Source organism: Bombina bombina, chromosome 7, assembly GCF_027579735.1.
Source record: "Bombina bombina isolate aBomBom1 chromosome 7, aBomBom1.pri, whole genome shotgun sequence".
Taxonomy (NCBI): domain Eukaryota; kingdom Metazoa; phylum Chordata; class Amphibia; order Anura; family Bombinatoridae; genus Bombina; species Bombina bombina.
The window spans coordinates 449,908,337-450,052,515 of NC_069505.1; the positions used below are offsets into that span (position 1 = coordinate 449,908,337).

The following is a 144,179-nucleotide window of genomic DNA, read 5'->3' on the forward strand; positions in this document are numbered from 1 at the left end:
TTATTACACACGACACATCACACACAGCCTGTACTTACAGCACTATACACACAGTAAGTTACACATATTATTACACACATGACACATCACACACAGCACTATACACACAGTAAGTTACACATATTATTACACACATGACACCTAACACAGTCTGTGCACCCTGTACTTAGAGCACTATACACACAGTAAGTTACACATATTATTACACACGACACATCACACACAGCCTGTACTTACAGCACTATACACACAGTAAGTTACACATATTATTACACACATGACACATCACACACAGCCTGTGCACCCTGTACATACAGCACTATACACACAGTAAGTTACACATATTATTACACACATGACACCTAACACAGTCTGTGCACCCTGTACTTAGAGCACTATACACACAGTAAGTTACACATATTATTACACACATGACACATCACACACAGTCTGTGCACCCTGTACATACAGCACTATACACACAGTAAGTTACACACATGACACATCACACACATTCTGTGCACCCTGTACTTACAGCACTATACACACAGTAAGTTACACATATTATTACACACATGACACATCACACACAGTCTGTGCCCCCTGCACTTACAGCACTATACACACAGTAAGTTACACATATTATTACACACATGACACATCGCACACAGCCTGTGCACCCTGTACATACAGCACTATACACACAGTAAGTTACACACATGACACATCACACACATTCTGTGCACCCTGTACTTACAGCACTATACACACAGTAAGTTACACATATTATTACACACATGACACATCACACACATTCTGTGCACCCTGTACTTACAGCACTATACACACAGTAAGTTACACATATTATTACACACATGACACATCACACACATTCTGTGCACCCTGTACTTACAGCACTATACACACAGTAAGTTACACATATTATTACACACATGACACATCACACACAGCCTGTGCACCCTGTACTTACAGCACTATACACACAGTAAGTTACACACATGACACATCACACACAGTCTGTGCACCCTGTACTTACCGCACTATACACACAGGAACACAAGAGCTACTGAATTTGCAGCTTTTTCCTGGGCCTGTGTGTATCACGTGACCACTGCAGTCTGATGACTATGACATCACAGGTCTTTTAGCAGGATGGGATCTAGCTGCTACCGTACTAGTCAGACATGCTGGGGGGTAGCGGCTAGATTCTATCCCTCTAAAGGACACTCTGACATCACAGCAGTCACGTGACTGCAGTGAACACATGGTACAGAGAGCTGAGTGAGGAAGCAGAAGTGCGGGAGACTCAAATCGATAGGACATTTTTTGCTTTCCTTCTGCTGCTGTCAAGAACTGGTTGTGGGAAAATATTACACTTGGGGCCCAACATTTTCTTTTATTGTTTATTTTCTAGGAGAGAAGCTGTTATCTGGGACTGCAGATGAGCGATGGGAAACCACTAAGATAAGTAAACCTGAACTTGTTGTCTTGTTTATGTTTGTGGGGGTATCAGTCAGTACATAATTAGTGAAAGTCAGCTATAATTGTTAAGCTGTATATTTGAAGCTTGCATTTAAAATGGACATTAATTCATAAGAACATTCATTGTCAATATATATCTTAACTACCTTCTTTATGTGCTGGTGTTACTACACTATGACACCAAGGGGATTATGGAAAGGAAGGGGTTAATGGCTGTTCTGTGTATGACTGATGGGGAATAGTTATAGTATTCTGTGTCACTGGTATGAATGGGCATTATTCTCTCTTTCCCTGTGTGTAAATGTCTGTGTGTCTGTCTCCTTATGTATGTGACTGTCTGTGTGTCTGTCTCCTTATGTATGTGACTGTCTGTGTGTCTGTCTCCTTATGTATGTGACTGTCTGTGTGTCTGTCTCCTTATGTATGTGACTGTCTGTGTGTCTGTCTCCTTATGTATGTGACTGTCTGTGTGTCTGTCTCCTTATGTATGTGATTTTCTCTGAGTCAGAGACACAGAATGACAGAGACACACAGTGTACTTTTCTGTGTGTCTCTTTCTTTCTGTGTCCCTGTTTGTGTGTCTGTCTCTCCCTCTTTGTCACTTTTCTCGCTCTCTCTGTCACTCTTTTCATACATTCACATTCTCTCTGTCACTTTTTTTTCTGTCTCTCATTTTCTCTTGTCCTTCTGTCTGTGTCACTCTTTCTCTGTCACCCACGCTGCCTCTCTCTCTCTCTCTCTCTCACTTGATGTCACTCTTGTTGTCCATCTCTTGCTGTCACTCTCTCCCCCTTGCTGTCTCTCTCTCACTCTCTCTCTCTCTGTTCCTTGCTGTCTCTCTCTGCCTTGCGGTCTCTCTCTACCTTGCTGTCACACTGTTTCTTTCTACCTTGCTGTCTCTCTCCCTGTCACTGTTCCTCTCTGACTATTCTATTTTACTCTCTCGCTGTCACACTCTGTCACTAGCTTTCTCTCTCTTGCTGTCACATTATTTCTGTCTCTCTCTCTTGCTTATAACACTTGCTGTCACTCTGTTTTTTTCTTCTCTCTCCACTGTCTCTCTCAGCTGTCTCTCTCTCTCTCTCTCTCTCTCTCTCCACTGTCTCTCTCAGCCGTTTCTCTCTCTCTCTCCACTGTCTCTCTCAGCCGTCTCTCTCTCTCTCCACTGTCTCTCTCAGCCGTCTGTCTCTCTCAGCCGTCTGTCTCTCTCAGCCGTCTCTCTCTCTCAGCCGTCTCTCTCTCTCAGCCGTCTCTCTCTCTCAGCCGTCTCTCTCTCTCTCAGCCGTCTCTCTCTCTCTCAGCCGTCTCTCTCTCTCTCAGCCGTCTCTCTCTCTCCACTGTCTCTCTCAGCCATCTCTCTCTCTCTCTCTCTCTCCACTGTCTCTCTCCCTCCACTGTCTCTCTCTCCTGCCTGCCTCTCTCTCTCTCCTGCCTGCCTCTCTCTCTCTCTCCTGCCTGTCTCTCTCTCTCTCTCTCTCTCTCTCTCTCTCTCTCTCTCTCCTGCCTCTCTCTCTCTCTCTCTCTCTGCCTCTCTCTCTCTCCTGCCTCTCTCTCTCTCTCTCTCTCTCTCTCTCTCTCTCTCTCCTGCCTCTCTCTCTCTCTCTCTCTCTCTCCTGCCTCTCTCTCTCTCTCTCTCTCTCTCTCCTGCCTCTCTCTCTCTCTCTCCTGCCTCTCTCTCTCTCCTGCCTCTCTCTCTCTCTCTCTCCTGCCCTCTCTCTCTCTCTCCTGCCTCTCTCTCTCTCTCTCTCTCTCCTGTCTCTCTCTCCTGTCTCTCTCTCCTGTCCTCTCTCTCCTGTCTCTCTCTCCTGTCTCTCTCTCCTGTCTCCCTCTCTCTCTCTCCTGTCTCTCCCTCTCTCTCTCTCCTGCCTCTCTCTCTCTCTCCTGTCTCTCTCTCTCTCTCTCTCTCCTGCCTCTCTCTCTCCTGTCTCTCTCTCTCTCTCTCTCTCTCTCTCTCCTGCCTCTCTCTCTCTCTCCTCCTGCCTCTCTCTCTCTCTCTCTCCTGCCTCTCTCTCTCTCTCCTCCTGCCTCTCTCTCTCTCTCTCCTGCCTCTCTCTCTCTCTCCTGCCTCTCTCTCTCTCTCCTGCCTCTCTCTCTCTCTCCTGCCTCTCTCTCTCTCTCCTGCCTCTCTCTCTCTCTCTCTCTCTCTCTCCTGCTCTCTCTCTCTCTCTCCTGCTCTCTCTCTCTCTCTCTCCTGCCTCTCTCTCTCTCTCTCTCCTGCCTCTCTCTCTCTCTCCTGCCTCTCTCTCTCTCTCCTGTCCTCTCTCTCTCTCTCTCTCCTCTCTCTCTCTCTCCTGCCTCTCTCTCTCTCTCTCTCCTGTCTCTGCTCTCTCTCTCTCTCCTGTCCTCTCTCTCTCTCTCTCCTCTGCTCTCTCTCTCTCTCTCCTCGTCTCTCTCTCTCTCTCCTGCTCTCTGCCTCTCTCTCTCTCTCCTGGCTCCTCTCTCTCTCTCTCTCCTTGCTCTCTCTCTCTCTCTCTCCTGTCTCTCTCTCTCCTGTCTCTCTCTCTCTCCTGTCTCTCTCTCTCCTGTCTCTCTCTCTCTCCTGTCTCTCTCTCTCTCTCTCTCTCTCTCTGTCTCTCTCTCTCTCGCTCTCTGCTCTCTCTCTCTCTCTCTCTCTCCTGCCTCTCTCTCTGCCTCTCTCTCTCTCCTGCCTCTCTCTCTCTCTCTCTCCTGCCTCTCTCTCTCTCTCTCTCCTGCCTCTCTCTCTCTCTCTCTCTCTCTCTAGTAGGTAGTAGAATATTATATTTGTGTTTAACATTTTTCTTTTTCTTCACAGATCTAAAGAAGATGTAACAAGTTTTTGTCTGTTCAGCAGAAAATGCACTTCTATAAGAATAAAATAAACTGTGTGTTATGTGCGTGATATATATCAGCAAAGTACCAAAGTATCCTGATGAGATTTCTGCTCCTGTTCTACCTTGTTGAAGCTAATTGGAGTCTTATCTCAAGTGTCATTTGAGACTCACTCCTACTGACCCCTGCTCCTTTAGAAATAAATGCTTTTATCAGTGATATCATTTTAAATAGGCATTAAACACTAGTTTTGTGATATAAAATGTTTAATAATGTGCAATTAAACAACTTTACAATATACTGTCATTATTTATTAATATGGCTGCACCATTACTTTTTATGGAGATTAAAACTTTACTCTTACATTTAGGGTTTCCACCTCTGCCATGTTTTCCTGGACACTTATGAGTTACACTGCAGGGTGTGCAGGGAGGAACATGAATAGTGCTGTCCAGGGTTACTATTTTTTTTTCTGTCCAGCAGCACAATGCAGGTTTATCCTTGCACACCCTGCAACATGTGTAACGCATAAGTGTCCAGGAAAACATGGCCGAGGTGGCAACCCTACTTACATTAGTTGTTTTAACCCCTTAATGACAACTGACGTACCAGGTACGTCATGCATTAACAATCAGTTAATGACAATGGAAGTACCTGGTACGTCAGTTGTCTAACAGAGTGCTGGAAGTGATCACAATCACTTCCAGCAGCTCTGAGGGTATTGCAGTGATGCCTCGATATGGAGGCATCCTGCAATACCCCTTTACAAGACTCCGATGCAGAGAGAGCCACTCTGTGGCCCTCTCTGCACCGGTAGTGATGGTGCCGATGGTGCCTCTGACCGGTGGGAGGAGGGAGCGTGTGCGCGCGCACGAGTGTGTGTGTGCATGTGGGCGCACGTGCACATGCGCACATTAGCCACACTGACACCAATGAAAAAATAAGGGGAAAAAAAGTTATTATTTTTTTTTTATATATTTAAAAGGATCTGTGAGGGGGGAGGGGGTGGGGGTATTGTGGGGGGGCTGCTACACTACAGAAATAAATAAACACAAATAACAGTTATAAATACAATTAAAATAAGTTTGGTTTGTGGGCCAAACTGGGTACTCGGCAGACAGCTGCCAGTACCCAAGATGGCTGGTAATTAGGTAGGGGAGAGGGCTAGAGAGCTGGAGGGGGGGATCAGGGAGGTTGGTGCTAAGGCAGGGGTCCATCACAACTAAAATATTTTATAATTTTTATTAAAAAAAAAAAAAAAACTCTTATTTAGTACTGGCAGACTTTCTGCCAGTACTTAAGATGGCTGGTAACAATTGTGGGGTGGGGAGGGAAGAGAGCTATTTGGGAGGGATCAGGGGGTGGGATGTGTCAGGTGGGAGGCTGATCTCTAAAATTAACCCTACAAGCTACCTAATTTAACCCCTTCACTGCTGGGCATAATTCACGTGTTGTGCGCAGCAGCATTTAGCGGCCTTCTAATTACCAAAAAGCAACGCCAAAGCCATATAAATCTGCTATTTCTGAACAAAGGGGATCCCAGAGAAGCTTTTACAACAATTTCTGCCATAATTGCACAAGCTGTTTGTAAATAATTTCAGTGAGAAACCTAAAATTGTGAAAAATGTAAAGTTTTTTTTTTTTATTTGCTCGCATTTGGCGGTGAAATGGTGGCATAAAATATACCAAAATGGGCCTAGATCAATACTTGGGGTTGTCTACTACACTACACTAAAGCTAAAATTAACCCTACAAGCTCCCTAATTAACCCCTTCACTCCTGGGCATAAAACATGTGTGGTGCGCAGCGGCATTTAGCGGCCTTCTAATTACCAAAAAGCAACCACAAAGCCATATAAGTCTGTTATTTCTGAAAAAGGGGATCCCAGAGAAGCATTTACAACCATTTGTGCCATAATTGCAGAAGCTGTTTGTAAATAATTTCAGTGGGAAACCTAAAGTTTGTGACAAAATTTGTGAAAAAGTGAACTTTTTTTTTTTTTTATCGCATTTGGCGGCGAAAATGGTGGCAATGAAATATACCAAAATGGGCCTAGATCAATACTTTGGGATGTCTTCTAAAACAAAATATATACATGTCAAGGGATATTCAGATATTCCTGACAGATATCAGGGGCGCGATCCGATATAGATCGCAGTTTGCGGCGCAAGCGAGGGAACCGGCGTCGCCCGCAGTTTCAGCTCGCAACTCGAGCCATCCCATATAAGTCGCCGTCAGATGCTAACGTGCCGTAAGTCTCACAAACCAGCGATGTCCAGAAATCTGCGCAAGTACAAATTTCTGGCGTCGCCAGTGACTTGCGGCACGTTAGAAGCTGCCGGCGCCTATAAAACCTGACTAAAGTCTAAAACACCCGCACTGTCTAACACGCCTCCCTAACATAGCCCGCACTGTCTAACCCTCTATCCGCTATCCCCCCTCACTAGCCTAACAATAAAAAAAGCTATTAACCCCTAAACCCGCCGCTCCCAGTACCCTGCCCGCCAGCTATATTATATCTATAACCCCCTAAAGTGAGCCCCTAACACCGCCGCCATCTATATTAAAATTATTAACCCCTAATGTAGATATTAAATAGTTAATAACTATTTAATATCTATTATACCTAGTTAAAATAATTAACAATTTACCTGTAAAATAAATATTAACCCTAACATAGCTACAATGTAATTATTAATTATATTGTAGCTATCTTAGGGTTTATTTTATAGGTAAGTATTTAGATTTAAATAGGAATATTTTAGTTTATAAATGAATTAGATTAATTTAATATAAATTTAGTTAGGGTTAGATAGAGTTAATATAGTTAATATAAATATTATAGTAACTATATTAACCCTAATATAATTAGGGTTAATATAGTTAATATATATAATGTAATAACTATATTAACTATAATATACTTAGGGTTAATATAGATAATATAGCTGGCGGCGGGGTAGGTAGATTAAATTAGGGGTTAATCATTTTAATAGAGATGGCGGCGGTGTAAGGGGCTTACATTAGGGGTTAATAATATTAATATAGCTGGCGGCGGTATAGGGGGATTAGATTAGGGGTTAATAATTTTTATATAGGTGGCGGCGGTGTAAGGGGTCAGATTAGGGGATAGATAAGGTAGATGGCGGCGGTTTTAGAGGCTCACAGTAGGGGGTTAGTTTATGTAGATGGCGGCGGGGTCCGGGAGCGGCGGTTTAGGGGGGTAATAACTTTATTAGGGATTTCGGGGGGGGGGGGGATCGCGGTTGACAGGGAGATAGACATTGCGCATGCGTTAGGTGTTAGGTTTATTTTAGCAGATCGCGGTTGACAGGGAGATAGACATTGCGCATGCGTTAGGTGTTAGGTTTATTTTAGCAGCCAGTTTAGGAAGTTACGGGGCTCCAATAGTCAGCGTAAGGCTTCTTACGGCTGCTTTTTGTGGCGAGGTGAAAATGGAGTAAGTTTTCTCCATTTTCGCCACGTAAGTCCTTACGCTGCATATTGGATACCAAACTGCGCTGGTTTGGTATACCTGCCTATGGCCCAAAAAACTACGGGCGACGGCAGAAATATACGCGCGTAACTTCTAGGTTACGCCGTATATAGGATACCAAATCAGCGTAAATATTGGCGTCGCCGGCTTTTGCGGGCGACGCTTTATATCGGATCGACCCCCAGGGTTCCAAAGTAACTAGCGCTAATTTTGAAAAAAAGTGGTTTGGAAATAGCAAAGTGCTACTTGTATTTATTGCCCCATAAATTGCAAAAAAAGCAAAGAACATGTAAACATTGGGTATTTCTAAACTCAGGACAAAATTTAGAAACTATTTAGCATGGGTGTTTTTTGGTGATTGTAGATTTGTAGCAGATTTTGGGGGTCAAAGTTAGAAAAAGTGTGTTTTTTCTCCAACATAGGTGTGTCCGGTCCACGGCGTCATCCTTACTTGTGGGATATTCTCTTCCCCAACAGGAAATGGCAAAGAGCCCAGCAAAGCTGGTCACATGATCCCTCCCAGGCTCCGCCTACCCCAGTCATTCTCTTTGCCGTTGTACAGGCAACATCTCCACGGAGATGGCTTAGAGTTTTTTAGTGTTTAACTGTAGTTTTTATTATTCAATCAAGAGTTTGTTATTTTGAAATAGTGCTGGTATGTACTATTTACTCAGAAACAGAAAAGAGATGAAGATTTCTGTTTGTATGAGGAAAATGATTTTAGCAACCGTAACTAAAATCCATGGCTGTTCCACACAGGACTGTTGAGAGCAATTAACTTCAGTTGGGGGAACAGTGTGCAGTCTCTTGCTGCTTGAGGTATGACACATTCTAACAAGACGATGTAATGCTGGAAGCTGTCATTTTCCCTATGGGATCCGGTAAGCCATGTTTATTACGATCGTAAATAAGGGCTTCACAAGGGCTTATTAAGACTGTAGACTTTTTCTGGGCTAAATCGATTCATTATTAACACATATTTAGCCTTGAGGAATCATTTTATCTGGGTATTTTGATATAATAATATCGGCAGGCACTGTATTAGACACCTTATTCCTTAGGGGCTTTCCCAAAGCATAAGCAGAGCCTCATTTTCGCGCCGGTGTGGCGCACTTGTTTTTGAGAGGCATGGCATGCAGTCGCATGTGAGAGGAGCTTTGATACTTAGAAAAGACTTTCTGAAGGCGTCATTTGGTATCGTATTCCCCTTTGGGCTTGGTTGGGTCTCAGCAAAGCAGATACCAGGGACTGTAAAGGGGTTAAAGTTTAAAACGGCTCCGGTTCCGTTATTTTAAGGGTTAAAGCTTCCAAATTTGGTGTGCAATACTTTTAAGGCTTTAAGACACTGTGGTGAAAATTTGATAAATTTTGAACAATTCCTTCATGTTTTTTCGCAATTGCAGTAATAAAGTGTGTTCAGTTTAAAATTTAAAGTGACAGTAATGGTTTTATTTTAAAACGTTTTTGTACTTTGTTATCAAGTTTATGCCTGTTTAACATGTCTGAACTACCAGATAGACTGTGTTCTGAATGTGGGGAAGCCAGAATTCCTATTCATTTAAATAAATGTGATTTATGTGATAATGACAATGATGCCCAAGATGATTCCTCAAGTGAGGGGAGTAAGCATGGTACTGCATCATTCCCTCCTTCGTCTACACGAGTCTTGCCCACTCAGGAGGCCCCTAGTACATCTAGCGCGCCAATACTCCTTACTATGCAACAATTAACGGCTGTAATGGATAATTCTGTCAAAAACATTTTAGCCAAAATAAACACTTGTCAGCGTAAGCGCGGCTGCTCTGTTTTAGATACTGAAGAGCATGACGACGCTGATATTAATATCTCTGAAGGGCCCCTAACCCAGTCTGATGGGGCCAGGGAGGTTTTGTCTGAGGGAGAAATTACTGATTCAGGGAACATTTCTCAACAGGCTGAACCTGATGTGATTGCATTTAAATTTAAGTTGGAACATCTCCGCATTCTGCTTAAGGAGGTATTATCCACTCTGGATGATTGTGACAAGTTGGTCATCCCAGAGAAACTATGTAAAATGGACAAGTTCCTAGAGGTGCCGGGGCTCCCAGAAGCTTTTCCTATACCCAAGCGGGTGGCGGACATTGTTAATAAAGAATGGGAGAGGCCAGGTATTCCTTTCGTCCCTCCCCCCATATTTAAAAAATTGTTTCCTATGGTCGACCCCAGAAAGGACTTATGGCAGACAGTCCCCAAGGTCGGGGAGCGGTTTCCACTTTAAACAAACGCACCACTATACCCATAGAGGATAGTTGTGCTTTCAAAGATCCTATGGATAAAAAATTAGAAGGTTTGCTTAAAAAGATGTTTGTTCAGCAGGGTTACCTTCTACAACCAATTTCATGCATTGTCCCTGTCGCTACAGCCGCATGTTTCTGGTTCGATGAGCTGATAAAGGCGGTCGATAGTGATTCTCCTCCTTATGAGGAGATTATGGACAGAATCAATGCTCTCAAATTGGCTAATTCTTTCACCCTCGACGCCACTTTGCAATTGGCTAGGTTAGCGGCTAAGAATTCTGGGTTTGCTATTGTGGCGCGCAGAGCGCTTTGGTTGAAATCTTGGTCGGCTGATGCGTCTTCCAAGAACAAGCTACTTAACATTCCTTTCAAGGGGAAAACGCTGTTTGGCCCTGACTTGAAAGAGATTATCTCTGATATCACTGGGGGTAAGGGCCACGCCCTTCCTCAGGATCGGCCTTTCAAGGCAAAAAATAAACCTAATTTTCGTCCCTTTCGTAGAAACGGACCAGCCCAAGGTGCTACGTCCTCTAAGCAAGAGGGTAATACTTCTCAAGCCAAGCCAGCTTGGAGACCACTGCAAGGCTGGAACAAAGGAAAGCAGGCCAAGAAACCTGCCGCTGCTACCAAGACTGCATGAAATGTTGGCCCCCGATCCGGGACCGGATCTGGTGGGGGGCAGACTCTCTCTCTTCGCTCAGGCTTGGGCAAGAGATGTTCTGGATCCTTGGGCGCTAGAAATAGTCTCCCAAGGTTATCTTCTGGAATTCAAGGGACTTCCCCCAAGGGGGAGGTTCCACAGGTCTCAGTTGTCTTCAGACCACATAAAAAGACAGGCATTCTTACATTGTGTAGAAGACCTGTTAAAAATGGGAGTGATTCATCCTGTTCCATTAAGAGAACAAGGGATGGGGTTCTACTCCAATCTGTTCATAGTTCCCAAAAAAGAGGGAACGTTCAGACCAATCTTAGATCTCAAGATCTTAAACAAGTTTCTCAAGGTTCCATCGTTCAAGATGGAAACCATTCGAACTATTCTTCCTTCCATCCAGGAAGGTCAATTCATGACCACGGTGGATTTAAAGGATGCGTATCTACATATTCCTATCCACAAGGAACATCATCGGTTCCTAAGGTTCGCATTCCTGGACAAACATTACCAGTTCGTGGCGCTTCCTTTCGGATTAGCCACTGCTCCAAGGATTTTCACAAAGGTACTAGGGTCCCTTCTAGCTGTGCTAAGACCAAGGGGCATTGCTGTAGTACCTTACTTGGACGACATTTTGATTCAAGCGTCGTCCCTTCCTCAAGCAAAGGCTCACACGGACATCGTCCTGGCCTTTCTCAGATCTCACGGATGGAAAGTGAACGTGGGAAAGAGTTCTCTATCCCCGTCAACAAGGGTTCCCTTCTTGGGAACAATTATAGACTCCTTAGAAATGAGGATTTTTCTAACAGAGGCCAGAAAAACAAAACTTCTAGACTCTTGTCGGATACTTCATTCCGTTCCTCTTCCTTCCATAGCTCAGTGCATGGAAGTGATCGGGTTGATGGTAGCGGCAATGGACATAGTTCCTTTTGCGCGCATTCATCTAAGACCATTACAACTGTGCATGCTCAGTCAGTGGAATGGGGACTATACAGACTTGTCTCCGAAGATACAGGTAAATCAGAGGACCAGAGACTCACTCCGTTGGTGGCTGTCCCTGGACAACCTGTCACAAGGGATGACATTCCGCAGACCAGAGTGGGTCATTGTCACGACCGACGCCAGTCTGATGGGCTGGGGCGCGGTCTGGGGATCCCTGAAAGCTCAGGGTCTTTGGTCTCGGGAAGAATCTCTTCTACCGATAAATATTCTGGAACTGAGAGCGATATTCAATGCTCTCAAGGCTTGGCCTCAGCTAGCGAGGGCCAAGTTCATACGGTTTCAATCAGACAACATGACAACTGTTGCGTACATCAACCATCAGGGGGGAACAAGGAGTTCCCTAGCGATGGAAGAAGTGACCAAAATCATTCTATGGGCGGAGTCTCACTCCTGCCACCTGTCTGCTATCCACATCCCAGGAGTGGAAAATTGGGAAGCGGATTTTCTGAGTCGTCAGACATTGCATCCGGGGGAGTGGGAACTCCATCCGGAAATCTTTGCCCAAGTCACTCAGCTGTGGGGCATTCCAGACATGGATCTGATGGCCTCTCGTCAGAACTTCAAAGTTCCTTGCTACGGGTCCAGATCCAGGGATCCCAAGGCGGCTCTAGTGGATGCACTAGTAGCACCTTGGACCTTCAAACTAGCTTATGTGTTCCCGCCCTTTCCTCTCATCCCCAGGCTGGTAGCCAGGATCAATCAGGAGAGGGCGTCGGTGATCTTGATAGCTCCTGCGTGGCCACGCAGGACTTGGTATGCAGATCTGGTGAATATGTCATCGGCTCCACCTTGGAAGCTACCTTTGAGACGAGACCTTCTTGTTCAGGGTCCGTTCGAACATCCGAATCTGGTTTCACTCCAGCTGACTGCTTGGAGATTGAACGCTTGATTTTATCGAAGCGAGGGTTCTCAGATTCTGTTATCGATACTCTTGTTCAGGCCAGAAAGCCTGTAACTAGAAAGATTTACCACAAAATTTGGAAAAAATATATCTGTTGGTGTGAATCTAAAGGATTCCCTTGGGACAAGGTTAAGATTCCTAGGATCCTATCCTTCCTTCAAGAAGGATTGGAAAAAGGATTATCTGCAAGTTCCCTGAAGGGACAGATTTCTGCCTTGTCGGTGTTACTTCACAAAAAACTGGCTGCTGTGCCAGATGTTCAAGCTTTTGTTCAGGCTCTGGTTAGAATTAAGCCTGTTTACAAACCTTTGACTCCTCCTTGGAGTCTCAATTTAGTTCTTTCAGTTCTTCAGGGGGTTCCGTTTGAACCCTTGCATTCCGTTGATATTAAATTATTATCTTGGAAAGTTTTGTTTTTAGTTGCAATTTCTTCTGCCAGAAGAGTTTCAGAATTATCTGCTCTGCAGTGTTCTCCTCCTTATCTGGTGTTCCATGCAGATAAGGTGGTTTTACGTACTAAACCTGGTTTTCTTCCAAAAGTTGTTTCTAACAAAAACATTAACCAGGAGATTATCGTACCTTCTCTGTGTCCGAAACCAGTTTCAAAGAAGGAACGTTTGTTGCACAATTTGGATGTTGTTCGCGCTCTAAAATTCTATTTAGATGCTACAAAGGATTTTAGACAAACATCTTCCTTGTTTGTTGTTTATTCCGGTAAAAGGAGAGGTCAAAAAGCAACTTCTACCTCTCTCTCTTTTTGGATTAAAAGCATCATCAGATTGGCTTACGAGACTGCCGGACGGCAGCCTCCCGAAAGAATCACAGCTCATTCCACTAGGGCTGTGGCTTCCACATGGGCCTTCAAGAACGAGGCTTCTGTTGATCAGATATGTAGGGCAGCGACTTGGTCTTCACTGCACACTTTTACCAAATTTTACAAGTTTGATACTTTTGCTTCTTCTGAGGCTATTTTTGGGAGAAAGGTTTTGCAAGCCGTGGTGCCTTCCATTTAGGTGACCTGATTTGCTCCCTCCCTTCATCCGTGTCCTAAAGCTTTGGTATTGGTTCCCACAAGTAAGGATGACGCCGTGGACCGGACACACCTATGTTGGAGAAAACAGAATTTATGTTTACCTGATAAATTACTTTCTCCAACGGTGTGTCCGGTCCACGGCCCGCCCTGGTTTTTTAATCAGGTCTGATAATTTATTTTCTTTAACTACAGTCACCACGGTACCATATGGTTTCTCCTATGCAAATATTCCTCCTTAACGTCGGTCGAATGACTGGGGTAGGCGGAGCCTGGGAGGGATCATGTGACCAGCTTTGCTGGGCTCTTTGCCATTTCCTGTTGGGGAAGAGAATATCCCACAAGTAAGGATGACGCCGTGGACCGGACACACCGTTGGAGAAAGTAATTTATCAGGTAAACATAAATTCTGTTTTTCCATTTTTTCCTCATATTTTATCTTTTTTTTTTTTAGTAAATTATAAGATATGATGAAAATAATGGTATCTTTAGAAAGTCCATTTAATGACGAGAAAAACGGTATATAATATGTGTGGGTACAATAATGAGTATATAAACGGTATATAATATGTGTGAGTACAGTAATGAGTATATAAACAGTATATAATATGTGTGGGTACAGTAATGAGTATATAAACTGTATATAATATGTGTGGGTACAATAATGAGTATATAAACGGTATATAATATGTGTGGGTACAGTAATGAGTATATAAACGGTATATAATATGTGTGGGTACAGTAAATGAGTAAGAGGAAAATTACAGCTAAACACAAACACTGCAGAAATGTAAAAATAGCCATTGTCATTAAGGGTAAGAAAATTGAAAAATGGTCCGGTCATTAAGGGGTTAAAGGGAAAGTCTACTTTTTAATTGTTATTGTTTATAAAGATAGATAATGCCTTTATTACCCATTCCCCAGTTTTGCAGAACCAACACAGTTATATTAATATACTTTTTACCTCTGTGATTACCTTGTATCTAAGCCTCTGCAAACTGCTCCTTATCTCAGTTATATTAATATACTTTTTACCTCTGTGATTATCCTGTATCTAAGCCTCTGCAGACTGCCCCTTATTTCAGTTATATTAATATACTTTTTACCTCTGTGATTACCCTGTATCTAAGCCTCTGCAAACTGCCCCTTATCTCAGTTATATTAATATACTTTTTACCTCTGTGATTACCCTGTATCTAAGCCTCTGCAAACTGCCCCTTGCATTTTATGTTATTGTGAATTGCATTAAAGGGACATTTCAGACAAAATTGGAATCCGCATGGATGCATTTAAGTTTTGAATAGCAGCATTTCCGTAATATAGATGTATTAGCAAAAATGCTTGTAATAAATTTATAGCTGTTTCAAAAGTGTATTTAAATATGCACTGTGCACCAGCATTTTTACACAACACTGGCTCAGAGAGCCTAAGGTGCTTGCACCATTTGGTAATGACCCAATATGTTAATTGCTGACATAATACAAGCCCTACTGATGCTCTGTACAGCTGCAGTATTTAAAATACTGTTGAACTGAGAATATCTAGCTATGCCTCACATGCAGGTGCAGAGAAAAATGCTAACACTAAAACAGTGATACCGTTTACTAGAAGCATTTTTGCCAAAACATTTATATTGCAAATATGTTTCTATTCAAGGATGTAATTCATCTGAGGGCATTTCTATTTTGACTGGAATGTCCCTTTAATACGTGTTTTCATACTTTGATTCCATATTATGCATTGTGAGGATATTTAGTTTTGTCCTGAACAATCACAATCCCCCTTAGATCCATAACACATTAAGGAGAATATCGACTATAAACAAAGATGTAGAAATTCTTATAAATGTTTATTCTGTACAAAATAAATATTTCTCTGTTCCTACAAAACTGTCATCGGCATCACTATAAACTCACTATACACAGGCATACTATAGACTCACTATACACAAGCATACTATAGACTCTCTATACACAAGCACTACTATACACTCTATACACAAGCATACTATGGACTCTATACACATGCACTACTATAGTCTCACTATACACAAGCACTACTATAGTCTCACTATACACAAGCACTACTATAGACTATACACAAGCATACTATGGACTCTACACAAGCACTACTATAGACACACTATACACAAGCATACTATAGACTCTATACACAAGCACTATAGACGCACTATACACAAGCATACTATGGACTCTATACACAAGCACTACTATAGACGCACTATACACAAGCACTACTATAGACGCACTATACACAAGCACTACTATAGACACACTATACACAAGCATACTATAGACTCTATACACAAGCACTACTATAGACGCACTATACACAAGCACTACTATAGACGCACTATACACAAGCACTACTATAGACGCACTATACACAAGCACTACTATAGACTCACTATGCACAAGCATACTATAGACTCACTGTACACAAGCACTACTATAGACTCACTATACACAAGCACTACTGTAGACGCACTATACACTAGCATACTATAGACTCTATACACAAGCATTACTATAGACTCACTGTACACAAGCATTCTATAGACGCACTGTACACAAGCATACTATAGACGCACTGTACACAAGCACTACTATAGACGCACTATGCACAAGCATACTATAGACGCACTGTACACAAGCATACTATAGACGCACTATGCACAAGCATACTATAGACGCACTGTACACAAGCATACTATAGACTCTCTATACACAAGCACTACTATAGACGCACCATGCACAAGCATACTATAGACGCACTGTACACAAGCACTATTATAGACTCACTGTACACAAGCACTACTATAGACTCACTGTAAAATAAATGACAGGGGTAATTGACTACGCCCGGAAAAGAAAACAAGCTCACTATAAAGGGACCTCCTAACAAAGGACCCAGCTAATTACGTGGGAAAAAGTGACAGAGTAGGAGGGCCAAAGGCTAAAGTAATCTATCAGGGCTATACAAGAAACAGATAATGTTGCAGTGGGCCACTTAAAGACAAAAGATACAAAAAATGGTGACCTATCTAACAAACAGATAGTGACCTATCTAACAAATAAATATTGGTAGCAGATATAAAAACAGATATTATTTAATTGTAGCAGATATAAAAAAACAGAAATATTTATACAGTTTACGAAATCTGGCTAAGCAGAAGCAGATAAACCTGTGATAAGTGTGTGCCACCTTAAGGTGCAAATTATGTGCCAGATATAGTGAGTTACAAATAAATAACAGACACTGGCATATATACAATGTACAATAATACAGTCAAGTGGGTACCCAAGTGAATAAACGCCCCCCTTGGGGCAAAAAATGATTCATTGAAAAATGCAAAAATAGTGTACAAAAAGCATCTCTGATGAGTGTTTTTAATAATCCCAGTGACAGTCTGTTCTTAGAACATGTAAGTGAAAGGATCCTGAATATTGTCCTTTAGAATTTCCTGAGATAATATCCTAAAAGGGTGTCCTTAATAGTGCTGCAACAGCCTTGGTGGTGCGGAACAGCTAGGTATAACAACCAGTGGTCACGGGTCCTGAATATGCTCAGCCTATAAAAGTAAAAACAAATGCAAAAACCATAACCAAGGGAATTAACTCGCATAGCATACTATAGACTCACTGTACACAAGCATACTATAGACTCTATACACAAGCATACTATAGACTCACTGTACACAAGCATACTATAGACTAACTCTACACAAGCATACTATAGACTCACTGTACACAAGCATACTATAGACTCACTGTACACAAGCATACTATAGACTCTATACACAAGCATACTATAGACTCTATACACAAGCATACTATAGACTCACTGTACACAAGCATACTATAGACTCACTGTACACAAGCATACTATAGACTAACTCTACACAAGCATACTATAGACTCACTGTACACAAGCATACTATAGACTCACTGTACACAAGCATACTATAGACTAACTCTACACAAGCATACTATAGACTAACTCTACACAAGCATACTATAGACTCTATACACAAGCATATTATAGACTCACTGTACACAAGCATACTATAGACTCTATACACAAGCATACTATAGACTCACTGTACACAAGCATACTATAGACTAACTCTACACAAGCATACTATAGACTAACTCTACACAAGCATACTATAGACTCTATACACAAGCATACTATAGACTCACTGTACACAAGCATACTATAGACTCACTGTACACAAGCATACTATAGACTCTATACACAAGCATACTATAGACTCACTGTACACAAGCATACTATAGACTCTATACACAAGCATACTATAGACTCACTGTACACAAGCATACTATAGACTCACTGTACACAAGCATACTATAGACTAACTCTACACAAGCATACTATAGACTAACTCTACACAAGCATACTATAGACTCTATACACAAGCATATTATAGACTCACTGTACACAAGCATACTATAGACTCTATACACAAGCATACTATAGACTCTATACACAAGCATACTATAGACTCTATACACAAGCATACTATAGACTAACTCTACACAAGCATACTATAGACTAACTCTACACAAGCATACTATAGACTCTATACACAAGCATACTATAGACTCACTGTACACAAGCATACTATAGACTCTATACACAAGCATACTATAGACTCTATACACAAGCATACTATAGACTCACTGTACACAAGCATACTATAGACTAACTCTACACAAGCATACTATAGACTAACTCTACACAAGCATACTATAGACTCTATACACAAGCATACTATAGACTCACTGTACACAAGCATACTATAGACTAACTCTACACAAGCATACTATAGACTAACTCTACACAAGCATACTATAGACTCTATACACAAGCATACTATAGACTCACTGTACACAAGCATACTATAGACTCACTGTACACAAGCATACTATAGACTCATTGTACACAAGCATACTATAGACTAACTCTACACAAGCATACTATAGACTAACTCTACACAAGCATACTATAGACTAACTCTACACAAGCATACTATAGACTCTATACACAAGCATATTATAGACTCACTGTACACAAGCATACTATAGACTCACTGTACACAAGCATACTATAGACTCACTGTACACAAGCATACTATAGACTAACTCTACACAAGCATACTATAGACTAACTCTACACAAGCATACTATAGACTAACTCTACACAAGCATACTATAGACTCTATACACAAGCATACTATAGACTCACTGTACACAAGCATACTATAGACTCTCTGTACACAAGCATACTATAGACTCACTGTACACAAGCATATTATAGACTCACTGTACACAAGCATACTATAGACTCTATACACAAGCATACTATAGACTCACTGTACACAAGCATACTATAGACTCTCTGTACACAAGCATACTATAGACGCACTGTACACAAGCATACTATAGACTCACTGTACACAAGCATACTATAGACTAACTCTACACAAGCATACTATAGACTCACTGTACACAAGCATATTATAGACTCACTGTACACAAGCATACTATAGACTCTATACACAAGCATACTATAGACTCACTGTACACAAGCATACTATAGACGCACTGTACACAAGCATACTATAGACTCACTGTACACAAGCATACTATAGACTCACTGTACACAAGCATACTATAGACTCACTGTACACAAGCATACTATAGACTCTATACACAAGCATACTATAGACTCACTGTACACAAGCATACTATAGACTCACTGTACACAAGCATACTATAGACTCACTGTACACAAGCATACTATAGACTCTATACACAAGCATACTATAGACTCACTGTACACAAGCATATTATAGACTCACTGTACACAAGCATACTATAGACTCTATACACAAGCATACTATAGACTCACTGTACACAAGCATACTATAGACGCACTGTACACAAGCATACTATAGACTCACTGTACACAAGCATACTATAGACTCTATACACAAGCATACTATAGACTCACTGTACACAAGCATACTATAGACTCTCTGTACACAAGCATACTATAGACTCACTGTACACAAGCATACTATAGACTCACTGTACACAAGCATACTATAGACTAACTCTACACAAGCATACTATAGACTCACTGTACACAAGCATACTATAGACTCTGTACACAAGCATACTATAGACTCTATACACAAGCATACTATAGACTCACTGTACACAAGCATACTATAGACTCTATACACAAGCATACTATAGACTCTATACACAAGCATACTATAGACTCACTGTACACAAGCATACTATAGACTAACTCTACACAAGCATACTATAGACTCACTGTACACAAGCATACTATAGACTCTGTACACAAGCATACTATAGACTCACTGTACACAAGCATACTATAGACTAACTCTACACAAACATACTATAGACTCACTGTACACAAGCATACTATAGACTCTATACACAAGCACTACTATAGACTATACACAAGCATACTATAGACTCACTGTACACAAGCATACTATAGACTCTATACACAAGCATACTATAGACTCACTATACACAAGCAAACTTAGCTATCAAACTATAAATGGACAAACCAATCACATGTTTATATGTAGAGAAATGTAAAAATAAAGTTACAGTATTGTTTGGTTTGTGGCCTTTATTGGGAAAAGCTGCCTTACTGCTGCTATAGTCTGATGATTCAAATGGGGCTGATATTAATGACAGAGTAAACTGACAAGTCAGACAGAACATGCAGTTTTAAACAATTTTCCTATTTACTTCTATTAACTAATTTGCTTCATTCTCTTGGTATCATTTGGTGAATAGCAAACCTAGGTAGTCACAGGAGCAGCAATTCACTTCTGTCAGCTAGCTGGTGATTGGTGGCTGCACTAATATGCCTCTTGTTATTGGCTCACCCAGTTCCCAGTAGAGCATTGCTGCTCCTTCAAGAAATGATACCAAGACAATTAAGCAAATATCACAGTAGATGTAAATTGGAAATTTCTTTATAATTGGATTCTCTATCCAAATCGTGAAAGAAAGAAAAAATGTTTTTTTATCCCTTTAGGTGCTAGGAACATAATCTCAATAAACATGTAGAAGGGATTTTAACTTGGCGAAGAGAACATTCTAAACACGAGTTATATGATATACTGGTCTTATCAATACAAGTGTAGCATAAAAAAATAGGGAAACCATGCAAGGCACAACTCCATTACCTGCTAGCATACAATTAGATGCATTACTGGTCTTATCAATACAAGTTATATGATATACTGGTCTTATCAATACAAGTGTAGCATAAAAAAATAGGGAAACCATGCAAGGCACAACTCCATTACCTGGTAGCATAAAATTAGACACATTTCACTGATGCATTTTGGTTTTAACAGACACTTTTTTACAATAGACTTGTATTAACAAAATAATGATACTGTCATCACCATATCAACAGCATATGCACATATGCTGTTTATGCCTTATACACAAAGATTTAAACATGGCACCTTTTTAAAGAAAGGGCCCTATTGAATATTGACCCCATTTATTTCATACAAGATGCCACAGTCTCTCTGAGCAGGGTGGTGTCTGATTGCTGGTGCATGGGGTGCACACAGCGTGTGTCAATGAAACACTAATAGCTTCTAAATACATACAAAGAATAATGTGGTTTAGCTTAGAAATTATCGTTTAGACAAAGGGCCAGGTGTACTATTGGCCGTGTGGACAGGGTTCTAAACTTGAATCTGTATGTCCTCTATTTGTATGTACCAAAATTTACCGAGTGTGTACTGCCACCCCCTTCCCGCATGGCAGGGAAGGGCCTGTCAATCACTCCAAGCAAGCGTGCTCAGGGTGATTTCTCTCTGTCGACTCAGAGGTGACGGAGATTGTAAAAAGCAGCGGTTATCACACTACTTAATAAATGGAGCCCTTAAAGGGACAGTCTAGTCAAAATTAAACTTTCATGATTCAGATAGGGCATGCAATTTTAATCAACTTTCCAATTTACTTCTATTATCTAATTTGCTCAATTCTTTAGATATCCTTTGTTGAAGAAATAGCAATGCACATGTGTGAGCCAATCACACAAGGGCTTTCTGTGCAGCAACCAATCAGCAGCTACTGAGCATATCTAGATATGCTTTTCAGCAAGTGATATCAAGAGAATGAAGCAAACTAGATAATAGAAGTAAATTAGAAAGATGTTTAAAATTTGGTTTCATGTCCCTTTAAAGCCTCAAGAACTCCAGGGTTGTCTCATCCACTTGTCTTCTATTTAATGTGTAAATGTTAGCGGCTTCTATGGTCATTACAGAGAATTCACCACTTATAATCCCTATGCGTCATATTGATGAGGGGGCAAAATAACCTGCAGTCCCTGCTGCAGCTCTCCCAGCCCTTATAAATGTCCTGTTTTGCTGAGGACCACCTGACCATGCCCTGATTTGCTTACTATCTGCCCTGCTTCACGCTGTCCTTTCTGGAGGAATCTTTTAAGGTTTGAAGTTTAATAGGGCATATTAGTATAATAAAAAGTTATCATTCTGTACTAAAACGCCACTGAAATACCTATCTTATAACGCCTTTCAGTTACTATAAGAGATGGGACAATAACCAGCTGTATAAGCAAGCTGTATATGGGCAACATGTTTTGCAGTATGTGATTTAACTCTGTCCCTATCCCTATACAGGACATGACCACTATGGGGCCAAAATGTCCTTTAGTAGTATGTGATCTAGCTCTGTCACTTTGAACAGGCTAATTCCCATCCCTATACAGGACCTGACCACTAGGGGGCAAACATATCCTTTAGCAGTATGTGATCTAGCTCTGTCACCTTGAACAGGCTAATTCCCATCCCTATACAGGACATGACCACTAGGGGGCAAACATATCCTTTAGCAGTATGGGATCTATCTTTGTCACTGTGAGCGGGCTAATTCCCATCCCTATACAGGACCTGACCACTAGGGGGCAAGATGTCCTTTAGCAGTATGTGATCTAGCTCTGTCACCTTGAACAGGCTAATTTCCATCCCTATACAGGACATGACCACTAGTGGCATAAATATCCTTTAGCAGTATGGGATCTATCTTTGTCACTGTGAGCGGGCTAATTCCCATCCCTATACAGGACCTGACCACTAGGGGGCAAGATGTCCTTTAGCAGTATGTGATCTAGCTCTGTCAATTTGAACAGGCTAATTCCCATCCCTATACAGGACATGACCACTAGGGGCAAAAATATCCTTTAGCAGTATGGGATCTATCTTTGTCACTGTGAGCGGGCTAATTCCCATCCCTATACAGGACATGACCACTAGGGGGCAAAATGTCCTTTAGCAGTATGGGATTTAGCTTTTTCACACTGAGTGAGCTAAATCCCATTCTCAGAAAGGACAATGTCCTTTAGAGGGATAGAATCTAGTCTCAACCCATGCTGGGGTCAAAGTACAGTCCTGCGTTCTACACCTGATTCCGGGTAGCTTCTGCTCTCTGTCTAGCTGTGTAACTAACCAGGTCAGTAAATCATTGTGTTTGACTGTGTAATATATATATAGTGTGTTTGTAACTGTGTAATGTATATATATATGTGTAACTGTGTAATGTATATATATTTATAGTGTGTAATGTGTGTAACTGTGTAATGTGTGTATATATATATATATATATATATATATATATATAGGCATAACATAATTTTTAGAGGTGAAACTGGGACCACCTGGTGCGGTGCCAGTGGGGGTGTGGTCAGGAGCGTGGTCAAGGGGGCGTGGCAATTACCGGTCCTTTTAAAGTACAGGTGGCCCTCGGTTTACAACGGTTCAATTTACACCGTTTCAGAATAACAACCTTTTTTCCCAGTCATATGACTGCTATTGAAAAGCATTGAGAAGCAGTGCATTTATTAAAATAGCCAGTAGGTGGAGCTGTCCGCTTGTGTTGCAGCAAAGCCAAGCAAGCTGAAATTAATCAGTTTAACCAGACCTGAGATATTGAGCAGATTTCAAAGGAACAAGATCTTCCTGTCTATAAATCAGTCCAGATTGGAATGCATAGAAAGAACTGTTTGCAGAAAAATGCAAGTGAAGTCTGTGTTGTGTGATTATTTTATTAGGTTTATAATGCTGTTTAGCAAATGTTTTTGTTCATTTAACTTAGTTTAATTATATATTCTGTGTTGTGTGATTATTTTATTAGGTTTATACATGCTGTTTAGCATTTAAAGTCTTTATTTCAAAGCTTTAAAAATAATGTATTAGGTGTTACTTATGCCAATTTTGAGAGGGGCCTGGAACCTAACTTCCTCACTTCCCATTGACTTACATTATAAACTGGGTTTCAATTTACAACGGTTTCGATTTACAACCATTCCTTCTGGAACCTAACCCCGGCGTAAACTGAGGGCTACCTGTAGTAGCTTTTATGTGTGTAATGTTTCGTGGATACTCTACCCTTCCTCAGTCAAACAAGTAAATCACACAGTTTAAATAGACCATAACACCACCCCCTAGTGAAAAAGGCACCATTACGTTGTCATGGCAAATAAATCATTAATCTAAATCTCAGATTCTAAATAATGCCAAACATCAAGCATAATTATCACTTTCATAATTATCAATTTCACAATTTAATATCTGCAGTGTAATATGTGTTTTATGTGTCTAATTAAGGAACAGAGCCAAATACTGATAAGGCATAAATACAACATTGAATGAAAGTAAAAAAGAAACACGTAAGTACCTGCTAAAGCTGTTTAAGAGGCTACTCTATACCATAATGCAGGTCTACCATAATGTCTGTACTTCCTAGTCATACCCATATGATTCCCCTAAAGGTGTATTACCGGCAATGTCACCAGGGGTCGTGGGGGAGTTAAATTCTTAGAAAAATAAACCAAGTAGTACTACAAAATTAAAAAAAAACTATGCTGCTCACTGTATTACTAAATGTAAACTTTGAAGGACATGAACGTTAAGCTAAGCAGGGCTGTATGTAACAAAGTACCAGTATCCAACTATGCTGGAAAGTCACAGTCCAGTCATTTTGAATAATGTGTCTGGGTTTCAGGTGGGCTGAAACCCAGACACATGATTTGAAACCTGGAGGTGGCAACCCTATTGGGACAGAATGAACAACTGGGTGGGACACTGGGATAGCGCCTCCAAACCGGGACAATCCCAGTAAAAGTGGGACTTCTGGTAAGTATATATATATATATATATATATATATATATAGTGTGTAATGTGTGTGTATATATATATATATATAGTGTGTAATGTGTGTGTGTGTGTATATATATATATATTCTTGCCCCAGGCAATACGTGGGTAAAACCTACCGTGAGATTAAAGAAAGAATGAAAGAGCATAGACGTGACATCCTAAAAAAACGTGTCAAAACAAGTGGAATTGCACGCCACTTTTTGGAATTCCATAATAGTGAGGTTACCAACTTACGTTACATGGGTTTAGAAAAAGTCAGTATTTCTGAAAGAGGTGGTGACTGGGATAATGCCCTCCTTAAAGAGGAATGTAAGTGGATTTTTAATTTGGACACAGTACAACCAAATGGTCTTAATGAAGAGCTAAACTATGCTCCTTTTTTATAGCTTTGATAATGACTTATTGTATATGTGCCCTCTATCCACTTATATCCCCAGGTTTATACCATCCTATGTTCTTTGTATATATTGGTACCATTTAATGCTAATGTCTGGAATTAAAATGTTTAATATTAACAGATGTTTACTTCGACTTATTTAGCACCAACTTCTTATATTGAATTAAAATGTTAATTATCGATTGATCCTTTTTTATGTTAATATAAAGTATTTCATTGCAGATAATTGTTTCTTTTGAACAATCCTGAGGCCGGCTATGTCTGCACTTTTTCAGTTATTATTTTTTAGTTATTTTCAAATTGTTAGACAACTGTATTTATCACCTAACGGGTTAACCATTTCACCTGGCAACCGGATATAAAGTCTAGCGATGATACGCAATAATCACATGCCTGATGAAGCCCAATAGGAATTGAGGTTTTGGGTGAAACACGTGTCGTTTGTTTGTTCACGCCCACAGGAGCTCCGTGAGCGTGGTGAATTGTTTGGTGGAGAGCGGTTTACCCCCATGAAGAATCGGCTTATCCTAGACCTGGTTTCTAGGACGGATACAGCAAAGGCAGTGGCCAGCTCATCTGTGGAATTAACCTGCCTGTTTGGTAGCAGCACCGCAAATCTTGCCCCGATTAAGCAGGGTCTGTATCACACTAAGCCCGCAGCGGAGGTAAGCGGATATATTGCTCCTAATACTGGATGACTGCAGAGACTAAGGTGAGCTGTCATTAACCCCCTGTGAAGGTACGGGGAAATACCGCCCCACCAGAACGGACTGTGGTTTGGTTTCTGTTATATCACGGACTGGCTATCCTGCATCTAACAATCCATGTACTGTGTTACTGCTAATGTCGACATATAGCTTGGCAAGTAATCATCTAGCTTTTGCTTTCTGACATCGCTAAACTTACTCCATTGTTACTTGCATGCGAAGATTACTGCCGCCCACTACTGGACTTTATGAATTTTGACAGAACCACAGTTTGTTATTGTAAATTGCTTATCTACTTGTTAGGTTTTCATTCCTTTAGTCGTAGTTTATTGTACTAGGCTTTAGGGATAGGATATATGAGTATTATAAATTTTGATTGTGCATACTGCCTTTGTCTGCATCCTTTGATTAAATGCATAGGTCACCTGAGGGTTGCTGTATAAATTTGGTACATGAGTGTGTGCTGGATTAAGGGTATTTTCTAATACTATTCTTTTTCTTAATTTTATATATATATATATATATATTGTGTAACGGTGTAATACAGACATCCCAACCTGCAAAAACTCATATATTGTGTGTGAGGTACGTGGGTTACAGGTGAGTGTGCACATATATTGTGTGTGTGAGGTACGTGGGTTACAGGTGAGTGTGCACATATATTGTGTGTGAGGTACGTAGGTTACAGGTGAGTGTGCACATATATTGTGTGTGAGGTATGTGGGTTACAGGTGAGTGTGCACATATATTGTGTGTGAGGTACGTAGGTTACAGGTGAGTGTGCACATATATTGTGTGTGAGGTACGTAGGTTACAGGTGAGTGTGCTCATATATTGTGTGTGAGGTACGTAGGTTACAGGTGAGTGTGCACATATATTGTGTGTAATGTACGTGGGTTACAGGTGAGTGTGCACATATTGTGTCTGAGGTACGTGGGTTACAGGTGAGTGTGCACATATATTGTGTGTGAGGTACGTAGGTTACAGGTGAGTGTGCACATATATTGTGTCTGAGGTACGTAGGTTACAGGCGAGTGTGCACATATATTGTGTGTGAGGTCCATGGGTTACAGGTGAGTGTGCACATATATTGTGTGTAAGGTACGTAGGTTACAGGTGAGTGTGCACATATATTGTGTGTGAGGTACGTAGGTTACAGGTGAGTGTGCACATATATTGTGTGTAAGGTACGTAGGTCACAGGTGAGTGTGCACATATATTGTGTGTAAGGTATGTAGGTCACAGGTGAGTGTGCACATATATTGTGTGTAATGTATGTGGGTTGCAGATGAGTGTGCACATATATTATGTCTGAGGTACGTAGGTTACAGGTGAGTGTGCACATATATTGTGTGTGAGGTACGTAGGTTACAGGTGAGTGTGCACATATATTGTGTCTGAGGTACGTGGGTTACAGGTGAGTGTGCACATATATTGTGTGTGAGGTACGTAGGTTACAGGTGAGTGGGCACAATATGTGTGATAGTCTGCTAAATAATTATCTCATGTGTACATAGTAATTTCTGGATGACCACATGATATTTATGTAAAAGGAGGGAGATATTGATCTCACTGACACTACAAACACGTGTATTCTCACTGTACAGGCCGTATGGATGTGACACCTTCAGATGACTCAGCGGTAGAGCACGGAGGAGAACCGGATGTGTTAGATCACTCGAAGACTGAGGAGGATGAAGTTCTTATAAATACTTCTACAGGTGATTAGCGCTAATTTTAAGTAAAAATTCTGTGATGGTGACATTTTGTCTCTTGTAAATAACAGTTTATATATGCTATATATGGCCGAAGTGGTTGTCATGAGAGCATACTGTGATAGACTCAGGAGCGTGCTTTATATATGGCAGCAGTACTTGTCATGTGAGCGCATTGAGGTAGATTTTTGGAGCATAATCTATATATAGCAGCAGTGTTTGTAGCAATATTATACACGAAGGGCCAGATTGCAAGTGAAGCGCTAATTTGTCGTGCGCCCGTAAACGTACTATGCTTATATACATATATATTTCTGTTAATATGTGTAAATACCCAAATAAACACATAAATATTTAAAACTGCTGCCCATAGCTGCGCAACTTACCCCCTTCACTGCACTTGGTTCTCATGCTGTGTCTCACGGCATGAGAACGAGGTTCCCGTGCAATGCGAATACGAGCGGGGGACTTCACTGTGTGCAGCACTGAGTCATCTAATATTCTGTTACCGCTGGTTATATACACATTATATACAATATGGTGCAGCACTAATATTCTGTTACCACTGGTTATATACACATTATATACAATATGGTACAGTACTAATATTCTATTACCGCTGGTTATATACACATTATATACACTATGGTGCAGCACTAATATTCTGTTACCGCTGGTTATATACACATTATATACAATATGGTGCCGCACTAATATTCTGTTACCGCTGGTTATATACACATTATATACAATATGGTGCAGCACTAATATTCTGTTACTGCTGTTTATATACACATTATATACAATATGGTGCAGCACTAATATTCTGTTACCGCTGGTTATATACACATTATATACAATATGGTGCAGCACTAATATTCTGTTACTGCTGGTTATATACACATTATATACAATATGGTACAGCACTAATATTTTGTTACTGCTGGTTATATACACATTATATACAATATGGTGCAGCACTAATATTCTGTTACCGCTGGTTATATACACATTATATACATTATGGTGCAGCACTAATATTCTGTTACCGCTGGTTATATATACATTATATACAATATGGTGCAGCACTAATATTCTGTTACCGCTGGTTATATACACATTATATACAATATGGTGCAGCACTAATATTCTGTTACCGCTGGTTATATACACATTATATACAATATGGTGCAGCACTAATATTCTGTTACCGCTGGTTATATATACATTAAATACAATATGGTGCAGCGCTGATATTCTGTTACCGCTGGTTATGTACACATTATATACAATATGGTGTAGCACTAATATTCAGTTACCGCTGGTTATATACACATTATATACACTATGGTGCAGCACTAATATTCTGTTACCGCTGGTTATATACACATTATATACAATATGGTGCAGCACTAATATTCTGTTACCGCTGGTTATATATACATTAAATACAATATGGTGCAGCGCTGATATTCTGTTACCGCTGGTTATGTACACATTATATACAATATGGTGTAGCACTAATATTCAGTTACCGCTGGTTATATACACATTATATACACTATGGTGCAGCACTAATATTCTGTTACCGCTGGTTATATACACATTATATACAATATGGTACAGCACTAATATTCTGTTACCGCTGGTTATATACACATTATATACAATATGGTGCAGCACCAATATTCTGTTACTGCTGGTTATATACACATTATATACAATATGGTGCAGCACTAATATTCTGTTACCGCTGGTTATATACACATTATATACAATATGGTGCAGCACTAATATTCTGTTACCGCTGGTTATATACACATTATATACAATATGGTGCAGCACTAATATTCTGTTACCGCTGGTTATATACACATTATATACAATATGGTGCAGCACTAATATTCTGTTACCGCTGGTTATATACACATTATATACAATATGGTGCAGCGCTAATATTAGGTTACCGCTGGTTATATACATATTATATACACTATGGTGCAGCACTAATATTCTGTTACCGTTGGTTATATACACATTATATACAGTATGGTGCAGCACTAATATTCTGTTACCGCTGGTTATATACACATTATATACAATATGGTGCAGCACTAATATTCTGTTACCGCTGGTTATATACACATTATATACAATATGGTGCAGCACTAATATTCTGTTACTGTTGGTTATATATACATTATATACAATATGGTGCAGCACTAATATTCTGTTACCGCTGGTTATATACACATTATATACACTATTGTGCAGCTCTAATATTCTGTTACTGCTGGTTATATACACATTATATACAATATGGTGCAGCACTAATATTCTGTTACCGCTGGTTATATAGACATTATATACAATATGCTGCAGCACTAATATTCTGTTACCGCTGGTTATATACACATTATATACAATATGGTGCAGCACTGATATTCTGTTACCGCTAGTTATATACACATTATATACAATATGGTGCAGCACCAATATTCTGTTACTGCTGGTTATATACACATTATATACAATATGGTGTAGAACTAATATTCTGTTACTGCTGGTTATATACACATTATATACACTATGGTGCAGCACTAATATTCTGTTACCGCTGGTTATATGCACATTATATACAATATGGTGCAGCACTAATATTCTGTTACCGCTGGTTATATAGCCATTATATACAATATGCTGCAGCACTAATATTCTGTTACCGCTGGTTATATACACATTATATACAATATGGTGCAGCACTGATATTCTGTTACCGCTAGTTATATACACATTATATACAATATGGTGCAGCACCAATATTCTGTTACTGCTGGTTATATACACATTATATACAATATGGTGTAGAACTAATATTCTGTTACTGCTGGTTATATACACATTATATACACTATGGTGCAGCACTAATATTCTGTTACCGCTGGTTATATGCACATTATATACAATATGGTGCAGCACTAATATTCTGTTACCGCTGGTTATAAATACATTATATACAATATGGTGCAGCACTAATATTCTGTTACCGCTGGTTATATACACATTATATACAATATGGTGCAGCACTAATATTCTGTTACCGCTAGTTATATACACATTATATACAATATGGTACAGCACTAATATTCTGTTACCGCTGGTTATATACACATTATATACAATATGGTACAGCACTAATATTCTGTTACCGTTGGTTATATACACATTATATACAATATGGTGCAGCACCAATATTCTGTTACTGCTGGTTATATACACATTATATACAATATTGTACAGCACTAATATTCTGTTACCGCTGGCTATATACACATTATATACAATATGGTACAGCGCTAATATTCTGTTACCGCTGGTTATATACACATTATATACACATTATATACAATATGGTACAGCACTAATTTTCTGTTACCGCTGGTTATATACATATTATATACAATATTGTACAGCACTAATATTCTGTTACCGCTGGCGATATACACATTATATACAATATGGTGCAGCACTAATATTCTGTTATATACACATTATATACAATATGGTGCAGCACTAATATTCTGTTACCGCTGGTTATATACACATTATATACAATATGGTGCAGCACTAATATTCTGTTACCGCTAGTTATATACACATTATATACAATATGGTACAGCACTAATATTCTGTTACCGCTGGTTATATACACATTATATACACTATGGTGCAGCACTAATATTCTGTTACCGCTGGTTATATACACATTATATACAATATGGTGCCGCACTAATATTCTGTTACCGCTGGTTATATACACATTATATACAATATGGTGCAGCACTAATATTCTGTTACTGCTGTTTATATACACATTATATACAATATGGTGCAGCACTAATATTCTGTTACCGCTGGTTATATACACATTATATACAATATGGTGCAGCACTAATATTCTGTTACTGCTGGTTATATACACATTATATACAATATGGTACAGCACTAATATTTTGTTACTGCTGGTTATATACACATTATATACAATATGGTGCAGCACTAATATTCTGTTACCGCTGGTTATATACACATTATATACAATATGGTGCAGCACCAATATTCTGTTACTGCTGGTTATATACACATTATATACAATATGGTGCAGCACTAATATTCTGTTATGAAGACAAAAAAGGGACAGCGCAACTCGATTCAAGGTAGATTTTAATAACATCCAGATCTGCACACAGATAAAAATACACTTACAAGATGTAAGTTGATAAATAGCAGTGGTTAAAATACAAGATAAGGACCCTCCAGGTTCAGGCTTAGCGTCTTTTGTAGCAGTTGAATTGTATCCGGCGTCTGATTCAAAACTCCCGGGTAAACGGCACCTATGCGCTGTATACGTCACAGGATCACAGGATCACCGCCTGACGACACTCCCCTCCACCTACGGATGTCCTACTGGATCAAAAAGCCTCAACGCGTTTCGCCGGTTCACACACACCGGCTTTTTCAAGAGTAAATGATCCAAGCATAGAAAAAGTCCCTTATAAAGGTCCACGTTAATTAGGTAAGTGGAATCATAAGAACCATATTTATGGCGTCAGTTTTCCTTGCCACAAGTCGCATAAAAAAAACAATAATCCATTAGATTGCACAAATTTCATCCAGCAGATATAGACATAACATAAGCATAAGATATACATATTTAATAAATAATCCACAATAATTGATAAACCACATAATGGTAAAAAACTTTAAAAACAAACATTGTGACCTTTATTACAAATAAAAAAGATAAAAAGATATTTTAAGGGAAAAATAGATATAGAGAATCTTTAGTACAATTCAATTCTAAAAGATCGGAATCTAAAAAATGAGGATGATGTCATAAGATAAAGAGCACTTTCTTTTTGAATAAATAAATATATAAATAGGCTATAACAGCAAGATCCCTACTACATGACATACCACATTAAGGGACATATATATGTGAACTTTTTTATAAAAAACATCTGTACCATGTACTTTTATTCTATATTTATAAGTACTACTAGACAGATAGGTCTTTATTATGTGAAAGCCAGGATATCCAAATCTATATTAAGACCTAGTGGAGCCAGACTTTTCAGCCTATAGATCCATTCAGTCTCTTTCTGTCTTAATTTTAATAATCTATTGGGGACTCCTGGAGGTATCCAGTCAATAATTTGAATGTGAAGACCATCTGTACTACTGTCATGACAATTGCTAAAATGGACCGGCACACTATGTTTATCAAATTGTGTCCTAATGTTATAAAGGTGCTCACTAAATCTTTTACTAGTTTTCCTTTTAGTGCGCCCTATGTAAATTAAATTACATTTACAGGATAGTAAATATACTGAGTACACTGTCTGGCAATTGCATCTATATTGCATATTAAATTGTTCAGACCCATCAAAATTAAAAAAAGTATCACCCCTTTTCACATGTGAACACATAGTACAATTAGGTTTGTGGCATTTAAAAGTGCCCCTAGTGGCTGATAGCCAGTTACACAACCCCCCACCCGTGATATTATTAGTGGCATTATTCTTATTACGTAATTTACTAGGAGCTAGGAAAGATTTTAAATTCCTATTTTTCCTACACGTGATTTTAGGTTTATCCCCAATCTCCTTCCCCAAAATTGGGTCCAACTTCAGGATCTCCCAATGTTTATTAAGTATTTTAGTAACTATCGGTGCCCCTTCATTGTATCTAGTAATAAATCTAGTTTCTCCAAAGTTGTTATTGCTCCCATTGATAGGATTAGACTTATTACCCAATTTCCTCTTGTTTTTCAAAAGGTCAGTACGGTTAAGTTGTAAAGCTTTATTTTTTGCTTCTTCTAGTAGTTCCCTACTATATCCTTTTCTTAAAAATTTATGTTCTAAATGGATAGCTTCCTCATTGAAATCAAGTATATTAGTATAATTCCGCCTAATGCGGATAAACTGGCTAGTAGGGATATTATCCTTCCAGCTCTTCAAATGGGCACTTCCAGCATCAACAAAGCTATTTCTGTCCACTATTTTTCTAAAATTTCGTACCATAACTTTATTGTTAGTATTATCCACCGAAAGTTCAATATCTAAAAATTCTATTTTACTATCTGAACTATTCCCACTAAATTTAAGATTAAAATTGTTTTTATTAATGTATTCACTGAACTCTACTAAGGCTTCTTCAGTCCCCCCCCAGAGGATGATCACATCATCGATATACCGGAAATATTTCACCATATTTGACTCAAATGGATTGTTATTCCAAATGTGACACCTCTCAAAACAATCCATAAATAAATTAGCATAAGAGGGAGCAAAGGTAGTCCCCATTGCTGTCCCCCTTAGCTGTAAATAATATTTGTCCCTAAACTCAAAATAATTATGGGTTAAAATAAAACTAATGGATTGTAAAATAAATTGTAAATGGATTTCAGGGATATTATAGTTCAAGAAAGCCAACTCGACTGCCTTAAGACCTTGTTCATGGGGAATCATAGTATATAACGATGAGACATCATAAGTGGCCCATCTAAAATTGTTCTCCCAATCCAGACCCTCGAAATGTCCAATTGTCTCTGCAGTGTCCTTCAAAAAAGCTCTGGTCCTTTTAACCAGAGGCTGTAAGAAATAATCGACATACTTAGAAAGATTGTAACAAAGTGTGGACCTTAGGAAGGTGATAAAATGTAGGGACCTTGGGGTCCACTATTTTAATAAAATTATATTCATCTTGATTTAAAACACCTCTCTCCTTAGCTAATTGGAGAATGCAATCTAACTCCTTGGAAAACTTAATAGTTGGATTATATGTGAGACATTTATAGGTCTGACCGTCCCCCAAGATATTATAAGCTTCTAATAAATAATCTTCCTTATTCTGGATTCCCAGACCCAGACCTTGAATCGAGTTGCGCTGTCCCTTTTTTGTCTTCATAGCTACGTTTATCTATCCGAGAGAGAGGAATCCACGGATTGGTGTGCAGCTGCATCTCGTCTGAGAGTCTTTCGTTCGGGCTTCTATCGTTGGAAAGTTTCTTACTGTATCCAAGGGGTATGTTGATTAGGAATTAGCGCTGTTCATTATTTTGTATGTTTTTAAACTAATATTCTGTTACCGCTGGTTATATACACATTATATACAATATGGTGCAGCACTAATATTCTGTTACCGCTGGTTATATACACATTATATACAATATGGTGCAGCACTAATATTCTGTTACCGCTGGTTATATACACATTATATACAATATGGTGCAGCGCTAATATTAGGTTACCGCTGGTTATATACATATTATATACACTATGGTGCAGCACTAATATTCTGTTACCGTTGGTTATATACACATTATATACAGTATGGTGCAGCACTAATATTCTGTTACCGCTGGTTATATACACATTATATACAATATGGTGCAGCACTAATATTCTGTTACCGCTGGTTATATACACATTATATACAATATGGTGCAGCACTAATATTCTGTTACTGTTGGTTATATATACATTATATACAATATGGTGCAGCACTAATATTCTGTTACCGCTGGTTATATACACATTATATACACTATTGTGCAGCTCTAATATTCTGTTACTGCTGGTTATATACACATTATATACAATATGGTGCAGCACTAATATTCTGTTACCGCTGGTTATATAGACATTATATACAATATGCTGCAGCACTAATATTCTGTTACCGCTGGTTATATACACATTATATACAATATGGTGCAGCACTGATATTCTGTTACCGCTAGTTATATACACATTATATACAATATGGTGCAGCACCAATATTCTGTTACTGCTGGTTATATACACATTATATACAATATGGTGTAGAACTAATATTCTGTTACTGCTGGTTATATACACATTATATACACTATGGTGCAGCACTAATATTCTGTTACCGCTGGTTATATGCACATTATATACAATATGGTGCAGCACTAATATTCTGTTACCGCTGGTTATATAGACATTATATACAATATGGTGCAGCGCTGATATTCTGTTACCGCTGGTTATGTACACATTATATACAATATGGTGTAGCACTAATATTCAGTTACCGCTGGTTATATACACATTATATACACTATGGTGCAGCACTAATATTCTGTTACCGCTGGTTATATACACATTATATACAATATGGTACAGCACTAATATTCTGTTACCGCTGGTTATATACACATTATATACAATATGGTGCAGCACCAATATTCTGTTACTGCTGGTTATATACACATTATATACAATATGGTGCAGCACTAATATTCTGTTACCGCTGGTTATATACACATTATATACAATATGGTGCAGCACTAATATTCTGTTACCGCTGGTTATATACACATTATATACAATATGGTGCAGCACTAATATTCTGTTACCGCTGGTTATATACACATTATATACAATATGGTGCAGCACTAATATTCTGTTACCGCTGGTTATATACACATTATATACAATATGGTGCAGCGCTAATATTAGGTTACCGCTGGTTATATACATATTATATACACTATGGTGCAGCACTAATATTCTGTTACCGTTGGTTATATACACATTATATACAGTATGGTGCAGCACTAATATTCTGTTACCGCTGGTTATATACACATTATATACAATATGGTGCAGCACTAATATTCTGTTACCGCTGGTTATATACACATTATATACAATATGGTGCAGCACTAATATTCTGTTACTGTTGGTTATATATACATTATATACAATATGGTGCAGCACTAATATTCTGTTACCGCTGGTTATATACACATTATATACACTATTGTGCAGCTCTAATATTCTGTTACTGCTGGTTATATACACATTATATACAATATGGTGCAGCACTAATATTCTGTTACCGCTGGTTATATAGACATTATATACAATATGCTGCAGCACTAATATTCTGTTACCGCTGGTTATATACACATTATATACAATATGGTGCAGCACTGATATTCTGTTACCGCTAGTTATATACACATTATATACAATATGGTGCAGCACCAATATTCTGTTACTGCTGGTTATATACACATTATATACAATATGGTGTAGAACTAATATTCTGTTACTGCTGGTTATATACACATTATATACACTATGGTGCAGCACTAATATTCTGTTACCGCTGGTTATATGCACATTATATACAATATGGTGCAGCACTAATATTCTGTTACCGCTGGTTATATAGACATTATATACAATATGCTGCAGCACTAATATTCTGTTACCGCTGGTTATATACACATTATATACAATATGGTGCAGCACTGATATTCTGTTACCGCTAGTTATATACACATTATATACAATATGGTGCAGCACCAATATTCTGTTACTGCTGGTTATATACACATTATATACAATATGGTGTAGAAATAATATTCTGTTACTGCTGGTTATATACACATTATATACACTATGGTGCAGCACTAATATTCTGTTACCGCTGGTTATATGCACATTATATACAATATGGTGCAGCACTAATATTCTGTTACCGCTGGTTATAAATACATTATATATAATATGGTGCAGCACTAATATTCTGTTACCGCTGGTTATATACACATTATATACAATATGGTGCAGCACTAATATTCTGTTACCGCTAGTTATATACACATTATATACAATATGGTACAGCACTAATATTCTGTTACCGCTGGTTATATACACATTATATACAATATGGTGCAGCACTAATATTCTGTTACCGCTGGTTATATACACATTATATACAATATGGTGCAGCACCAATATTCTGTTACTGCTGGTTATATACACATTATATACAATATTGTACAGCACTAATATTCTGTTACCGCTGGCTATATACACATTATATACAATATGGTACAGCGCTAATATTCTGTTACCGCTGGTTATATACACATTATATACACATTATATACAATATGGTACAGCACTAATTTTCTGTTACCGCTGGTTATATACATATTATATACAATATTGTACAGCACTAATATTCTGTTACCGCTGGCGATATACACATTATATACAATATGGTGCAGCACTAATATTCTGTTATATACACATTATATACAATATGGTGCAGCACTAATATTCTGTTACCGTTGGTTATATACACATTATATACAGTATGGTACAGCACTAATATTCTGTTACCGCTGGTTATATACACATTATATACAATATGGTGCAGCACTAATATTCTGTTACCGCTGGTTATATACACATTATTATTTATTATTATTATTATCGGTTATTTGTAGAGCGCCAACAGATTCCGCAGCGCTATTAACAAAGGCGGAGTACAAAAAAAAATAAAAAAAAAAAATAAACAGTTATAGGGATCAAATGGGTAGAGGGCCCTGCCAAGAGTTGCACTGTTGTAGTCAGCTCTTGAGAAGGTGATCAACAAACAGCTGGACTCTTAAGCTTACATGCTAGGGGGGATCACGGGATAGCAATGGAGGAGAGGAACTGGTATAGAGTAAGGTTAGCGTAGGTTGTATGCATCCCTGAACAGTAGAGTCTTTAGGGAGCACTTGAAGCTTTTAAAACTAGAAGAGAGTCTTGTGGAGCGAGGCAGAGAGTTCCACAAGATGGGAGCCAGTCTGGAGAAGTCCTGTAAACGGGAGTGTGATGAGGTGACAAGAGAGGAGGAGAGTAGGAGGTCTTGAGCAGAGCGAAGGGGACGGGAAGGAGAGTATCTGGAGACAAGATCAGAGATATAGGGGGGAGCAGTGCAGTTGAGGGCTTTGTATGTTAGAGTGAGAATTTTGTGTTTGATCCTAGAGGCAAGAGGAAGCCAGTGAAGAGATTGGCAGAGAGGTGCAGCAGATGAAGAGCGACTTGTAAGGAAGATGAGTCTGGCAGAGGCATTCATTAGGGATTGTAAAGGAGCTAGGCGGTAGGTGGGGAGACCAGAGAGGACAGAGTTGCAGTAATCGAGGCGGGAGAGGATGAGAGAGTGGATTAAAATCTTAGTTGTGTCTTGTGTAAGGAAATGTCTAATTTTAGAGATGTTTTTAAGGTGGAAGCGGCAGGCTTTAGCCAAAGTCTGAATGTGAGGAGTGAAAGAAAGATCTGAGTCAAATGTGACCCCGAGACATCGGGCATGCGGGGTAGGGGTAATGGTGGAGTTGTCGACAGTTATAGAGAGATTGGGGGTGGAGAGTTTTGAAGAAGGGGGGAAAATAAGGAGCTCAGTTTTGGAGAGATTTAGCTTGAGGTAGTGAGATGACATCCAGTTGGAGATGTGAGAAAGACAGTTAGTGACACGGGTTAGCAAGGAAGGAGAAAGTTCTGGTGCAGAGAAGTAGATTTGGGTGTCGTCGGCATACAAATGATATTGTAAACCATGGGACTTTATTAGGGAACCTAGTGATGACGTGTAGATTGAGAAGAGAAGGGGACCGAGAACAGAGCCTTGCGGTACTCCGACAGAAAGTGGTGACGGGGCAGAGGAGGCCCCAGAGAAGGCTACACATTATATACAATATGGTGCAGCACTAATATTCTGTTACCGCTGGTTATATACACATTATATACTATATGGTGCAGCACTAATATTCTGTTACCACTGGTTATATACACATTATATACAATATGGTGCAGCACTAATATTCTGTTACTGCTGGTTATATACACATTATATACAATATGGTGCAGAACTAATATTCTGTTACCGCTGGTTATATACACATTATATACAATATGGTGCAGCGCTAATATTTTGTTACCACTGGTTATATACACATTATATACAATATGGTGCAGCACTAATATTCTGTTACAGCTGGTTATATACACATTATATACAATACGGTGCAGCACTAATATTCTGTTACCGCTGGCTATATACACATTATATACAATATGGTGCAGCACTAATATTCTGTTACCGCTGGTTATATACACATTATATACAATATGGTGCAGTGCTAATATTCTGTTACCGCTGGTTATATACACATTATATACAATATGGTGCAGCACTAATATTCTGTAACCGCTGGTTATATGCACATTATATACAATACGGTGCAGCACTAATATTCTGTTAACGCTGGTTATATTCACATTATATACAATATGGTGCAGCGCTAATATTCTGTTACCGCTGGGTCTATACACATTATATACACTATGGTGCAGCGCTGATATTCTGTTACGGCTGGTTTTATACACACTATATACAATATGGTGCAGCACTAATATTCTGTTACTGCTGGTTATATACACATTATATACAATATGGTGCAGCACTAATATTCTGTTACCGCTGGTTATATACACATTATATAGAATATGGTACAGCACTAATATTCTGTTACCGCTGGTTATATACACATTATATACAATATGGTACAGCACTAATATTCTGTTACCGCTGGTTATATACATTATATACAATATGGTGCAGCACTAATATTCTGTTACTGCTGTTTATATACACATTATATACAATATGGTGCAGGGCTAATATTCTGTTACCGCTGGTTATATACACATTATATACAATATAGTGCAGCACTGATATTCTGTTACCGCTGGTTATATATACATTATATACAATATGGTGTAGCACTAATATTCTGTTACCGCTGGTTATATACACATTATATACAATATGGTGTAGCACTAATATTCTGTTACCGCTGGTTATATACACATTATATACAATATGGTGCAGCACTAATATTCTGTTACTGTTGGTTATATATACATTATATACAATATGGTACAGCACTAATATTCTGTTACCGCTGGTTATATACACATTATATACACTATGGTGCAGCACTAATATTCTGTTACCGCTGGTTATATACACATTATATACAATATGGTGCAGCACTAATATTCTGTTACCGCTGGTTATATACACATTATATACAATATGGTACAGCACTAATATTCTGTTACCGCTGGTTATATACACATTATATACAATATAGTTATTTTACACCCTGTACTTTGTACTATCAGGTAACTTCCTGCTGTGATTACAGGGCGTCTAGCGGAAAACCCGGGCACTGGGCTATTAAATTGTAAGGAAGAGGATGAGACAGATGACATAAATAGTCATCAGACTAAAATTCATTGGTCCCTCCCTACCGGTGAGTAGTAATATTGGAGAGTCTACCGGGGCTGTGCACAGAGTTACTGCTCTCTCATGTAGTTTACTGTCTGGTTTATAAGTTCTGGGGCTGTGCACACAGTTACTTACTGTTCTCTCATGTAGTTTACTGTCTGGTTTATAAGTGCTGGGGCTGTGCACACAGTTACTTACTGTTCTCTCATGTAGTTTACTGTCTGGTTTATAAGTGCTATGGCTGTGCACACAGTTACTTACTGCCCTCATGTAGTTTACTGTCTGGTTTATAAGTGCTGGGGCTGTGCACACAGTTACTTACTGCTCTCTCATGTAGTTTACTGTCTGGTTTATAAGTGCTGGGGCTGTGTACACAGTTACTTACTGCTCTCATGTAGTTTACTGTCTGGTTTATAAGTGCTGGGGCTGTGTACACAGTTACGTACTGCTCTCATGTAGTTTACTGTCTGGTTTATAAGTGCTGGGGCTGTGCACACAGTTACTTACTACTCTCTCATGTAGTTTACTGTCTGGTTTATAAGTGCTGGGGCTGTGTACACAGTTACTTACTGCTCTCTCATGTAGTTTACTGTCTGGTTTATAAGTGCTGGGGCTGTGTACACAGTTACTTACTGCTCTCATGTAGTTTACTGTCTGGTTTATAAGTGCTGGGACTGTGCACACAGTTACTGCTCTCTCATGTAGTTTACTGTCTGTATTATAAGTGCTGGGGCTGTGCACACAGTTACTTACTGCTCTCTCATGTAGTTTAGTGTCTGGTTTATAAGTGCTGGGGCTGTGCACACAGTTACCTACTGCTCTCTCATGTAGTTTACTGTCTGGTTTATAAGTGCTGGGGGGCTGTGTACACAGTTACTTACTGCTCTCATGTAGTTTACTGTCTGGTTTATAAGTGCTGGGACTTTGCACACAGTTACTGCTCTCTCATGTAGTTTACTGTCTGTATTATAAGTGCTGGGGCTGGGCACACAGTTACTTACTGCTCTCATGTAGTTTACTGTCTGGTTTATAAGTGCTGGGGCTGTGCACACAGTTACTTACTGCTCTCATGCAGTGATGTGCAGTCACTAGAGGCAGGTGAGGCAGTGCTTCACCTCTCATATGGGCAAAAATATATTTTTTTATTGGCTTTAAAAAAAAAAATTGTAAATTTTTTCCCCCAGCATTTTTTTTTCTCACAGCTATATGTTGTGCAATGAAGAGGCACAATCAGGTCTGCCCACCATTACACAACATTCTGCGCCATCTACTGGATGCAAGTGGTTAAGATCATTGCATGGCTCATTAACTGCTTATTTGAGGCAGTCCTATTTGGGCTGAACCAATCCAGTGAGAGGCATTAGTAAGTGGAACATAGGGTTGGGGCTGGATCAAATCATATAAAACAAAACAAAAACGCAAAAAAACAACTTTCATATATTTTGTTGCTGTCCTGTGAACCTGCTAGCTTTGCTAAAGTGAAAAAGAGAGTTCTGTTCTTCCCCTCTAAGTGCAGTGGAATGTGCCACTGTCACTTCCTGAATCCTTACAGAGCAGGAGAGAGGCACAGAGAGCAGTGTTTCACCCACATCTTATTAAAGTAAGATTTTACTGAAAGATTCTGTTAGTTAAAATGATAATTTAATGAATGTTGTTTAGTGTTTGTTTACTCTTTTATAGCAGGGTCGTTTTTGTATTTTGTTTACTCAAACTTTACACCCACTAACTTAGCAGCTTGCCTCTGTACTTCACACTAAATTATAGACTAATTTTCTTAACTCTCTGTAGCTCTGCTGTTTTATTACTTTAAAATGCAGTGGTCCCCCCCTTGTGTGCGTGTGTGTCTCTCTCTCTCTCTCTCTATCTATCCATCTCTCTCCTTATGTGTTGTTCTCCCCCATGGTCTCTTTCTCTCTCTGTCTCTCTTCCTCCCCCTCTGACTCTCATCCCTTATGTAATGAAAGAATCTATAAGCATAATTTGCAGCATTAAAGTAAAATGTATGTTTTAAACATATTTTAATGGGCATGGATTTCTAGATCTCATAATCAGAGCAAGCATTGTGTTATCTGGCAAGTGTTTCTGTTACAATCCTTTTAGACTAAAATCAGATGTTTACTAAGTTGACCAGTTTTCCAAGACACCATTTAAAGGGACATGAAACCCATATGAAACCCATATGCAAATTTAAATAACTTTCCAATTTACATCTAATTTTCTTTATTCTTTTGATGTCCTTTGTTGAAAATCATATCTAAATATGCTCAGTAGCTGCTGATTGGTGGCTGCACATAGATACCTCATGTGATTGGCTCACCCATGTGCATTGCTATTTCTTCAACAAAGGATATCTAAAGAATGAAGGCGTATCCTAGCCACTGCCTCACCATCCTCTGACGTCACTGCACGTCACTGCTCTCATGTAGTTTACTGTATGGTTTATAAGTGCTGGGGCTGTGCACACAGTTACTTACTGCTCTCATGTAGTTTACTGTCTGGTTTATAAGTGCTGGGGCTGTGCACACAGTTACTTACTGCTCTCACATGTAGTTTACTGTCTGGTTTATAAATGCTGGGGCTGTGCACAAAGTTACTTACTGCTCTCGCATGTAGTTTACTGTCTGGTTTATAAGCGCTGGGGCTGTGCACACAGTTACTTACTGCTCTCACATGTAGTTTACTGTCTGGTTTATAAGTGCTGGGGCTGTGCACACAGTTACTTACTGCTCTCATGTAGTTTACTGTATGGTTTATAAGTGCTGGGGCTGTGCACACAGTTACTTACTGCTCTCATGTAGTTTACTGTATGGTTTATAAGTGCTGGGGCTGTGCACACAGTTACTTACTGCTCTCATGTAGTTTACTGTCTGGTTTATAAGTGCTGGGGCTGTGCACACAGTTACTTACTGCTCTCACATGTAGTTTACTGTCTGGTTTATAAATGCTGGGGCTGTGCACACAGTTACTTACTGCTCTCTCTTATGTAGTTTACTGTCTGGTTTATAAGTGCTGGGGCTGTGCATACAGTTACTTACTGCTCTCATGTAGTTTACTGTCTGGTTTATAAGTGCTGGGGCTGTGCACACAGTTACTTACTGCTCTCGTGTAGTTTACTTTCTGGTTTATTAGTGCTGAGCCTGTGCACACAGTTACTTACTGCTCTCTCATGTAGTTTACTGTCTGGTTTATAAGTGCTGTGACTGTGCACACAGTTACTTACTGCTCTCATGTAGTTTACTGTCTGGTTTATAAGTGCTGGGGCTGTGCACAGTTACTGCTCTCTCATGTAGTTTACTGTCTGGTTTATAAGTGCTGGGGCTGTGCACACAGTTACTTACTGCTCTCATGTAGTTTACTGTCTGGTTTATAAGTGATGTGAATGTGCACACAGTTACTGCTCTCATGTAGTTTACTGTCTGATTTATAAGTGCTGGGGCTGTGCATACAGTTAGTTACTGCTCTCTCATGTAGTTTACTGTCTGGTTTATAAATGCTGGGGCTGTGCACACAGTTACTTACTGCTCTCTCATGTAGTTTACTGTCTGGTTTATAAGTGCTGTGACTGTGCACACAGTTACTTACTGCTCTCATGTAGTTTACTGTCTGGTTTATAAGTGCTGGGGCTGTGCACAGTTACTGCTCTCTCATGTAGTTTACTGTCTGGTTTATAAGTGCTGTGACTGTGCACACAGTTACTTACTGCTCTCATGTAGTTTACTGTCTGGTTTATAAGTGCTGGGGCTGTGCACACAGTTACTTACTGCTCTCATGTAGTTTACTGTCTGGTTTATAAGTGATGTGAATGTGCACACAGTTACTGCTCTCATGTAGTTTACTGTCTGGTTTATAAGTGCTGGGGCTGTGCATACAGTTACTTACTGCTCTCATGTAGTTTACTGTCTAGTTTATAAGTGCTGGGGCTGTGCATACAGTTACTTACTTCTCTCTCATGTAGTTTACTGTCTGGTTTATAAGTGCTGGGGCTGTGCACACAGTTACTTACTGCTCTCATGTAGTTTACTGTCTGGTTTATAAGTGCTGGGGCTGTGCACACAGTTACTGCTCTCTCATGTAGTTTACTGTCTGGTTTATAAGTGCTGGGGCTGTGCACACAATTACTTACTGCTCTCTCATGTAGTTTACTGTCTGGTTTATAATTGTTGGGGCTGTGCACACAGTTACTGCTCTCTCATGTAGTTTACTGTCTGGTTTATAAGCGCTGGGGCTGTACACACAGTTACTGCTCTCTCATGTAGTTTACTGTCTGGTTTATAAGTGCTGGGGCTGTGCACACAGTTACTTACTGCTCTCTCATGTAGTTTACTGTCTGGTTTATAAGTGCTGGGGCTGTGCACACAGTTACTTACTGCTCTCTCATGCAGTTTACCGTCTGCTTTATAAGTGCTGGGGCTGTGCACACAGTTACTTACTGCTCTCATGTAGTTTACTGTCTGGTTTATAAGTGCTGGGGCTGTGCACACAGTTACTTACTGCTCTCATGTAGTTTACGGTCTGGTTTATAAGCGCTGGGGCTGTGCACACAGTTACTGCTCTCACATGTAGTTTACGGTCTGGTTTATAAGTGCTGGGACTGTGCACACAGTTACTTACTGCTCTCATGTAGTTTACTGTCTTTTTTATAAGTGCTGGAGCTGTGCACACAGTTACTTACAGCTCTCATGTAGTTTACGGTCTGGTTTATAAGTGCTGGGGCTGTGCACACAGTTACTTACTGCTCTCTCATGTAGTTTGCTGTCTGGTTTATAAGTGCTGGGGCTGTGCACACAGTTACTTACTGCTCTCTCATGTAGTTTACTGACTGGTTTATAAGTGCTGGGGCTGTGCACACAGTTACTTACTGCTCTCTCATGCAGTTTACCGTCTGCTTTATAAGTGCTGGGGCTGTGCACACAGTTACTTACTGCTCTCATGTAGTTTACTGTCTGGTTTATAAGTGCTGGGGCTGTGCACACAGTTACTTACTGCTCTCATGTAGTTTACGGTCTGGTTTATAAGCGCTGGGGCTGTGCACACAGTTACTGCTCTCACATGTAGTTTACGGTCTTTTTTATAAGCGCTGGGGTTGTGCACACAGTTACTTACTGCTCTCTCATGTAGTTTACTGTCTAGTTTATAAGTGCTGGAGCTGTGCACACAGTTACTTACAGCTCTCATGTAGTTTACGGTCTGGTTTATAAGTGCTGGGGCTGTGCACACAGTTACTTACTGCTCTCTCATGTAGTTTGCTGTCTGGTTTATAAGTGCTGGGGCTGTGCACACAGTTACTTACTGCTCTCTCATGTAGTTTACTGACTGGTTTATAAGTGCTGGGGCTGTGCACACAGTTACTTACTGCTCTCTCATGTAGTTTATTGTCTGGTTTATAAGTGTTGGGGCTGTGCACACAGTTACTTACTGCTCTCTCATGTAGTTTGCTGTCTGGTTTATAAGTGCCGGGGCTGTGCACACAGTTACTTACTGCTCTCTCATGTTGTTTGCTGTCTGGTTTATAAGTGCTGGGGCTGTGCACACAGTTACTGACTGCTCTCTCATGTAGTTTACTGTCTGGTTTATAAGTGCTGGGGCTGTGCGCACGTGGCCGAATTTACTACCTACTTTTAATATAAGTAGTTTTTGAGGTGCACCCGAAAAGGCGCATTTTTACCAACTGTAATCTGTGTTAAATGGACACCTCTTGGTTTTGTGTAACAAAAAGCAGAATCTGTAACTTCAGTTATCTAAATGCTGTAGATTTCCCCAATACAATTTTTAATTTGCAGCATTTGCAGTTTACAGAATTTTTCTTTTAACATCTGGTTAGTGTAGGATCTTCAGTAGCACAATATTTATGGAAAAGCAAAAGGGGCATTTTAAATGCATTAAAAAAAACACATACTGATTTATTATGTTACCTTATTACAAGACTCCACTGTTTTATGGTAAAGTTATAAACACTAGATCATGTGATATCAACACTAGATCATGTGATATCAACACTAGATCATGTGATATAAACACTAGATCATGTGATATAAACAGTAGGTCATATGATATAAAAACTGAATCTGCTTTATTTGTACAGATGAAGATAAAGCTGATATAGTGAAAGTTGAGATAACAGAAGATTTGTGTGTGAGGCGTCAACAGGGAACCCCGGATGAGGAAACCAGTGGCAGTATCAGCCCAGGTGAGTGCTTGTGTGTTGTGTCTGATCGATGCAGGGTTACAGATGAGTGTGCACGTGTGTTGTGTCCGAGGGATGCAGGTTACAGGTGAGTGTGCACTTGCGTGGTGTCTGAGGGACATGTATCACAGATGAATGTGCACATATGTTGTGTCTGAGGGACACCTATTACAGATGAATGTGCACATACGTTGTGTCTGAGGGACACGTATTACAGATGAATGTGCACATACGTTGTGTCTGAGGGACACGTATTACAGATGAATGTACACATACGTTGTGTCTGAGGGACACTTATTACAGATGAATGTACACATATGTTGTGTCTGAGGGACACTTATTACAGATGAATGTGCACATATGTTGTGTCTGAGGGACACTTATTACAGATGAATGTGCACATATGTTGTATCTGAGGGACACTTATTACAGATGAATGTACACATATGTTGTGTCTGAGGGACACTTATTACAGATGAATGTGCACATATGTTGTGTCTGAGGGACACTTATTACAGATGAATGTGCACATATGTTGTGTCTGAGGGACACCTATTACAGATGAATGTGCACATATGTTGTGTCTGAGGGACACTTATTACAGATGAATGTACACATATGTTGTGTCTGAGGGACACTTATTACAGATGAATGTGCACATATGTTGTGTCTGAGGGACACTTATTACAGATGAATGTGCACATATGTTGTGTCTGAGGGACACCTATTACAGATGAATGTACACATATGTTGTGTCTGAGGGACACCTATTACAGATGAATGTACACATATGTTTTGTCTGAGGGACACTTATTACAGATGAATGTGCACATATGTTGTGTCTGAGGGACACTTATTACAGATGAATGTGCACATATGTTGTGTCTGAGGGACACATATTACAGATGAATGTACACATATGTTCTGTCTGAGGGACACCTATTACAGATGAATGTGCACATATGTTGTGTCTGAGGGACACTTATTACAGATGAATGTACACATATTTTGTGTCTGAGGGACACTTATTACAGATGAATGTGCACATATGTTGTGTCTGAGGGACACTTATTACAGATGAATGTGCACATATGTTCTGTCTGAGGGACACCTATTACAGATGAATGTACACATACGTTGTGTCTGAGGGACACGTATTAGGGACACGTATTACAGATGAATGTACACATACGTTGTGTCTGAGGGACACGTATTACTGATGAATGTGCACATACGTTGTGTCTGAGGGACACGTATTACAGATGAATGTGCACATACGTTGTGTCTGAGGGACACGTATTACAGATGAATGTGCACATACGTTGTGTCTGAGGGACACGTATTACAGATGAATGTGCACATATGTTGTGTCTGAGGGACACGTATTACAGATGAATGTGCACTTGTGTGGTGTCTGAGGGACACTTATTACAGATGAATGTACACATACGTTGTGTCTGAGGGACACTTATTACAGATGAATGTGCACTTGTGTGGTGTCTGAGGGACACGTATTACAGATGAATGTACACATATGTTGTGTCTGAGGGACACTTATTACAGATGAATGTACACATATGTTTTGTCTGAGTGACACCTATTACAGGTGAATGTACACATATGTTGTGTCTGAGGGACACTTATTACAGATGAATGTGCACATATGTTGTGTCTGAGGGACACGTATTACAGATTAATTTGCACATACCTTGTGTCTGAGGGACACCTATTACAGATGAATGTAAACATATGTTTTGTCTGAGGGACACCTATCACAGATGAATGTAAACATATGTTTTGTCTGAGGGACACTTATTACAGATGAATGTGCACATACGTTGTGTCTGAGGGACACTTATTACAGATGAATGTGCACTTGTGTGGTGTCTGAGGGACACTTATTACAGATGAATGTACACATACGTTGTGTCTGAGGGACACTTATTACAGATTAATGTACACATATGTTGTGTCTGAGGGACACTTATTACAGGTGAATGTACACATATGGTGTGTCTGAGGGACACTTATTACAGATGAATGTACACATATGTTGTGTCTGAGGGACACTTATTACAGATGAATGTACACATATGTTGTGTCTGAGGGACACGTATTACAGATGAATGTACACATATGTTGTGTCTGAGGGACACGTATTACAGATGAATGTACACATATGTTGTGTCTGAGGGACACGTATTACAGATGAATGTACACATATGTTGTGTCTGAGGGACACTTATTACAGATGAATGTACACATATGTTGTGTCTGAGGGACACTTATTACAGATGAATGTACACATATGTTGTGTCTGAGGGACACGTATTACAGATGAATGTACACATATGTTGTGTCTGAGGGACACTTATTATAAATGAATGTGCACATATGTTGTGCCTGAGGGACACGTATTACAGATGAATGTACACATATGTTGTGTCTGAGGGACACGTATTACAGATGAATGTACACATATGTTGTGTCTGAGGGACACTTATTACAGATGAATGTACACATATGTTGTGTCTGAGGTACACTTATTACAGATGAATGTACACATATGTTGTGTCTGAGGGACACGTATTACAGATGAATGTACACATATGTTGTGTCTGAGGGACACTTATTACAGATGAATGTACACATATGTTGTGTCTGAGGGACACTTATTACAGATGAATGTACACATATGTTGTGTCTGAGGGATACGTATTACAGATGAATGTACACATATGTTGTGTCTGAGGGACACGTATTACAGATGAATGTACACATATGTTGTGTCTGAGGGACACTTATTACAGATGAATGTACACATATGTTGTGTCTGAGGGACACGTATTACAGATGAATGTACACATATGTTGTGTCTGAGGGACACTTATTACAGATGAATGTACACATATGTTGTGTCTGAGGGATACGTATTACAGATGAATGTACACATATGTTGTGTCTGAGGGACACTTATTACAGATGAATGTACACATATGTTGTGTCTGAGGGATACGTATTACAGATGAATGTGCACATATGTTGTGTCTGAGGGATACGTATTACAGATGAATGTACACATATGTTGTGTCTGAGGGACACTTATTACAGATGAATGTACACATATGTTGTGTCTGAGGTACACTTATTACAGATGAATGTACACATATGTTGTGTCTGAGGGACACTTATTACAGATGAATGTACACATATGTTGTGTCTGAGGGACACTTATTACAGATGAATGTACACATATGTTGTGTCTGAGGGACACTTATTACAGATGAATGTGCACATATGTTGTGTCTGAGGGACACTTATTACAGATGAATGTACACATATGTTGTGTCTGAGGGACACTTATTACAGATGAATGTACACATATGTTGTGTCTGAGGGACAGTTATTACAGATGAATGTACACATGTTGTGTCTGAGGGACACTTATTACAGATGAATGTACACATATGTTGTGTCTGAGGGACACTTATTACAGATGAATGTGCACATATGTTGTGTCTGAGGGACACTTATTACAGATGAATGTGGACATATGCTGTGTCTGAGGGACACCTATTACAGATGAATTTGCTCATATGTTGTGTCTGAGGGACACCTATTACAGAGGAATTTGCACATATGTTGTGTCTGAGGGACACCTATTACAGATGAATGTGCACATATGTTGTGTCTGAGGGACACCTATTACAGATGAATGTACACATATGTAGTGTCTGAGGGAGGAAGTTCCTATAAATATGGCTAAAGGTGATTAGTACATGTTAAAGGCACATAACTGCAAAAAGAAAATGCTCTAAGTGATATATTGAACAAATGTATATAATCCAATATGTTCACTTAAACCTATGTTCTTTTATATATACATATATATATATATAATTTTAAATATCAGTGTAAGGCATACATAGAAATATATATCACCGGAAAAATACAAGGTTAATTTGTGGCATATATACAGCCAATATGAACAGTAAACATAGATTATAAAAATATATGACAAATTCTAAGAGCACAAATATATTTGTCTCTTGCCCATATAACTGTATATCTTCTAACCAGTATATGAGGCCACTTATGGACCTCTTAATGCTATGAACAATTTACAGAAGGTGGTCTCAAATAAGAGGAGACCTCTCTTGGATCTCAGATGGTGAACCTTTTTTTATTTTTTCTTTAGTAAGTAAACAGTAGGAAATGTATAATATTTCAACACTAGATGAAAACAGGTTCCGTATATATAAGAAGATAAATATTCTCCAATTAGCCATTGTCTAAGATGAACTCTGTATATTTCTTTCATCAGATGGGGAAAGTCCACAAGTCATTACTTGTAGATCCCCTCCAGACCACTAGGTGGAGGCTAAAGATACTCCAACAAACTAGTGCTTTAAATACCTCCCATTTCCCATCCTCTGTCATTTTCTTTTGTCTTCTTGATGAGGAGTGTGGTGAAAGTGAAGTGCGGATCTACTCTTTGTTGAGATCTGATTGATCTGCCAGTTCCTCCTTGCAGTACTCTTTCGGTCAGAGGGGCAGACAAGGAGATATCAGCCAAACAGGGAAAAAGTCTTACAGAATACAATCAAATTACAGGAGTTACAGATCAAATAAATCTCACATGCTAGCAGTCAATGACGTTCATAGAATGTCCTTCTTTTGTGTCTCTCTGTTCGTAAATACTCAAAAAGTCCAAATACTAAAGTCCTGTGGGTTATAGATCCAAAACCCTAATATAAACTAATTTTTGCTTTTTCTTTTTCTATCTATTGGAGGTAAAAAAAATTAAATCAAGATCTAAACTTAAAGGGATACTAACCCCAATTTATTTCTTGATTCAGATAGTGCATCAGTTTTAAGCAACTTTCTAATTTACTCCTATTATCAGTTTTTCTTTATTCTCTTGCTATCTTTATTTAAAAAGCAGGAATGTAAAGGTTAGGAGCCGGCCCATTTCAGGTTCAGCACCATGGATAGTGCTTGCTTATTGATGGCTGACATTTAACCACCAATAAGCAAGCATAACCCAGGTTCTGAACCAAAAATGGGCCGGCACCTTTGATTAAAGTGAATTTCAATTTCGATGAATTAGTGCCTGGTTTTTAATAATCCTATTAAAAACAAGGGCACTTTAATTAATCAAAATTGACTTTTCACTCGTTTTCTGCAAAAATGTATCTTTGAATCCTGACAGCCGCTCCAGTGATTTCCACCGGCCGTCAGAAGCCTCTTCATACGTCAGAAATGACGAATCCGGCTTCCTCCAATCATGGCTTCCCCCCCCAGGGGAATCATGGCCTGATGCAACGCCGTGATTGGAGGAAGCCAGATTCTTCATTTTGGACCCGCAAAGAGGGCTTGCGGCGGGTGGAGGATGCGCTGCAGCAGCTGTCAGGATTGAAAGGTACGTTTTTGAAGAAAACAAGTGAAATGTCAATTTTGAAGAATTAAAGTGCCCTTGTTTTTAATAGGATTATTAAAAACCGGGCACTAATTAATCGAAATTGACCTTCACTTTAACATTCCTGATTTTTAAATAAAGATAGCAAGAAAACAAAGAACATTTGATAATAGAAGTAATTAGAAAGTTGAATCTTTAAAGAGAAAGTTTGGGTTTAGTATCACAACCGACTATAGTGACAGATTGACGATTGTAAATAAGAAAAAAGGTAACAAACATTATATTCGGAAATTAACATATGTTGCACACATACTCATAGATATAATGAAACGGAATAACAATGTAGTCATTTGGCCAATGAGCAATTCTTTAGGCCAGCGTTTTAGTGATATAGATATGAATGGTATGGAAAGGCAAGGGAAGTTTTTGACAAATAACCTACTATACCCCTTATATACTTCTCAGCATTTTTCATATATATTATTAAGTCTATCAATCCATAACAAGGACTATTAAAAACTCAGCAATTCACCTTTCAAATAATATATATCTTCAATATCTAGCTCTAACCTTATAGTAAAATTGATCTAATCAGCCTTATATTCAGGTGTCGTTGTAGCTTTATTTAAAGTCCCCAAACGGCATTGTTTGCTATCTTTCTAAAAGATTAAGGAAGTTGGTTTTCAGAGTAAGGAGTTCTTTTCCGATATAGGGGCATATCTATCAAGCTTCGTACAGAGCTTGAAGCCCTGTGTCTAAAGACTGCTGCTCCATAACCTGTCCGCCTGACATCGCCGCAAATCTGCAGGGGGCGGCGTTGCTGCTGGTGCAATGCTGAATATGGAGAGCGTATTGCTTTCCGCATTCAGTGCGGATCAGGTCCGACAGACCTTTTTGTTAAATAGGCCCCATAGAGTTTAAAAAAGCCTTGTTAGGTGTTATTTTCAGGGGGGGGAGTGTCAGTCAGCACTTGGCCTGGATCCTATACTGTCACCTGGAAATGAATGGGTTACTTGATGACGGGATATCCCAGAGAACAGGAATCAGACCACGCAGCAATTAGTCTAACATCTGTTCTGTTTATTAGAAGATGAACAACACTTTTTATAGGCGATAGTTACAGCATATGGGGTTAACACAGTGACGTGTTCATAACTACATCATCTTACATAGTATTTCTGCAAGAACAAAGAAGCTCATTTAAAATATAATTGGTAGAAAGGAGTGTTAGGGAGTCATTTCTACAGAAATACCTAACTTTAGATAACAGTAAATCTGAGCCTCATAGCCCAGCACAAATCAAGACCGTTTGACATCTTTGTAGAGATAACAGTGCATCCTTTCCGGTAGGAGGAGCAAGGAAGTGTAGCTGCACTGAACGCTCTTCTGATCGTGGCGATTTCAGCACGCCACCACGCCAATCGCCATAGGCTAGGGAGCTTCTATTCTAGCCTGGCCTGATGCGATACACCTGGCAACGGCGTGAGGAAGCCTTGCGGTGCTAGTAGCCGTTTTGCCCCGGCCTTACTATCAAGACCTGTTCTGGAAGAGGATAGGAACACACATTGAGAAGTACCTGAATAGCGATCCCTCGACTGCTAGAACGTAAGTCCCTGACCTGGTTGCAGGGTGAATGTAAGCAGAGAGAGGGTCCGTGGGGACTGCACCTATGACTGAAGGAGTTTTGAGTCCTATCATACACCTGCCTGTTGTCTACCTGTTGCGGTGCCTTGGAACACACATTGAGAAGTCTCTGAGAGCCTCGATTGTACGGCCCGGGACGTGATCGTCTTAGGGAAAGGCGGAGCGTGGCCGGGGAGGTCCCGATTGAAGGTAGCTTCCACCTGATGTAGTAAGAGGCAGCGGATGACAGCGGGAGCCGATTGAAGGAGCTTAGAGCCATAGTATACACCTGCCTGCCTGTTGCGGTGCCTCTGAGAATACTGATCCCTCGACTGCTGGAACGTAAGTCCCTGACCTGGTTGCAGGGTGAAGGTAAGCAGAGAGAGGGTATGTGGGGACTGTACCTATTCAGGGGCCGATATTTAACACACCGATATATAACACAGTAGCTGAGTGCGCGGAGCACAGGAAGGCTAGAATTCTGATTATACAGGCTGTGAAACAGCATCCCTGACAGCATGCACAGTAAGGTCTGGAGCTGGAGAATCTAAAATTGTTTCTTATTTATGAAACGTGCGCTTCCAAAGCTATTTCAAATGGCCAATAAGGCTGTCAAAGGCTGACACATTTTTGCTAAGAGTCCTGGCAGTAGCCGCTATAACTAACACTAAGATCTAATATCTAGATGCCAAAGGAAGGGCTCGGCTACATGACTTATATAAGTTATAATAATCTGGCCTTTTTTTTCTGAAGCAGGCTAAGAATAACATTATCAGTGATGTGCCGCACAAAGGCAACCTAGGGGAACAGCTGAAAGCCCCTCACTTGGCGCTGGGCCAGTGGAGCTATAGCCGCCAAGAACACCTGTTCTAAAACTGTCAACAAGTCATAATTGTGTTTGGGACTAAAACTGGATGAAAACTATAACCATTTGGACTAAGATAGCACAATATACTGTGGTTAAAGATTTAAGCGTTTACCTGTTGTTGCATAAAGGCCCCATACCTAAGTGCTGGTGATACGTTTGAGGGAAAGTAAAAAAAAAAAAAAAAAGAAAAGTGGAAAGGGAATATAGGAAAAAAGAAAGGAGGAGCTTTATATATCTTATGTATAACATGTAAAGTGTGCTACTGTATTATACTAGTAACTGATATTTGCAAGCCCTGATTGACAAAATTTTTATAGTGGTAGATTATTGTTGGATATATGGTAGTATCAGGGTACATTGGTTATAAATTAACAAGAAAATGGGCTGGCCTTACCAATGCCTTATTGTCTTACTGTTTTACTATCATTATATTTGACTGAACTATTTGAGAAAATCAATGACCTGTGTATTAAGCTATCACTGAACTTTCATTTTTTAGAGCGCAGTAAGGTTTTTTTTGTTTTTTTTTTTGTAGAAATTGTGTAACACAGTAATTAAGGTATTAGAGAGCTAAATATTTTGGGAGATCTTTGGATTCAACACAGATTGGTGTTAGGTAACCTGTAATATTAATAAACATAACACCTTTGTTGTTCTTATACCCCTATACATATAATATAGGGATAGTGGTAGTGTAAGTAACTGGTTGGCTCTGTTCTAACCATATATTTTGGAGAGCTAATGCCTGATTTTATACAGCTACAATCATAACGAACAGTGAACAAGTACCACAGTATTTTTTTTTTTTTTATTACTCAGAGTGGTCATAGTACTCTAATTAGGGGACATACACTTTTTTTATGTATCAATGAAAATGTGTTTAAGCTTAATTGGGTAGGTCATTATTTTGGGACATGTTGCATTGGTCTAATTTAGGACTATAATATTGAGACCTCTTTGATATATGGTGGTTTTGGTCAATAAGTTGTGTTACCTTGACTAATAGGTGTCCCTATCAAATTAAGTTCCCTCTTAAAGTAAATTTTATAGGCTATCTTCTGGGAGATACTCTAAAAGTGATAATTGTGGGATTACAGCATTAAGTTTTTCCCGGGTATAACAAGGAGGGGCCTAAGGAAAGTTCACTCAACAAAGTGGAGGGATAGTGACATAAATTCACTAGCTGAATCTCAACCTTTGATTTCTGAGTTGGTTGATTCGGTTGAGTTTAATGCTCCTAGACTTCCTTAAGTTGGCATCGACACTTTCGCACAGGGGTATCCCCTAGTACACGGTCCCCATCACATTTTCACTTCCTTCACATCCACTATAGTATTTCTACAGTATAATTTTCTTGTTAGTATTCGCACTTTTAACAAAATCACTTCGCACTTCCCCCCACTCCCTTCTCCTCTTTTTTTTTTTTTTTTTTTTTTTCTCCCCTCTCTCCCACACATCACTCCTTCTAACTTATATGAGTAAAATCCATGGATAAATTTTTATCCCCTAAACTTCACACAATGCCAGCAAAAGTGAAGGACAGGAAGCCAAGAAATAGTCTAGACACCAATTCAGATTCTAGGGCTGAGATGAACTCTCTAAGCATAAATAAATCAGATATTGAGGAAATATAAAAACAGGTAGCACACCTTCTATTACCCCAGTTTGATCTGATTAAAACCTAGATCAATACTCTTGTCTCAGACATGAAAAAATTTACTTCAAGGCTGTCAGAAGCTGAATCTAGAATATCTGAGACAGAGGACGCTGCGTTTAAGTCAGAACAAATAATTCAACAACACAATAGTAAAATATATTACCTTAATGATAAAATCGAGGAATTAGAAGATAGATCTCGCCGTAATAATTTAAGAGTTATTGGCTTACCAGAGAGCTCTAATTATCAAGATCTAATTTATTTTGCAGCTATAACACTTCCACAACTACTTGGAATAAACCGACAAGATCAGAATATTCAGGTAGAAAGAGCGCATCGGATTGGTATTGCTAGAAATACAGCAGATCATACGATACAGAAACGCCCTATTTTCGTGAAATACCTGAATTTCCACGATAAAATTACCATTCTCTGAGCTTACAGGAAAATGCAAACCTTAGAAATAGACCAAAACAGAATTTTATTGTTCCAGGACTTCTCCTCTCAGACAGCAAGTAAACGAAAAGTAATGGCACCATTCTGCACTACGCTTTTTAATCTTGGCCTCCCGGCTAAATTACTGTATCCAGCTAAAATTAAGATTTATGTTGATAATGAGCTAATAGTGCTAGATACGCCTCAGGAGGCCAAGACTTTTGTAGATAAATATAAAGAAGGCTAATAGGTAGCTGATAGGGAGACGGGTACTAGCCCCTATGGCCCCTGCCTCATTATTTGTTATGCTTTCAGGCTACAGTCTGACGGTGCATGTGTGTTTTTTTTTTTCCTTTTTTAATGCATCAAATAAAAAATAGATACACTGAGTACAGCTATAATTACTGGTACAATAATTGTATGGGTAGGTTTAACATCAACAATATGTTTTGTATTGGGTTGTTGGGATGGGGGGAGGTCTTTTTCTTTTTTTTTTTTTTCCTTTTCGTTTTTTACATTGGTCCCACTTAAATTAAAATGTCACAGTTGGGGGCGGAGCTAGACGCAGCACAGATCAGACGTGCAGACATGGAGCTCCCGACCAAATATTTGATAAAAGCTTATTTTATATAATTTGTTGGGCAAATTCACCAGCCTAAAGAGCACTCCATCTATTGCCTACACTCATGCCCTATTTTGAGCCCAGGGTTATTCATTTTACGGGCAAATTCATCAGCCTGAAGAACACTTCATCTTTTGCCTACACTCCTGCCCTGTTTTGAAACTAGGGTGAAGATGCGGCTTTATTGCAGGCATTTTTAGGAACTATATCTCTCTAAGTTATAAAACTGTTGTCGGCAATGCTCCGGAGGGTCGGGGATCCGCTCCGGAGCAACAGAGTTTAAGGAGGCGACTTAAGGGAAACCCCTACATCGGAGGCAGCTGGCTGAGCACAGTGAATTAACCCGACTACCGGCTACCCATTCCCGATACGTCCACCTCACCCCAGTGGAAACCTGAAGGACTGACTGAGTAGAGAGCCGTGCTGTAGTAGTGAGTGGTGGTGCTGACTGAAGAGACGTGAGATTCAAGGATTGAAATCAGTGACAGAGACCGCGCTTCTTTTACAATCTTGGTGCGAACGGCGGCCATTTTGAGACCTCTGGAAGGAGACACTGCAGAGGTAGGGCCCGCATAAACATACTACGAGGATCTAACGCTGCAGTCAGGGTAAGCGTATAACACTCCACATTGCCCAATACCCCTGGCCACCCCATTGAAACAGACTGTTCACATCACAGGGCCATTATCATAGTATCCGCACCAAGGAATAACAACATCTTTGAGAGGTGTTTAAAAACAGCGCTAAACCTTACAGGGGAAAAAAAAACAAAAAAACACAAATACACCATCTGCTGTTACTAACCACAACATCATAACAGCAGGAGTGGGTAAAATATTACAGCCATAGGAGGGGACAAGGTCGTATCGCCATAGTGCAACAACACCTGCACTGATTTTATAGCGACAGATCACTACGGATACAGGAAAGCAACACCGCTGCACCAACCCCCAACACAGAGACAATAAAGCCCACATCATCTACTGCAGAGGGTGCCATGATCTTCTACTGGTAGTGGCGATGGGAGAGTGTTCCGGAGTAGAGAGGGGTTATCTTGACTCCAATGTAAAATTTGTGTTTACTCCTACCACGAGTAATGAGACGGACTACTGCTACAATTCTAGAACTTAGAATCTACTCTGGGACTGTAGAAAACTTAGTACAGCACCTTTGAGTTGTCCCTCTGTTTAGACGCTTCTTCAGCCTGCTCAATCTTTGCAGCAGCATGGGTCACTGAGTTTGCAGATGTCTGCCTGCAAGATGGGAATAAGGTAATATGGCACTGCGTACTTAAAAACTGGGGACCTTATATATAAAATACACTGTTGCCTACTATAAACTTGTGTATGATGTCTACTCCACAGCTTAATCCTTATTGGGGGCATGTTCTTGTACTCATATCCTGTGGTACGTAGCTGTGCAGGACTTCACATGGTAAAATATTCCTGTCTAACTGCCCAGGTTGTGTTTACAACAACACATGTATCAATGTGCTAGTATGTCATGATATTTTTAGGGAGTTCTATACAGTCTCATACTATGACGATATTGTATCTGACAACATGTGAGGCTTTTAGGTATACTGTCCCTTAAATACTAGCTCCCATATATTGCCGACACCAGTGCCTTTCACACTCAACATAGCTTAGACATGATATACGCTATTTAAATTTGAGTTTTTCTAACTACATTTATATTATATATATGTTTGCTGATGTATTTAGTCTGATACGCCACTTACTAGTTAGGATTGATGGCTTCAGTCTCAAACCTATTGTTAAGATATTTATTGTTTGAATGTCTGTTAAGATATTCCACATACTTTAAAAAATCCTACATAGACTAGTCTATAGAGTAAAATGATAGGTGCAGTGTGTGCTAGGTGCTATATATGCTGGGCTCTGTTTGTGCTAGGTATTGGGTGTGTTGGGTACTGTAGGTGCTGCGTGTGCTAGGTGCTGCGTGTGCTAGGTACTATGTGTGCTAGGTGTTGCGTGTGCTAGGTACTATGTGTGTGCTAGGTACTTTGTGTGCTAGGTGCTGCGTGTGCTAGGTACTATGTGTGCTAGGTGCCGCGTGCGCTAGGTACTATGTGTGCTAGGTGCTGCGTGTGCTAGGCACTATGTGTGTGCTAGGTACTGCGTGTGCTAGGTACTATGTGTGCTATGTGCTGCATGTGCTAGGTACTATGTGTGCTAGGTGCCATGTGTGCTAGGTACTATGTGTGCTAGGTGCCGCGTGTGCTAGGTACTATGTGTGCTAGGTGCTGCGTGTGCTAGGTACTCTGTGTGCTAGGTGCTGCGTGTGCTAGGTACTATGTGTACTAGGTGCTGCGTGTGCTAGGTACTATGTGTGCTAGGTGCTGCGTGTGCTAGGTTCTATGTGGGCTAGGTGCTGCGTGTGCTAGGTACTATGTGTGCTAGGTGCTGCGTGTGCTAGGTACTATGTGTGCTAGGTGCTGCGTGTGCTAGGTACTATCTGTGCTAGGTGCTGCGTGTGCTAGGTACTATCTGTGCTAGGTACTGCGTGTGCTAGGTTCTATGTGGGCTAGGTGCTGCATGTGCTAGGTACTATGTGTGCTAGGTGCTGCGTGTGCTAGGTACTATGTGTGCTAGGTACTATGTGTGCTAGGTGCTGCGTGTGCTAGGTGCTGCGTGTGCTAGGTACTATGTGTGCTAGGTGCTGCGTGTGCTAGGTGCTGCGTGTGCTAGGTACTATGTGTGCTAGGTGCTGCGTGTGCTAGGTGCTGTGTGTGCTAGGTACTATGTGTGCTAGGTGCTGCGTGTGCTAGGTTCTATGTGGGCTAGGTGCTGCGTGTGCTAGGTACTATGTGTGCTAGGTGCTGCGTGTGCTAGGTACTATCTGTGCTAGGTGCTGCGTGTGCTAGGTTCTATGTGGGCTAGGTGCTGCGTGTGCTAGGTACTATGTGTGCTAGGTGCTGCGTGTGCTAGGTACCATGTGTGCTAGGTGCTGCGTGTGCTAGGTACTATCTGTGCTAGGTGCTGCGTGTGCTAGGTACTATGTGTGTTAGGTGTTGCGTGTGCTAGGTACTATGTGTGCTAGGTGTTGCGTGTTCTAGGTACTATGTGTGCTAGGTGCTGCGTGTGCTAGGTACTATGTGTGCTAGGTGCTGCGTGTGCTAGGTACTATGTGTGCTAGGTGCTGCGTGTGCTAGGTACTATGTGTGCTAGGTGCTGCGTGTGCTAGGTACTATGTGTGCTAGGTGCTGCGTGTGCTAGGTACTATGTGTGCTAGGTGCTGCGTGTGCTAGGTACTATGTGTGCTAGGTACTACGTGTGCTAGGTGCTACGTGTGCTAGGTGATGCGTGTGCTAGGTACTGCGTGTGCTAGGTGATGCGTGTGCTAGGTACTATGTGTGTTAGGTGCTGCTGCGTGGTCTAGGTGCTGCTGCGTGGGCTAGGTGCTGAGTGCCCTAGGTACTTTGTGTGCCAGGTGCTGTGTGTGCCAGGTACTAGGTGCGCTTGGTACTTTATGTACTAGGCACTGCGTGTGCTAGGTCCTGTGTGTAGTTCCTAAGCAGCCATCTCCTACAACTAACCCTGACATTATCTAATAGTCTTGCCTCTTCTTTAAAATAATCGCTCACTCCTTTTGTCGTCTAGTATGTTCGCAGAATCTGCTCCTCAATTTATGTGATCGAGTTTATTTATATATTGTAAAGCAACTTATACAAACTTTGCTCTTTGGAGTACTAAATTTAAATTTATTCTACACGCCTCATCCCCCGCTCCCCCCCATAGCTAGAGCCCACGTCAGGGTTCAACCTAGGTGAATTACTTTCACCTCAATTCCTAGCAATTTACTTATGACTTACGATGTATCAATGTTTTGATGGTTATTGCAACCGGTCCTGCGTGTCCAAACCTTTTCTTTGTGTATGTTTGAACAGGGGTCCTGCGTGTCCCCAAGTGTTACCTTTCATTCTAAAACTGAATAAAAATTCATTTAAAAAAAAAAAATGTCACAGTTGAAGGTTGTATCATGGAATGTAGGGGGGCATTTCTAGTCTGGTGAAAAGGAAAAGAATTTTAACATATCTCAAAAAATATAAGGCGGACTTAATTTTCTTGCAAGAAACCCACCTTTCAGAAAGAGAACACAAAAAACTGCAAGTTAATTGGGTTCAAGAAGTGATCTTTACTCCCTGTGCCTCTCGTAAAAGAGGGGTAGCGATTCTTATTAGAAAAGGATTAGACTTTCAAATTATTTCTCAGGAGATAGACCCTGATGAGCGCTTTGTTATTTTAAAAATAAAAATGGGCTTTCATATCTTCACAATGTGTAACGTATACGGGCCAAACAATGTGGATGAACTTTTCTGGGAAACTTTGAAGATTAAATTGTTTGAATATGTGGATACCATTTTGGTAGTAGCCGGAGACTTTAATATGGTTTTTAATAATATTGACAGACTACAGACAACACAGCAAAGAACCGTTAAAATTTCTCAAAAAGCAACGAGAATTCTTAAATCGCTTTGTAGTGTGCTTAAGATTAGGGATCTATGGCGGCAAACATATCCTAATAGTCGCGCATTTACATATGAATCTAAACAATTCAAATAATTTTCACGCATTGACTTTTTTCTTGGCTCAGACAGACTGTTTGGTTTTGGGGTAAAAACGCAAATAGGTGATTTTACTATCTCAGATCATGCCCCTATTTCATTGGAGCTTGGTCTGGATAATAATAAATATGAGCCAACTAGAGGCTACTCTTTCCCACGATATCTATATAACAATTCCAAATTTAGGAAATTTGTTACAGATCGATGGTATGAATACACGACTCAAAATCTCTCATACAGCCATAAACCAGAGATATTCTGGGAAGCAGCCAAAGCTGTGATCAGAGGTGAAATTAAGAAATACACTTGTAGACTCAGAGTAAACATGCGTCTAAGGGAAACTGAGTTATCAAACTGTCTTAGAAATACCTACAATACCTATATAACGACACCTACACAGATTCATTGTCAGAAATATATCAAAGCAAAACAGGAGTGGGATTTATTAAGCCTTCAACAAACAACTAGACAAGACCTGCGCCAGAGAGCTAGTTACTACAGATATGGTAGCAAGATAGGTAAGCTCTTAGCTAACCATGTGAAACTATATAAAGCCCACAAAACAAAGCCATTGTTGTAGATGGTATTAGAGTCACTGAGGCAGAGGCAATTAAGAAAGGTTTTGCTAAATTCTTCAAAAAACTATACTCAGCCCCACAGACCAATGTTCAAAATAAAAAATGGTTTTGGGAAAAAATCTCGCTCCCAAAGCTACCTTCAGGTGAGGCAGATAAACTAAATACACCCATAACTCCTACAGAAGTAATCCAAGCTATAGACAAACTAAAATTGGATAAAGCGGCCGGCCCAGATATGCTCCCTGCGGAATTTTATAAAATTCTCAGAGAGGAGATAAATATGACACTTGTGAACCTATTCAACGACTACCTATGTAATGGTAGAGTGCCTTCTGCCTATTTTGCAGCATCCAAAATTATTTTAATTTTAAAAAAGGACAAAGATCCAGAAATAATCGATTCATATCGTCCAATATCACTACTCAATGCAGATTACAAAATATTTACAACCATTCTGTCAAACAGACTCAAATTCTCGGCTCTTTGATTCATGTGGACCAAGTCGGCTTCGTGCTACATAGGAATCCAGCTGCCAGTCTTCGAAAAATTTTATTACTCTTAGATTTTTTCCGATTGGAAAAAACAAATAATCGAGTGGACCCGGCGATTCTATCAGTAGACGCTCAAAAGGCGTTCGACTTGATTACCTGGGATCATTTATTCTATACCATGGAGCAATTTGGTTTTAGGGGTCACTTTCTAAATTGTATTCAAGCCTTATATGCTAAGGCTTCTTCAGTACTACTGGTAAATGCCTCACCCACAGAAACTTTTCGTATTTTGAAAGGCACAAGGAAAGGTTGCCCAGTCTCACCTTTACTTTTTAATTTGGCAATTGAACCACTGGCATCTATGCTGAAGTTATACTTGGAAGGGATTCTTTTAGGAGACAAATATCTTAAGTTACTCTTATATGCGGACGACTTGTTACTTTTTCTTAATAATCCTCAACTAGAGATTCCCATCATCTTAGAAATAATTGCTAAATTTGGCTCATTCTCAGGTTACAAAATAAATATCTCCAAATCAGATCTTCTATGGTTAATAAAACCATTAAATACAGATTATATCCCACCTTTCAAGGTGGCTGAACAATATATTACTTATCTAGGTATTAAAATCAGTATAAATCCGGCGGAATGGTATTCTTTTAATTACTCTCCACTGCTAAAGAAAATTCAAATAGATCTTAGAAACTGGGCAAAGCTCCCCCTATCATTGACAGCAAAAATTAACTTGATAAAGATGATCGTATTACCTAAGTTGATGTATATAATGCAAAACATTCCAATCCCGTTAACAAAATCAGATCTTAAATGTCTGGATAGTTCTACCAGGTTGTTTATATGGGGTACGTATTTCCTTACAGAAGCTCTCGCATCTTAGACAATGTGGAGACTTAGCACTCCCTATCTTTTCTACTTACAACAAAATATGTTTAGCAAAGGTAGCCATGGACTGGCTTACTGGGGGGACTCATGTTGCTTCTTTGGAAGTGGAACAAAAATTGTTTTTTCCGCTTGGCCTGACGGCCCTACTACATTGCCCTATCAAGGAACTACCACGCAAGATTAAAACCAAACTTACAATATTCCACATTATCAAAGCCTGGCAGTTTATTCGGTCCAGTATGAAGGATAACCCACTAATTTCAGACTCTGTCCCTATTTTAGGGAATCCGTGTTTTACTCCTGGTATCAGGAATAAAGTGTTCAGTAGATGGGCTGTGCTGGGCCTACAACATCTATCTCAATTTAGGGATCCAGAAACTATTCGGGCATATACGTTTGCAGCTCTAAGAAGTCAATTTCAACTTAAAAACACAGATTTTTATGCCTATTTACAGGTGCGGCACTGGTATAATGAGACTATCAAAGATCCTACTAGAGAGTGGATACATCCAGGCATAAAAATGGGTCTTGCCCTCTATAAGGCAGGCAAACATTCCATTAGCTATTGGTATAGGATGGTGCTATTAGAGATTGGAGAAGCGAATTTAATAGATATCTTTACAAAATGGAGTAAAGACATTCAAGTATTGGATATGTACAAAACTAAACAAAGTATAATTGCGTCAGAACATGCCACCCTATCTGCCTCATGGCGAGAGTCACATTTCAAAGTTTTAAATCGTATACATATAACCCCGACTAGCCTAAACAGATGGTTTGGGAATTCTTTGCATCTCTGCCCACGCTGTAGCTCTTCTGATGCCGACCTGGTCCATATGTTCTGGAGTTGTTTGAAGATCCAACAATTCTGGCCAAGAGTGCAATTTTGGTTAATTAGGTTACTCTCCACTCAGATAGTACTAGAACTGCAACACATTATTTTCGTACTAGACCTGAGAGATCTTAGGGAGTATGTTTGTAACACTGACTTTATCAACACAGTAATTTTGGGAGGGAGGTATCTTATTCTTAAAAACTGGAAATCTACAAGGGAACCAACAATAAATAATCTAACTTTTTTACTGCACTCCCAATATACAATAGAACAGCTTGATAGTGCCAACAATGGAATAAACCAGCAAGATAGATTTGAATGTAAGTGGCTAGAGTTTATTAGGAGATATAGAAATAATACAGAAATATAGTTGAATTTTTTTTTATTTATTTTTTTCTATTCCCTCCCCGACCATCTCCCCCCTCCCACAACCCAACATGACTTTGTAATAGGATGTGTATAGATATGGACAGAACTCAAATAGTTTATGTTACACTGAATCTCAAGGTATTGGCTCAGAATGAGTCTGGTAGTAATTTTATTTTAAACAAAGAAACAATTTATTCTTAGGTTATTTGTGTTTATTAATCTGCTGAAAATCTGAGGTTCTTTTTTTTTGCTATTTATAAAAATGTCTACAATACTCTGTGATGTAACAGAATGCTGCGGTCCTAGTGTTGCTACAAATTAACTGATATGTATGCTAGTGTCTTGATATGTATTATCTTGTCCTTTATTGTCGATATTTTGTTGCTTTATTGTCAACCTCAAATTAAAAAATTAAAAAAGAGATAACAGTGCATCCAAGCACATTGTCAGGGTCATTCCCAGGGCCATTCTAGCTTATACAAGTCTCCATAACATCAGCATATTTCTCACTACATAATAAACTGTTATAAAAAACCTTTCTTAGACAAGATGGATGCCTAAGACAAAATGGCAACTAGGACAAGATGGTGTCGGTAATGCTAACATATCCTAACAAGCCTGTTTATCAGTGAACCAATTTTGAAACCTATCCTTCCCCCTTAGGTGCTTTACTATAACCATAGCTGAGTTAACTAAATCTCTGGGCCCCAGTTTATCTTTTTCTGTCTAGCATTCACTAAGGGACTAAGAATCTGTTTTTGTTGCGCTCCATCTAGATCTTTTATGAAAGCGCCCCATTTCTTTACTATTTTTTTAATCTTACTTCTTTATCACTCAATGTATCAAAAACTTTGATGTCTAATTGTGTTTCTAGAGCTTGTCCTATTTTCCTCACACTGGGTATACCTGGTGTTAACCACTCTTTCAATATACATTTCCTTGTCATAATTATAACCATTGAGAGGAACATAGGCTTATCTTTATAGACCTGTTTGGTAAAATAAGTATGTCTTTAAAATCTATTTTAACATTCGTCTGAAGTATCTTGGCTGCCCAGTAGCTCATTTTTAACCATAACTGGTTTATTCGGGGACAGAAAAAGGCATTTAAACCATTTGAAAGCTTTTTTAGGCATAATATTAAATCTGTTTATTAGTTTTGTTTAAGATTCTCTAAAATATGAGTCCAAAGTGACTTCTTTAATATTATTGAAGCTACTTAGGGGTCAATTTATCAAAGGCTTTCCCCAGCCTTTTGAGCCCCTACTGCTGCAGGTTCTCACAAGGGAACCTGCACGCCGTATTTAACAAGAAGTGGCAAAAAAAACAATCTCCGTGGTCTAGTCTAATCGGGGAGATTGACAGCTCCTGCTCGCGTGTGATAGGCTTTGCGCAGGCAGGGGACGGGATTGCACGCGAGCGGGCGGGGGCACGTATGTGCGCCCCTGTTCACCTCCGCTTGATAAATTGTCATATCCTCCATTTCTAACTGAGTAGAGAGATCTTTTTGCCAGCCCTCTACTATTTTTGCCATGTTTTTCCCTATTTGAGTCCAATAGAGCTCTATAAGTTGCTGAGTATGTGAATTTTCCATTTTTAAATATATTTATTGTGTTGGCACAACAATGTAGCTTCCATAGCCCAGGGTAAACCTTCAAAATCTCTAGTATGTAGTGCGTGATTGCAAATACGAAAAATAGTGTGTATCAGGTAGTTCAAATTTCTCTTGAATTTCTGAAAAGGTTCTAATTTTTCCCTGCTTAATGTCTAGTAACATAGTAGATGAGGTTTAAAAAAGACCGAAGTCCATCAAGTTCAACCTATACAAATCTAATATGCTTACAAAAAAAAAGATCCAGTTGAGTTTAAATGAATCCACTAAAAGGTGACCCATTTAATACAAGCAATCATATCCATGAATTTTGTTTCTACCCTGAAATGTATCCAAACATTTTTTAAATGTATCTAGGGTATTGGCATTCACTACCTCCTTTAGTAATGAGTTCTGCAATTTTATTTCTCTTACAGTGAAAAAATGTTTCAGTTGCAGGAGATTAAATCTCCTTTCCTCCAGCCTTACATTGTGACCTCTTGTAACAAACAATTTTCTTGGAAAAAAGAGCTTCTGCCATCTCTGTATATGGGCCTTGAATATATTTATATAAAGTAATCATGTCACCTCTCAAGCACCTTTTTTTCTAGGGATAAAAGACCCAGTTTGGCTAGCCTCTCCTCATAGCCCAAATTCTCCATTCCCCTTATTAGCGTTGTGGTCCTTCTCTGAACTTTTTCTAGTTCTGCAATATCTTTTTTGCAATCGGTCCCAAGAACTGCACTCCATACTCAAGGTGAGTTCTTACCAGGGATTTATATAGTTATAGAATTATGCTTTCCTCCCTTGAATCAATGCCTCTTTTAAATCATGCTAGTATCTTATTAGCCTTTCTAGCCGCTGTCCTGCATTGTGCACCCATCTTTAGCTTGTTATCTATTTCTACTCCCAAATCCCTTTCCTCCTCTGTTTGGCTAAGTCTTGTCCCATTTAAAAATACGTTGCCTGCTTATTTTTACTTCCAAAATGTAGAACCTTGCATTTTCCTGTATTAAATCTAATTTTTCATTTACCTGCCCATACATTTAATTTTTGCAGATCCCTTTGTAACGAAAGTTCATCCTACACTGACCTAATGACCTTACTTAATTTAGTATCATCTGCAAAAATAGAGATGTCACTATTTAATCCTTGCTCCAAGTCATTAATACAAATATTAAAAAGAACAGGGCCCAGTACTGATCCCTGGGGGACTCCACTTATTACCTTTGTCCAATCTGAGTATGATCCATTTACTACTACTTGTTGCTCCCTATCTTTTATGCAGTTATTTATCCATGAGCTAACATTTTCAGCTATTCCCAGTCCCTTAAATGTGTGCATTAATCTCTCATGTGGCACTGTATCAAATGCCTTTGCAAAGTCTAAGTATATCACATTAACTGATTCCCCTTTATCTATCTTTTTACTTACTTCCTTGTAGAATCTAATTAGATTAGTTTGACATGATCTATTTCTCATAAAACCATGCTGATATGAACTCATAGGGGCCAATTTATCAAGCTCCTGTTTCCGCGCGAGCCTTCAGACCGCTGCTCCATAACTTGTCCACCTGTTCTGAGGCCGCGGACATAAATCAACCTGATCGAATACAATCGGGTTGATTGACACCCCCTGCTAGCGGCTAATTGGCTGCAAATCTGCAGGGGGCAGCATTGCACCAGCAGTTCACAAGAACTGCTGGTTCAATGATAAATGCAAACAGCGTATGCTGCGGCGGACATGATACGCTACATCGTATCATGTCTGCTCGCACTATGATAAATCTACCCCATAATCTTGTTTACATGAATATGCTCATCAATATAATCCCTTATAATCCCTTCAAATATTAACTATTCTCTTTAATTCTACTTTAGACCATACGTTAAAGATAATCGAGTTTAGGCCTAAGGGAAATTTTGGATTGTTGTGGGGTACCTCCCAGATTTTATGGATCTTATACCAGGCTTTTATAATCCCTTCATACATTATATAAAGTCCTGATCTGTGGAGAAATATCCTTCCATTCTAGGTGTAATAACATGTCTGTTGCATGGTCTTCTAAGATTAAGTCCACTAATCACCTGGTCTTCAGTTAGCTGCTTCCTGTGGGATCCACCGCCCTCTCCAGGTGCAATGAAGACAAGCTTGTGATGTAGATTATGTTACTTGTTTACAACCCCAATTCCGAAAAAGTTTGGATAGTATGGAAAATGCAAGAATACAAACAAAAGTGTTATTTGAAAATGTAATTCACCCTGTACTATATTGAAAACACATTATTAACACATTATTTGATGTTTTACTTTGTGAATTTAATGTATTTTTTAAAATATACACATTTAAAATCTCATGGATGCAACACACTCCAAAAATGTTGGGACAGTTGACTGTTTACCACTGTGTAACATCACCTTTTCTTTAATAACACTTATTAAGCATTTGAGCACTGAAGACACCAGTTGGGTAAGTTTAGCAAACAGAATTTTCCCCATTCATCCATTATGCATGTCTTCAGCTGTGCCTTTGTTGCCTTATTTTGCACTTCTTAATGTTCCACGCAATCTCAAATGGAGACAGGTCAATGACTGAAGGGAGGCTATGCTAGCACCCGCACTCTGCTTACGCAACCATGCACTTGTAATCTGAGCAGAATGTGGTTTGGCGTTGTCCTGTTGGAAAATGCAGGGACATCCCTGGAAAAGACGACATCTAGATTGCAGCATATTTTGCTCCAAAATGTATACATATCCTTCTGCATCAATGGTGCCCTCACATATGTACAAGTTACCCATGCCATGGGCATCGACGCACCCTCATACCTTGACAGACACTGGCTTTTGGACCTGACGCTGACAACAGCTTGGATGGTGTTTTTCCTCTTTGGCCCGGAGAAGACGACTGTTTTTAAAAAAAACTATTTGAAATGTTGACTCGTCGGATCACAAAATATGATTCCACCATGCTGCTGTCCATCTCAGATGAGACCAAGCCCAGAGAAGTCAGTGGCGCTTCTGGACAGTGTTGATGTATGGCTTCTGTTTTGCATAGTAAAGCCTTAACGTGCATCTGTGGATGCAGCGACGAATGGTGTTAGCCAAATGGTGTTAAGGTTTACCAAAGTATTCCTGAGCCCATGTCAGGATATCCATTACAGACTCATGACGGTTTTTGAGACAGTGATGTCGGAGGGATCCGAGATCACACACATCCAGAAGTGTTTTTTTCGGCCTTGCCCTTTTCGCACCAAGATTTGACCAGATTCCTTGAATCTTTGAATTATATTGTGCACTGTAGAAGGTGAAATGCCCAAAATCCTACATAATTGTCTTTGGGGAATGTTTTTCTCAAAGTGTTGGATTATTCGCTGACGCATTTGTTGGCAGATTGGCGAGCCTCGATCCATCCTTGCTCTTGAAGGACTAGGCCTTTTTTGGAGGCTCCTTATGATTACACGATTGCCTCACCTGTTTCACATCACTTTCTTATTTTAACTTGTCACATCGCTATTAGCCTTAAATTGCCCCTGTCCTAACTTTTTGGGAATGTGTTGCAGTCATCAGATTTGAAATGAGTGTATATTTTAAATTCACAAAGTAAAACATCAAATAATGTTTTAATAATGTGTTTTCAATATAGTACAGGGTGAATTGAATTTTCAGATGACTCTTTTTGTTTGTTTGTTTTTATGCGTTTTCGGAATTGGTGCTGTAAACAAGTAACAGAATCTACATCACAGGACAAGTTTGGGGTTGTAGATCCTTTGCATTGTACTGGCACTGCCTAGGATGGGCTTGTCTACTAGAAGCAAGTTGCTGCAGTTGACATAAGCACAGTGGTCGATAGTGCTGACAGGCAAGTACTTTGCACCTTCATAGCCTACTAGCTATTAGTATAGACATGTTTTACATAGTCTTGGGACATATACGTGTACACCATATACCTTATTTTAACAGTTTGTAACACTTTAAGGCATTTTTAAGAATTCTGTATTTTTTTCAACTCATTAATGACCAACGTACCCTGTACATCCATGGTTAAAGGGACACTCAATCAAAATTAAACTTTCATTATTCAGATAGAGCATGCAATTTTAAACAACTTTCCAATTTACTTCAATTAACAAAATGTGCACAGTCTTTTTATATTTAAACATTTTGAGTCACCAGCTCCTACTGAGCATGTGCAAGAATAAGTGTGTATGCATTTGTGAATGACTGATTGCTGTCACATGGTACGTGTATGCATTTGTGATTGGCTGATGGCTGTCACATGGTACAGTGGGAGTGGAAAAAGACATAACTTAAAATTGTCAGAATAAAAATCTACTACTCATTTGAAGTTAAGACTAAGTGCTATTGCATTGTCTTGTTATCTTGCATTTGTTGATTATGTAAATCTACTGTGTTGACTGGTCCTTTAAGGGTTTTACTAGCTTTGCTGACGGCTTCACTTTAACTTTTTACTCTTATTTCTATACCTCAATTGCTTGGATATACATTAGAATAACTTATATGTGAGGCGGGAGGGGTTTTATAGAGCTCTTGGGGTTTGGGAATCTTTGCCTCCTCCTAGTGGTAAGGAACTCCCAGGAGTAATGGACTGTGGACTCTCACAACCATGATAGAAATGAATTTATCAGGTAAGTATAAATTATGTTTTCTTTTTAGTGCATTTTTAGATTTTATTTTTTTAGCATTAAAGGCACAAACTTTAGAAATATTATTTGGATATATTCACTATAAAATTGTATCCATTATACATCACTTTTTAGTATGGAATGATGTTTAGAAAATTTTCTCTAGAAGTAAATAATATGTGGTATGAATGCAACTTTAAAAATAAAAATAAATTGAATGCATTGTGCATACAAGCATTAGTTACAAAGAGTAGTTATTGGACTGAAATAATTGTATTACTACAATTTTAAAAGCTCAATGCATTTAAAAAAATAAAACGTAAGAGAAAAAAAGCGTTTAGTTTTCTTTATTTCAGTATCTGACTAATAGGTGTTGGTGGAATTTCTTAAAAATATTCAATAGAGTCCAATAAACTGCCTTTATAGCTTAGCATTCAGGTTGGGGAAAGGTGTGAGGGTCATAGCTGATGCCCTCCACTTCTAGCAGACACTAATTCTGAACAGTTAAAAGGTTCTCAATATAAAGTAAGTATGTCGTTAACAAATAACATTATTCCAATTCTATTTCTTTTCAACAGGTGGATTCACAAATTGCAATAATCCTGGTCATGGCCAAAGTGCTGATGCTTCATTCAGTCTTTTCCAAAATAGAAGAAGCCATGAAGAAAATGTATATTCTGAATGTGGGAATTTTTCAACCAGGAAATCACAATATATTACTCATATGAAATTTCATACAGAAGAGAGAGAATTTTCATGTTCTCAATGTGGGAAATGTTTTAATAAGAGATCAAATCTTATTACTCATATGAAAATCCATACAGGAGAGAAAGCATTTTCATGTTCTGAATGTGGAAAATGTTTTACCAATAAATCAACTCTCATTAGTCATCTGAAGATTCATACAGGAGAAAAAATATTTTCATGTTCTGAATGTGGGAAATGTTTTAGTCAAAAATCAAATCTTATTACTCATTATAAAACTCATACAGGAGAGAAAGCATTTTCATGTTCTGATTGTGGGAAATGTTTTAGTCAGAAATCAAGTCTTATTACTCATCAGAAAATCCATACAGGAGAAAAGGCATTCTCATGTTCTGAATGTGGGAAACGGTTTACTCAGAAATCCACTCTTAATATTCATCAGAAAATTCATAGAGAAGAGAAATCATTTTCATGTTCTGAATGTGGGAAATGTTTCACTCGGAAGTCAAGTCTTATTATTCACCAGAAAACTCATACAGTACAGAAACCATTTTCTTGTAATGAATGTGGGAAATGCTTTACTCGGAAATCAAATCTTATTGCTCATCAGAAAATTCATACAGCAGAGAAAGCCTTTTCATGTTCTGAATGTGGAAAATCTGATATTAAAAAGACAAATAACTGACATTGTAATATAAAATGTTTAAAGGGTCATAAAGCCCAAAATTTCTCTGAGCATACATTTTAAACAACTTTTGTGGAAGGAGGAGAAATGCACTACTAGGAGCTAGCTGAACACATTTTATGAGCCAATGACAAGAGTTATATATGTGCAGCAACCAATCATCAACCAGCTCCTGAGCCTACCAAAATAGTAAGCAAATTAGATAATAGAAGTAAATTAAAATGCTGTTTAAAATGGCTGTTTTAAAAATCTGAATCGTGAAGGAAAAAAAATGTGGGTTTTATGTCACTTTAATTATGTGTATTAAAACAACTTTGCATTTTTTTCCATTATTTATTATGTCCTTTTTTCCTGTAATGTAACTCTACAAATTGTGGGCTTTCCAAATCCCATGTGTTTCTATTAAGTAATGGGTAATGCACGTTGAAACCTAGATGTCACAGATGTGCCATCCCTGACCTTTTAATGGGGACATCACATAGTTATTTTATCATTTATTGTAATCATAGGAAAAGGACTTTTGAAATGTGTGTTGTAAAATGTTACCAGGGACAGTTGGAACGGCAGCGCTGATAAAACAATACTCCAGCAAGCTCCCTACCTGCCCGGGCTGTTTTATGTATTAAGAGCATGTTAGGATTAACAACAATTTGTAACCAGGCAAATTCAAAGTCATAGAATCTACTACTCTGAATGGCTGGAACATATATTTGATTATTTCTGCTCTAGCCATTAAGGAAATGAGTTAATAAACAACCAAAAACTGTTGCAGTGGACTTTCTACAATTGGTTGGTTTCTATTCTGGCTGTTAATTGTTCAGTGTCTCAGAAAAGAGAGTTTTCTCCAACATAGGTGTGTCCGGTCCACGGCGTCATCCTTACTTGTGGGATATTCTCTTCCCCAACAGGAAATGGCAAAGAGCCCAGCAAAGCTGGTCACATGATCCCTCCTAGGCTCCGCCTACCCCAGTCATTCTCTTTGCCGTTGTACAGGCAACATCTCCACGGAGATGGCTTAGAGTTTTTTAGTGTTTAACTGTAGTTTTTATTATTCAATCAAGAGTTTGTTATTTTAAAATAGTGCTGGTATGTACTATTTACTCTGAAACAGAAAAGAGATGAAGATTTCTGTTTGTAAGAGGAAAATGATTTTAGCAACCGTTACTAAAATCCATGGCTGTTCCACACAGGACTGTTGAGAGGAATTAACTTCAGTTGGGGGAACAGTGAGCAGTCTTTTGCTGCTTGAGGTATGACACATTCTAACAAGACGATGTAATGCTGGAAGCTGTCATTTTCCCTATGGGATCCGGTAAGCCATGTTTATTCAGAAAGTAAATAAGGGCTTCACAAGGGCTTATTAAGACTGTAGACTTTTTCTGGGCTAAATCGATTCATATATTACACATATTTAGCCTTGAGGAATCATTTAATCTGGGTATTTTGGTAAAATAATATCGGCAGGCACTGTTTTAGACACCTTATTCTTTAGGGGCTTTCCCTAATCATTCAGATATGTAGGGCAGCGACTTGGTCTTCACTGCACACTTTTACCAAATTTTACAAGTTTGATACTTTTGCTTCTTCTGAGGCTGTTTTTGGGAGAAAGGTTTTGCAAGGCGTGGTGCCTTCCATTTAGGTGACCTGATTTGCTCCCTCCCTTCATCCGTGTCCTAAAGCTTTGGTATTGGTTCCCACAAGTAAGGATGACGCCGTGGACCGGACACACCTATGTTGGAGAAAACAGAATTTATGTTTACCTGATAAATTACTTTCTCCAACGGTGTGTCCGGTCCACGGCCCGCCCTGGTTTTTTAATCAGGTCTGATAATTTATTTTCTTTAACTACAGTCACCACGGTATCATATGGTTTCTCCTATGCAAATATTCCTCCTTAACGTCGGTCGAATGACTGGGGTAGGCGGAGCCTAGGAGGGATCATGTGACCAGCTTTGCTGGGCTCTTTGCCATTTCCTGTTGGGGAAGAGAATATCCCACAAGTAAGGATGACGCCGTGGACCGGACACACCGTTGGAGAAAGTAATTTATCAGGTAAACATAAATTCTGTTTTTGTTGTTTTATGGCACCTAGAATGTAAGAAGAATTGTTATTTTTACCTCTGCAGTTCCCTCAATAAAACAGACTTCCCAGGATGCAAGTCTCAGCTGTGTCACTAGGGTGAATGGGCTATTGTCACTTTGTCTGTCTGAACTAACGTCACTTAAAGGGACAGTATGCACCAATTTTCATTTAACTGCATGTAATAGACACTACTATAAAGAATAATATGCACAAATGCAGATATAAAAATCAGGTATAAAACCTTTTAAAAACGGGCGGAGCCTACACTCAATGCGGCAAGACGTGTCTCCATGAAGCTCTGTGAGCCTGATACTAGTTATAAGAGTTTTTCACAGTTAAACTTGATATTTCTTACACTGAAGCAGCTCTTTATTTTTATTGATAATTATACTCTAAGAGTGGATATCCTGACAGAGCTCATGCCTATGTTTGTTGAGGCAGCTACGCGACAAGCTTCTTCTCAAAACTGGAAGCCATCTTAACAAATTTCTATCTACGCAGTGAGTTTTGATACAGAAGAAGCTCCTATATGGCTTGTGGAGCGTAGGACTGGGGCTGCCATATCATTACCCCCCCCCCCCCCGAACTCCGGGGTTACGATATCCTAGAATAGGATAATAAGTGCAATCTATCTCCAAAGAAGAAGGAGCCATCTACCCTAATAAGGCATCTAGCAACCGTTCTACTAGCGATTCATTGAACCTGAGACTGAAAATGGAGGCACTTGATAGATGGGAGCAGCGGATCACCCAGCTCATAGGTGACCATTTTAGAAACCTGGAGGAAGACTTGTGCAGGCTCCTTACAGTTTCGCAACTTTTTGCAGACACCCCTGTGATGACTACAGACCGACCCATGGAGGAGCCTCATAGCAGATTTATACCCTTAACGGCAGTCTCGGCCAGTTCAGAGACCTCTCAATTTCCTGCACAGCAGAGCTGCATGAAGGTTGCCTCTGTAAGTTCTTCCCGTACTCCAAAAACCCAGTTAGGGGGAACTTCGCTGCCCGGAGCCCTGCCTAACATTGAAGCACCAGCGCTACCCGCTAATCACCTACAGATGGAGCTTGATTCAGCAGGGGGCACGGAGACTCTCCTTGATCCATTATGGGACCAAAGCACCGGAGTTTTGTTCAATCCAGGGTCCTTAGAGATAACTGACGACGGGCTGACATCTATATGGGGGACTCCCCTAAAAGAACCGGCATTTCAACCCCCTCTGTTATTGCTTGATACCACACAACTTACCTCCGGTGGGCTGGAGTTGCAGGCAGTGGCGAAGCTCTTACCGCACCAAAGGGACTTTGGGGTTCCTGCACTCTCCTTCCCCGCAAAAAGGCTGGCGTCGAGACAGGGTCCATTTAGGACTAAAAGAGAGAGGCACCATAGGGCTAATGTCCACAGAGTTCTGCACCACTTGTTTCGACAGGCAGAGGGATGTGACATAGTGCGAGCAACTCTCCTTACTGAGCAGCGGAGGGAGCGTTCTGCTCTGATCCCACACTATGTGACACAAGTCTGTGAGCCGGTGGCTGACCCGGTAGGACACTGCGGCACAGAGCGGGTCTCTTCTTCTGCAAGGTCCGGAATCGGTTGAGGAGTGGGGTAAGACAGTACTGTTATAGAGCCCAAACAAACTTTTCAAACCCACCTACTAAGATCCACAGCGAAATATTTCTACTTGAAAGAACTTGCTTGGCATAGGATATGCTGGGTAGTCTGAGACAGGAATAACTCTATGCCCATAGTCATGCATCTAACGATCCCATCAAAATAACATTATCCCCTGGCTCCACCCTATGTTACTGCGGATTCAAACACTGTACATTCTCTGTCTATTTTCTGCCTTTGCAAGAGACTATCAGTAGCACATTTAAGGCAGTTTATATGAAGTTTATTTTGAATTAGTTTGTTTCTCCTTATATCGTTGATGTGGCTGTCCCCTGCAAATCAGCAAGTACTACACTGGACTGTTAGCTCTCTTATAGTGTTTATACTATACCCTCCTCTGTTATGTATAAGTGCATTGAATTGAACTGTTTTGACCTTGTTCTGTGTTATATCCCTGCTCAGCTTGCAAACCCACTCTTTAGAAATTTGTCATGACTTCCTATATGAAGGGTGCTACTATAAGATCTGTCTATAAGTATTTGTACTTTTAACAATAGCTATATATTCTATGTATTGAATAACACATTGGTTATCTAGGCACAGCTAGCTAATCCAGTTAAACTAAGGGCCGCCAATCATCAGCTTTCCAGATCATACTCCTTACATATTTAGTGGTGCCTCTTATAGCTATGATCTTCAAACTTACCCTAGGTAAATAAGCTCTCACCAATCTATGCAAATAATACTACTACTACCCATCTTACATTAATAGTTTTATACAGGACAGGAGGTCTGACTACTTTATTGTGGGAACACAATCTTCTTATGTTCTGCATACTCCCCTCCCTTATGATATTTTATTAACATGTCAGTTTAAGCACAAAGTTGGCGATTGCTATATAAAGTTTTTTGTCCTTTTTTTTTTCTTCTTTGTTTTTATTACTATTATTTGAAGATGTCCAATCTTACCTATGTATAATGATAGTATATGGCCCTTCTCTCATTACATCTATATTTGTTTTATTTTACTTTTCCCCTGAAATTCCCCCAATATGTAAAAGCTCTCTCCCTAGAGGCCCAAGAGAGACCTCTATTTGACTTAGGGGAAATTATCTTATCTTCGAAATTGACATATTTTATGGGGTTGCATATTAATAAAATTACACCTTTATTCCAAGGTCCATGAGTGACCGTGAGTTACACTTGAGCACCTCCTATGCGTTACTTAGTATACATGGGCCCATAAGTGGCCTGTTGAAACATTGGAGGTGTGTTTTTTTTTTCCTTATCTACAAAAGCAAAATGAGGTTTTATTTTTCAAGTTTATTAGAGATTGGTCTAGCAGATTCGCTCTAGCCTCTTGTATTGTGACAGCCTGGAATTTTGTTATTTTTTACAGGCCTGAGTGTAATTACTTAATTGACTCATGTTATATTTGACGTGTTTACTACTGATTTTTTTTTTGTCTGATGTTCATTATATGTATAACCTCAATAAAAACTATTTAAAAAAAAAAAAAAAAAAAAAACCTTTTAAAAACTTACATAGAAGCTCCCAATTTAGCACTGTTAATGAGGTTAGGTTGGGACACCCACTGAAATGGGCTGAGAAAGCAGGAAGAACAGACACTTCCCCCTCCCCTGCATATGAAAAGACAGTTTATACAAACAGAACCAATCTGAAGTCTGTATACATCACCCTCTTCCTCTGACATATCTACACCTCCAAATATAAGCAATTAAAGACATTAGATACCAGAACATCAGTAGGGTATTGATTTATCTTAATATTCTCTTTTGAGATAAGGTTGGTCTTCTCCTCATAGAGAGACTCATGATTTAATATATTTTATATATTTTTTATATATATTTTTTTTGCATATTTATATATTTTACTTAGACTCTATACATATCCCACACGATTATGTTCTAGATATATCACCGAGATTGATTTAACACTCATAAGAAGTATTAACGTGCTGACTTAGATGTTGGTTTATAATCTCAAAATATTAGTTTTTTACCGTAATACTTAGGTTTGTGTTTAGATAATTGTTTTTAACACAATTGTTTTTAATATACCTGTTTGTGTGTATATATATATATGCCCCTGTCTATGTACCTGTACATATCCCATAACCTAGCGCTGATCACACCCACTAGCATCGATATTTGTTATCTTAGATGCCACTGAAACCGGAAGTGGAACTATCAAAACATCCGATCGAACATGACCAGAAGTGACACGTTTATACGTCATTTCCGGTTCCGGTAGAAGGCAATTTCGGTTCCGTGAATACTACAATTCCGGTTCTGGTGGTAGCTAACACAGCGGAGGTCATGAGGATATTGAAGTAAACTGACTGAAACTCAAAGACAGGTAGTTTGTTACACGCTAAAACCATGAGGCTTTAATGATACCACGCAATAGGCACATTAATAAGGATAACGTAACAGATCCTTACTTTGATTTTCCAAATGACCTGGAAGCCAAAATTTGTTATTTCAACATCCGGTTCCGGGTCAAATGTATGATATTTTGGCGCCAATTAGAAGCGCAGCTATTGGTTATTGGAAGTATTTAAGGAGCACTCTCACCAAACCATAACATAGTCTTGAAAAAGGCCCATTAACAGGGCCGAAACGCGTTGACAATTTATGGTGAGCTGCTTTTCAATCGTTTATCTTTGAGTTTTAGCTATATTGCACTATGTACTGTTCTTTTTATTCATAGGTAAACAGGAAATGGATATTTGAGGAAACCCTTGGATATTTTTTGATTCTTCACCACGCATAACTTGCACATATAACTTTTGAAACATACTATCTATAATTTTGAGGAACTATTTGACTTTTATTTTCACACAACTTGGATGATATCAGATCTTTGGATTATAATGTTTTCATCACTTTTTTATCGTATTTGACCACAAGTCACTTTTTTCAAATTTTTTTTTATATATATATATATATATATATATACATATATATAGAAGTTTATTTTTCACAATTTGGCGTAATCATATTAATTTTTTACTTTTTATATTTTTATATTTGATATTTTTATACACTTCCACAGGACCCCACCAATTTTACTTCACCTTTTTGGGACTTATATCATCAACTTTTTCATTTGATTATATATATATATATATATATATATATATATATATATATATATATATATATATATATATATATATAATTTGTATCCACTTTTTTCACATTTGATACATCCATGGATTAATCATCCATTGAATTAACTTCTTTTTTATACATCCATCCTTATATGTCCATCTATTTTTACATTGTTACTAGTGTTTGAACCGCAAAGCCTTGGTTTTATGTTTTATATAAATTATCTGTATATTATTAAGTTTACATCATGGATCCATGAATTTTAGCATTGTATGTTTTAGGATTTTTATTATGTTATTATAAAATAAGCAAAACTATACATTGTTACAAAAACACCACCAGATGGGCTATATAAATGGATAATCTACAAAACATGTATGCAAAGAAAAATCTAGTGTATAATGTCCCTTTAAGGATCCTACACTAAGTAGGCTGTGACCCACAGGTCTGGGCTGCAGATCCTGTCTACTGGTATGGTGCAGAAGATTGCTGGAGTCTTCCTGCTAGAAGCTGGTCCTTTTCAAAACCCAGGAAGACCACGCTGACTGAAAAACTGGCTGCTTCTTCCTCTGGCAACACCCACCCGGGACACTAGGTTTCGCTTTTCTCTTCTACTGAGGATAATTAGGGACATATAATGTGCACAAATGTCGATATATGCTTTAAACCTTGTTAGATAGTTTATCATTGCACCCTTTTATCTGTCCCTATTTGTCCTAAGCAGATAAGATAATGGAAACTTAGGTTTCAAGACGGCGGCACCCAATTTGTGTGAGTCTACAAATCATTGCATGTCGGATATACTTCCTATTCACCGGGAGGAGGCAATACACCCCGACATTGCAGAGCCTTACTCCACCACATCTCAAAGCATTCCTCAGTTATGTTTTGCCTCCAGCATTGAGTTATTGGTTTTCTCTTTCAGCATTTTGTATATTCTCAGTTGTGCATATTATGCCATGCTTGCTTTCTGCCCTTGTATTTGCTTTATTATAGAGCAATCTAGTGCAGCTCAAGTGTATGGACCATCAACTGGGGGTTAAGGGTAGATCTACTGATCAAGTAGTTCCCTCTTATATATGCTTACTCTGTAAAGCGTGTGCCTATTCGTGTCCTCTACGTATGATATTCTTGAGTTGAGCATATTACTAATACTAGACAGAGGGCACTACTGAGCTACCTCTTACATTTAAAGGGACAGTCTACAATAGAATTTGTTATTGTTTAAAAAGATAGATTATCCCTTTATTGCCCATTCCCCAGGTTTGCATAACCAACACAGTTATATTAATATACTTTTTACCTCTGTGATTACCTTGTATCTAAGCCTCTGAAGACTGCCCCTTATCTCAGTTATATTAATATACTTTTTACCTCTGTGATTACCTTGTATCTAAATCTCTGCAGACTGCTCCTTATCTCAGTTATATTAATATACTTTTTACCTCTGTGATTACCTTGTATCTAAGCCTCTGCAGACTGCCCCTTATCTCAGTTATATTAATATACGTTTTACCTCTGTGATTACCTTGCATCTAAGCCTCTGCTGACAGCCACCTGATCACATGATTATTTATTATCTATTGACTTGCATTTAGTACTGTGTTGTGCTAACTCTTAAATAACTCCTCGGGTGTGAGCACAATGTTATCTATATGGCTCACATGAACTAGCAGTCTCCTGTTGTGAAAAACAAACAAAAATGCATGAAATAAGAGGCTGTCTGTAGTGGCTTAGAGGCCCATTTATCAAGCTCCGAATGGAGCTTGAGGGCCCGTGTTTCTGGTGAGTCTTCAGACTCACCAGAAACAGCAGTTTTGAAGCAGCGGTCTAAAGACCGCTGCTTCATAACCCTGTCCGCCTGCTATGAGCAGGCGGACAGGAATCGCCACAATTCAACCCGATCGAGTACGATCGGGTTGATTGACACCTCCCTGCTGGCGGCCGATTGACCACGAGTATGCAGGGGGCGGCGTTGCACCAGGAGCCCTTGTGAGTTGCTGGTGCAATGCTGAATACGGAGAGCGTATTGCTCTCCGCATTCAGCGATGTCTGTCGGACCTGATCCGCACTGTCGGATCAGGTCCGACAGACATTTGATAATTCGGCCTCTTAGAAATAGGCAGAAATTTAGAAGTTTAAATGTTATAAAGTATATTAATATAACAATGTTGGTTGTGCAAAGCTGGGGAATGGGTAGTAAAGGTGTTATCTATCTTTTTATACAATAACAACTTTAGTGTTGACTGTCCCTTTAAGGAATATATACATTTTGCTATGGCACACGTCTGCTATGCTTCCCTCAGACTTGTGCCTATAGTGGAGTTTACCTCTCGTCATGAGCAATTCTTCCCTGGGTCACCTATATACAGTGACTTTTATTGTAGTCTTAAACATAAGAAGGGAATGTTGCACTGTGATTGTGACAAGTGCTGCTATGGTTGTTTTAGCTAGAAACACCTTATAGCTAACATCTTTATCTAAAATAATTCTTTTATCTCTGCTTTTCCTAAGCCCTTATTTTGGGCGTGGCCTGTTTGCTATCATATTCAGAGTTACTGGGAGTAAGGGAGCTTTCTTGTCGCAGGATGGAAATCCAAAGGCAGAGCTGCAGTATGGTTAAAGAGAAAGAAACCCCCCAAAAATAGGTACAACATACAATTTTTAACAACTTTCCAGTTTATTTCTATTATCAAATTTGCTTCATTCTCTTGGTATCATTTGTTGAAGGACCAGCAATGCACTACTGGTTTCTAACTTAACACTTGGGTGAGCCAATGACAATCGGTATATAAATGCAGCCACCAATCAGCAGCTAGAACCTAGGTTATTTGCTGCTCCTGGGCTAATCTAGATAAACCTTTCAGCAAAGGATAACAAGAGAAGGAAGCAAATTAAATAATAGACGTAAATTGGAACGTTGTTTAGAATTGACTGTCATGACTGTCTAATTATTACTTTACTGTCCCTTTAAGTTAATTTTAGCACTCAAGATTTCAAAAACCTTTCCCCCACTTAAAGGGACACTCAAGTCAAAATAAATTTTTATGAATCAGAGCAGCAGTTTTAAGACACTTCCCAATTTACTTCCATTATCAAATTTTGAACAGTCTTTTTATATACAGACCTACTGAGCATGTGCATAAGCTCACAGGGTATACGTATAATAGTCTGTGATTGGCTGATGGCTGTCACATGATACAGGGGGTCGGAAAATGGGAGGAAAAATAAATGAGTCAGAAAAAAAATCTACTGCTTAATTGAAATTCAGAGTAAGTGTCATTGCATTGTCTTTTTATTATGCACTTCTTAATTATGAGGTTCTACTGCATTGAGTGTCCCTTTAAGCTGCAGGATCTCGCAAGTCCCAGCTCCAAGAGGTTTGCAGTTCTCTCCTTTTAAGTCTACGCATAGAGGCCAATTTAACAAAGGTCTTGCGGACCTGATCCGACAGTGCGGATCAGGTCCGCAAGACCTCGCTGAATGCGGAGAGCAATACACTCTCCGTATTCAGCATTGCACCAGCAGCTCACAAGAGCCGCCCCCTGCAGACTCGCGGCCAATCGGTCGCCAGCAGGGAGGTGTCAATCAACCCGATCGTACTTGATTGGGTTGAATTGCGGCGATGTCTGTCTGCCTGCTCAGAGCAGGCGGACAGGGTTATGGATCAACGGTCTTTAGACTGCTGCTTCATAACTGGTGTTTCTGGCGAGTCTGAAAACTCGCCAGAAACACGGCCCTTCAAGCTCCATTCGGAGCTTCATAGATAGGCCTCATAGTTTGGACCATCGGTTTCTGTCTTGAAATGTCTTATTTCTCTTAGTTTCAGAATTGTATGTTCTTTCTTGCGAGCCTCCATATCTTATTTTTCACCAGGATAAAGTGGTTTTAAGGACTAAATATAATTTCTTATCAAGTGTTTTCTTCAGATAACGTCAATCATGGAATTTCAGTGCCATCCCTTTGTCCTAATCCACAGAATTCAAAGGAAAGACTCCTACACATTTTAGATGTAGTGAGAGGAGTAAAATTCTACTTACAAATTTACAAAGGACTTTAGACAATCCTTAACATTTTTTTTATTAATTTCTTGGGATCACTTAAAGGTCAGAAGGCCACAGCCATTACTTTAGCTTCCTGGCTAAAAACAAGGTTAACTTGGAGGTGGGAAAGTCTCCCCCAAAACACATCACAGACCACTCCACTAGATCAGTTTCCACTTACTGGACTTTCAAAAAATAAGTCTTCTGTTGAACAAATTTGCAAGGAAGTAACATGGTCATACTTTTACTAAATTCTACCACTTTAAGGTAAGAGTGACTTTTGATTGGAAAGTTCTCTAGGAAACAGTCAGATTACGAGTTTTGAGCGCTATAGGGAAATTAACGACCACCACAAAAGCGGCAGCTTTTAACCTCCCTATAGCGCTTCTATTACAAGTTTACAAAAAGCAGGCTTGCGCGGGCGATATGGTGGTGTTGGGCTCCATGCTTCACCCAAATACAAGCGCTGCTTTGACGCCTAGCACCTGCGATCGCGGAAACAAAAGCTTTGTAATGCAGCCCCATTGATGTCTATGGGGAAAGAAAAAGTTATGTTTAAACCTAACACCCTAACATAAAAACCACGTCTAAACACCCCTAATCTGCTGGCCCTAACACCGCCGACCCCTACATAACACTATTAACCCCTAATCTTCCGCTCTTGATATCGCCGCCACCTACACAGTTTTTAACCCCTAATCTGCCGCCCTTAATATCACCGCCACCTGCATTACAGTTATTAACCCCTAATCTGCTGCCCCCAATGTCGCTGCCACTATACTAAAGTTATTAACCCCTAAACCTCTGGCCACCAACATCACTAACACTAAATAAATATATTAACCTGTTATGGTATAACCCGGATATCAAGGGTTAATACCAGATGAAAGGTGCCCTGAATACGGCATCAGCAACACACAAACCCAGGTTATTCACCCCAAACACGAGACCAAGCTCCATCTTGAGGGTAAAACAGAAGAATGTGTTTTATTGAGGGCTATATGCCCAGTATTTATGCAGGTCTCCCACCTGGTTGACACTCCCTAGGAGACCAGATAGGGGATTGGAAGAGTATAGTACATTAGATAGAGGGAAGACCCCCTTTTACAGGATACAATAGAATTACATTACTTAACCAAATAAACAATTAAACACAAGAAAACAATGGAGTCCTTCTTGGCACCTGGCAGTCTGACTCTGGAGGTGATTAAACAATGTGGACGCTTATCACCTAAACTTAATTACAGTAAACAATAGCTGATGTCAGGAAACCTGTTTTCAGAAAATAGTTTCTCAAAGCTGAACAAAGTTAACCCTTCCAGTACTGACAGAGGGGTCTGTCACACGGCTCCCTCCTGGTGGGACACTCCGGCAGACCCGGCTTGACCCTTTGGCGGGTCAACTTGGGGATGACCGGACTAGGAGGTGGTAGGAATGTCAGTTTGCCGGGACAATCCATCTGCATTCCAGTTTTGCTTACCGGGCCGGTAGCTGATGGTGAAGTTATAGGGTTGGAGGGCTAAACTCCACCGCAGCAATCTACCATTGTCTCCTGAGACCCGGTTAAGCCAGACTAAGGGATTGTGGTCCGTTATGAGAGAGAATTCCTGTCCGTATAAATAAGGGTTCAACTTCTTCAGTGCCCAGACCAGGGCTAAACATTCCTTCAAGTTTTTGTTTTCAGAGACGCTTCTTTCCAGTTGAAGACAAATCTCATTGGCTTCTTTACAAGTTTTTTGTACCTGCTCTTTATAGGTATCCACAATCCCTTCATACTGACATAGGGTGCCCTTGAGTTGCTGCACCTCACTATGAGCCAGCGTCAGCTTTTCCTCCAGTGTCACTAAGTTTGTCTTTAATGTTTCATGTTCCACTCTCAAGCTGGTGTTTTCTGCGGTCTGTTGATGCAGCTTGTCTAGCAGAGATTCCCATTCTAAACGCGCTTTTTCCTCTGCGCTCCTCTTCTCTCCCGCTAGCACCGTTACGTGATTGTTTAACGTGACCATTTCATCCTCTACTTGACTGTTCTCCTTTATCAGCGAGTTGTAACGGGACTTCCACGTATCAATAGCGGATAGAGATTTACTGAGCTCAGCGTCCTGGGGCTTAGCAGCAGGTGGGTCAGTCTCGGCAGCACGGATCTGGGCATGGGTAGTCACAGGGTTAACATCAGCGGGACCCATGGGAGCGTAGGCCGAAACAAGGGGGGCCAAGTTATTTCCAAGGAGAACATCAGCTGGTAAGTCCTTCATGACCCCCACATTTACATGTCTAGCGCCCACTCCCCAATCCACATGTACCCGGGCAACAGGTAGGCGGAACACAGCGCCCCCTGCTACCCTCACAGCCACAGTGTCTCCAGTGTGCTGGTTCTCAGACACCAAGTTCTTTTGGAGCAAGGTAATGGTAGCACCAGTATCCCTTAGACCACTGACCTGCTTCCCATTCACTTTAACCAGTTGCCGGTTACCCCAGTGGGCAGATTGCACAGGGTCTGCTTCATGTAGGATGCCCCAGCATTCTTCCTCCTCTACGCAGTGGGCAGCAGGCTGAGGGTTATGTGGGTTTCCGCCGGCGGGTCTTCTCCAGGACTGTGCTTGGTTCGCTATGTTTAATGGACACTCTGGTCTTTTGTGCCCTAGTTGCTTACATCCAAAGCACCGAATAGGCTGTGAGTAGTCCCATGAGTTGAACCGGGCTGTCTGAGGATAGTTCGTGGCTGAAGGCGGTGTGGTAGAGCCGTGCGCCAGGGGTTGGTAACTGGTAGCTGCTGGGGTGACTGTGGGTCTGTACTCCACTCTGGCAGGGATCTTAGTGGTAGCAGTGTCCAGTTTGCGGGCATCTGTATACTCATCTGCCAGGCGAGCAGCTTCATGCAGGGTGGAGGGTTTACGGTCCCGAACCCACTCTCTAACTCCTGCGGATAACTTGTCGAAGCAATGTTCCAACAGGAATAGCTCCAGCACCTCTTCCCCAGATACGGCTTGGCACCCCACCATCCAGTGAGCTGCTGTGCAGTGCACCTTACATGCCCACTCGACGTAGGAATCTCCAGCTAGTTTAACAGTGTCTCTGAACCGTCTCCTGTATGTCTCCGGTGTAATCACATACCTGGAGAGCAGAGCCTCTTTTACAGCATTATAATCCCCGACTTCCTCATCTGGAATAGCCCGAAAAGCCTCGCTGGCCCGGCCGGATAATTTTCTGGATAATATCGTGACCCAGTCCTCTGCGGGTACCTTGTGTAGGGCACATTGCCTCTCAAAATCCGCAAGGTAACCATCAATCCCTCCTTCTGTTTCCATGAAGTTTTTAAAAGCTGCAAAATGTACTTTTCTTTTTTCCACTGGGGTTGCTGTGACTTGGGCTGCTGCAGCGCCGCTTTGGCGAAGTAGATTGGCCTCCACAGCTGCTATGACCCGGTCGATAATTTCGGCAGACGGGTTGGGTCCATAATGTGCCTGTCTTATTTTAACTGCCCAGTCAAAGCTTGCTTCTTCGGGGGTTCTGTCTGATAAGCTGGGCTCATTGGTTCCTTCGGGCCCTGGTACTCCGTCCATCTCGGTCAGTATTGTAATAATCTCCCTCTTCCTGAGGTTACTGGCTTGTCGGCCCTGTTGTTCTAGCAGGTCTTTAAGGGTAGCTCTTCTGGGCGATGTGGTTCATCCCGTCGCTTGCCACGAGTTGTTATGGTATAATCCGGATATCAAGGGTTAATACCAGATGAAAGATGCCCTGAATATGGGATCAGCAACACATGAACCCAGTTAATTCCCCCCAAACGCGAGACCAAGCTCCATCTTGAGGGTAAAACAGAAGAATATGTTTTATTGAGGGCTATATGTCCAGTATTTATGCAGGTCTCCCACCTGGTTGATACTCCCTAGGAGACCAGATGGGGGATTGGAAGAGTATAGTACATTAGATAGAGGGAAGACGCCCTTTTACAGGATACAATAGATTTACATTACTTAACCAAATAAACAATTAAACACAAGAAAACAATGGAGTCCTTCTTGGCACCTGGCAGTCTGACTCTGGAGGTGATTAAACAATGTGAACGCTTATCAGCTAAACTTAATTACAGTAAACAATAGCTGATGCCAGGAAACCTATCTTCAGAAAATACAAACAAAGTTAACCCTTCCAGTACTGACAGAGGGGTCTGTCACATAACCTCTAAACCGAACCCTAACGTAACCCTAACTTAAATTAATTAAAATAAAGCTAAATAAACCTTACAATTATTAACTAAATAATACCTATTTAAAAGTAAATACTTACCTGTAAAATAAAACCTAAGCTAGCTACAATATATTTATTTCACAGGTAAGTTTGTATTTATTTTAACTAGGTAGACTAGTTAGCAAATAGTTGTTAACTATTTATTAACTACCTATCTAAAATAAATACAAAGTTACCTGTAAAATAAAACCTAACCTGCCTTACACTAAAAACTAACATTACAATAAATTAAATTAATCAAATACAATTATCTAAATTACAAAAAAAAACACTAAATTACACAAAATAAAAAACGAAATTATAAAAACAAATTACTCCTAATCTAATAGCCCTATCAAAATAAAAAAGCCCCCCCACAATAAAAAAAACCCTAGCCTACACTAAACTGCCAATGGCCCTTGAAAGGGCCTTTTACGGGGCATTGCCCCAAAGAAATCAGCTCTTTTACCTGTAAAAAAAAATACAAACAACCCCCCATCAGTAAAACCCACCACCCACACAACCAAACCCCCCCAAATAAAAACCTATCTAAAAAAACCTAAGTTCCCCATTGCCCTGAAAGGGGTATTTGGATGGGCATTGCCCTTAAAAGGGCATTTAGCTCTTTTTCAGCCCAAACACTAATCTAAAAATAAGACCCACCCAAAAAACCCTTAAAAAAAAAACTAACACTAACCCCCGATGATCCACTTACAGTTTTCAAAGACCGGACATCCATCCTCATCCAGGCGGCAGAAGTCTTCATCCAAGCGGGCAGATGTCCTCATCGAAGCCAGCAGAAGTCTTCATCCAAGCGGCAAGAAGTGGTCCTCCAGGCGGGCAGAAGTCTTCATCCAGACAGCATCTTCTATCTTCATCCACCCAAGCAGAGCAGGTCCATCTTCAAGACATCCGGCATGGAGCATCCTCTTCTTCCGATGGTCAACGTAGAATGAAGTTTCCCTTTAAGGTACGTCTTTCAAGATGGCGTTCCTCACATTCCAACTGTTGGGGGGTGTTTGTATTTTTTTTACAGGTAAAAGAGCTGATTTCTTTGGGGCAATGCCCCGCAAAAGGCCCTTTTAAGGGCCGTTGGCAGTTTAATGTAGGCTAGGTTTTTTTTTATTTTGGGGGGGCTTTTTGATTTTGATAGGGCTATTAGATTAGGAGTAATTCGTTTTTATTTTTGATAATTTCGTTATTTACTTTGTGTAATTTAGTGTTTATTTTTTTTGTAATTTAGATAATTGTATTTTATTAATTTAATTTATTTCATTTTATTGTAATGTTAGGTTTTAGTGTGAGGCAGGTTAGGTTTTATTTTACAGGTAAATTTGTATTTATTTTATCTCCCGATTGGCTGAACCAATCAGCCAATCGGATTGAACTTGAATCTGATTGGCTGATTCAATCAGCCAATCAGATTTTTCTACCTTAATTCCGATTGGCTGATAGAATCCTATCAGCCAATCGGAATTCGAGTGACGCCATCTTGGATGACGTCACTTAAAGGTACCGTCATTCGTCGTTAGTCGTCGGGAAGAAGAGGATGGATCCGCGTCGGCTCCTCTGGCGATGGCTCCGCTCCGCTCCGGATGGATGAAGATTGAAGACGCCGCCTGGATGATGACTTCATCGGATGGAAGATTTCTTCAGCGCCGCCTGGATGATGACTTCATCGGATGGAAGATTTCTTCAGCGCCGCCTGGATGATGACTTCTGCCGCTCCGGATCTCCTCTTCGGTTCCATCGGTGGTCGGCTGGCTGAACACGGCTCAAGGTAGGATGATCTTCAGGGGGGTAGTGTTAGGTTTATTTAAGGGTTTGGGTTAGATTAGGGGTATGTGGGTGGTTGGTTTTAATGTTGGGGGGGTGTTGTATTTTTATTTTACAGGCAAAAGAGCTATTTTATTTGGGGCATGCCCCGCAAAAGGCCCTTTTAAGGGCTGGTAAGGGAAAAGAGCTGTTTACTTTTTAATGTAGAATAGGGTAGGGAATTTTTTTATTTTGGGGGGCTTTGTTATTTTATTAGGGGGCTTAGATTAGGTGTAAGTAGCTTAAAATTGTTGTAATATTTTTTAAATGTTTGTAGCTTATTTTTTTTATTTTTTGTAACAGCTTTTTTTATTTTTTGTACTTTAGTTAGTTTATTTAATTGTATTTAATTGTAGTTATTTGTAGCTAATTAATTTAATTAATTTAATGATAGTGTAGTGTTAGGTTTAATTGTAACTTAGGTTAGGATTTATTTTACAGGTAATTTTGTATTTCTTTTAGCTAGGTAGTTATTAAATAGTTAATAACTATTTAATAACTATTCTAACTAGCTAAAATAAATACAAAGTTACCTGTAAAATAAATATAAATCCTAAAATAGCTACAATGTAATTATTAATTGCATTGTAGCTATCTTAGGGTTTATTTTACAGGTAAGTATTTAGTTTTAAATAGGAATAATTTATTTAATGATAGTGTAGTGTTAGGTGTAATTGTAACTTAGGTTAGGATTTATTTTACAGGTAAATTTCTCTTTATTTTAACTAGGTAGCTATTAAATAGTTAATAACTATTTAATAGCTATTGTACCTAGTTAAAATAAATTGAAAGTTGCCTGTAAAATAAAAATAAATCCTAAGATAGCTACAATATAATTATTATTTATATTGTAGCTATATTAGGGTTTATTTTAAAGGTAAGTATTTAGTTTTAAATAGGATTCATTTAGTTAATAAGAGTTAAATTTATTTAGATTTATTTAATTAATATTTAGGTTAGGGGGGGGCAGGATAGGGGTTAATAATTTTATTACAGTGGCGGCGGTAGGATAGGGGTTAATAAATTTATTATAGGTGGCGACGGTGTAGGGGGGGCAGATTAGGGGTTAATAAGTTTAAGATAGGTTGCGGCGGGGTCCAGGAGCGGCGGTTTAGGGGTTAAACTATTTAGTTGCAGCGAGGTCCGGGATCCACAGGATAGGGGTTAATAAATTTATTATAGGTGGCGGCGGTATAGGGGGGGCAGGATAGGGGGTTACTAGGTATAATGTAGGTGGCGGCGGTGTCCGGGAGCGGCGGTTTAGGGGTTAATACATTTATAAGAGTTGCGGCGGGGTCTAGGAGCGGCGGTTTAGGGCTTAGTAACTTTATTGAGTTGCGGGGGGCTCCGGGGGCGCCGGTATAGGGTGTAGAACAGTGTAGTTAGTGTGGGTGCTTAGTGACAGCTTGTCAATAAAGCTGTCAAAAAGCCGAAGAGCAGCGAGATCGGATGAGTGATAACTCTCACAGTCCGCTGCTCATCGCCCCGTACTTGGTGCGCGGCTTTTTGACAGCTTTTTTGATAACTTAGGCGAACGTATTCAGGTCCGCGGCTGCGATGGTAGGCGAGCTTAGGCGGGCGTATTGGACCGACGAAGGCAGGTAAAGTAGACGGCTTGATAAGTACCCCTCACAGTGTTCATCCCATCAACCTCATACATCCCATTAAAATAGTAGGTAGCTATTGGTGTTATTAATTCTTGCACACACATACTGTTACTTGTAAATACATTTTATTATTATATAATTTATGTATGTGTCCGTATCTCTTAAAACAAGTTAGTTTAACCTCCTTTTTGCTAGTACAACTGAATTAATTACTGTGTCACAAAATGATGTAGGTCTAAAAAGTGTGTCACCAACATGAAAAGTTTGGAAAGCTCTGCTCTAGACGCTTCCTATAGGCTGTAATGAGTGTCTGGATGAAGGTATTTTGGACCATCCCTCCTTACAAAACATCTCCAATTCAGTTAGGTTTGATGGTTGCTGAGCATGGATAGCCCGCTTTAAATCACCCCACAGATTTTCAATGATAGTCAGGTCTGGGGACTGGGATGGCCATTCCAGAACATTGTACTTTTTCCTCTGCATAAATGCCAGAGTAGATTATTACTGTGTCCTTCAGTTATTTGGTTGATCAAAATGAAATTGCTGGGGCGTTGCTAAAATGCGGCCATGATAAGTTGCAAAAAATAAAGCTCCTGGGGTTCCTATATTAATCTGTTGAATATCTCTTCAAAGCCTTGACATCTAACCTAAAAAATACTGGATCTAATTACTACACTATTAGCAGAGCTAAAAGATATCAAGATCACCCCATCGGAACTTCCAGGAGCAGACTCATCCAACTTTTGGATGCAGTTACCGCCTTGCAGATCCGAATGGACGTATATTTCAGTGCCCTCCATCACTGCATATCCCTAGACCAGGTGGCTATCACCGCTACCCCAGAGTACAGCCCTGAGAACTCCATTACTGGCTCACAGGAGACCCTGCCATGTTCTTATGTCCCAGATGACTCACCCAAATCTGTTGTGTGGCCTATCAGCATGGGCCCTCGTGGCTACACAGTATCTAACCCTGATAGCTATCCTGATACTACCCACTACATCGTCGCTGTTGTCTCGGGCCTTGCACTGAAGCTGCCGGGGCTTGAGGCCGACATACCCGTCACAAAATTCCCATCCAGCGGCACATCTGTCTTCACTTTATGTGGAACTGTTGACTTCATACTAGAGCATCTAGTTCCAACGAGGAGTTCCACTAATCATATACAGATGAAAGACTTTGGGAGAGATGTGGGTCATGGGATTGAAAGTACTACTCTCTTTTTTACAGCGATCAGCTTTGGGTCCATACATCCTGTACCTTGCTGGCTCCTGGTAGGACTCCTCTCCGACCTTCGTGGCAAGTATTTGAGGAGAACGGGTATCGGCTAAACACTAAAATCCTGACTGAGAAAGAAAGTGATGGCATTAATAACCTCTGCAACGTTCTATTTAGGTCACAGCAACTGCTCACTTGAACTAAGAGACATGAGTTTCAAAATTCTCTATTCCATAGGACTTACATTAATACTGATCCGACTGGAGATTTCTTTGGTGTCACGCTTGAAGTCCCTTATATTTTTCTAAAGTCACTTATGTACTTTTATATGTTATCACTCCTCTCTTCATGTAACAACATTGTGCAATGTTCTATCTAATATTACCCCATCACCTATCATTACTGAATAGGGAGGAGAGGAGACATATTTCTTTTTCAGTAGGATCCTGATTTATGCCACTTCATTGTCCATAGCTGAGAGTTTACATAATATATACCCACATGTGCCATATATACTTTTTAGACAGGGTAGATGTATTTTAATGCTGACACTTTTTATGTACCTAGTATCTGTTTATTTAAACTTACAGATAAGGGCCTCTAAACCCACACCACCATAAGCTTCAAACCAGTACTGAACTCCATGACGACTTTTCAAATGTCTGAAGATATATTTGGTACTGCTCACAGAATCCTCAAGCTTAGATTTATTAGCATTTTTGCTTCTTTAATTCATCATAACCTAACTGACTTATTGGCAATGTCCTCTACTCTGCCTAGTTTTGCTCTATTGCCTATTATTTAAGACCTGAGGTGGAGAATGATTTAGCCTTTCCCTTAAGGAATTGAGGTACGCCTTTTTAAAAAAAAAAAAAAAAAAAAGAAAGAAGCTTATAACTAAGACCTCATTATATATCCACTTACATATCTCATTCATCATTCCCAGGCAGGTTAAATATATTTTACTGCTTATGGTACCAGGAGATCTGATCAGTTATATACTATAAATTATTCTATACTATAGTGAAAGATGTGAGTTTCATAATCTACAATATAGTATAGCCCAAATCGGTACTGAAAGTCACTGAAAACATTGTTGGTTTATGTTGTTGTATTATGTGTTACCTATATAACCTTCACGTTAAGAAGTAAGTGCACTTAAGACCTGAAATAAGTTATGCAGGGAAAGGATAAGCTAGACTGCGGATTGTTGTCTTACCTACAATTATTTAGCTATTTAGGATGAAGATATCTGTAGGAGAAACCCATACTTGACCCCTAGTTCTTCCCATGTTTAATATTACAATTTACAAGGCACTGCCCAAGCCTCCAGATTATGCCTGGTATAGGTCATACATGAGGATGTCACTTTTCATTTAACTTTAGCAAGGTGTGTATTTTAGTTTGTTATTTAGCTCACCCTGGTCCTTATAATATTGTTAGCTTATATGGCACAGTTTCTGATGATAGGCTTCACTGTACACTTTGCCATATTCAGAGGAACTACTTATATTTCTTGCCACTAACACATATCCTATTTGATCTGAGGCATTCAGTTATTCTTAAGATGGTCCGGTGTTAGATATTCTCAGTACAGCTCAAAGACCGGTGCAGTATTACATGTGTCTCCTTCCACTACCTCAAAGTCAATTTACCCCTCTCATCTCATTAACTATAACCTCATATCAATTCTAAAGCCTCGCCCCCCATCTCCCTCTCCATCTTTTTAACCAGAGCGGCTCTTGCCCGCTGAATTCCCCCCCCCCCCAAAATAAAACCAAGATACTAACCCCCATTTTACCACACTACACTCTGAATAGATAAATTGCTATATGGTTTAAACAGTGAGTTGGGGACCATTCTTACCTGTATTAAGTTCAAGGTTATAAAAAGAGGTTATTCTAATATATGTTCCAGTTCGTTATCTTTACCATATGCAAGCCTTTTCTTTTCACTTTCAACCATATATATTATACATTTTATGATTCACATTCCAGATATACTTCTATAATCTCTGCCAGAACCTATATTCTCATTGCTAGAACTGCTGTTTTGTCACTTTGTACAGTTTAAGCTCTCATTCACAGGTACTTAGTACAGTTTTGGGTAGGATATAGCATTTATGACTTTAATACTGGTACCTTATGGCTTTAGACTTAGCCTATCTACTACGTCAGGATGGTGAAGATGTTTATTTCTTTGTTTCCAAATTTGATCTGTACCTGGACATATGTACTGTTGCTATGTTATTGTTTATTACCTCAATAAAAAAACTTATTTAAAAAAAAATAAAAAATGAAATTGCTGATCCAAACACCCAATTATTTATAAATGAAAATCATGGAAATTGTCAGGGGTGCCTAAACTTTTGCATACAACTGTATATGTGTGTGTGTGTGTTATGTCTGAAATCTTTTGCAAACATATTTACATGTCAAAAGTGGTTGAAAAATTCACTGGTGTGTGGGTTGTTTAGGAGTTTTCCTCATAATTGGTGCGAAAAGTGTTGAGTCAAATTTGGAGCAAAGTGGAGAGTGTGACTTGTATTACATGGCTTAAACATGGTGCACATAGATTTTTCCAAAAATAAAAAGGAAGTTAGCTATATTATGTTGTGTATTTATTTCATTTTTATCTCTATATCTATTAGTGCAACAATTTTGGGGAAAAACTTTGCACCAAATTTGGAGAAATAATATTGTCCCCTTACTTTGTAATAAGAGACAAATTTGTAGCATAATCCATAAGTAGTAATGTCTCATTTTTATCCCTATATCTACTAGTGCACCAAATGTGGAGCAATAATATTGTTTGGTTTAGAAAGGGTATACAATTCTAATAAAGTTTCTAATTTACTTTTATTATGTTACATACTTCATTCTCTTGCAGCATCGAACATAAGTTTTCTCTGTTTTCAGACTCCCATTGAGTTCTATGGCATCCGCGGCCTCAAGGGTGGCGGATTGAAAACTAGGTACGCTGCGTCGGAATACACACGAGTGTACCTGTTAAATGTTTGATAAATTGGGAAAAGGGTCAAATAGAGTCGAATCTGAATTCGAACCATCTGTAATGACGCAAGCATCGATCTGCGCTAGATTGAGATTGTATATTACGTCACAAATTTCAACATTTGCCGATCTTGACGCTTTGATAACTACCAAGATAGTAGTGGAGAGAACAGCACAACAGTGGAGGGGTGCACGTAGGATCTGAGGGCACTGCCAGGTCCCCAAATAATGTATGAACACAAGTAAGGAAATCCCAAGCACTCCAGAATTCTTTTTTGGCAATTTATTGATACAAAGTAGCGACGTTTCAGGGTCACAGCCCCTTATTCATGCTTGATACTTCAATAGTTACACAGTTACCTTTTACTTTGACGCCAATGCACCTGGAGTGGAGCTCTAGCTCCATCTACTGGCAGCCTATCAGTGTTACATTCAATAGAAAACTTATTACACATATGAACACCTATATTAAAAACATTAGACCCTAATGGTTTTGCTTTGATAACTACGGTGGCTCAATCTCAAGACAAATACGACACAGGATTCAAGCATATTTTCAGTTGATGCTTTGATAAATATGCCCCTAAGTCATAATTCCTCAGGTAGGAACACACTTTTGTAGTCCAATGTATGTTGGTAGGGGTGTGGATGGTTGATACATCAGATGCAGAGCCCTTTTTAAAATGTAATCTAAGGCCTCTGCAACTTTGTTTTCTGCGTCAATGGAACAGATCACAAAGACTTGTTTCAGATTACCTCCCTGAATCAGGCAGACTCTCCATTCCCTTGCTTAGGGGGTCTCTATTCTACGACTGAACTGGACAGTAATCTCAACAGATGCCACCCTTGTAGGTTGGGAGTTGTCTGGGAGTCTCTTAAGTAGTAAGGAGCTCAAATACAATGAGAGAAATGGCTTCACTTTGTACCAGACTTATAAGCGAAGGTATAAAGGCAATAATGATTTACCCAGCTAGGAATAAAATTCAGGAAGGTAAAAATACATTTTACTGCACAATAGACAGGAGGTAAAGAACTTTATGCAGGATAAATGGATAAGAGAGTAAAAAAGAGAGTGAAAAATATGTGTATCTCTAAAGCATATAAGTCACACTCTAGGATAGATATATTCTTAGTTAATGAAAATGTCCTTAACTTAGAAACGTCAGCCTTAATTAATCAGGTCACCTTATCCGATCATGCGCCTATCAGTCTGACAATCCAACTACATAAATCTAATATACATTTTAGATTTCCTTCTTATCTTATTAGTGATAATAAATTTAAAGTGCTGCTCCAGGAAAAGTGGAAAGAGTATGTTGAGCATAACAGAGAGTATATAACTAAACCAGAAATCTTCTTTGAAGTGTCTAAAACTGTGCTTAGAGGGGAAATAATATCATACTTGAGTAAGATAAGAAAGAAACAAAAAGGATAAACAGAAAGAAGTGATTAGTTTCCTAACAAATGCATATAACAGTTATTTAAATAACCCAACAAGTCAAAGTTGGGCTAAATACGAACAAGCAAAGAAAGAAAGAGACATATTATTATTGCACACTACAGCACAGATAGAATTAAAACAAAATGCTAAATATATCAGATACGTAAACAAATCAGGGAAGCTCCTGGCCAAATTGGTAAAAAAAATCATAATAGATCGAATAATATAGATGCAGTTAGAGTGAATGATAGAATCCTTAATACTAATAAAGAGATTCTGCAGGTATTTTTTGAGTATTTCAAAGATATTTATGCAGCTAGACCTTCCCAAGAGAACAATAGAGAAGAATTCTGGTCTAAAATCCAAACTCCTAAAATAACTATTGAAACTCTTCAAAGAATAAAGAATCCAAAGGAAGAGATCACCCTAGTGATAAGAGGCTGCAAGCAACAAAACCCTAGGCCTAGATTTGCTACCCAATGTGTACTATAAACTATTAATGCCAGACATTATTCCATACTTAAAAAGAGTGTTTGATCTCTACTTCTCTGAAGGTAAAGAGATGTCCCCTAATTTTTTTATCTTTATGGACAACATTAATCTTAAAACAAAATAAGGAACCAGATAGGATTAGGGTCATATAGACTCATATCGCTGTTAAACGCGGACTACAAATTCTTAACAAATATTATAGCAAGGAGATTACAGACTCCCTTGAATGAAATAATTCATAGGGACCAAACCGGTTTTATCAAAAACAGAAACTCATCCTTAAATATTATTAGAGTATTTGCGAATCTGGATTACTTTAGCAGCAGAGAGAGAAAGGGGTTGAAAGATTTAGAAGATCATGATAAAGTAATAATCTCATTAGATGCATAAAAGGTGTTTGATACCATTCACTGGGATCATTTGTTCTATTCTCTTCAGAAATTCGGCTTTTCTGATAATATTTTAAATCTCATAACTAATATATACAATAACCCAACAACAGTGATTATTTTATATAATCAGATGTTGGATAAAATGACTCTAGGCAGAGGCTGCCCCCTCTATTCTGCTATTTGATCTGGCTATAGAGTGGCTATTGCAATTAGAGCAGAAATTGAAGGAATTAGGAGTGGGGAGTAAGGAAGTGAAAATAGCGCTTTATGCGGATGATCTGCTAATATTTATGAGAGACACAAAAAATAATATTCCCAGATTACTAAATATTATTAATCTCTATAGCTCTTTTCACTTGATATAAGATGAATACATCTAAGTCCGAAATGTTATGGATTGTTAGAAAAACAGGCTCTGCTAAAGAAACTCCATTTAAAGAAGCACTTAACTCTCTAAGATACCTAGGTATCAGAGTTTCTCTGAATATGAAGGATTGGTATAAATTAAATACACTTTATATATTAGATAAAGTTAATGAAGATTTTAGAAATTGGGAGAAATTTCCACTTTCACTATCGGGTAGAATCAGCTTAATTAAAATTATCTCCTTCCCTAAAATCCTCTATATAATACAAAACATCCCTATATTATTATTAAAAAGAAAGGATATAAAAACTTTTTACAGAGCGGTGATTAAGTTCTTATGGCAGGGCAAGAAATCCAGAATAGCCTTTAAAAAACTTTTTCTCACAAAACAAAATGGTGGCCTTTCACTTTCTGAAGTTTATAATTTAATAGGGCTAGGTAAAATTGTAAAGGCAATAAGGAGCACCAGCAGGCAAGGATGCACTTAAAAAAGTTTATTTGAGAGTTCATAAAAACATCCTTAAAAACAGGACGTGACGTGTTTCGGCCTGAATGGCCGTAATCGTAGCAAGAAACAGAGGATTGCACAGCAGCTGTCGGGGAATTGCCCTTGCACATGTCATACCCACTCACCTACCTCACAAGCGTTCATCAGCAGCGATAGAGTAAAAAGCCGGGAGCCAGAGATTTCTGATGATGTCACACGCCAGCTTAGAGTGAACCTAGGAGGGGAACGGAGTTGACCGGAGGTCAATCTTTGAGGGTCTTTTGGCACCTGATTGACCGTAAGCGCAAGTACAGCGTTGGGAAGAAGTAGTTTTTGTTCTCTGTGGACAGGCCACCCTTTTCAAGCAGAGGGACATTCCCTTAGTGACCAGAGCTACCGAGGTGAGTGGACGGGGAAACTCCCATCCTACTATGATTATTGGTGTCACGGTACACAAGGAGACTTTGACTTTATGATTTGACTCTGACTTCATCTGCACCACAGGTACTCAAATACCTGAGTTTGTATAGGTAGAATTGTAGTAGAATGGTTCTCTAATAATTCTTACTTTACAGATATTGATCTAGATCAAAGTATTATGTGTCCTCACTCATTAGCCGCTATTACACATATCCATATAGCTAAATTACCGCAAGATATAAGAGGGCTAAATTCTCTAATAGTTCCAATACGGGCATGGCAAAAAATCTGTGGGAAGCTAGATCTTAATTACGCTGTCTCTAACTATTTAACAATAAAGGTAAACCCAGAATTTCCGGAAGGACTTCCTTCCAAAGTATTCAATATCTGGAAGGATAAGGGACTAGTATGTATATACCAGTTGTGGGATAAACAGACTTGCACTATAAAAACATTTGGTTCGCTCAAGTTAGAGCATGCTTTACTGAACAAGGATTTTGTTATGAGATTCTTTTTCAGGATATGATGTTATCATATATCACTTTTCAGCAAGGAAATGACTGACACAGGTTTTCTGCAATCTTATGATAACAATAATGGTTTTATTCTGCAACATAATTATAGAAACAAAATACCACAAGCCACTGTTCATGCTTATAACACTTTATGCAATTGCAATACTTATACAATCATCTATGCAGCTTTCAGTTACAGTTTAGTTGCCTGCGCAACGACTGATAACAATCTTATGTTGTATTACCACTAAAACAATTCTAGCTAGTTTCAAACAAACAAATAATACATCACTCGGGTTGCATCATCCTATCCTGCCGCTTCTGGGGCGCAATGGGAGGGGACATCAGGGCAATCTTGGATCAGGAGAAAAAAGGCGATCAACGGGAGAAACAACACTGAAGATGCGTCCATCTACAGGTCACAGGTCTCAAAAATACACTCAAAAATACACTTATCAGATTGCCCACAGGTACCCTTCTTTATACTGTTCACTTACGTAACAGTTTTGGCGCAAATCCACAGATCCTGAGGCCGCTCCCTTTGAGGTTGGCTGTGACCCAAGGCATCTGGCCAGTCTGCCTTAGCCTCAACCAAGCTTATCAGGGCATGCCCAGGTACTATCTCTGACGTATTCCTAAACTCCAATGCCGTCATCCTTCATGTTTTTCTGCCTAACATTATACATCTGATTATGTGGTCTTATGCAGTTACTTCTGTCAAATACATCAATAATAGTTTTAACAATCTTTCCATAGATATAATTAATAGCTAAACATCATAATGGCTTTATTACTTAGCCTATGGCAATTAATACTAATTAATCTTTTAACAATATTACCTAGGCATTAGCCCCTATACTAATGTGTTATCAAGATGTTCCTTAGTGTCAGTAAGTGACCCCTGCCAAGGTTACACCCTCGTTCTGCCTGGGTTTTGACTTCTTATCATTAGTATCCATCGGTTGTTTACCACTTGTAGCATGACTTAGTGAAATTCAGTGTCATCTACTTGAAATTAATTAATGTCTTTTACTCTGTTAAAGGCACACTCTCTTAAAGGCAAAGTCACACAAGTTAGTGCAAGTGTCTTATGCTTTCATTCTCTTAAAGGCAATGTCACGCAAGTTGAAGCAAGTGTCATATGAGCAATTACTGCAACCACTTTCCTTACAGATTTCTATGCATATCTACAAGTTAGACACTATATATCTGATCTAATATCTAAACATGGATTTGACTGGAGTTGAGGAGCTTTAGAACAATGGATGGCGTTAGTTAGGCAAGGAAAGTGCTCTATAGCACCCTGGTATAACATTATATTGGAACAAGGAGGAGAAAGAAACCTCCAATATATAGCAGTGAAATGGTTACCACATTTTAGGACCAGGGCAATAGATAAGCAACGTATTAAAAAATCAATCACAATAGTAGAAAGAACGACGCTATCCGCTACCTGGAGAGAGTCTCACTTAAAAGTACTTTACAAATTCTATTATAGTGAAAAAGGGTGTGTGTACAAGTGCTTGAGAAAGGCCCTTTTTTGAGGGCAGAAACGCGTTGACATATTGGTAAGCATTACTTTAATCTTTACTTCATTCTCATATTGGATACACTATGTTGTGAATTTCTTTTTTTACAGGGACACTTTTTTTACAGGGACACATTTTTTTTTTTACAGGGACACTTTTTTTACAGGGACACTTTTTAGGATACCATAGGAGCAGCTGACAGGTGCTAGGATCCAATCAGCTACTTCAGCAACCACACTCAGGAATTTGGATCTGTTAAAGTAACTAACATTGGAAGGAATCAATTTCCTCACTTTCACCTTGCTTTTCATCACCCATTTTTTCCATTTTTTTGTTTTGATTGACTTATTTTTGTTCTTCACTAACATTTGTTGATCAACTTTTTGAATACTTTTTTGGATTATATTTTATATTTTATTTTTTATGTTATTGCATATTGTGTATTTTATTTTTTATGTTATTGCATATTGTGTATTTTATTTAATTATATCTTAACCTCACTGGATTAAGTAGCTAGCATTTTTATATCCATTTGCACTCACTCACTATTTGATTGTATCTATACAATTATTTTGCTACCCCCCTTTTTTTGCACTGCAGTGCATTTTTCTATTTTTTGGAACACTATTTTTGTAACACTAATTTTGAACACTATTGTTTGTATTATTGTTTATTAGTTTTTTGCTTGATGCACTTGCTACAGTTGTACTTAGGCTAATTCTGTTTAATTAGTATAAACTCTTATTCTGGTGTACCACTCACACTGATCACCTGTTATTACCTCTGTTTTTATTGTAATTATCAGCTTTGGCCCTTTGAGCCGCTTCTGTAAGATATTCCTGTATTTGTAATTTTATTTATATGTGCTTTTTACATTTTTTATATATAGTCTTTTATTACTGATGCTTTTTAACATGGTTCATTAAATAATCTTCTTTTATCTCTCTGTGAGTATATTTATCCCTTGGCCTCTTGTTGGCGCTGTATTCACTTCTTACTACTTGTACAAATTCTATTATACCCCACTGAAAGGGTTTAAATGGAAAAAAATAGATTTTAATAAATGCATATTAATATAGAGAAATTTGATTCAGTGTTGTTCAGTGTTGTTCGAGAGAGATGATCAAGAAATATTCTTTAAAAAATGGTCCCTGTTTCTGAAGGACTTACCAGAAAGAGAGCAAAATATACTTACTTACCCCTTCAAATTTATAGAAATATTAGAAATTATACAGAATTGAGGTACATACGTTTGAGAGGAGGAGAGGGAATGTTTTTCCTTTTTGTTTTTCTATATAGAGTTTAGTTTATATAGTAAAGGGGCTTGAATAATTTATCTCAATAGTAAATTGAGGATTGGGTTGGCAGGGCCATTTTTAACGAGTCAGATATTGATATGATTATTTGTAGAGATTAATTTGTATAAAGATATTCTTTGTTTCTGGCCGTGTGCGGCCCCCTCTTTAAACAAAATGGATGTTATTTTTTTTTTTTTTTATATTTAATTGTCTTTATTGAATTTTATATATAGTACAGTACATTAGTTCGCTCATGTAATAAAAGCAGTTCACTTGGATAAATGCAGTACCTATACATTACTCATAGCTTCATAAACAACCAATGCACTTTTTGGGTTGATTTTAAGATAAACAAAACAATAACCAAACTGTATAACTTACCAAGTCTCTCTTGTGCGTGTTCCGTGTCATACTACGAGGGCCCCCTGCACAGCGTGTCTTTGTCAGATCCCCCAGACCGGCTTGTTTATCTCTCTAGCCTCCAGGTCGTGGGAAAGTGGGAAGGGTCAGTTCTGTCATGTTGTTTCTATCTGTCATAAGTCAAATATGCTTTTCATGTCACACTCGTATCTTGTGAACACTTCCTAGTGTTAAGAGGCATCTTATGTTGTAATTCATCCCATATAAATTTTAGGTCGTGAAAGAATGCTATTTTGTTAGATTTAAAGTAACCATATTCCTCCATAGACAGGGTGTCCTTCATGAGAGCGACCACTCCCCAAATGATGGGCATATTTGAGTTTTCCACCCCCGGGCTATTAATAGTCTAGCTGTGTTAAGTGACAGTTGGATTAGTCTGCTTCTTAACCTACATTTACATTTTGTGGGGAGATTCAATAGTGCTACTTCTGGTTCTAAGGTAAAATGACTGTCTGTGTCCAGTGTGTTGCTAACCTGCTCTTGGATCTTTTCCCAGAAGGGTTTGATTTTGGGGCACTCCCACCAAATGTGGAGAAGGGTCCCCCGCGATCCGCACCCTCTCCAACAGAGTTCAGATGAGGAAGGAAATATACTCTTCAGTCTTGAGGGGGTGAGGTACCATCTTGTTAACAGTTTAAAGTTAGTTTCCAAGTATTTTGTGGAGAAAGATGACTTTCTGATACTCTGAAAAATATGATCCCACTCCGTCTCTGTTAGTTCCCTACCTAGATCTTTGTGCCAACGGTCAACATAGTCAGGTAGTCCCCCTTTTTGGGCTTGGATCAAGAGTTTCCTAGCTAATGATAAAGTGTGATGTGCGGGGAGGTCAGCTGTACAAGTCATTTCAAATGGAGTTAGGTGCCTGGTCAGCAGTTGTTTCTGTGGGTGTGTTTGTATGAGGTGGTGTATTTGGTTATATTTTAACCAGTTTGTGAAAGCGCCGCCTAGTATGTCCGTTAATTCTTGCCTTTGTTTAAGTTTCCCATCTCTAACCAATGAACTAAGGGTGAGTTGTGTAACCCATTTCCCACATATTTGAATTTGTTTTGTCAAATCTGATTCCTCCCTTCAGTTCTGCGTTTGGGGAAATGGGGAGCATAGGGGAAATCGTTGTGGAGATGCCTGAGTATTTTTTAATAATACCGTCCCATGTATCGAAGACATGTGAAAGTAGAGAATAGCATTTTAGCCATGGTGGTCTATTCTGTTTTTCTATCCAACATAAGGCCCCGGGGTTGGGTGTATGCAAGATGTGGGAGTCCATTGGGATCCACGCCTTCCTATCTTTGTTTCTATGCCAGTCTATTATTCTTTGAAGGCTCGTAGCTTGGTAATATGTCTCAATGTTTGGCAGTCCTAACCCTCCTTTCCTCACGGCTCTGTACATTGTTAGTTTTTTGATTCTGGGCTTTATTTTCCCCCACACAAACTGATTCATGATTTTTTGGGTTTGATCTAATAAGTGGCGTGGAAGGGCTATAGGTATTGCTTGAATAGCATAAAGTATTCTGGGTAATATATTCATTTTCAAAATTTGAATTCTTCCCCACCATGAGAATGGGCGATCTTTCCAAGTTTGTAGATCGTGTGAGATTGAGTTGATAAGGTTTTTAAAGTTCAATTGTAGAAGGGATTTGGGGTTCTGGGTTAAATAGATCCCCAAATATTTAATGGCTTTTGGTTGATGTTTAAATGGGCAGTGATCTAACAGGGATTTAAACTTAATTCTAGAAAGGGAGATGTTTAATATTTCGGATTTCTGTTCGTTTACTGAAAAGTTAGAAAATTCCCCAAATCTTTTTAATTCTTGTAATACTGCGACGGTGGAAGGTTCTGGGGAAGATAAGGTAAAGAGGACGTCATCTGCATACATTGATATTTTAAAGTCTAAGGGACCTATTTTAATTCCCGATATTAATGGATTATTCCTGACTCTCTGTGCTAGCACCTCCATACTGATGATAAACAAGATTGGGGAGAGGGGGCATCCTTGTCTCGTTCCATTACTTATTTTCAAATGGGTCTGAAACCAGGCCATTAACTCGTACTTTTGCTGAGGGGGATTGGTATAAACATTTTATCCTACAAATCATCTTTTCTCCCACCCCTATCTTACCCAGTGTGGCGAATAGAAAGTTCCAGTTTAGGCGATCAAACGCCTTTTCGGCGTCAGTTGAAATTATAATCATTTCAGTATTGGTTGTTTTAGCGTATTCTATTAGTTGGAGTACCCTAATAGTGTTGTCCCTCGCCTCCCTTCCTGGGACAAAACCAGACTGGTCTGTGTGAATTATTTGAGGTAAGATTTTATTTAATCGATTGGCCAGAATTTTTGTATAAATTTTAAGATCCGTATTTAATAGTGATATGGGTCTATAATTACTTGTAAGTTTAGGGGATTTGCCTGGTTTAGGTATGACGGTAATGTGGGCTTCAAAACATTCTTTAGGGAGCTGTCCAGATTCGTCAGTTTGTTTAAAAAGGGCTAGTAAGTGTGGAGCTAATTGATCTCTAAATTGTTTATAGTATTTATTAGAAAACCCATCCGGTCCTGGGCTTTTATTGGATGGTAGGCTATCTATCGCTTCTAAGATTTCTTTTAGGGTGATTTGGCTTTCTAAGACTTCTCTATCATCTGGTTGTATCTGAGTCAGGTCGGATTCCTGGAGGTATTGATCTAATGTATTATTCTGTGGTGTCATGATGGGCTTAGGGAGATTGTATAAGTCTTTGTAATAATCTTTAAAAGATTGTGCTATTAATGTAGATTTTTGTAGGTATAATGCTTTTCTACATGCTTCTTTATTTAAGTATTCCTTTAAGAGGTCTCTCGCTTTGTTTAGGTCTATAAGAGATTTCCTCTCTGATGGGTTATTTTTGTGGGCTATTTCCGTTGTTTGGAGGTTTTGTAGCAATTGTGTATAATATGCGTTTGCCTTGTGTCTATGATTGATTTTGTCTCTCATAAACTGTCCTCTCATGTAAGCTTTATGAGCTAACCACACCGAGGGTATCCCACTAGAAGTGTTTAAATTTGTCCTGAAAAATTCAGTGATGTCACTTAGTACTTGTGTATGGGTGATGGGATCTATGAAACGCGTTTCATCTAGTCTCCATAGGTAGGGTAGCACTGGGGCTGATGGCCATTCCAGGCTCATAGAGATAGATGCATGATCGGACCAGGCTATTGTCTGTATATTTGCATCCCTAATCAATGATATACTTTTATGTTCTATAAACCAGTAATCAATTCTAGAATATGATTTTGCCGGGTTGGAATAGAATGAGTAGTTGCGTGTGGTCGGATGTAGGAAGCGCCATATATCAATCAGTGTGAGTTGTTTTAAAGTGTTATTAATGGAGTGTCTAGTACTTTTAGTGGTGGAGCTAGAACCTTGAGAACAATCAACTGCAGGTAGTAATGCGACATTAAGATCTCCTCCCAATATTAATATCCCTTTCTGAACTTCTAGTATTTTGTTTCCAACTCTTTTAATGAATTGTGCCTGCCCCGTATTAGGAGAGTAAATGTTGGCCAGGGTAACCCAATTATTGAACAAGGTTCCAACTAGGATGATGTACCTGCCCTCCTTGTCTGTGTATTTGTCTGTTAGTTGAAAGGGAGTATTTCTGTTAAATAGTATTCCCACTCCATTCGTCTTTTTCTCGTGTGAGTGAAGGAAGAGGGATGGGAACTCTTTGGATTTAAAGATGGGTTCTTTGTCCTTGAGGAAGTGTGTCTCTTGGACAAATACTATGTTCGCTCCCTCTCTCTTGAACCAATTAAGAGCTATAGATTGTTTAGTGGGGGAGTTAAGGCCTTTACAATTTTGTGATAATAAGGAGATGTCCCTATGTGTAGTCCCCATTACACTATAAGATTGTGTGTGCGCTGATTTTTATCCCAGTTCTCAATGGGGTGGTCCTTGCATGTGTGTCTCTTGCTTACCCTATGGAGTTCGTCTTCATACCAGAGAGGAATGTCTGCCATCAATTTTGTGAGTATGTCTGTCGCTGTGCAGTTGGTCCTCGAGCATTGGAAAGTAGAAAAAAGCATTAGAGACTTGGTTAACATTAACACGAAAAAAACAAATAACCAAACAACGATACAAAACCAGGGATTTATAATCCCATAACTGGACTCTGTCCTGAAGGAGGGAGTCGTTGGGGAAATAACTCAACCAATTAGGTTGGATGGCAACCCTAGGGGTGCTTTCTAATTTTTGGGATATTAGCAAATGTACTGCAGTGGAATACTATAAAACATTAATAATAAATTTTAAATCTACATTGTTAATTATGAACATTAAACAGAGGGACCACCTAGAAATCTGGTATGTCCTATACACTTATATCTCATTAGCTGTAAAGAAAAACATTATTAGCTATAGACAGTAAGCATAGGGATCATTCTAGGATCTGACATGACATATACAGTTATATCTCAATTATACTGGATTACGTCATTAATGGCTTCAAAGTTCCTTAAACCCATATTCTCTGCTATAGGTCAATATCTGGCTCATCATTTGATGCAGTCTGTGCTGTTAATGTGTCTCTTGGTCTCTTCTTGGAAATTTTCTGCCAGTGATGCCTTTGAGGTTGTGGTTGTGTGGAATCTTTTCTTTGAGTAGAGTTTTGGGGGGGTTCTAATGCGGGGAGCGAAGGAGGAGGGATGTCCAACGATTTACAGAACTGTTCCAAATCATCTGGGGTCCTATATGTGTATATTCTGTTGTCTTTCATGACTCTGATGCTGAAAGGAAATCCCCATCTGTATTGCAGACCTTGCTCTTTTAAGTGGATTGTGAGGTACCTCGCTTCTTTCCTGTTCTGGAGAGTGATTGGGCTCAGATCTGCAAAGAATTGAAGTTTGTTCCCTTCTATTTGAAAGGATTGTTGTTTCCTCGTAGAAGTCATAATTTTCTCTTTATCTGTGAATTTGTGGAAGCGGATGATTAGATCTCTGGGAGGCTCGCCGTCTCTTGGGGGTGGTCTCAAAGCTCTATGAGCTCTATCTAAAGGTATATCTTCCATGGTGGAGTCTCCCATTAGGTGTTTGAAGATTTTTTGTAAGAAGTTTTGTAGTGCATCTGAGGATACTTTCTCTGATATTCCTCTTATGCGTATGTTCTGTCTTCTCCCTCTGTTGTCCAAGTCCTCTAGCTTAGAGGTGAGGAATTCAATCTGAGATTCCTGTGTATCAATTTTTCTCGTAAGCAGATCTAGAGTAGAGGTGGTTTCTTCATCTTGTTCTTCCAGATAGGCTACTCTACCACCCAGCTCTGCTACTTCTTTCTTAATCCCTGAGAGACCATCTTTCAGTACCTGATTAACTTGTTGAAAGAAATTGGTAAGATCAGCTCTGGTGGGAAGTTCTTTCAGGTCAGCTCTTGTGACAGGGGAGTCCTCACCCTGGGATGCTGCATTTAAGAGTTCATCTTGTGATTGTTGTGAATCCTCTCCCTCTGTAGTAGGGGATGTTTGTAATTTTTGGAAAAATGTGCTCATCTTGGTACTGGGTGTATTAGATGTTTTAGTGGTCTTTTCAGATCTGTTTAGTCTTTTTGTTGTCATTTTCTGCGTTGTGTTTGTTGATTTTTGATGTACTTAGCAGAAGTAGAGAGAGAATAAAGAAAACTTTGTTGCTGCTTAGTTATGCTTAAAACGCTCACTGAGTGCTGTTTGTTTTCAAATTGCAGGGTTAAGTTCTTTTATTGAGCTGCAGGATCAGCACTTCTTTTGCAGGAGGCCCTTATTGCTAGTTATATAATGGAAGCTTTATGTTTTCTTAAGGGTTATTTGCTGTGTGCAACAGGAAGTCTTTTAGAGAAGAGGGAAAAAAAAAATGGCACCTCCTATGTATTTTAGTTACAGGCCTAGGCTTTTCTGAGTTATAAAGAATGAGGCGAGTCATTAAAGCCTGTGTATTGTGGTAATCTCACTATCCACTTCTTGCAAAAACGTAGCTTCTTTGCCTAAAATAAGTAGATGAATAAAACTCCAGATCAAGGGAGTTGCTCAGTGAGTTAGGTTAGGCGATAGAAGGCTGGATAACGTCTGTGCAGCTTTTTATTAAGTTATTAATTCGCAATGTCCATAATTGTGTCTGTTGATTAGTGTAGTTTTTCTCCCATCAACCGTTATTGGCTTTTAATTAATTTAAAGCAGTCCATATTCAAGTTTTATTAGGCCATGTTGTGCCATTTCAAGGGATTAAGGCTAACAGGGTTTCTAGGCCCTAGTAGCAGGGGCGCTATGCTGTGTGCTGTCCGGAATTGTTTGTGGGCCTGTTTGGGGAGTGTGGTTGTGGTCACTCACCGGGCTATCCCTCTGTAGTATGCTCAGCATCCGTTGTTAGCTCTGGGTCTCTGCCGCATCGATGAGCGCTGTTAGTGAGAGGAGGCTGTTTGGGGTTTCCCAGGTAGCGCAACAGGGGCGCGTGTTTTTCAGGCTGTTCAGGTTGATTTACGTGGCTTTACATGTCGGCTTTGCCCTTCTGCTGTTCACCGTTCTGTGCCCTGTCCCTTCCACTGCAGCATGTCTCAAATTCAGGCTTTAGGAAAGCGTTTTAGCCCCTGGGTGCCATACTAAGCACGGAGCATCAGAATAGTGCGGCCATTTCAAGGCATGGTCGGCTCCGCCCCCTCAAAATGGATGTTATTTTATGATGTTTTTTTTTCTGTATTATTTTAATATAAAAGATAAAAGTCCAACAATGTAAAGTTAAAAATGGGAGAGATATACGCTGCAGTCTATTTGTTGATGCATTTGGGCCTATCTGTCAAGCTCCGAAAGGAGCTTGATGGCCCGTGTTTCTGGCGAGTCTTCAGACTCACCAGAAACAGCAGTTATGAAGCAGCGGTCACAAAGACCGCTGCTCCATAACCCTGTCCGCCTGCTCAGAGCTTCATAACTGCTGTTTCTGGTGAGTCTGAAGACTCGCCAGAAACACGGGCCGTCAAGCTGAGCAGGCGGACAGGAATCGCAACAATTCAACCCGATCGAGTACAATCGGGTTGATTGACACCTCCCTGCTGGCGGCCCATTGGCCACGAGTCGGCAGGGGGCAGCGTTGCACCAGCAGCTCTTGTGAGCTGTTGGTGCAATGCTGAATACGGAGAGCGTCTTGCTCTCCGCATTCAGCGAGGTCTTGCGGACCTGATCCGCACTGTCGCATCAGGTCCGCAAGACCTTTGTTAAATAGGGGCCATTGGGTTTACTTATCTATTTATTTATTGTTTATTTTGTCTTCTTTTTTTCTGTGCCTTGCAGGATGCTTAATAGCTATTTCTGTATGTTAGGCCAAAACGTACGTCTAGGGTTTTGCCGTTTCCCTTGTTCAGAGAGGGATTGCCTGGTATTTCGGGGCTGGACTGTACTGTGAAGTCAGGATCAGACTGCTATGCTACAGGAAAGTTCTCTGTGAAAGGCACATGTTGAGCAAAAAGAGGCTGCTTCTTGGGTGGTAACTAGCCATAGAACAAGCTATTATGCTATTGTTCGTTCCCAGGTTGAGCGCTTGTCTCTTTTTATTTATTTCTGTATGTTCTATACATTGTAGGTTGTAAATAAAGTATAAAAAAAAAGTAGTAAGGAGTTTGGTCTATGAGGGAGGAAAGTTGACTAACATTCAAGAACTCAGACAGGTACCATTCATTTGGTGCCATTCGGACAATATCAAAGCAGTGGCTTATGTCGATCATCAGAAGGAACTCACTGTTCCTTGGTGATGAGGAAAGTATCACTGATGGGCGGAGACTTATCAGAGTGTAGTCTCAGCCAAACGTTCTCAAAGTGAACAACTCAGAGGTGGACTTTCTTGTTTCCATTATATCAGGAGGGTTTTTTTCTACAAAATGGTGACAAGCTGATGAAGGCCATAGATAGACATTATAGCCTCTAATCTGAATCACAATTGTCCCCATTATTGTGCAAGATTCCAGGATTCTTAGACAACTCTGTTACATGCCCTGGGGGTGCTTTGGTTGTTCAAGGTAATTTACATTTTTCCTTCTTTTGTGCTAGTGCCTAAAGCACCAGTTTTCAAAATGTGAGGTGCGCCTCGCCAGAGGGGTGCCAGAGCATTTAAGCGGAGATGCAGGTAAGGATGAGCTGAATTTTTTTTTCTGTGCCTGTTTTCTTTGTTTGTTTTTTACTGCGCCACTTGAGACTGAGCAAGCAGCACACACACCGCAGGAAAGGAGGACCAGAAGTGTTTTTGGTTTTTCTTACTGCGCCAGACTGACACTGAGCGTGCAGCGCACCCACCGTGCTGCAAGTGAAGAAAGAACCAGACTGGCTGTACTGCAAGTACAAACAGTCACAGGGAAGGAGGGAGGCATGGTTTGGTCCCAAGTTCCCTCAAGCAGCTGTAGCTCTTACTCGGAGGAAAACTGGAACATTTAACATAACTCTTATTAGCAACTTGCAAAGCCATAGTACATAGCAAAACCTGCCCTGGTGAGCACTGCAGCTAGATTTCTGCAATGCTCACCGGGACAGGTGTTTTATATATATATATATGTATATATATATATATACATACATACACACACACATATATATATATGTTGATTGGAGTAGCCGTGTTAGTCCAGAGATTTAGATATCAAAATAACAAGAGTATTGCATTGAGCAATGATACTTTTTTATTGGACTAACTATACATTTATATGATGACAAGTTTCGGAAGAGTTCCTTCCTTTATTATTTGTTAAAGGAAGGAACTCTTCCGAAAGCTTGTAATCTTATAAATGTATAGTTAGTCCAATAAAAAAAGTATCATTGCTCAATGCAATACTCTTGTTATTTATATATATATACTGAATCCAAATTAGTGCACTCTCACTAGCCAACCCAAACAAAGACCAGGGTGCTTAACAAAATATTCAATCTGGACATGTAATAAGCACTCACTGGATTTAAGCACAGCAAACTATTTATTAGGCAGTCTAACTGCCTAATAAATAGTTTGCTGTGCTTAAATCCAGTGAGTGCTTATTACATGTCCAGATTATATATATATATATATATATATAGATATATATATAGATATATATACACACATATATATATATATATATATATATATATATATATATCAAAATAATGGAAATCCCCCTGGAAGTGGGAACAAAATACAGAGGCGCCTCTAAGTGCAGCAACAACAACACAAATTCAAATCACCAGTTGTCAGGGTTTTTTCCTGCCTTGTTTGCCATGTGCTGCTGGCAGCCATTTTACTCACCTCTCTTGCTGACTTTGGTGCATTCTGGGAGATGCTGCTCACTTCCTGTACTTTCTTTTATGGCCAGACTGGTTTACATCATCCATGTGAGACAGGATGCAGTCTCAGAATTGTGATGTCATCACTTATTATTTAAAGGGCCTTTGTTCAGTATGCTTTGCCCTTGCGTTGTCTCAGACCTGTTTGTGAGAGCTCCTGTATTTTACCTGGCTGTCTGACGTCCCTCCTGGTTCCTGATCCCTGGCTTGTTCCTGACTTTGCTGTTCTCCTTGTTCCTGATTCCGGCTCGTCTGACCACTCGCTTTGGCTCCTGACTTGGCTCGTCTGACTACCAGCTCTGGTTTTGACTCCTGGCTTGTTATTTGACTTGTGGACTTTTTATTATTTTTTGCTATTAATAAAGGTGTGATTATTTTTGCACTTCTCGTCTCAGTCTGATTCCTGGCACCCTGACATTACGCAAGGGCCATGAATCCTGATGGTGCTAATAATCCACCTTTACCTGCCATAATTTCCAGGATGGATGAACAGTGTTACAAACTGCTGTTTGTAACTGGCCCTTTAAATGGAAAATTGCCCTGCTTCCCTGGATTTTGGAGAAGCCTATTTGCCAGCCTCCTTCCACATGACTATGGCCCCTGGAAGTTTGTGCCCCTGAAAACCTATTAACTTTTATTGGGTGTGTATGGCCCTTTAAGAACCGTCTGGGGACATATTGTGACTTTGGTGAACAATACCCCTTTAAGACTATGTCCCCAGACCTGTGAAATGACTTGTCCCTGGCTTTCTCCCACTTGGTTCAGTTTCATTGTGTGCCATTAAGAGTTAAATTTTGTTCAGCTTCAAGAAACCTATTCTAAATACAAGTCTGCTGGGATTAGCTCTAATTAGGTTTAGTGATCAACTTTCCCATTGTCTAATCAGACTAGTATTGATAAGGTGGACTGCATTGTTTTATTGTGTGTAATGTTATCTGCTGAAGTAAATGTTGTGGCCTGTCAAAGGGAGTGTCTCTCTATCTAATATCAAATGTGTGATGGGGGATTTTATGCCTCCCCCTGAGAGTGTCCTGTTTGCATGTAACCTCAATAAAAAGGAGGCTGTGTGATCCAGCACATCAGACCTATTTTTGACCCTCTAACTTGCAGCTTTGACTCATGTTTGTAGGGGACAGCTTATAATCACTACAGGGATTGCTATGCTCTTCATACTCCCTTAGCTACAGGGATTGCTACAGAAGGAAGAGGTTCACCTACTGGAGCCTGGTCATAGGTCCAGGACGCAGAGCAGACGGCGAGATACCAGCCCAGCAGCGGTGGTTCATAGAGTCTGCATTACTTATGGTGGCTACGCAGCAGTTATAGAGTGTCCACGGTGCTGCTGCTCCTTTGGTGAGCGCTAGGAGCATCCTTTTCTACGGTCCAACTTCCAGCCAGCCTGGAGGCAACCGTAACATTTGGCGGCAGCGGTGGGATTGGCGTCCTAGCGCAAGGAGCAGCACCACAACAGCACTGGTATCGTAGGAGAGTAATTGAGGGCAACGCTAGCCACTGCGCAGCGTCCCTACCTACAGCAGCATGGAGCTGACAAGATACTGGTCAGAACCATGTGAAGAGCACCTCAACCGGATCCGTCGCTATGAGGGCGCGGATTTCGTTCCAGAGGTAAAGAGGCAGCTAGTCCGATATGGTCCAGACCCTGCGCAGGAGGTAGTCAGTCGCATCATCCGGGAATTGGATACGGAGAACAAAGCGGCACGAGCCTTTGAGCGCCAACTGTGGAGTTTGAGGGTATGGACACCTGGTCTCTCTCCCCAGCCGCAGCATGTTCCACAGGGAGAGGAGAGCAGCGACCTCCCTCCCCAGCGGCAGTATACTGTGCAGAGGGAAGAGACAACCGGTCTCCTTCCCCAACCCCAACCAGAGATACCAGAGGCAGCAGGCCTCATAGACTGGTCCTGGGAGGACCCCCAGCAGGCAGGTGGAGATGGGACCGAAGTCTCTCTACCGGCCCTACAGGGATGCTGGGCAGGCGGCCCAGATCCCCAGCGACAGACCCAGCTACAGGGAGGGGAGAGCATCGACCTCCCTCCCCAGCCGGAGTGTGCCTTCCAGGGAGAGGAGACAACCGGTCTCTCTCCCCAGCCGCAGCATGTTCCACAGGAAGAGGAGAGCATCGACCTCCCTTCCCAACGGCCGCCGGAGTATCAGGAGGAGGAGGTAAGCCAATCTCCCCCTCCCCAGCTAACTCCTAACTTGGGCCCAGGGTTAACAGTGGAGATGTTAACCCCCACTGACCCCCACGTTCCCTTTGCCACCGGGCAGGACTATGCCCCAATTCCCCCAGCAGAAGAGCTGGCATCAGGACAGAGCGTTGCTGGCCTCTGCCCTACAGACCTTGTCCTTGTTACAGGACTGGCCTGCAAACCCCTCACCCCAGCAGAAGCGCTGGCACCAGGGCAGAGTGCCGCTGGTCTCTGCCCCCCAAGTACCATCAGCTATTTGCCCAGCTGCGCCAGGAAGGCCGAGGATGCTACACTTTCATCCTACAACCTGGAACTTACAGGCCAGTACTACGTATTGTGGGGGGGCTACTTTTCTGCTAACGATTATTTGTGGGTGGGTTGCGAGACTAACTTAGGCACTGACCGGCAGAAGGTCAGGTGCCTGGTTAGTCTCCCTCCAAAAGGGGAGATATGTTACAAACTGCTGTTTGTAACTGGCCCTTTAAATGGAAAATTGCCCTGCTTCCCTGGATTTTGGAGAAGCCTATTTGCCAGCCTCCTTCCACATGACTATGGCCCCTGGAAGTTTGTGCCCCTGAAAACCTATTAACTTTTATTGGGTGTGTATGGCCCTTTAAGAACCGTCTGGGGACATATTGTGACTTTGGTGAACAATGCCCCTTTAAGATTATGTCCCCAGACCTGTGAAATGACTTGTCCCTGGCTTTCTCCCACTTGGTTCAGTTTCATTGTGTGCCATTAAGAGTTAAATTTTGTTCAGCTTCAAGAAACCTATTCTAAATACAAGTCTGCTGGGATTAGCTCTAATTAGGTTTAGTGATCAACTTTCCCATTGTCTAATCAGACTAGTATTGATAAGGTGGACTGCATTGTTTTATTGTGTGTAATGTTATCTGCTGAAGTAAATGTTGTGGCCTGTCAAAGGGAGTGTCTCTCTATCTAATATCAAATGTGTGATGGGGGATTTTATGCCTCCCCCTGAGAGTGTCCTGTTTGCATGTAACCTCAATAAAAAGGAGGCTGTGTGATCCAGCACATCAGACCTATTTTTGACCCTCTAACTTGCAGCTTTGACTCATGTTTGTAGGGGACAGCTTATAATCACTACAGGGATTGCTATGCTCTTCCTACTCCCTTAGCTACAGGGATTGCTACAGAAGGAAGAGGTTCACCTACTGGAGCCTGGTCATAGGTCCAGGACGCAGAGCAGACGGCGAGATACCAGCCCAGCAGCGGTGGTTCATAGAGTCTGCATTACTTATGGTGGCTACGCAGCAGTTATAGAGTGTCCACGGTGCTGCTGCTCCTTTGGTGAGCGCTAGGAGCATCCTTTTCTACGGTCCAACTTCCAGCCAGCCTGGAGGCAACCGTAACAAACAGGATCACCGCTTGGATCAATTTGCACTAGCCCTGCAAACCCTGCTGACTCACACTGCACATTTGGACCAAAGTGTCCCGCAAGTTATGGCTGCTCCTGTTTCCACTGATGCACCTAGTCCTACCAGGAGCTTTTCCGGTTCTGCACCTCTACCTCAGCGATATGGAGGCGATCCTAATCAGTGCAGAGGGTTTTTGAACCAGGTGGGCATTTACTTTGAGATGTTACCTCAGGCGTTTCTCTCTGACAGAGCTAAGGTGGGATTTCTCATCTCGTTACTCTCTGACACAGCTCTTGCCTGGGCTAATCCCTTGTGGGAGACTAATAAACCTGTGATTTCAAATTACCCTGAATTTGTGGCCTCCTTTCGAAGGGTATTTGATGTTCCGGCTCGTTCCTCCTCTGCTGCTAAACGACTCATGTCCATTCTGCAAGGTACAAGATCTGTTGCTTAGTATGCCATTGAGTTCCATACGCTTGCAGCAGAGGTAGGCTGGAACAATGAAGCCCTTGTTGCCGCCTTCTTTCATGGGCTCTCTGATGCGATTAAAGATGAAGTTGCTGCCAGAGATTTACCAGAAGATCTCGAGGCATTGGTGTCTTTTTTGATCCTAATTGACATCAGACTAAGGGGCATATAGATCAAGCTCCGAATGGAGCTTGATGCCCTGTGTTTCTGGCGAGCCTGCAGGCTCGCCAGAAACAGCAGTTATGAAACAGCGGTCACAAAGACCGCTGCTCCATAACCTGTCCTCCTGCTCTGAGCAGGCGGACAGACATCGCCACAATACAACCCGATCGAGTACGATCGGGTTGATTGACAGCCCCCTGCTGGTGGCCTATTGGCCGCGAGTCTGCAGGGGGCGGCGTTGCACCAGCAGCTCTTGTGAGCTGCTGGTGCAATGCTGAATACGGCGAGCGTATTGCTCTACGTATTTAGCGAGGTCTGGCGGACCTGATCCGCAGTGTCGGATCAGGTCCGCCAGACCTTGATAAATAGGCCCCTTTGTGAGAGACCTTCTTTCAAGGAGCGCTTGCAGAAGCCTCCTGAACAGTTGTCTCCTACGTGTTCGTTCCCACCCATGCCTCCTCTCCTCCCATGCCTCCTGGTCCCGAGTCACCAGGTACTGCTGAACCGATGCAGTTGGGATTCACACGTCTCTCCGCGGTGGAGAGAACCTTTAGGAGGAGGGAGGGGCTCTGCCTCTATTGTGGGTTACAGGGCCACCTTTTGAAGTCTTGTCCTACATGGCCAGGAAACGCTCACACCTAAGGTCCTGTCAGGGGCAGACCTTAGGTGGTTTATCCTTGTCCCCGGAACAGCTTAAGGAGAAACCTTTGGTCACGGTTGTCCTTTCCTGGTTGGACTCCTCCATAGTCACCCAGGCTCTTGTTGACTCCGGTGCTGCGGGCTATTTCATTGACAGTTCTTTTGTATCAAAGCACTCCATTCCTGTTTTGCCTCGGTCCGTTCCGCTTGCTATTGAGGCCATTGATGGCAGGCCCCTTTAGCCCACACTCGTTACTCACGAAACTGCTCTGTTATAAATGGCTGTTGGGGTTCTCCATTTTTAAACCCTCCAGTTCCAGGTGATAAACTCTCCGCATTTTCCGGTTGTTCTAGGTTATCCCTGGCTCCAAAAGCACAATCCCAGTCTCGACTGGCGCAGGTCCGAAATTTTTTCGTAGTCTCCGCAATGTATTTCCACTTGTCTTCAGAAACCAGTTAAAGTCTTGTGCACTTCTTCGGTATCTCAATTGCCAGAGGAGTACCGAGAGTTCCTAGACATTTTTGACAAGGTGCGTGCCGGTACATTGCCTCCTCACCGGTCTTACGATTGTGCCATAGACCTGCAACCCGGAGCCATTCCTCCTCGGGCCGGGTTTACCCTCTGTCTGTTGCGGAGAATTGTGCTATGGAGGAGTATGTTTCCGATGCTCTGTCGCGGGGGATCATCCGCAAATCCTGCTCTCCTGCAGGAGCTGGCTTCTTCTTTGTGAAGAAAAAGGGTGGCGAGTTAAGACCATGCATCAATTATAGGGGTCTTAATCGTCTTACCATTAAGAATGCTTACCCTATTCCGCTCATTACGGAACTCTTTGACCGCCTCAAGGGAGCTACGGTCTTTACTAAACTTGATTTGAGAGGAGCGTACAATCTCGTTAGGATCAAGGAGGGCCACAAATGGAAAACAGCATTTAACACCAGGAGCGGGCATTATGAGTATCTTGTAATGCCCTTTGGCCTATGTAATGCTCCTGCTGTTTTCCAGGAATTTATTAATGATGTCCTATGAGATATGTTGCAACAGTGTGTTGTGGTGTACTTAGACGTCATCCTCATACACTCACCCACACTTGAGGCTCATCGTTCTGATGTTACACGGGTTCTTCAGAGATTACGTGAGAATGGCCTGTTTTGTAAACTTGAGAAATATGAGTTCCATCAGACTCAAGTAAACTTCCTTGGTTATGTTATCTCCGTTGCAGGGTTCTCCATGGATCCTGACAAGTTATCTGCAGTTCTGCAGTGGCCTCGCCCAGTTGGTCTTCGGTCTATTCAACGTTTTTTGGGGTTTGCCAATTACTATAGAAAGTTTATTAAAAACTTTTCTTCCTTGGTCAAACCTATCACAGACATGACCCGTAAAGAGAATGATCCACTCCATTGGTCACCTACTGCCATTAAGGCCTTTGATAGTCTTAAGACTGCCTTTGCTGCCGCTCCAGTTCTGGCTCATCCTAACCCTGTCCGGCCTTTCGTTCTTGAGGTCGATGCGTCTGAGACTGGAGTAGGTGCCCTCTTGTCTCAACGTCCTACACCTGATGGTTCCTTGCATCAGTGTGGTTTCTTCTCTAAGAAATTGTCTCCAGCGGAGTGCAATTATGAAATTGGCGACAGAGAATTACTGGCCATAATTTTGGCACTCAAGGAATGGAAGCATCTTCTCGAGGGTACTAGCGTGCCAGTGCTCATTCTTACGGACCACAAGAATTTAACTTATCTATCTGAAGCAAAACGTTTGTCACCCTGACAGGCCAGGTGGGCGCTATTTTTGTCTCGGTTTAATTATGTGGTCTCCTACCTGCTTGGTAGTAAGAATGTTAGGGCTGATGTCCTCTCTCGACAATTTTCGCCTCTGTCCAAGGAGGAGTCTGTACCTACTCCAGTTATACCTCCTGACCATATGTTGGCTACCATACGTACTAATTTGACTTCTCCCTTGGGGGAGGAGATCCTGGCTGCACAAACCAATGCACCTCCTGAGAAACTTAGTGGTAAGTGTTTTGTTCCTGAGACTCTTCGATCTAAACTTTTGCACACTTACCACTATCCTAAAGCCGCAGGTCACCCAGGCAAGAACCAAATGATTTGGTCTGTCACTCGACAATTCTGGTGGCCAGGTCTCTGATGTTGCTGCGTATGTTGCCTCCTGTTCAGTTTGTGCACAGAATAAGACTCCTCGACGTCTTCCTGTGGGTCTTCTTCAACCTATTGCTAATGGTGAGCGTCCTTGGACACATCTTTCCATGGACTTCATTGTCGAGCTTCCTGTTTCCAATGGCAATACTGTTATCCTTATGGTGGTTGACCGTTTTTCTAAAATGTCACATTGCATTCCCTTGAAGAAGTTGCCTACCGCTCAGGAGCTTGCTTCAATTTTTGCCTGTGAGGTCTTCCGTTTACATGGGTTACCCAAGGAGATAGTGTCGGACCGGGGTAGCCAGTTTGTCTCCAGATTTTGGCGTTCCTTTTGTGCTCAAATGGGGATCCAGCTCTCCTTCTCCTCGGCATATCACCCTCAATCCAATGGGGCTGCGGAACGGTCTAATCAAGCTCTGGAACAGTTCCTCCATTGCTATGTCTCAGATCACCACAATAATTGGTCTGAACTGTTACCTTGGGCAGAGTTTGCTCGTAATAGTGCTATTAATGCTTCCTCCAAGTTATCCCCGTTCATGGGGAATTATGGGTTTCAACCATCCTTGTTGCCCGATTCATTCATGTCTCAGGGTATTCCGGTTTTGGAGGAGCATCTCCGGCAACTCCGTTCCACGTGGGTGCAGATTCAGGATTGCCTTCATCGTTCTATGCAGCGCCAAAAGTTCCAGGCTGATCATAGGCGTCTGCCTGCACCTTCCTACCAGGTTGGTGAGAGAGTTTGGCTGTCCTCCCGCAACTTGAACCTTTGTGTGCCTTTCAATAAACTGGCTCCCCATTATGTTGGTCCTTTTCTAATTTTCCGACGGGTCAATCCTGTGGCCTACGCTCTTGACCTTCCTCCTGCAATGCGCAACTCTCCCTCTTGAAACCATTGGTTTGTAATCGATTTACCATTGTGTTGCCTCGTCCCTGTCCTATCTTTGTTGACAACCATGAGGAGTATGAGGTCAGCAGCATTATTGACTCTCGCATGTCCAGGGGCCGCGTACAGTATTTGGTTCATTGGAGGGGCTACGGTCCAGAGGAGTGTTCATGGGTTCCCTCCTCCGTGCCTTCCATGCCCGTTTCCCCAATAAGCCTTTTGTCCTCCCACGGGGGAGGGGTCATTGAGGGGAGGGTACTGTCAGGGTTTTTTCCTGCCTTGTTTGCCATGTGCTGCTGGCAGCCATTTTACTCGCCTCTCTTGCTGACTTTGGTGCATTCTGGGAGATGCTACTCACTTCCTGTACTTCCTTTTATGGCCAGACTGGTTTACATCATCCATGTGAGACAGGATGCAGTCTCAGAATTGTGATGTCATCATTTATTATTTAAAGGGCCTCTGTTCAGTATGCTTTGCCCTTGCGTTGTCTCAGACCTGTTTGTGAGAGCTCCTGTGTTTTACCTGGCTGTCTGACGTCCCTCCTGGTTCCTGATCCCTGGCTTGTTCCTGACTCTGCTGTTCTCCTTATTCCCGATTCCGGCTCGTCTGACTACTCGCTTTGGCTCCTGACTCGGCTCGTCTGACTACCAGCTCTGGTTTTGACTCCTGGCTTGTTATTTGACTTGTGGACTTTTTTATTATTTTTTGCTATTAATAAAGGTGTGATTATTTTTGCACTTCTCGTCTCAGTCTGATTCCTGGCACCCTGACACCAGTGAAGATCTATGTCGATGTACTCATATTTAACGAAGCACACTATAGTGCAAATGGAACGAACCGAGGCTTCTCTAGGCTGACTCTAAAACAATGGTTACACAGCAGGCTGTAGTGACGTGTTCTCTCCGTAGTGATTCACTCACTGTACCGTCCAATAGAGGTTCAACATGCAGGTACCAGTGTTTGGTGCAAGGTAAATTGAATTCAATAAGCCAACAGGACAGCGGTAATATATAAAACAAGTGCGTTTCTCGGCGTGCAACACCGTTTCCTCAGACTGTTTGACAGTCTGAGGAAACGCTGTTGCACGCCGAGAAATGCGTCACTGTCTGAGATGTTTTAAGTATTTTAATTAAAGCACTTGTTTTATATATTACCGCTGTCCTGTTGGCTTATTGAAGTCAATTTACCTTGCACTAAACATTGGTACCTTCATGATTTCTGACAAGCTTTTCCAGATTCTTGACCTTTTTGGAATATCTGAAGAGACTGTACACCATCTATATCGTTTGGGATTGGTATTTACCGTATACACTACGAACTCCTATGTTATATTGTCTGGGATTGGTATTTACCATATATACTACAATCCTCATATATTTACTATTTATACTGCATTATATTTGCATTTGCCTATATCTAGCTGTTTACCATTATTGCTAGATTTAATTATCTTGTATATTATTTGATATATCATCATAACATAGAAATACTGTTTACTAATGGAGCGCCCCCTTAGTTAGTATTGGAGTTTTCAGCTCATTACTCTTTACGTTACTATTTGATATATCAAAATAACAAGAGTATTGCATTGAGCAATGATACTTTTTTATTGAACTAACTATACATTTATAAGATGACAAGCTTTCGGAAGAGTGTCTTCCTTTTTCAAGTCTGAAGCAATACTGACCAATTTGATGGAATTTACAGATTATATCTTAAATATAATATATATAATCTGTAAATTCCATCAAATTGGTCAGTATTGCTTCAGACTTGAAAAAGGAAGACACTCTTCAGAAAGCTTGTCATCTTATAGATGTATAGTTAGTCCAAAAAAAAGTATCATTGCTCAATGCAATACTCTTGTTATTTTGATATCTAAATCTCTGGACTAACACGGCTACTCCAATATATATATATATATATATATATATATATATATATATATATATAAAAGAAAGAAACTAAGGGGTGTGTTAAGCGCTGGTAAATGTCATAGGAGCGACACAGTGAATTATTAAAATATTAAACTAATCAAAAGTATGGCGAAACAGAGTGAATGGACATAGAACAAACTGATATAGAACTGATAAAAAACACAAAAACAAACCCAAAAGTTAATATAATTGAAGAGGGTAAGTAACCAAAATGTAAATTCAATAAACTCCTAATAAAACAAAACGGAGATGGATGGGTGATTAGTGGGTACTATTTAATATCACACGGCTACAGTCTCTATAATAGTGTCAGTTCAATAAGCTATAAGTGAGTTGGAATATACATCCAAATACAGCGAGTCAATCAGACGATCCCTTCTGTTGATGCTACTTACAGACTGTACCCCCAATCATATGAGGTAATGAGACGCTGTTTGTATTTAGTCTTGGGTTGAGTGTGCTGACGGGTGGGTGAACGGACACACCTCTCCTCTTGATTGATCCTCCTGCTCTCCAATCACGCTACTTTGTTGACATTCACTTTCTCCGTAAACGAATCACAGGCAAGCTCACCTCCCTCGGACTCCAGATTTTACGCTCTCACTGAATCTGATGCAGCGTGTGTAACATATATATATATATATATATATATATATATATATATAGACACATATGCTGTACTGAGCGCCACAGTCAGCTTCTCACCTCAGTTCCTCGGCGGTCCTCGACGTTTCCAGAGTGGGACATTGATCATGTCCCACTCTGGAAAAGAGGAGGAGATAGGGAAAACAAATTAAACAAACGAGAAATATACTGGATGTTCACTCTTAAAACCAGTAGTCCCTATGGCCTTAAAGGGACAGTATACTGAAAAATGGTTTTTCGCTTAATGTGTTTACAATTGCTTTTTTTACCAACTGCAGAGAAAAAAATGTATGAAAATTAGCTTTTTAAGGTTTATTAGTGTATATTAAAGCTCTGATTTTGTGTTTTGAAGCCACAACCTAATAAAATGGGTTGAGCTTGTAGGTATAATTAGATCTCATTACTTTATCACATTGTATACATATACCTGCTTCTTTATCTTATATCTTTCCATAAAACAATCACCAGTACTTGGAGAGAACAATGGAAAATCAACATTGTATTACCTTATCTCTGCTATATCCCACTTGGAGTGTAGTTTCTTCTGCTGGCTGTGTTTACAAAGCTTATCTATAGCTGGAACCTGCGGCCACAAACTTTCAGAATAGGTGGGGATACCACATGCTAAATCAACTATTTCAAATGCCAATATAAGGGTAAAGGAGCTACTTGTAAACTTGTAAAGTGGATCATTGGGAACAAATTAAAGGGGAGAAATATTTTGAGTAAACTGTCCCTTTAATATAAGAAGGGACCTTGATACCTTTACATAATGTATCTGATATCTTTCTTTATTTTTTATTTTATTTAATTTCTTGTCTGACAGATTATTTTTCTCATATCAGTTAATCCTTTATTGGTCTATGAAGAAATGAATAATATTTTTTAACCTAACAAAATGTATTTAAAAAAAATTCTAACCATTAATATTAAAATTTATCTTTAAATTGTATTCAACAAACTAATAATTGAGACATAAGTCTAACATGTATAAATTTCATGATGATAATGTAGTTTTTCACATTTAACCATTTGTTAGGTCTCAATTCAAAAATGTCTCCATATTTGCACTCTATTAGGAATAATGTATGTACCTTTAAGAATATAGAATAGGTTTCTTTAAATAGCAGGTGTGCACTGGTAGCTACTCATGCAGTGATCAAGTGCACAGACACAAAACATGTTTGCAAGTGTTTTCTGTTCACACTGAGTTGTGATTTTATCTGTTATATCGTGCTAGGATTTCTGTTTTTAAAATGAACTATTAAACTTCACAGTTTTATATAAGCGGTTTGTTTTTTGGACAGTGTGCGCTATTCATATATCCGGTTCCATATATATATATATACCCTGTATATATATAATATGCAAGTTAGGGACCAGCACTCATAATATTGTTCAACCTCCGGGGTGCACTTCCAAAGTATTGTATACATCCAAAAGTGAAGAAGGCACTCGCCGTTTAACAATAAAATACTTTATTCAAACGGTTAACGTTTTCGGGGTCTCCCCCATCCTCAGACCACTTACCAAATACATACACAGACTCAGCATTTATCACCTCATCCCCTCCACCATGACAGGAACTCGTCAGTCCCCACAGCGTCCGAACAGCACAACTGTGCATGCGTGACCAGCGCTATGGAAAGCCGACCAGGACAAAATTATAAACCTCAAAGTGGAAATACATAGTGAAAAAACATCCTCTTAGATACTCTGAGACCAAATGATATATTGATAATGTAGATACGAGAAGCCTAAGCAGAGTTTTGACACCTCACCAAATTGACTGATGACCCTGGGGAAACCTGGCTGGATAAATTGAAGCAACAAGTTGATGCTTATGAGAAAGAACTGATTAATTTTAAAGAGCATAAATGGGAGGCTGTGACCCTGGATTACAAGGAAAAGCTAGTCTATAGGTGGCTTCTGGGCCCACAGGAGAGAAGCTATCTGATAAGAAATAGACATGGAAGAGTGTACAAACCTAGATCCCTAACATCAGTGGAGAGTTCTGATAATAGCTCTGACACTGAGGGGATAACCCCACGGAGGAGTGAGGATACCCAGGGTTCTCAAGCTATGCTTACTCGTTCAAAAAACGGACAGGGCAGAGGCCACACCAGCGCAGAGGGCGACATGGGTCGCAGAGTAAGGGGAAGAGTATCATTTTGAACTTGAGCTTGTATACACCTAGTCGGGCGGAGGAGCTTTTCCTGCAGAAAGGACTCAAGTTCATACCTACAACATACGCTGGTGAATTCTCCTTGAATGTGGATTTATTCAAATTCCAAAGATCCTTGAGGCTTAAAGAATACTTTGGCATTTCCAATGATGATACAGAGGGTTTTCGCAGGAAGGGGAAGTTTGACCCTAAGAGTAACAACTCTAGTATTACCACATTCTCGAGGATGGTCAAGAAAGATTTAACTGAAGATATCCATGGAAAGAAAGATGTGATTCAAAATAACCTTACTAGGGAGGAGAGACAAGCACTCAGAAGTTTACAGAATAATAAAGATTTGGTTATCTGCGAGGCGGACAAAGGTGGGGCCTTGGTCCTACAGGACTATTGTGATTACAGACGGGAGATCTTTACACAATTATCTGATACTGGTACCTACAGATGATTACCAGGGGATCCTGCCAAGGCCTTTAAGTCAAGGATTGATGCCTACTCAGGGTGCTTATTACAACAGGATATCATGTCTAAATCATTAAAAGAATATCTTCAGGTTGATCATCCTATATTACCTATCATCTACACCTTGCCAAAGGTACATAAGAATCCAACAGCACCCCCTGGTAGGCCGATTGTTTCAGCACGGAGGTCTATTCTACAACCTTTGGCGAAGTATGTGGATGCAATCCTTTAACCATTGGTGAGAAACACCACTTAATTTCTTCTTGATTCCATTGAGCTCATTAGGCTATTGAAAACCTGGCAGTTCTCTGAGGCTAGTGAAATTCTGGTCACACTAGATATGACCAGTTTATACACCATCATCCCCCATGCACAGGGGATGGCTGCAGGTGCCTATCACCTCCTCAAATACCCCTATATAGGCCCTCCAGTTGATGTAGTAATGGAATTGTTGGACTTTTGTCTGAGCTGTAACTACTTTCAATTTGAGAAAGAGTTATTTTTACAAACATCTGGCACGGCGATGGGGTCCAATGTGACCCCATCCTATGCAAATCTTTTTATGGCACAGTTCAAAACTTTAGAAACAGATGCTTTTCAAGATAACAGAGTAAAATTCTATAAAAGGTACATAGATGATCTGCTGGTCATATGGGGCGGTACCTCTGAAGAGCTCCTTACTTGGTTTGCAGACCTGAACAGTGCCAATACTCATGTTCGCTTTAAATTGACGTTTGACTTGGAAAGCATTGACTTTTTGGATCTAAGGATCTATAAGGATAACATGAAATTATGCATGACGTTGTTTCATAAGGAAACTGACAGAAATTCTTTACTTGATGTGTGTAATGCAGCCAGATACCTATGTGGTAGAGGTATAATGTGAGGATCACAAATGCAGAATGAATAACTAGTGTTAAAGGTATGTAGAAATAACTATGGAAAACAATTCTTTGTATACGTTTGTTTAGTTGGTTACAGGAGAGTATCCCAGAGATATCCTGTACAAGTTGGCTCTGATGGTCAAAGGTTGAATCTCATCTAACTGGAGTTTTCCCTTCCGGTAGTATAAAAGAATATGTCCTTTGCTGGCTATTAAACGAACAGCTGATTGTTAGTCTGTACAGGAGAGGCTAGAACGGAGTGAAAGCGCTGCATGCTGTTAGCTGTGACGTTGCACAGGGGTGTGTGTCTGAGCACCAATCGGATGTGTAGAATCACGGCAGCTTCGTGAACGAAGGAAAGCCTTACTGGAGGTTTCTGTTTGCAGCGGTTGAGCCGCGGTTAGTAGCAGATGAGTTTGTAGAGGCTTTCGACCAGACCTGAAATCTTTTACCCCTGGTAAGTGCGGAGGGTGGATTATGCAGTCTCTGTATTAGATGTCGCTGAGGAGTTGCGGAGAGAGATGGAAGCAGCAGTGCTGCGGAAGTTATCTGGTGTGTAAAAGTCTTGTTAAAGTCCCAAATGGAGGTAGCCTGAACTAGTAGCTCAAAAACAGCAAAACCAGGAGTTTAAATCTTGGGGATGAGATCCAGTTCTTTAGCTCAGAATGAGTCAGCAGAGTTTAGAGCACAATGTTACAAACAAACACTGTTGCTACACATCTAAACAATAATTGACGAGTTGAGAAGAGGATTGTGGGACTAAATAGAGAGAGCCTTAAAGGGGTATACCACATAAGATAAAAGTATGACATATCCCCCCGTCAAAGGGGCTGCACCGCAGCGACAGGTCCAGGCCTGTCTGGATTAGCGTGGTGGAAACCAGAGATCAAACGTGAGGCATTGATATTGGAGACAGGTTCCCAAGAATCCTCATCTGAGTTACAACCTTTCCAACGGATCAAATACTGTAGCTGTCCTTTTAGGCGCCTAGAATCCCGGATGGAACTAATCTCATAAATATCATCTTCCATTAATATAGGAGGTGAAGGGGGGTAAGCGGTTTGTGCTCTGGTGGGTGTGTAGGGTTTTAGCAGGGACACATGGAACGTTGGATGTATCTGATATCCAGGCGGTAATTCCAAGCTTACAGCGTTTTCGTTCACTACTTTTGTGACCCAGAAAGGTGCAATGAAGAGTTGAGAGGACTTTTTTTAGGGTGTCTTTAACCTCAAATGTCTTGTGGACAGCCAAACCTTGTCCCCCTGAGAATAGGTGGGTGGTCTTCTTCTTTTGGCATCGTAATATTTCTTTTGTCTCTGTTGCGTTTCTTTGATGTTTTCTTTCAGGAAGGTGAATGAATCATATATGGTGTTAGTTGTTTCATCGACCTGGGGCGAAGTAGTGTTTAGATGTGGAAATAGATGGAAGGTTGGGTGATTTATAATTGGAGAAGAACAGGGTTGCTTTTGTAGAGGTATTGTATGAATTGTTGCAGACGTATTCTGCCATAGGTATATTGTCATACCATTGATCTTGGTGGAAGGAACAATAACATCTGATATACTGTTCCAACCATTGGTTAACTCTTTCGGTTTGCCCGTTTGTCTGGGGGTGAAAAGCTGTACTGTACCATTGATCGATGTGAAGGACCTTGCATAATGTTTTCCAAAACTTGGATGTAAATTGGGATCCCCTGTCAGTGATGATGATGGAGGGGAGACCATGTAGCCGTACTATATGTTGTAGAAAATGTTGTGCGGTTTCCGAGGAGGTAGGTAGTTTTTGGTAGTGAATAAAATGTGGCATCTTCGTGAGAAGATCGACGACCACCAGTATGGTATTGCAATTGTTAGACAGGGGAAGATCTACTATGTAATCCATCCCTATGGTTTGCCATGGTCGATCAGATATGTGCAGTGGTTTTAGTAATCCATAAGGACGAGCATTTTCAGGTTTTAGGATTGCACATTTTTCGCAGGTCGTGACATATTCCTTTACATAATGGTCAATCCTTGGCCACCAGTAGTTCCTTTTTAAGAGTTCCAATGTTCTTCAGACACCTGGATGTCCAGCGAGAGGTGTATCGTGATGGGTGTACATCATCTGTTCTCTGAGTGAAGGGGGAATGAAGAGCTTGTCCTTGTGGTTGTAGAGGGAATCATCTTTTTATTGCAACTTTGATTTAGGGAAGGGAAAGTCTTCCTGTTGGCTCTCACGTAGGAATCTGTAAGGGGTTATTGTGGCACAGAAATGTTCTGGATTTAGTATAGTTTGAGGAGGTGTATCAGTAGCAGCTTGGTTAATCCTTCGGGACAGGGCGTCCGCCTTTCCGTTTTTTGACCCCGGGCGGTATGTAATATGGAAGTTGAACCTTGTGAAATACAGACTCCAACGAAGTTGACAAGCTGAGAGAGTCTTGCTTAATTGGAGATACTCCAGATTACGATGATCTGTATATATGAGTATGGGTAACTTTGTTCCTTTGAGTAGATGGCGCCAATGTTCAAAGGATTTCCTAATGACTAAGAGTTCTTTGTCTCCTATGGAATAATTCAATTCTGGAGGTGTCATTAACCTTGAGAAGAAAGCAACAGGGTGTATAGGGTCTGTGGGGGACTTCCGTTGAGAGAGTATGGCGCCTAAGGCGAAGTTGGAGGCATCTACCTCTAGGATGAAATGTAATGATGGGTTAGGGAATTGCAGAATTGGTGCGGTTGTAAAAGATGTCTTCAATATGTTGAATGCTTCCTGTGCTTTTGGATTCCAAGTGAAAGGAGAGTGTGACCCAGTAAGGCTACTGAGGGGTTTTGCAATAGTAGAAAAACCCCTAATAAACTTTCGATAAAAATTGGCGAATCCCAAGAAGCATTGAACATCTTCTTTAGAAGTGGGTATCGGCCAGCTTTTTATCGCCTTTACCTTGTCATCCTCCATCCTAAGACCTGCAGATGAGATGTGGTATCCGAGGAAAGAAATCTCAGTAACATGGAACAAACATTTCTCAGGCTTAGCATAGAGTTAGTGAGTTCGTAGATGACCGAGCACCCAGCGAACATGTTTATGATGATCTTCTAAGTTGTCGGAATAGATAAGGATGTCATCCAGATAGACCACCATACACACGTCCAACAAATCTCTGAAGATGTCATTTATGAAGTGTTGGAACGTGGCTGGGGCATTGCAAAGCCCAAATGGAATTACCATATATTCATACAACCCATAACGAGTCCTGAACGCAGTGAGCCACTCGTCGCCTTCACGGATCCTGACCAGATTATAAGCACCCCTTAGGTCTAATTTTGTATATATTTTGGCTTCACTAAGACGCTCAACTAATTCGGGTATTAAGGGTAACGGATACCTGTTCTTCACAGTCCTTTTGTTCAGTTCCCGATAAACGATGATTGGTCTCAGTAAGTCGTCTTTGTTTCTGACAAAGAAGATGCCAGCACCGTCTGGTGAGGTTGATGGCCTGATGAAACCTTTCTTGAGGTTATCTTCTATATATGATTTTAGGTGTTCTAGTTCAGGCTGGGACAATGGGTAGATGTGCCCATAAGGAATAGTGGCCCCGGGTAGCAACTCTATAGGGCAATCATAAATACGGTGGGGAGGTAGAGTCTCTGCTTCCTTTTTGTTGAAGACGTCTAAGAAATCTTGGTACACATCTGGTAAAGTGAATTCAGCTAAATGTAGAATGCTCTGGTGTGGATGGCAGGTTTTCTGACAGAATGGGGAATTAAATTCTATCTGAAGGGTACCCCAATGGATGTTCGGTTGGTGTAGTTGGAGCCAAGATAAACCTAGAACAACAGGAAACATAGGAGAAGGTATTATGTCAAAAGATATATATTCAACATGTCCTGTGTCTGTTGTTGTTTTTATGGGAATGGACTGGTGTGTAACAGGACCAGTGTTAACGAATGACCCATCAATAACTCGTATGGACACAGGGTTTGCTTTCAAACATAACAGAATTTTATTTTTCTTTGCTAATTCAGCATCAAGGAAGTTGGAATAAGCCCCAGAATCAACAATGCCTTCAGTACGGAGTGCCTGATGATCCCACTGTAGAGAGAGAGAGATATCGTATAGTAAGCAGAATTAAAGATTTTACTGGTGAAACAGTTATTTATGGTAAGTGACTTACTGTTCTTTTGGCAAAGCAGAATAGGGCAATCTCTCACGGAATGTGTGGGGGATGCGCAATACATGCAAAGATTCACTTTCTTCCTGCGAAGCCTTTCTTCTGGCTGTAGGGGTCCCTTCATGAACCCTAACTCCATGGGTACAGGGTTATCTTTAGAGGTGGAAGCACCGCTGGGAGATAGTAGTATTTGTGTGGTAATTCAGGGTGTGAACGTTTGGCTCGCCTCTCTCTCAGTAGTCTACCTGAATAGAGAGCTCAATTAAGCTTTCCAGGGTCCTATGGAGTTCGGTACAAGCTAACTCATCCTTAAGGGGATCACTTAAGCCAAGCCTGTATTGGTTGTGAAGAGAAATGTCACTCCATTCGGAATCTTTTGCATAGAGTTTGAATTCCGTAAGATATTCTTCAACGGGTTGGCGGCCCTGTTTGAGTGAACACATACTGGTTTCCGCGGATAGCTGTTTGTGGGAGTCTTCATATAGCGTCCCCATTTGAGAGAAGAAATCTAAGAGGGAACCGAGGATTGGGTCTTCATTTTCGAAGAACACATCAGCCCATTTCCTAGGTTCTCCCCTTAGGAAGGAGATAACGGTCATCACCTTTATCCTTTCTGTATGATAGGTCTTTGGTCTCATCTGAAATAACAGTTTACATGCATTCCGGAACTGTTTGAATGTTGATCTCTGTCCAGAGAATATGTCAGGAAGGGATACCTGTGTTTCTGGGGTGTTATCCCTGACCATAGCCCTTAGTGTGTCGTTTTGGATTTGGAGTTCTCTCACTCCCTGCGAGAGTTCATCCACACGTTGTGAAATGTTGTATACAACGTTAGGAATATCTGCTGGACCCATTTTTGGGTCAATTATTATGTAATGCAGCCAGATACCTATGTGTTAGAGGTATAATGTGAGGATCACAACTGCAGAATGAATAACTAGTGTTAAAGGTATGTAGAAACAACTATGGAAAACAATTCCTTGTATATGTTTGTCTAGTTGGTTACAGGAGAGTATCCCAGAGATATCCTGTACAAGTTGGCTCTGATGGTCAAAGGTTGAATCTCATCTAACTGGAGTTTTCCCTTCTGGTAGTATAGAAAGAATATGTCCTTTGCTGGCTATTAGACGAACAGCTGATTTTTAGTCTGTACAGGAGAGGCCAGAACGGAGTGAGAGCGCTACGTGCGGTGTGTGTCTGAGCACCAATCAGATGCGTAGAATCACGGCAGCTTCGTGAACGAAGGAAAGCCTTACCGGAGGTTTCTGTTTGCAGCGGTTGAGCCGCGGTTAGTAGCAGATGAGTTTGTAGAGGCGCCAGACCTGAAATCTTTTACCCCTGGTAAGTGCGGAGGGTGGATTATGCAGTCTCTGTATTAGATGTCACTGAGGAGTTGCAGAGAGAAATGGAAGCAGCAGTGCTGCAGAAGTTATCTGTTGTGAAAAAGTCTTGTTAAAGTCCCAAATGGAGGTAGCCTGAACTAGTAGCTCGAAAACAGCAAAACCAGGAGTTTAAATCTTGTAATCTTGGGGATGAGATCCGGTTCTTTAGCTCAGAATGAGTCAGCAGAGTTTAGAGCACAATGTTACAAACAAACACTGTTGCTACACATCTAAACAATAATTGACGAGTTGAGAAGAGGATTGTGGGTCTAAATAGAGAGAGCCTTAAAGGGGTATACCACATAAGATAAAAGTATGACAATGTGACAAGCTGTCACCCTCCAAGTTTAAAAAAATTCTTACCAAGATCGCAGTTTAAGCGTGTGGTTCGTAACAGCACTGATGATTTCAATAAGAAACTTCAATTAAGCAGCATGCAGAAGAAGTTTAAGGACCGTAGATATGGATCTGTTCAGCTTGAACAAGCACTGGTTAAAACACTATCTATGACCCAGGAGCAAGCTCTGGAGAAGGTTGACAAGGGAACAACTAGTCAAAGAATGAATTTTACCACCGTATTCTCAAAAACACTGAGAGAACATTAGGGGATTCTATCCAGTGATGATTCATTACCATTTGACAAGATGGAAACACCCTTGGTGGGGTTTAAGAGAAGAAGGTCTCTGAAAGATGTGCTGTTGAGACCTGACAATTGTGATAGCTATATGCCAACTACATGGTTGAGCACCACCAAAAAGGGTTGTTTCCGTTGTACTGGATGCACTACCTGTGGTGGCTTGATGCAGAGCAATGTATTCACACATCCATTGTCCAATAAGAAATTCCACATACAACATAGGGTCACTTGCACTACTAAATTTATTGTGTACCTGCTTCACTATCCGTATGGCAAGTTTTACGTGGGAAAGACCCAAGATGACCTTAGGACAAGAATGGCGAACCACCGGTCTGCAATATGCAAGGCCACCAAAGATGGTGATTCAGACCAACCAGTGGCCAGGCATTTCTGTACTAACAAACATGGGGTGTCCGATTTGAGGTATATTATAATTGATCATGTGCCTAGAAGTATCAGAGGGGGTGACAGGGCTAAACGCCTACTACAAAAGGAATCTCAGTGGATTTTTAATTTGGACACAATGTATCCAAAGGGTCTGAATGTTCATTTGGATTACTAATGCTTTTTGTAGTGGGCAGTTTGGCCTTGTGATGAATGTTTAGTAACTGAGATTGGATATAGTATAGCCAGCAAAGTCCAGGGGGCGATTGTTTGCATACCCCGTTGGGAGTGTATTCTTTAGTATATTTACTAGGGTGGGTTAGTATGTTGCCCATAGATTGCAATAAAGATTGTTATGCTTACTTTATTATGTCACTCATGATGCATCTGCCACTTATGATTGTGTGATATTGGGGTAGCCTAGCAGGGTCATAGTACTGTTCTGAGCAGGGACTAATTAGGTTAGTGGTTACTGTGTGCAGAATTGGTAGGCAGTATATGAGCAATAGCATTATTATAGCATGGGGATGTAAAATTCCGTTACTGCTAGATTTATATTTAGATTGTTATGTGCGAGTATAGGGACTATGTTGCTTGCACATACACACACACACATAAACCTGTATATATATATATATATATATATATATATATATATATACACACACACAGAGAGTCATTGTCATGTTGGAAGGTAAACCTTCTTCCCATTGACAACTTCCTCGCAGAGGGCAGCAGATTTTCCTCAAGAATTTGACAGAATTTTGCCCCATCCATTATTAGGCCAAATAATCCTGATCCAGAGAGGGTCTTTGTTGTGCCAATTACTTTCCACTTCTTAATAATAGACTTCACTGTGCTTCTAGGCATTGATAAAGCATTTGATATTTTCTTGTATCCATCTCCTGACTTGTGCCTGTCCACAACTTTATTCCGGAGATCTTATGACAGTACCTTTCCACCCATGGTTGATTGTTTGCTTCATTTGCACTACCAGGGACTGAGATGCTCAAGGAAAGGTCTTTTCACGCTGAACTAATCAATATGACCACAGCTAATCACAGTTGAAGGTCAAATGGCTTTGTGTGTGCCGTTGAGAAGGTGATTAGCTACACCTGATTGCACACACTAATATAAAGAGTTCCTTCTGTCTCACATACACATAGCCCCCTCCCCAGTACCTTATATACAGATATATATATATTATAAAAAGGTATCTATGCCTCTTGCACACACTTATATAGTTACCTCTGTCTCACATACACACAACCCCCTCCCCAGTACCTTATATACAGATATATATTATTATAAAAAGGTGCCTCTGTCTCTTGCACACACTAATATAAAGAGTTCCCTCTGCCTCACACACACACACAGCCACTCCCCAGTACCTTATATACAGATATATATTATTATAGAAAGGGTCCCCTCTGTCTAATACACACAGCCCCTTCACAATACCTTATATACAGATATATAAAAGTATAGAGAGGTTCCCTCTACCTCACACACAGCACCCTGACCAGCACCTTATATACAGATATATAATAATATAGAGAGGTTCCCTCTGTCTCTCATACACACAGCCCCTCCCCAGTACCTTATATACAGATATATAATATTATAGAGGTCCCCTCTGTCTCACACACACAGCCCCCTCCCCAGTACCTTATATACAGATATATAATATTATAGAGGTTCCCTCTATCTCATACACACACAGCCCCTCCCCAGTACCTTATATACAGATATATATTATTTTAAAAAGGTGCCTCTGTCTCTTGCACACAATAATATAAAGAGTTCCTTCTGTCTCTCACACACAGCCCCTCCCCAATACCTTATATACAGATATATAATATTATAGAGATAGAGAGGTTCCCTCTGTCTCACATACACACACAGCCCTTCCCCAGTACCTTATATACAGATATATATTATTATAAAAAGGTACCTCGGCTTCTTGCACACTAATATAAAGAGTTCCCTCTGTCTCATACACACAGCCCCTTCCCAGTACCTTATATACAGATATATATTATAGAGAGGTGCCCTCTATCTCATACACACACAGCCCCTTCCCAGTACCTTATATACAGATATATATTATTATAAACAGGTGTCTCTGCCTCGTGCACACACTAATATAAAGAGTTCCCTCTGTCTCACACATAGCCCCTCCCCAGTACCTTATATACAGATATATAATATTATAAAAAGGTGCCTCTGCCTCTTGCACATACTAATATAAAGAGTTCCCTCTGTCTCACATACACAGCCCCTCCCCAGTACCTTATATACAGATATATATTATTATAGAGAGGTTCCCTCTGTCTCACACACAGCCCCTCCCCAGTACCTTATATACAGATATCATATTATAGAGAGGTTCTCTCTGTCTCACACACACAGCGCCTCCCCAGTAGCTTATATACAGATCTATATTATTATAAAAAGGTGCCTCTGCCTCTTGCACACTCTAATATAGAGAGTTCCCTCTGACTCACATACACATAGCCCCCTCCCTAGTACCTTATATACAGATATAATATTATAGAGAGGTCCCCTCTGTCTCACACACACAGCCCCTCCCCAGTACTTTATAGACAGATATATAATATTATAGAGAGGTTCCCTCTGTCTCACACACACAGCCCTTCCCCAGTACCTTATATACAGATATATAATATTATAGAGAGGTCCCCTCTGTCTCACACACACAGCCCCCTCCCCAGTACCTTATATACAGATATATAATATTATAGAGGTTCCCTCTATCTCATACACACACAGCCCCTCCCCAGTACCTTATATACAGATATATATTATTTTAAAAAGGTGCCTCTGTCTCTTGCACACAATAATATAAAGAGGTCCTTCTGTCTCACACACACAGCCCCTCCCCAGTACCTTATATACAGATATATAATATTATAGAGAGGTTCCCTCTGTCTCACATACACACACAGCCCCTCCCCAGTACCTTATATACAGATATATATTATTATAAAAAGGTACCTAGTCCTTTTGCACACACTAATATAAAGAGTTCCCTCTGTCTCATACACACAGCCCCTTCCCAGTACCTTATATACAGATATATATTATAGAGAGGTACCCTCTATCTCATACACACCCAGCCCCTTCCCAGTACCTTATATACAGATATATATTATTATAAACAGGTGTCTCTGCCTCGTGCACACACTAATATAAAGAGTTCCCTCTGTCTCACACATAGCCCCTCCCCAGTACCTTATATACAGATATATAATATTATAAAAAGGTGCCTCTGCCTCTTGCACATACTAATATAAAGAGTTCCCTCAGTCTCACATACACAGCCCCTCCCCAGTACCTTATATACAGATATATATTATTATAGAGAGGTTCCCTCTGTCTCACACACAGCCCCTCCCCAGTACCTTATATACAGATATCATATTATAGAGAGGTTCTCTCTGTCTCACACACACAGCGCCTCCCCAGTAGCTTATATACAGATCTATATTATTATAAAAAGGTGCCTCTGCCTCTTGCACACTCTAATATAGAGAGTTCCCTCTGACTCACATACACATAGCCCCCTCCCTAGTACCTTATATACAGATATAATATTATAGAGAGGTCCCCTCTGTCTCACACACACAGCCCCTCCCCAGTACTTTATAGACAGATATATAATATTATAGAGAGGTTCCCTCTGTCTCACACACACAGCCCTTCCCCAGTACCTTATATACAGATATATAATATTATAGAGAGGTCCCCTCTGTCTCACACACACAGCCCCCTCCCCAGTACCTTATATACAGATATATAATATTATAGAGGTTCCCTCTATCTCATACACACACAGCCCCTCCCCAGTACCTTATATACAGATATATATTATTTTAAAAAGGTGCCTCTGTCTCTTGCACACAATAATATAAAGAGGTCCTTCTGTCTCACACACACAGCCCCTCCCCAGTACCTTATATACAGATATATAATATTATAGAGAGGTTCCCTCTGTCTCACATACACACACAGCCCCTCCCCAGTACCTTATATACAGATATATATTATTATAAAAAGGTACCTAGTCCTTTTGCACACACTAATATAAAGAGTTCCCTCTGTCTCATACACACAGCCCCTTCCCAGTACCTTATATACAGATATATATTATAGAGAGGTGCCCTCTATCTCATACACACCCAGCCCCTTCCCAGTACCTTATATACAGATATATATTATTATAAACAGGTGTCTCTGCCTCGTGCACACACTAATATAAAGAGTTCCCTCTGTCTCACACATAGCCCCTCCCCAGTACCTTATATACAGATATATATTATTATAGAGAGGTTCCCTCTGTCTCACACACAGCCCCTCCCCAGTACCTTATATACAGATATCATATTATAGAGAGGTTCTCTCTGTCTCACACACACAGCGCCTCCCCAGTAGCTTATATACAGATCTATATTATTATAAAAAGGTGCCTCTGCCTCTTGCACACTCTAATATAGAGAGTTCCCTCTGACTCACATACACATAGCCCCCTCCCTAGTACCTTATATACAGATATAATATTATAGAGAGGTCCCCTCTGTCTCACACACACAGCCCCTCCCCAGTACTTTATAGACAGATATATAATATTATAGAGAGGTTCCCTCTGTCTCACACACACAGCCCTTCCCCAGTACCTTATATACAGATATATAATATTATAGAGAGGTCCCCTCTGTCTCACACACACAGCCCCCTCCCCAGTACCTTATATACAGATATATAATGTTATAGAGGTTCCCTCTATCTCATACACACACAGCCCCTCCCCAGTACCTTATATACAGATATATATTATTTTAAAAAGGTGCCTCTGTCTCTTGCACACAATAATATAAAGAGGTCCTTCTGTCTCACACACACAGCCCCTCCCCAGTACCTTATATACAGATATATAATATTATAGAGAGGTTCCCTCTGTCTCACATACACACACAGCCCCTCCCCAGTACCTTATATACAGATATATATTATTATAAAAAGGTACCTAGTCCTTTTGCACACACTAATATAAAGAGTTCCCTCTGTCTCATACACACAGCCCCTTCCCAGTACCTTATATACAGATATATATTATAGAGAGGTGCCCTCTATCTCATACACACCCAGCCCCTTCCCAGTACCTTATATACAGATATATATTATTATAAACAGGTGTCTCTGCCTCGTGCACACACTAATATAAAGAGTTCCCTCTGTCTCACACATAGCCCCTCCCCAGTACCTTATATACAGATATATAATATTATAAAAAGGAACCTCTGCCTCTTGCACACACTAATATAAAGAGTTCCCTCTGTCTCACACACACACAGCCCCTCCCCAGTACCTTATATACAGATATATATTATTATAGAGAGGTTCCTTTTGTCTCACACACAGCCCCTCCCCAGTACCTTATATACAGATATATAATATTATAGAGAGGTTCCCTCTGTCTCACACACACACAGCCCCTCCCCAGTACCTTATATACAGATCTATATTATTATAAAAAGGTGCCTTTGCGTCTTGCACACTCTAATATAAAGAGTTCCCCCTGTCTCATATACACATAGTCCCCTCCCTAGTACCTTATATACAGATATAATATTATAGAGAGGTCCCCTCTGTCTCACACACACAGCCCCTCCCCAGTACTTTATAGACAGATATATAATATTATAGAGAGGCTCCCTCTGTCTCACACACACAGCCCCCCCCCCCCAGTACCTTATATACAGATATATAATATTATAGAGAGATTCCCTCTGTCTCACATACACACAGCCTCTCCCCAGTACCTTATATACAGATATATAATATTATAGAGAGATTCCCTCTGTCTCACACACACAGCCCCTCCCCAGTACCTTATATACAGATACATAATATTATAGATTCCGTCTCACACACACACAGCCCCTCCCCAGTACCCTATATACAGATATATAATATTATAGAGCGATTCCCTCTGTCTCACACACACAGTCCCTCTCCAGTACCTTATATACAGATATATAATATTATAGATTCCCTGTCTCACACACACACACAGCCCCTCACCAGTACCTTATATACAGATATATAATATTATAGAGGTTCCCTCTGTCTCACACACACAGCCTCTCCCTAGTACCTTATATACAGATCTATAATATTATACAGAGGTTCCCTCTGTCTCCCACACACACAGCCCTTTCCCAGTACCTTATTTACAGATATATAATATTATAGAGAGGTTCCCTCTGTCTCACACACACAGCCCCCACCCCAGTACCTTATATACAGATATATAATATTATAGAGAGGTTGCCTCTGTCTCACACACACAGCCCCTCCCCAGTACCTTATATACAGATATATAATATTATAGAGAGGTTCCCTCTGTCTCACACACACAGCCCCCTCCCCAGTACTTTATATACAGATATGTAATATTATAGAGAGGTTCCCTCTGTCTCACACACACAGCCCCTTCTCCAGTACCTTATATACAGATATATATTATAGAAAGGTTCCCTCTGTCTCTCACACACACACAGCCTCTCCTCAGTACCTTATATACAGATATATAATATTATAGAGGTTCGGTTCCCTCTGTCTCAAACACACAGCCTCTCCCTAGTACCTTATATACAGATCTATAATATTATACAGAGGTTCCCTCTGTCTCTCACACACACAGCCCTTTCCCAGTACCTTATTTACAGATATATAATATTATAGAGAGGTTCCCTCTGTCTCACACACACAGCCCCCTCCCCAGTACCTTATATACAGATATATAATATTATAGAGAGGTTCCCTCTGTCTCACACACACAGTCCCTCCCCAGTACCTTATATACAGATATATAATATTATAGAGAGGTTCCCTCTGTCTCACACACACAGCCCCCTCCCCAGTACTTTATATACAGATATATAATATTATAGAGAGGTTCCCTCTGTCTCACACACACAGCCCCCTCCCCAGTACCTTATATACAGATATATAATATTATAGAGAGGTTCCCTCTGTCTCACACACACAGCCCCTTCTCCAGTACCTTATATACAGATATGTATTATAGAAAGGTTCCCTCTGTCTCTCACACACACACAGCCTCTCCTCAGTACCTTATATACAGATATATAATATTATAGAGAGGTTCCTCTGTCTCACACACACACATAGCCCCCTCCACAGTACCTTATATACAGATATATAATATTATAGAAAGGTTCCCTCTTTCTCACACACAGCCTCTCCCCAGTACCTTATATACAGACATATAATATTATAGAGAGGTTCCCTCTGTCTCTCACACACACAGCCCCTGTACATTATCCACATGTATAATATAGAGATGATCCTCTGTACACACTGCAGTGCCGTACCTGATATAATTATCTAAGCACTTAGCACTGACAGCTTGTTCCTAATAAGCTAAAGGACCAGTGATTTCATTGCAGCTTTTTCACCTTTGGCCACAGCAGTCATGTGACTGATGACATCACGGGTTCTTTAGCTGGTGGGAACTAGCTGCTACGGTTTCAGAGATAAATGGTAAATATTAACAAAGACCCCTTTGTAATACTGGTAAATACCTATATATAATGTACTAATGATGTCTGTGTGTATGAGGCAGCAGGAACTCATGTGTGTGTAATACAGGGGGAGCCTCTCTATAATATTTTATATCTGTTTATAATCAACTGGGGAGTGATCTGTGTGTGTAATACAGAGGGAGCCTCTCTATAATATTTTATAATCAACAGGGGAGTGGTCTGTGTGTATAATATTTTATATCTGTATATAAGGTACTCTGGGGAGGGGCTGTGTGTGTGTGAGACAGAGGGAACCACTCTATAATATTATATATCTGTATATAAGGTACCAGGGAGGGGCTGTGTGTGAGTGAGACAGCGGGAACATCTCTATAATATTATATATCTGTATATAAGGTACTGGGGCGGGACTGTGTGTGTGTGAGACAGAGGAAACCTCTCTATAATATTATATATCTGTATATAAGGTACCAGGGAGGGGCTGTGTGTGAGTGAGACAGAGGGAACCTCTCTATAATATTATATATCTGTATATAAGGTACTGGGGAGGGGCTGTGTGTGTGTGAGACAGAGGGAACCTCTCTATAATATTAAATATCTGTATATAAGTTACTGGGGAGAGGCTGTGTGTATGTGAGACAGAGGGAATCTCTATAATATTATATATCTGTATATAAGGTACTGGGGAGGGGGCTGTGTGTGAGACAGAGGGAACCTCTCTATAATATTAGATATCTGTATATAAGGTACTGGGGTGGGGCTGTGTGTGTGTGAGACAGAGGGAACCTCTCTATAATATTATATATCTGTATATAAGGTACCAGGGAGAGGCTGTGTGTGAGTGAGACAGAGAGAACCTCTCTATAATATTATATATCTGTATATAAGGTACAGGGGAGTGGCTGTGTGTGTGTGTGAGACAGAGGGAACCTCTCTATAATATTATATATCTGTATATAAGTTACTGGGAGAGGCTGTGTGTATGTGAGACAGAGGGAATCTCTCTATAATATTATATATCTGTATAAAAGGTACTGGGGAGGGGCTGTGTGTGAGACAGAGGGAACCTCTCTACAGATATCCCAACTCTCCCTGAAGTTCAGGGAGTCTCCCTGATTGTAATAGCGAGTCCCTGATGCCAGCAAATGGAATGCAATCTCCCTGAAACTCCAAGTACCATGATCCAATGTGGCCCAAATCCGGAAAAGTGTTTCTTTAAGGAATGCCTTTAGTTGCTGGGACGTTATAGAACCCTCAAAGCATGCATCAGCATATCCCCCAACTGTCCCGATTTTCGCGGGACAGTCCCGATTTTCGGGGTCTGTCCCCCTGTCCCGGATTGCTAGCCATCTGTCCCGATTTGCCCCATGCATTAAAAAAATAAAATAATTTTTTTTTAAATTCTATTGGGCCCATACTCAGAAGCAGCTGGCTTTGTTCTTACGGGGTTAGATGCCCGTTAGATTCCCTGTGGAAAAGGAATGGTGTGTGGGTTAAGCAGGAGTAAGAAGGCTGTATACACTCTGAACACGGGTAATAGTGACCTCTCTAACCTACCTCTGGTAGTGATGATGTCTAACCCCTGGTGATAATACTAGCATGCCTTCAGTTTTATACAATGAGCAGTGCTAATACCAGGGTAACGAACAGTGGCAGCCGTAGACTGCCAGCTAATGTGCTTGCCAACCCCAGGACCCCATACAATGAATTACAGATACCCATATATGATGTTGTGTGTGTATCTGTATCCATAACTGTGTGTGTGTATCTGTATGTATAAGTTTATGCTATGTAGTGTGTGTGTGTCTGCATGTATAAATGTAAGCTATGTAGTGTGTGTATGTGTATCTGCATGTATAAATGTGTATCTGCATGTATAAGTGTATGCTATGTAGTGTGTGTGTGTCTGCATGTATAAGTGTATACTATGTAGTGTCTGTGTATCTGCATGTATAAGTGTATGCTGCATGTATAAGTGTATGCTATGTAATGTATGTGTGTGTGTATCTGCATGTATAAGTGTATACTATGTAGTGTCTGTGTATCTGCCTGTATAAGTGTTTGCTATGTAGTGTGTGTGTATCTGCATGTGTAAGTGTATGCTATGTAGTGTGTGTGTATCTGCATGTGTTAGTGTATGCTATGTAGTGTGTGTGTATCTGCATGTATAAGTGTATGCTATGTAGTGTGTGTGTATCTGCATGTATAAGTGTATGCTATGTAGTGTGTGTGTATCTGCATATGTAAGTGTATGCTATGTAGTATGCTACTGTGCATTTTTGCTGACTTTAAAGGTCAGAATCTAGAATATTAATGGAGAATGCAGAGAGCAGTTTTAAAGAATTACATGTCCAATTAAGATAAAAATATTTAGCAATGTCTTTGCAAAGGCTAATTAAATACAGAGCTCACATAGCCATACCAGTGGTTTGAGCTTGTGTTTGATTTGCTGCCTAAGTGTATTAAAATATATGACTTGTTTTAGAATTGTATTTTTATTACTTTAATCTTATGATTTTTTTATGCCACGCCCACAACATTTCAAATTTTTTGCCGTGGGGGGGTGTCCCTCTTTTGAATTTTGAAATGTTGGGAGGTATGCATCAGTAACCAAAAAGCCCCCATTGATTTTAATAAAAGAAAACACAAATACTACCTTATTTACTGCACGTAATTAAACTTCGTATTCTAAAATATTTCAGCATTCAACAAGCGTACAATCACTGGAAAATAGGTTTGTTGTATGCGGTTGTGCAATAAAGCTACTTTTTTAATGTGCCTTTAGTGAGAAGCTACTTTAATGATAAGTCTCTATCTTATTTAAGGTTTCAAGGTGTCCAATATATAACTGGGAGGGGGGGTTGGCGGCGCAGTAACGGGTGAAGCCACCTCCCTGAAATTAGTTTTTGCAGGTTGGGATGTCTGTCTCCCCAGGAGCAGAACTTTTTTTTACTTTCTGCGATGAGTTTTTTTTTAGTTCAAAATTTTCTGCAGGTCATTTTGAAATAGAAATCAGTTTTAAATCGTTCATAAACAATATTTATTTCAAACATATGAAACAAAAATTTTTTATTTTTTTTTTAAACGAACTTTAATTTCTGTAATGTAACATCAGAAATCTTTCATACAACTTAGATTAAACATGGACTTAAAAAACAAAACAAAAAAAACATTCACATGTAGCATCAGCAATGCATCACAAATTTTGAATATATATGACTTAAGTTATGTAAAACATGGTAAACATTCACATGAACCATCACGAATTTTACATACAACTTTTGATGTCACATTTTCAGATTTTTTTTTCCAAGATGCAGATTTAAAGTGTCTGTAGTAAGATGGACCATATTTGCTTAGGAGGGCTGCTTTCAGAAATTTACGCGTTCCTTTGTATCCAGATCGGGGACCATTTAAAATGATGAATGTTCTTTGATCAGTTGTGCCGATTTCATCCCAGCTTCCATCACTTGCTCCTGGTCTGCTTGCCATTACTCTGGTAATTGTTGATCCCCAACTC

At 40.1% G+C, this 144,179-nt stretch overlaps 3 protein-coding genes and 1 long non-coding RNA gene across 5 annotated transcripts in view; 3 read left to right on the forward strand and 1 right to left on the reverse strand.

The window, feature by feature from the left end:
* Positions 1–1,127, reverse strand: part of LOC128666685 (oocyte zinc finger protein XlCOF6.1-like) — a 130,127-nt gene extending 129,000 nt beyond the window's left edge. Inside the window, exon 1 of the mRNA XM_053721414.1 lies at positions 1,058–1,127. The gene's annotated coding sequence lies outside the window, so the exon portion shown is untranslated. The remainder of the gene's footprint in view (positions 1–1,057) is intronic.
* Positions 1,128–23,157: 22,030 nt separating this feature from the next.
* LOC128635983 (uncharacterized) lies at positions 23,158–27,752 on the forward strand. Its single transcript, XR_008398640.1, has 3 exons — positions 23,158–23,237; positions 25,803–26,053; positions 27,656–27,752. It is a non-coding gene; the product is annotated as an uncharacterized LOC128635983 (long non-coding RNA).
* A 12,996-nt stretch (positions 27,753–40,748) lies between these two features.
* LOC128635984 (gastrula zinc finger protein XlCGF49.1-like) lies at positions 40,749–73,931 on the forward strand. The gene is made up of 3 exons (XM_053689060.1): positions 40,749–40,952; positions 47,010–47,114; positions 72,307–73,931. Exon 3 carries the CDS (start codon positions 72,453–72,455, stop codon positions 73,116–73,118), a length of 666 nt encoding a protein of 221 aa, XP_053545035.1. The 5' UTR covers positions 40,749–40,952; positions 47,010–47,114; positions 72,307–72,452; the 3' UTR covers positions 73,119–73,931.
* A 66,697-nt stretch (positions 73,932–140,628) lies between these two features.
* LOC128635985 (gastrula zinc finger protein XlCGF8.2DB-like) overlaps positions 140,629–144,179 on the forward strand; it is an 83,635-nt gene continuing 80,084 nt past the window's right edge. For both annotated transcript variants that reach the window (XM_053689061.1, XM_053689062.1), the window contains exon 1: positions 140,629–140,657. The gene's annotated coding sequence lies outside the window, so the exon portion shown is untranslated. The remainder of the gene's footprint in view (positions 140,658–144,179) is intronic.

Coding starts and splice junctions, on each gene's coding strand:
- LOC128635984 (XM_053689060.1), top strand. CDS start 72,453: ATGAAATTTCATACAGAAGAGAGAGAATTTTCATGTTCTCAATGTGGG.